Source organism: Oncorhynchus keta, chromosome 31 (assembly GCF_023373465.1).
Source record: "Oncorhynchus keta strain PuntledgeMale-10-30-2019 chromosome 31, Oket_V2, whole genome shotgun sequence".
NCBI classification, from domain to species: domain Eukaryota; kingdom Metazoa; phylum Chordata; class Actinopteri; order Salmoniformes; family Salmonidae; genus Oncorhynchus; species Oncorhynchus keta.
This window is the reverse complement of record NC_068451.1, coordinates 10,302,502-10,446,680: the sequence shown is the minus strand read 5'-3', so window position 1 is coordinate 10,446,680 and position 144,179 is coordinate 10,302,502. Positions and strand designations below refer to the sequence as shown.

The window sequence follows — 144,179 nt, the reverse complement described above, 5'->3', positions numbered from 1 at the left end:
AGAACGGAACTCTGACGCCCACCACTAGTACGATGTGTGGTGTGCACTGTACAACTCCCCCCACACACGGAAACACAGGTTTCTCGGTATCCGAGATTGAGCTGGTCTCAGCTCTGTGTCTGTCTGGGCCAATATGCATCATAAGGTCAAGATCGCTGTCCCAAGCCGCAGCAGCCGTAGCGACAGTGGTGCCACGACGACGACCGGGCCAAGATTAACACAGGGCCAAAGCTGGCCTCATTTTAATCTGCCCACAGGAATCTTTATTAATGATTCAAAACAAATGATTGTTTCCCCGAGGCTTGTGAGAGGACCCTGTATCGGCTTGTTTATCCCCCTTCGCTTTTATCGAATTATAAAACAAATTAGTCATAGAACAATTAACTAGCATCAGTTTCAGGGCCTTGGAAATTACTTTTCTGTCACTGGTTGCAGGGCCAGTGCTCATCACATGACTGAATAATTTGAACTCTAATTTCTGCCTCGTGGATTGCAACATATCAACAATTAATAGCTAGAGAGACAGGGTTGTGTGTTTCGGGAAGCGACACTGAAGATGGCTTTGTCCACACTTTGATGTTAAGCTACACAGTGAAGAGGGAGGCTAAAGATGGTGCAAAGGATGCCATATACTCTGCTGTGGGGGATACTTGAAAGGACAAAACTATGGTTGGTGCAGGAGAACTCTTAAGAGTGTTAAGTGAATGTGGGCAGGTGAAACAAATGTTTACTACGCCCAGTACACAGAAAGGCTGCTGAGCCAACCATTCCATAGGCCTGGGTGGGGGCATTGGATAAGGAGTGCCAACATGTCAATGCAGTTGTATCTACATATTTTCCTCTGCACATTTAATCTGCAGTCAAAGGATGCATCATCCACCACTGTACAAAACATTTGACAAGGGAATGGTTGAGGTTGTGTTTGTGTGTACAAGAGAATACAGTATCGGTTGAATTTGTTTCATCGGAGTATGTGGGTGGGTATTAACAACCTGATCTTAGCAGGATGCAAATTCCACCAAAGCACTCGGTTCCTTTTTTGTTGCATTATCTGAACAAAGGATTCAGGAAAACCTACACAGATCGGATAATGACAAGCATAAAAATAAAACACAATCAAATTTTTTCAAGAAATCAAAACACATGTTGGGCCTGAAATAAGGTGATTTGAATTATAAAAAGTTCAAGGTATCAGTCAACATGTATTTCAAATTGTGTTTGTTATTGTGCAGTGAAGCATGCAAACAATTGCTATTCAATTTTTTACAGAATTGTCATTTTGCCAAACCGTGACAGAATCGACATGACAGACTTTGGTTATTTATCTCTGTGGAAAGACAGGCTCCCCATTCAACCAAACAGTGCTGGTTGTGAGGACCAGAAACAATGCAAGCTTTTATCGTTAAGCCAAGGAATCTGGATCAACAGTATGCAAAGCATATGCCAAAATAAATTGTTTTCAACATGCTGGGGCAACATATCCCCCTTTTAAAGGAGTCTCAGATCATGGCCAAATGTGCTGTAACTCTGCAGTTGCATACAAGCACGCATCCAGGGTGGTATGTCTGCAATTGTCAGGCCTTTTTACATTTTTGACACTGAGCCCTGGAATGTGTAAACAATCCCTATTAAGACACAGACCTTTTACCAAAACTGGTTGCAGCATGTCATCAAAAAGTCTCAGATTCATTGTTACCTTTGTTCTCTATTAGCAATCATAACAGACCTATTTCAGAGGAGGTGGAATCCCCAAAGAGCCACACATCAAAAAACGAGACAGGCCTCTTATTTACTGGCGACAGTCTAATAAATGCATTTGCTGGCAGCTAAACAGGTATTTACTCTGCTCCCTACCACAGGTATAATTTCACTGTTTGCTGAGCTGTTATTTCTACACTGCTAATTATCGAGGGTGGTAAAGACGATTAATGGTTTTACCCTAGATATCAGTCTCAGCCCAGCGAGACACAACCTAACTCTAGACTCTCCAAGTACTTTGCTGTATGAATTTTAATAGCGTAGAGATCTTCGTAGGAGGTATTTTGAACAAACCCCAAACTCTTTTAGCTACACCCTAACCTGAAGCCATCGTTTAGTCGCAAATGTCTGGAGGTTCTACCATTTAACATCCACATCATTGTTTCTTCTTCTTCAAAAACAAGCTACCACTGCAAGGAGCTTGAGTGAATAATTCAGTTTCAAACGTCAGTGTTGTTGAGTGTCATTGAGACATCATTGTGTGTTTTTTGAGGAGACGTAGAAAAGAGGAAACCTCTATGATGTACTGTACTGCCTAATTCGTCTCTTAGGGTCAGGACATGAACTGAAGACGTTGTTTCCTCTCGCCCAACTATTATGTACGTTAGTATCTAATACTATGTACTTCCAACCCTACATCCCTTACCACAACTGCTGTTCAACGGCTGTGGGGACCTCATCTGAAAGAGCACTATGAGTTGCACACCCTACTCCTGTCTTCTGTACTGTATGTTAAGAGCAGCAGCCAACGTTCAGCTGAGCCTGCAATGCCTCCGCTCCCTCAGAATCTTCTGCTCCCGTATGCTAGAGCGACCTGACAAATGAAGTGGCAATTATTGGAGATGTGAGGCAAACGTGCCACCAGGATGACAAGGGTGGAGAGGGAGGTGCGTTTCTAACAGTTCTCAAACAGTCGGTTGATTTCCTGCTATTACAGAGCTGTCAATAACAAAGGCGGACACTACTTTCACTTTGGTGCCTTGACAAATATAAGCTGATTTTAACCTCAAAAACATCTATAGGCAAAGACAAACAGTTAAAAGTCTCTGTACTTCTTCTTCCTTATGGTCATTATTACATGTCAAAGGGATTTGCAAAAGGGTATGTGAACATGAAATTATGGCACAATGATAGGCTTCTTCAGAGCATCACTATTGGATCTGTGTCCTGTTAAGTATCTGGACTGTGAGCACTGTCCTTGCCATCTGACTTGTGTCGTTCCTGTCAAATAAGGTTAAGTAACAGATTTGTGTGTGTGTGTGTGTGTGTGTGTGTGTGTGTGTGTGTGTGTGTGTGTGTGTGTGTGTGTGTGTGTGTGTGTGTGTGTGTGTGTGTGTGTGTGTGTGTGTGTGTGTGTGTGTGTGTGCCACTTTCACAACGGCTAGCTAAGTGTTAAGACTGGTTTTAGTAAGCAGAAAGTGAGACTGAGAGGGCTAACAGCAGCTCTCAACGTTCAACGTTCAGTCTTTCATCTTAAGCAGGACTTACAAGAAGTGACACGGTCGCTAAAACAGGAAAAGGGATGTGACATTGTTCTGTGAAATAGTGACCAGATTAACTCCAACAGCTCCTCAAACTGTGAGAGATTTGAGAAGATACAATCACCTCTACTAAAACCATAACCTGGTTTTCTCCAGCTTGTGCCACTTTGACCTCTTAAAAAATGTATGAGCACTACTAATGGCATGACTATCAGACTCTCAGCATACAGGACTATCACACTCTCAGTATACAGGACTATCACATTCTCAGCATAAAGGACTATCACACTCTCAGTATACAGGACTATCACACTCTCAGCGCATACAGGACTATCACACTCTCAGCATACAGGACTATCACACTCTCAGCATACAGGACTATCACACTCTCAGTATACAGGACTATCACACTCTCAGCATACAGGACTATCACACTCTCAGCATACAGGACTATCACACTCTCAGCATACAGGACTATCACACTCTCAGCATACAGGACTATCACACTCTCAGCATACAGGACTATCACACTCTCAGCATACAGGACTATCACACTCTCAGTATACAGGACTATCACACTCTCAGCATACAGGACTATCATACTCTCAGCATACAGGACTATCACACTCTCAGCATACAGGACTATCACACTCTCAGTATACAGGACTATCACACTCTCAGCATACAGGACTATCACACTCTCAGCATACAGGACTATCACACTCTCAGCATACAGGACTATCATACTCTCAGTATACAGGACTATCACAATCTCAGCATACAGGACTATCACACTCTCAGCATACAGGACTATCACACTCTCAGTATACAGGACTATCACACTCTCAGCATTCAGGACTATCATACTCTCAGCATACAGGACTATCACACTCTCAGCATACAGGACTATCACACTCTCAGTATACAGGACTATCACACTCTCAGCATACAGGACTATCACACTCTCAGCATACAGGACTATCACACTCTCAGCATACAGGACTATCACACTCTCAGCATACAGGACTATCACACTCTCAGCATACAGGACTATCACACTCTCAGCATACAGGACTATCACACTCTCAGCATACAGGACTATCACACTCTCAGCATACAGGACTATCACACTCTCAGCATACAGGACTATCACACTCTCAGCATACAGGACTATCACACTCTCAGCATACAGGACTATCACACTCTCAGTATACAGGACTATCACACTCTCAGTATACAGGACTATCACACTCTCAGTATACAGGACTATCACACTCTCAGTATACAGGACTATCACACTCTCAGTATACAGGACTATCACACTCTCAGCATACAGGACTATCACACTCTCAGCATACAGGACTATCACACTCTCAGCATACAGGACTATCACACTCTCAGTATACAGGACTATCATACTCTCAGCATACAGGACTATCACACTCTCAGCATACAGGACTATCACACTCTCAGTATACAGGACTATCACACTCTCAGTATACAGGACTATCACACTCTCAGTATACAGGACTATCACACTCTCGGCATACAGGACTATCACACTCTCAGCATACAGGACTATCACACTCTCAGCATACAGGACTATCACACTCTCAGTATACAGGACTATCACACTCTCAGTATACAGGACTATCACACTCTCAGCATACAGGACTATCACACTCTCAGCATACAGGACTATCACACTCTCAGCATACAGGACTATCACACTCTCAGCATACAGGACTATCACACTCTCAGCATACAGGACTATCACACTCTCAGTATACAGGACTATCACACTCTCAGCATACAGGACTATCATACTCTCAGCATACAGGACTATCATACTCTCAGCATACAGGACTATCACACTCTCAGCATACAGGACTATCACACTCTCAGCATACAGGACTATCACACTCTCAGCATACAGGACTATCACACTCTCAGCATACAGGACTATCACACTCTCAGCATACAGGACTATCACACTCTCAGCATACAGGACTATCACACTCTCAGCATACAGGACTATCACACTCTCAGCATACAGGACTATCACACTCTCAGCATACAGGACTATCACACTCTCAGCATACAGGACTATCACACTCTCAGCATACAGGACTATCACACTCTCAGCATACAGGACTATCACACTCTCAGTATACAGGACTATCACACTCTCAGCATACAGGACTATCATACTCTCAGCATACAGGACTATCACACTCTCAGCATACAGGACTATCACACTCTCAGTATACAGGACTATCACACTCTCAGCATACAGGACTATCATACTCTCAGCATACAGGACTATCACACTCTCAGTATACAGGACTATCACACTCTCAGCATACAGGACTATCACACTCTCAGCATACAGGACTATCACACTCTCAGCATACAGGACTATCATACTCTCAGTATACAGGACTATCACACTCTCGGCATACAGGACTATCACAATCTCAGCATACAGGACTATCACACTCTCAGCATACAGGACTATCATACTCTCAGCATACAGTCAGCAGTGGAAAGAAAAATGTTTACACTCTAGATTTGTCGAATCAACTTCTTCTATAACATATTCCATAGGCTTATTAGGCTAGTTAGAAATATTAGACATACAAACTTTACCTCCTGTAAAAGAATACTTAAAACTTAACTATAAGAGTACTTAAAACGTCACTATGGTAAATGGAATTCTCCATATCATGCTGTTTTTACCTAATGTCCCTGTGGAATAATTGTTTTAATAAATGCATATTTTCCATAATGAATTATTTATTAATATTAGCTGAAATAAAGATACCATGACATTTTTCAGGGCTGAGACAATAGACAGCTTGTTTACCTATCGGTGATCAGTGAATCAGATCAGATTAATCTAAGTCAGCAGCAATGCTAGTGATTATGGCATGTCAAGAATCCAAGCCGTACTGAGATATGTGAAAGAGACTGTCTGTCGTGAACCTGAACAAAACCACAACACACCTATGCCCACACAATCTCACAATGGGACACTACAACTTCCCATAACATGCCCTTACACACACACTCATCTGGATCTTTCTAAAAACACCATATCAGCACAATTACAAAAACCTCAATGAGACAAAAAATCAAGGCCATCATTACTACTTTTAGCCAATATGCTCAGTATCAGTTGCAATACATGTTGTCAACGCAACCACTGCAAAAGGGGATATTCATTATGTTCGCAATCCACTTTATTTCTTCATTTACTATTTGAGTTCCATTAGGCTACAAGGCATTTGATTATGAAGCTATTATAAAGCAATTCTTCATGAAGTGCAGCGTTAGATATATAAGTAGTACGGTATAATAACTATGTTCTCTGACTATTAAAGATCACCTATTGTTTGAATCCTGGAAAATGTAAAATTATCTGGGGAACTATCTTAAACTATATGAATTAGTTGGAGTGTGTGAGTTCTGTCTTAAAATAAGCATAAGAGCATAAGCATACATTTGAACGATTATCGCTTGACTTCATAAAACACCCATTGGCAAATTAAACATGGGGGGGGGGGGCTATCATGGCCTGTTGGTATAGGTATAGGCTAATAGACTACTTAGCCTACTTGTTATTAACACGTGATACAAACTGTCACGTTCTGAAAGTATATCATTCATCTAACAGTATGTAAAACAACTGCCGAGACAACAAACAAAAAAACTTTTGTCAAAGACACTGTTATGGATGCCTATATACAGTTGTATAACAATAAAGGTGGCTAATGTTTTTCTATTGTGGTTATTCCAAGACATCACTCAAAACAAATACTGGTCAGGTAATACATTTTTCTAGCCAAGTTTGCAGGTAGCCTAGGCTACGTCACGGAACTGAAAAGATAAGGAAGCAGAGTCGTTGCGTTCCCTCAAGATGCGCAATATAAATGAATCGGTTTAACCTCCTTCAAGAGTGCCTATTAAGCTTGGAATATGCCGAGTTATTATTTACAACTGAACTAAACGCGACACAAAAGTATAGACATTTACATATTATAGCCTATTGTAGTATTTCCATCTATAGCCTATCATTAAATCATGCACTCAGAACGTATAGATTGTCTTCTCTAAATAGATGACATAAATGGGCCAATATTTAGATGCATTTTGGCCTTCAGTCGGTTATCGAGAAGGGTCTGAAACTGTTGGTCAACTGACCTAAATGCTTACTGTCAAAGACTACTTCCGTTCATTCAAGGATCACACCTACATTTTTTTAATTGTTGGACATTCCAATCTGTCGCTAGCTTACAAAATAGCAAATAGCAAAAATAAGCAGGTTCTGTTGAATTGAAAGAGAAAAAATGAATTCAGGAGAAAATGTAACAATACCTTCAAAGTTAGCAGTTACGGTGAAGCCTCTTGTTTTCCATCAAAAAGTTCAGAATTCTAATAGAGTCTGCTCCACCTTGACGGATCCAAAACTGCTCGGACAATTCCGGTTGAGAAAGACACACGAGCTGTCAAAACTGCACTCGCGAAGACTGCGCAAAGCTGAACTTCGGAGAGCCAGAATTGAGCGCAAATGCAAGCAACGTGTGCTGCGGGAGTGTGCTAGATTTGAGTAGCGGCATGGGAGGAGGGTTTCTTTGAAAGGGTGGCAGGTAAACGAACCGCCCCTCCCCGTTTCTGATGCTCAAATCGATGATTTGCCAGCTGTGGCGCAGCTTGTCTCGTGCCCCACTTTAGTTTTTACAACGCTCTTCTCCCGGCGCGCTCTCCAGGGTCTCCAGGGAGCTCGACTCCGGAATAGCAGATAGGAGCCGACTGCCAGGAGAGCGTTCACACTCATTCATTTTCATATCTACACGCCACATGTTTGGGTGTCAAGAAAAACGACCGATAATATAAAACATTGCGTGTTCATAAGATACATTTGTTTGAGGGTGCGTATAGCCTCTTTTTAACAATAGTGCATGGCAAAACAGATCATTATATTGTCCAAACTTTCAAATTGGTCCTGCCGGATAATATAGAACTATATAGGCTTCCTAGGCAGTGGTTTGTAGTGTTGGTATCTAACCTGGTCTCAGAGCACAACATTAAGTATCAAATCAATTACAGCACCGGATATCATAGCCTAACATTTCATCCATGGTTAACCAAACAAGCGATAAAAAATAACCACTTCATTGTTTCATTTCCATCCATGTCAGTTGAAAAGATAATAAAAACTGCTATACGAGACAAACTTGTTGAATGGCTTTTGCATTGAAAAGATAACACACACACACACATATTTAAAAAAAATAACAATAATTACATTTACAATGAATAAATTGTAAAAATAACAATAATAATAATACATAAATAATATAGCCTACTTTCTACGTAAGAAAAATGCATTTGGCATTCCATACCTACCATTTAAAGATTACGTTTTTTAAGACTGCAAGCTGTTGCTTCAGCCATAGTTAATATAGTAGCCGACATTTGCGCATTTATGGCTACTGTATGGCACAATCGAATTGAAAATCGTCTTGTGGTCGATAAGAGTGGCACCAATAAGGCTTTATTAGTCCAAAGCTAAAAAAAATACTGAATTAGATTTTCTATATAATTTTACTCAATTAGGTTATTATGCCTGTTTGAAAATGTGTTAACAATTTAACAAAACGCGGTTGGAAGGAGAGGAGAAAATTTACATGTATTTAATTTGCTAAAAGTTCAGTCTATATGAGAGGTTTTCTCAAATTTCTACTAAAACAATTTAAATAGGTATTTGCTAAATCCTGTAGGTTCACCTATATAAATTTGATGCGTTGAAAATATAAATGCAGTGGGTTGAAAACATTTTGCCAATGTGAGAACGTGCATAATGCTTTGTAAAGTATAGGTAAACACATGTAGGTAGCTTTGATATGTTTCATAATGTGACTTAAAAATGAGTGACCAAAAGACTAGTCAATGATGGCCATGCACTGCACAGGGAATGCATGTGTAAACATTCAAACGAACAGAGTGGTTGTATTACATGACCAAACTATGTAGCCTATGGGCAAGAGGTCATTTAATTGTGTAATTGACTTTTCCTCAGAATGTGTTATCTACTACATTTTTTGGAATAAGGCAGTAGGAACGTCAAGTGTGATCTAATGAGGACTATTTTTAATAATATGATAGTGGGCTTTTGTTGTTCCATCATTTCTCTCTCTCTCTCTCTCTCTCTCTCTCTCTCTCTCTCTCTCTCTCTTAGGTGTGTGTGTGTGCGTGCGTGCGTGCGTGTAGAATACGTTGTCTGGACTAAGTGATTGACGATTTGATCTTTGATTGATTATTTTAACGTGCACTCAGAGGTACCAGTAGTTGCAGTTGTGCTGCAATGAGGCGCTGCACAACCATAAAGAACTCAACTAAAATCACAGGAGTTGTAGCGTAACAATTACTTTACCGGTAGGCCTACTACTTTGTAACAAGTAAGAATGAGTGTAACGTTAACTAGTTTTAAATGGTTCTATATGGATTCAGGTTTATTGTAAGGCACAGGTATAAAAACTTCTCAGAAAGGTGTATTTGTTGTGGGTTTGGGAATCCACAAAAGCCTTTTTGGTTTCATAATGATTTATATCTGAAAACTACATTGTAAAAAAACTCCGTTTCTCTGTATGATTCATTTACTGCACTCTCATGGGAGAATGAAGTGGCTTCCAAAGTTATAGTTAAAAGGACTCGGAGATTACGTTTTTTACTGTTATTTTATGTTTAAGTTTGCATTTTGCCTAAATAGTTTTCAAAGATATGGATAACAAACTATTTATGTATTTACTCAAATGTAGACTTACCCTCCACCTGATTAGTTGCTCAAGCACTGGTATGTTTTTCCCACTTAGGCCACAAGGGGGACTACTATGACGTTTGCATCAGACAGATGGCAGAACTCAAGAGGACAGAAACAGAAAAGTGATGACCCTTTCTCCCATAATCCTGATGTTTTACCCATCAGTCAATTCGGGGACATTTCATAAAATTGTTTTGCTTTTCATCTCATTGACCAACAACCACACATTAAAAACTTTACAAAACTGCTCAATTTAATGGTAATCTGTTTAAAACGGGAATAACTGTATAATAACTATCTCTATAGAGACATTACACTTTGATAGTTGTGAGTATTGGAGAAGTATTATGGATATTCCAAATAGCAATGATAATGCATATCATCAACTATTCTACACTGAGCTGTAGTAATGGAGACCTCTCTTGCTAGGAATATCGTTAAAAGAACTGAGATGTGAGAAGTGAAGTTTACACAAACCATGATCAAGCAACACCATGGGCTGGGTCCACAAAACATTTTAATTGTCTGTGTTTTTCTGAAGACATTAAAGAGTACTTTGAAGATTACAAGGGTTCAACACTCCAGAATTCATGTTTCCGACCAACTTAATGGCAAGACATCATTGCATTTCCACCAAGTGGGTCTATTTTAATTACAGACTATTTTCGACTGAATGTAATTTGTCTAAAAAATATGCCTTGAGCCACGAGTCAGAAGTCTCGTCTAAATCTGGAATGTGTTTTATTGTTTTGATTTTGTGGTTACTGTTCACTGCTCGCTGGAGTTACTCTCTTTCATAATTAACTTCTCATCACCTTTTATGCTTAACAAGAATTCCTGAGGAATCCAAACTAGCACTTGTCATCTACTTGTGTTTTCCAGCATTTCATGTTGTTTTCTGATAATTTCACCATTTCACAAGGCGTATTGTCTCTATTTTCAACCGTTAGAAATCAAATAGGGAATTTGAGCTCAATCCCTCCCTACCCTCCCTCCACTGTAGCCTCTACCTCTCCCCAATTCTGTATGTGGCGATGGGACCTTCATGTCTAACTTGATGTGTTCTGCTGTGCTAAACATGCTCACAGCCCAGATGAAACGCTATTCATCCTCATTCATCTGCTCCCTCAAGATGCTGCTGTGCTCCGTCAGGGAGGACTTTGAAGAGGAGAACCAAGCAGAACAGTAAGCTGACCCACAGAGGCCCTATCCAAACTGCACATGCCTAATATGCCTACTGCACTAATGGTGTGTCAGTCAGTCAGGTTCGCAGTTCTAGGTTCTCAGTAAAAGTATTTATCACGTCTGTTTGCCCACTGGTTGTTAATGGCTGCTAAATGTCAGTAAAGTGTATCAAATGTATTTATTTATTGTCCATTTGTTACAGTGAACAACATAAATGTGTCTTCCGCTCTGTTCTAAACCCCCCTGACATCACGCATACAGGTGAGATGAGCAGAGGGTCAAGCTGCAGTGCAGCGCGCCTGGATGGAGAGCGTGTTGTGGGGTAATGGGACCAATGGTAGGGGAATGTCTTGAGGATGTGGACCCAGCAGCCCTCCAGTTTCCAGATCAATTCTGACTGTTTTTCCTACGCCTGGCCTGGGATTCATACCTGCCACCTTTTGGCCACAGGTCCATCTCCGTAGCCTTTGGGCTAACTACCGCCCCAAGTGTATGGCTACACACTCAGTCAGTGAGGTGTCGCTATAACACAACATTCAACAGTGCATTTCATACCCTTGTCATCCAAATTAGTCTTGTGAGACCATCCTTACAAACCTCGTCTAGTTGAAGCCTGGGCTTCCGAGGCTAAATCCATACTTCCTGTCACCTTTATGCTACCTGTAAGTGAAAGACGAGAAAAAAAATGATATTTCGGTTTTTACAATCACACAAGCAAATTACATTTACATGTCAAAACTCAGTTATTGGTAGAGGCTACAAGCAGAGTTTACAGTATGCTGAAACATTACATAGACAAATACAGTAAGTTCCGTTGATTAACTCTCCCAGTAGTTGAACCTTATCTAATCCGCAGCCCTCCACTCCAAGCTGCCTGGTCTGACATGCCTGCCAATACCAAAGCATTTGAAGTCCCCACAATGCCCATGTCTGTGTGTTTGACATGCATCTCAGCACGGCGCTCCAGTCACAGCAAGACATCATATCTTCCAGGAGAGTCTATTAGCTGTGCTTAATTAAACTAATGTAATTAGACATATCCAAACTCAGACGACTGAATCGTTGATAAGGAAGCGGCCATGAGAGGAGTAGTGTTGCCACATCCCCTGGCTAGACATTAGTAATGGTAGGCCTACCTATTACACAGTAATACGCTCTTCGCTGAGCTTGAGAGCTTGTGCGTGGATAATGTGTCTACTTGTGAAATAAATGCTTGGGATGTACCCTACTGTATCTGAAGTTTTTCAGATTTTGTAAAACCAACGATGAATATGGGTTGATTGAGCAAGCAATGCTCGTATTTTAAACTAGAAAGCTTGTGACTGGCAAATTACATATATTGCTTCAAACATATGCTAGGTGGGCCCAAAGGATGCTGACAATCAATGACTGATGAACACCAAAGGATAATTTCTCTCTATATCATTATTTTGATTTGGTTGGAGCCATTGAGTGTGAGTGACTCATTGAGTGTAAGTGAGTCATTGAGTGTAAGTGAGTCATTGAGGTGTGAGTGAGTCATTGAGTGTGAGTGAGTCGTTGAGAGTGTGAGTGAGTCGTTGAGAGTGTGAGTGAGTCATTGAGTGTGAGTGAGTCATTGAGTGTGAGTGAGTCATTGAGAGTGTGAGTGAGTCGTTGAGAGTGTGAGTGAGTCATTGAGCATGAGTGAGTCATGTAGAGTGTGAGTGAGTAATTGAGAGAGTGAGTGGGTCATTGAGAGTGTGCGTGATTCATTGAGTGAGTGAGACATTGAGTGTGAGTGAGTCATTGAGTGTGAGTGAGTCATTGAGAGTGAGTGAGTTATTGAGAGTGTGAGTGAGTCATTGAGTATGAGTGAGTTATTGAGAGTGTGAGTGAGTCATTGAGTGTGAGGTACTTTAAGCCTATGGCCAGTAGTTTTGCTTGAACATGTGACCTAATTTCCCTTAAAGCTATTGAGAGGAAATGAGTCATCACTCAATTCAAATGACTCCCAATTACCAACACATACTGTGTTACTTACTGTAAAATAAAATAAAGAATTACAGTACAGTAGTAGTATTGGTACAGTAGCGGTAAAGTACAGCGCATTAGCAGTACAGTTGCATATAGTATATTGAATATGTCAGAAGTAGCTCTTCCAAAAAGTAACAGGGGAGCACACTGAGTTTCAATTTGAACTTTCTCTGCCCCTGTATCTCAGGATATGGTGGTTGAAGTCGTTTATTACTAAAGGGCCAGCTAAACTCAAAATATCCAGGGCATTGGATTTTTTCTTACAATAGTCTTCCTATCCTATCTCAGACCAAAATGAGGACTTTGACTTCTGGCAGGGCATGAGGTAATATGCCCTCATATGTAATTAGGTGACTCGCTATTCAAACTAATGAGGTCGCCGATATTTCTTCCAATAGTTTACTTACGCAATTACCAAGAGTTACTTTCATTAATGTCATTCTTTTTATTTTGTCAATATGTGAGACAGTAAGAGCATTAATTAAGTGAAGTCACATATGACTAAATATAATGTAGCCTACACTCCAGATGACATGGATCATGTCACTTTGCTCAAATAGTTTGAGAGAGAAGAGTAAGACGTCTGTGTGGGTAGAGATGGGAGGCGAGTGGAATGTACTGTACTGAGAGATATATTTGCACTATTTTGTTATGTTGAGGAGCCACGTCAAGTTATTCCACATAATTATATAGGAGTGGAATACATGATGTAACCATGGCAACATCTGTAAGCGTCAGGGCACACCTGAGACCAATCAGGGGTGGGGTAGTGTGACGGGGGGAGAGGAGGAGTGAGTGAGCATGTCGCAAGTGTCAGCTTCATTAACGCCATCAAAACACTTCAGCCTAGCATTTACGACCTGATTCAATTAACATTTGTCCAAGAAGATAAATAATTGAGAGAAAAAATTGCATCCGTGTTAAACTATTTAACAACTTTATAGAGAGTAGACATACACTTGTTGACATATAAGGAGAGTTCACTGATTTGAATGTATTTCTTGGCATCCATTCTTTCTTTGCTATATCTTTGCTTCCATACTTTGCCCATCGCAATGATGCAACTATCAGCAGTGTAAAACTCCTGTGTAAAACCTTTAAATGTCGCTGCATGTTGACGTAAGGCTTGTGCGATACGTGGCAGGTCATTTCTGCAGGTCATTTCTGCAGGTCATTTCTGCAGGTCATTTCTGCAGGTCATTTCTGCAGGTCATTTCTGCAGGTCATTTCTGCAGGTCATTTCTGCAGGTCATTTCTGCAGGTCATTTCTGCAGGTCATTTCTGCAGGTCATTTCTTCGCGTCCATACTTTGCCTTATTATACGTTATGCCAAACTGTTGTACTCTAGAATCATACAGAACATGAAACATGAAATGCCAAAGCAGTAATAAATGATCCATAACATAGTATTTAAAGAGCCTTCAGAAAGTATTTACACCCCACCCCGTTTTCACTCCTTTTGAATTTAAAATGGATTCAATTTTGATTTTTGGGTCACTGGCCAACACACAATACCCCCGTAATGTTAAAATTGATTTAAAAATAAAAAGTTGAAATGTCTTGAGTCAATAATTATTCAACCCCTTTATTGTGGCAAGCCTAAAGAAGTTCAGGAGTAAAATTCTGCTTTACAAGTCACATAATAAGTTGCATGGACTCACTCTGTGTGCAGTAATAGTGTTTAACATTATTTTTGAATGACTACCTCAAAACAAATACAAAAGGCAGACATTGAATATCCCTTTGAGCATGGTGAAGTTATTAATTACACTTTGGATGGTCTATCAATACACCCAGTCACTACAAAGATACAGGTGTCTTTCCTGACTCAGTTGTCGGAGAGGAAGGTAACCTCTTAGGGATTTCACCATGATGCCAATGGTGACTTTTAAACAGTTACAGAGTTGAATGGCTGTGATAGGAGAAAACTGAGGATGGATCAACAACATCGTAGTTACTCCACAAGACTAACATAATTGACAGAGCGAAAAGAAGGAAGCCTGTACAGAATACAAATATTCCAAAACATGCATTCTGGTTTGCAACAAGGTACTAAAGTAATACTGCAAAAAATGTGGCAAAGCAGTATTACTTTCTGTCCTGAATAAAAAGTGTTTGCGGCAAATCCAATACAACACATTACTGAATACCACTCTACATATTTGCAAGCATAGTGGTGGCTGCCTCATGTTATGGATATGCTTGTAATCATTAAGGACTGGGGAGTTTTTCAGGATAAAAAAAATAAACATAATGGAGCTAAGCACGGGCAAAATCCTAGAGGAAAATGTCTCCTTTCAGCATGACAATAACCTAAAACCCCAGGCCAAGTCTACACTGGAGTTGCTTACCACAAAGACATTGAATGTTCTTGAGTGGCCGAGTTACATTTTTGAGTTAAATCTACTTGAAAATGTATGGCGAGACCTAAAAAATGGTTGTCTAGCAATGATCAACAACCAATTTGACAGAGCTTATGGAATTAAGAAAATAATAATAGGCAAATGCTACACAATCCAGGTATGGAAACCTCTTAGAGACTTACCCAGAAAGACTCACAGCTGTAATCACTGCCTAAGGTGATTCTACAATATACAATATTTCTGTATATACAAGATATTTCTGTATTTAATCTTCAATACATTTACAAACAGTTCTAAAAACGTGTTTTCACTTCATCATTGTGGGGTATTGTGTGTAGATGGGTGAGAGAAAAAAACAATTGAATCCATTTTAAATTCAGGCTGTAACACAACAAAATGTGTAATAATTCAAGGGGTATCAAAACATTCTGAAAGCACTGTATTCACATGATCGTTAAGTCAACAGGCAAAGATGAAGGTTTTACACGGGAGTTTCAAGCTGATCATATTGCTACATCATTGCACTAGGCCCTGCTGAGTTCCTCACTCCCACCATCTCCACATTAACACTGTCTTGTTCTAGTTTACCCATACAGTAACCCTTCATCCTTCTGTGCCCCAAGTTGCTTCTGACAGCAGCTTAGCCTCCCTCCTCCCTCCTATTAAACCCAACCAGGGGGTGTGGAGGGCCCTCAGGGCATCAGCACGCCCCTCCCCCCGCTCCTGGTTGCCCCCGGTGACGGCGACAGAAGTCTGTAATTGCCACCTCGTCAGACGGCTTCATTAAGACCAGTATTGTCTGTGCAGCTGAACTGCAAAGGATGGAGGGAGACAGCGAGAAGAGGAGAGAGCGAGAGGACCCATAATGCAATTACTGCAATGCTGTGACAGGTGGGGCCCACATCCACCATGTCTATTGGGCCATCGCGCATGCTGGGGAGTACCCGGGTAGACGCGTCATTTTTCACCCCCCTGTCATTAGCTGGTAATGATTGGATTATTTTGCAGATGAATCGCGGTATACGTCTTACTCACAAACACTTCCTAGAGATATTAATCAAAACCATCAAGGCAAAGCAGTCGGAGAGAATTAAAATAACAACATGTCTAAATAAAAAATGACAGTAATCTCTCAATGTGTTTGTAACCCCTTGGATATATTCGTGTTGAAGTGGCGCAGTCTCGGTTGAATTATTTTGTTACTTGTGACAGTTCTTATGAAATGATATATGTCTCCAAGTAATTAGCTATAAGGATAATACGTCTCACAAAGGGGAAAGCTGTTGCTACTGCAATAAGACAGACAATGAAGAAAATGCAATACTGATAACTCCCTCTGATTCAGTGAGTACATTTAGAATAGAGGTGAAATTGACATAATTGATATACTGTAAAACTAACACTTGCTTTCCATTGTACTTGGTAATGTGACTTTACCTGTCAACTAAGATAGTTGTACTATAATCTAAACCAGGCCTCACTAATGACATGGGTACATTATACACTTCAATCCCAAAATGGCAATTATTCTACAGTTAAGTATGGGTCCATTTTAAGCCATCATTGACTGGAACCCTATGAGAGAGGGATGTGATGTGAAGGCAGGTGAACTCCCTCTCTCCAGCAGGCCAGCTCCAGTTAACACATTCCCTTCGTCCTTTCAAATGACACGTGACTGACATGGCCCTCGGTGGAAGGATATTATAGTCATCCACTGCTCTGGGAAGGATCTGTGGGGCGGTTCAGCCCATGCCAAGCGCTTGAGTTGGTCGAGAGCCCCAGGGAGGCCGGGGCTTAAGTCTCCATGGGCCAGTAAGCCCACAGGCCCTGTAGCCCAGGGAGACGTAGCAAATCACAAGAGCACCTTGGCAGTGGGGCCCCCCTAGCCTTAGGACTGCTGAAGCTAAAAGACGACTAATGGTGGCCAAATACAGAGCGAGTGAGACTGGCATATTGGGGAGCGTGTCTGTAGGTTCATCTGGATTGGCGTCGATAAGGAGCCTCGATCGTCCTCCTCTGCCTATCACTACCCTGCACAAGGTGAGAGCCGAGTGTGACGGTCGATGTCTGTGTGTGTGTGTGTGTGTGTGTGTGTGTGTGTGTGTGTGTGTGTGTGTGTGTGTGTGTGTGTGTGTGTGTGTGTGTGTGTGTGTGTGTGTGTGTGTGTGTGTGTGTGTGTGTGTGTGTGTGTGTGTGTGTGTGTGTGTGTGTGTGTGTGTGTGTGCGCGCGCGTGCGTACGCATGCGTGTGCGTGCGTGTGTGTGTGTGACGGTGGCATATGATGGGGGACTGGCAGCCCATCTCCTAGATGCCAGCAGTGAGCTGATGCCACACCAAACACATTCCTTTCACAGAGAGCAGAGGCATGGTCAACACCATGCCAGCACTCAGGCCCTGAAGTCATCCCCCTTCTCCTCAACTAGAGACTGTCAGTGAAGGCATGACTGTCCTATGGAATATGTGGGATATGAGAAGATAACATGGTGAATTGAATCAATGGAATTATACAAGTGGCAGGTTGACAAAAAGAGAGGGGACTAAAAAGCTTTGATAAATACATCAATGTGACTGCACTGAAACTTTTCTGCCGAATGTTTCTGTGTCTGTTTTGCCTAAGTGTGTGCTATCAGTCCATAGAGAGGGGAATTCTGAGTATAGAAGTGGCCCTTAACATCCACAGACTCACAGCGAAAGCCATGAGCATCACATATAACTTTTTGGGGGGTGATTTTCTTTGTGAGGGTGTGTTTGCTGGAGAAGGGACACTGAAAGGGAAAAGATAAGTCCATAAAAGCTATACAAACAAACTTTTCAACCAGTCACTCAAACTAAAGTATTCCATATTTCAGATCATTTCAGGGGTTGCGGGGTATTCAGCCCTCAAAGCCCCAATGCTCTACCAACGCTTAAGTGATGACATGGAATGATTATGGCACAGTTAAATAGCAGTGTAATGAGCTAATTAGCCCTATTGACACCCATGGCTGTCTCAGTGGTAGATCAGGTATTGTTTACACACTCCTTAATCACAACAGATAATACTATTTAACCCTGAGATGCTAGAGCTGGGCAATGGAGATCCACAGTGATTTCTGCATTCAGATATCATCATTTTAAACTCATTTTTAAACTCAGATGCATTTGACTCAAATGTTCTCTTCTTGTATCCTCCAAACATGTGTACGTTCATTTTCAAATCAATATTTATTGTTGGGAAGAAAGATACTACTGAAAACCTTTCACACGCCCATGTTACTGTTGAGACCTCTATCTCACGTAAAAAAATAATATTTCCAAAACAACTTCCTAAAGTACAAATCTCTGTCACTATCTCTTCTTACTTTACGTTGTTTGGTGTGATTTCATGGAATAAACCCATGCTATCTTACACAGAATGGTATGTGAGGATAAAACAGAAACGTTTGGGGCCCTGTTTCTCTCAGTTCACTTGTCTTTGTACCTTGACTTCTTTGTGGTCTAGCAAAGTACTGGGAAAATTGTGTTGAATTACTTCAGGTAAATTGAGGGCGTTCTGAAAAGAATTACTGCCACAACAAAGCATGGGAAAGTTCAAAGTATTTGTTCAATTCATATGTTGAGTCATACCATAGGAACTGTAATTGGCGGGGCGTCATTTTCAGAGTTCCTTTTGACATTTGGATAGTATATAGTAATAATCTATTTACTGTAAAATTTGCCATCATCAATAAACTGTGAGATTATATGAATAGAGCCTAACCCAGACTTGAAAAACCCCAGTTATGTAGCACGATCACTGATCAGTCATTGATCATGACTGATAGGTTAAATGGATACCAAGCAACTGCACTCTGATTCGTTTGCAGAGGTAATGACATATTTGAGGAGTGAGAACTGATTGTGTAAGTTTAAATTGTAAGTTAGCTACCGAGGACATTTTTGTGACAATTGTGACAGGAAGCAGATAAAGAGCTAAGAGAACAATGTTCCACGACACACCAGACAGACAGACAAACAGTAGCTACCTGGGCAACATTGAAGTTGAGGGAAGTGGCACGTAATCATGGCAGATAGGGCTGTAAGCAGGGATTGAGTTTTAGTGAGGTCTGAAAGGGGGGGGGGGGGGTGGAGGTTCTAATAAAACGACACACAAACAGACATCAACAGAGCACACAGATGATCGTATTCTCACATTAACATGATGTATTAGAATATTACCTATGATTCTGTATTAATATCAGTGATGTAGTGGTAAAAAAAAAGGTGGGTAATAGGTTAACTATGAACTCCAGTGGGTGATCGAGGTAAGATTAACAACCACCGATATAAATGAAACCGTATGACATTTAGAACTGTATTGTTTGATTGCATTTCAATATAGGCCTACAGGGAAGATAGCATATTGAAACATATCTTTTTGTTGTTTGATAAGATTAGAACAGATTTTCTTAGGGGCCCCACATGGGGTCCCAACCCTACATTTGGGAACCACTGTACTAGCCTCTGTCTCTGCTTGCTTCTTCTCTCTCTGTCTCCTCTGCTTCCTCCTGCATGCATTGCAGCCAAGGAGCCAGGGTTTCCGGTCTAGAAGCACGGTTTCGATTGCTCCTATAGTTTTGCTTCAGTACTGCAGTTGAAATGACGCCCGCCCCAGAAAGACAATTTCCACAGACGGCCACATAGAGAAGTCAGATTTGAAAATTCCTAATAAGAAACTTTAGTCATCACCTCTGTCCACAAAACATCCATTTAATTATTCAAATAATAGTCGCTGAGGCCTATTTTTTTTCTTCATAACTCACAGTCGAAGATATTCAAATGTTATATTCATCCAACGTCTGCCAGGTTTTTGGATGACGTGATGACTTCGGTGCTGCCCGCGCTGCTCCCTGTGCTCACTGATTGCTAGGGCTCATGTGGTGTTGGTCAACCCAGATATACATGGTCCATGAATTGGCGTATGAGAACGTGAGTAGATTACCTTGAAAACAACAATTGGGCATCTTGGACGCAGTCTCTGTTTTTTATTATACCACAGTGGTTGCAGCCTGCTTCAGCCTCACCACTGAGCGCCACATCACTGTCTGCCTCAGTAGCCTACTCTCTGTAAAGAGAACTTAGTATCCTATTTTTTTGCTCCAGCTGAGGAAGGCCCCATTCAACGTTAACTTATTACTTACACCCCATAATGTCAAAGTGGAATTTTGTTTGTAGAGGTTATTGAGCATTGTGAAGTTATTAATTACACTTTGGATGGTGTATCTATACACCCAGTCACTACAAAGATACAGGTGTCCCTCCAAACTCAGTTGATGGAGAGGAAGAAAACCCGTCAGGGATTTCACCATGATGCCAATGGAGATTTTAAAACAGTTACAGCTGTTATATTAGAAAACGTTTTGCAAGATGCTCTCTCTGACCTGAAAATGTCACTGTGTTCCATAGGCCTACACATAGCAAATGATAAATGTACACATATCGTCATAACCCGTCTACCTTACAAAGTAAGGCATCAATCTCCTCAAATTGCACAGTGCAGTGTGTACGTACAAACTAAGTTGTTCTACGAAAAAAGTTGCCCTTATGAAGACATTGAACATGGTTGACACCAATGACCCTCGAAACTGGGACTGCCTTGTAGAAGAAAGCAGAAGAAATACAAGCCTGCTGAACGAAGCATGAGATTGAACTTCACTCAACTTTCCCTGTTAGTTAACACTATATCAACTGTTTCCCTTTACTGTGGCAATTGTGATCGAATCAACGCAATATTATCCACTTGAAAAGCAACACATCGAAATAAAACGAACTATGCAAGACTCAGCATGCAAAACGATGCAAGAGATTATTGTTATTGTAGGTAGAACACATTGGAGTAGGATTCTATTGCACAACTCAGCCCGACTCAGCCCGTACTCGGCATAACCCATTAGAGCTGCATTAGACCTACATTATTTTGTTAATATCCTTTGCTAGGTAGTGAGTTACTATCCCACTTATAGATCATTTGTAGTCAGCAATAGGGGAGTGATTGTTTCCTACAGGAGCACAACACTTTGAAAAGTGAGTCAGGTAATGACATTTTACATCATAAAAGGGCAGTGTTGTATTTTGAGGAATGCTTGAATAAGCTAAGTAGCCAACAGGCAGGGGGGGGGGGGGTAGCTAACATAATTTGTCTGATTCTCTGTCGTAATGGTATGGGAATAACATGCATTTTATTTTGTAAAGTGGTTTCTTGCATCAAACAACACAACACTTTCAGTCACCTCCTTGTCTGAAGGACAAGTGGATAAACATGTTCATGTCAAGCACTGCAAGTCTCATGGAATGTAGACCTACATTGAACACCACACATTGGCTGCTACTGTAGGCTGATTGATAGAACAGCTGTTTCCATGTTATTATGAGTTGCATTTTCTCCATTGTTTTGATGTTAGGCCACTCTGGTAGGCCTACATTATGATCAAATAGCTACAGTAGCCTACTTGGTAACTGTTAAAACTGCAATTTAAAGTGGGTACAGCCTCAGTGTTCACAGTAAACGCGTGCTGGAAGTTGCACAGAATACATTTACTTGATTGACACAAATGCAAATCTCAAAACAAACAAAAAACATCATTCATTTGAGCGAGATACCTTAATATGAGCGCAACACAGGCAGAATCCTATAGTTGCAAGATGAAGTACATTTTTTATCAGCTGCTGTCCCAATGGACACGGCGAGTGACTGTTAGACTGCTTCTGTCTGTTTCTCCAAGTGGCCACCTGGGAAGACCAATTAGGCGTTCCCATGGAGAGCGATGTGGCCCTAATAACAAATGGAATATGAAGAAGCAGAATCAATTACACTGATGCTGACCCTCAGAAGGAATGTGACTACGGAAAGCAATGTGGTACACAAAAGCATTTGTCTCAAGACAACATTTGCGATGGAATGTTTATCTTTTACTTCAGCACCAACGCAAGGCCTTTCTAAAGTCATGATGTGAAGCATAAGAACAGGAGGAAATAGTCTGTGAGTTTATGTTGTACACAATACACAATGCACTGTAATGAGATTTCAATAATGCAGTTTTGGGTCTAAGCCACTCTCAAACTTTGGCAGAATGCACTTTGTTGTACCCTTGTAATCATGATGGCTTAATCCTTACTTACTTAAATGGATTGTAAACCTAAATCCTCTGGAATTTCAAATAGCCATTGATTTCAACACTTTAGTGACAGTTATCTTCTCTGGACTTCAACCTCCTTTGTAGTGATACAATTCAGGGCGAGATTTTTGACGAGGAAATTAGATAAACAAGTTCTCACAACCTATTTCACTCCATGTTTTGGAAAAGGTATAGCAAAAAAACGAATTCATTGAAGAGATATGCAGTGCATTGTGGGTGATTTCCTCTCATTTATGTTTCGGGAGCCGTCAACAAGATGCAGAGAGACGTCAGCAAAACAACATAGGCACCTCGAGAGATGGGAAAGATAATGAAAAGTTTGATGATCTAACTTGCACCCAGTTTTTTAGACAATCATTTATACAAGAAATTAAATTCTGCATACAGTTCTCTTAATTTGACTTTAATTAAACAATGCTGTATAAATGGTACTTTCAATGACCAAATGTTCCCACACAGCTAAATGGAAGGCCCCGAGCCATTAAGAAGAAAATAAAGTTGGTCCCGGGAGGCTGTGCTAGAATCTGATCTGCCCAAATGACAGCTGATGTCATAGAAAAGATAATTAACTTTTCAATTAGTGCTGCATCTGACATTGCCGTGGTGTCTAGTCGAACAACTAGACTGCTGTTTAGGGAGACTTGGGTAATAGATTGACACACTTTGCATTATGTAGGTGTTTGAAAGATGTCATTTTTGTAATGTGAGCGTTGTGCTTTGAAACTTTGTGAGATATTGTAATTTTCCAAAATGTGTTTGCTATTAGCTCTCATAATGACATTTAATCTGGAAAATGATAGTTATAAATCCAGTGAACTCTAATAAAACCCTAAATCCAAGCACTGATGGTTTTTATTTAAAACACTACTTTTACCCTGTTTATCAAAAGTGTTGGAACAACTTGTCAATAATCAACTGACTGGCTTTCTTGATGTCTATAGTTTTCTCTCTGGTATGCTGTCTGGTTTCCGCTCAGGTTATGGAAGTGTCACTGTAACCTGACAGGTCCTCAATGATGTCCCCATGGCCCTTGATTCTAAGCAATGTTGTGCTGCTATTTTTATTGAATTGGCCAAATATCTTTTTTATGGTAGACCATTCCATTCTAGTGGGCTGGCTAAGGAGTATTGGTGTCCATGAGGGGTCTTTGGCCTGGTTTGCTAACTGCCTCTCTCCATCAAGCTTTCTCTACCTTTAACCTTGTTCTGAACACCTACAAAACAAAGGTCATGTGGTTTGGTAAGAAGAATGCCCCTCTCCCCACAGGTGTGATTACCACCTCTGAGGGTTTAGAGCTTGAGTTAGTCACCTCATACAAGTACTTGGGAGTATGGCTAGACGGTACACTGTCCTTCTCTCAGCACATATCAAAGCTGCAGGCTAAAGTTAAATCTAGACTTGGTTTCCTCTATTGCAATCGCTCGTCTTTCACCCCAGCTGCCAAATGAACCCTGATTCAGATGACCATCCTACCCATGCTGGATTACGGAGACATTTATAGATAGGCAGGTAAGTGTGGCTAGATGTTGGCGGCTAGATGATGGCGGCTAGATGATCTTTACCATTCGGCCATCAGATTTGCCACCAATGCTCCTTATAGAACACATCACTGCACTCTATACTCCTCTGTAAACTGGTAATCTCTGTATACCCAACCCACCAGTTGATGCTTATTTATAAAACCCTCTTAGGCCTCACTCCCCCCATCTGAGATATCTACTGCAGCCTTCATCCTCCACATACAACACCTGTTCTGCCGCTCACATTCTGTTAAAGGTCCCCAAAGCACACACATCCCTGGACGCTCGTCTTTTCAGTTCACTGCAGCTAGCGACTGGAATGAGCTGCAACAAACACTCAAAATGTTTGTTGGCAGCTTCATTAAATAGTATGCACAAAACACAGGGTACTTTTTAATGAAGCTGCCAGTTGAGAACTTGTGAGGCATCTGTTTCTCAAACTTAACACTCTAATGTACTTGTCCTCTTGCTCAGTTGTGCACCGGGGCCTCCCACTCCTCTTTCTATTCTGGTTAGCGCCAGTTTGCGCTGTTCTGTGAAGGGAGTAGTTCACAGAATTGTACCAGATCTTCAGTTTCTTGGCAATTTCTCACATGGAATAGCCTTCATTTCTCAGAACAATAGTAGACTGACGAGTTTCAGAAGAAAGGTCTTTGTTTCTAGACATTTTGAGCCTGTAATCAAAACCACCAATTCTGATGCTCCAGATACTCAACTAATCTAAAGAAGGCCAGTTTTATTGCTTAATTAATCAGCACAACAGTTTTCAGTTATGCTAACATAATTGCAAAAGGGTTTTCTTATGATCAATTATCCTTTTAAAAGGATAAACTTGGAATATGTCACGTCCTGACCTTAGTGTAATGGCGTTCTTCGTTTGTAGAAAGAGAGTCGGACCGAAATGCAGCGTGGTGGTTACTCATGACTTTAATGAAAAAAGTGACAAATGAAATAACTATACAAATACAAAAACAACAAACGGAACGTGAAACCTAATTACAGCCTATCTGGTGAAACTACACAGAGACAGGAACAATCACCCACGAAATACACAGTGAAACCCAGGCTACCTAAATACGGTTCCCCATCAGAGACAACAATAATCACCTGACTCTGATTGAGAACTGCCTCAGGCAGCCAAGCCAATACTAGACACACCCCTAATTAACCACAATCCCAATGCCTACAAAAACCCCAATAAGACAATACAATAACCCCATGTCACACCCTGGCCTGAAAAAATAATTAAAGAAAACACAAAATACTAAGACCAAGGCGTGACAGAACCCCCCCCCCCCCCTAAGGTGCGGACTCCCGGACGCACCTCAAAACCATAGGGAGGGTCCGGGTGGGGTCTGTCCATGGTGGCGGTTCCGGCTCGGGACGTGGACCCCACTCCATTAAAGTCATAGTTCCTCCCCTTCGCGTCCTGGGATAATCCACCCTCGCCGCCGACCATGGCCTAATAGTCCTCACCCAGAACCCCACTGAACTGAGGAGCAGCTCGTGACTAAGGGGCAGCTCGGGACTGAGGGACAGCTCGGGACTGAGTGGCAGCTCGGGACTGAGGGGCAGCTCGGGACTGAGGCAGCTCGGGACTGAGGGGAAGCTCGGGACTGAGGGGCAGCTCGGGACTGAGGGGCAGCTCGAGACTGAGGGGCAGCTCGAGACTGAGGGGCAGCCCGGAACTGAGGGGCAGCCTGGGACTGAGGGGCAGCCCGGAACTGAGGGGAAGCCCAGTACTGAGAGAAAGCCCAGCACTGAGAGGAAGCCCAGTACTGAGAGGAAGCCCAGTACTGAGATGAAGCTCAGGCAGGTAGTAGGCTCCGGTAGATCCTGGCTGGCTGGCGGATCTGGAAGAGACTGGTTGACTGGCAGATCTGGAAGAGACTGGTTGACTGGCAGATCTGGAAGAGACTGGTTGACTGGCAGATCTGGAAGAGACTGGTTGACTGGCAGATCTGGAAGAATCTGGTTGACTGGCAGATCTAGAAGATCATGGCTGACTGGCGGATCTAGCTGCTCTATGCAGACTGACAGCTCCTTGCAGACTGACAGCTCTGGCTGCTCCATGCAGGCTGACAGCTCCTTGCAGACTGACAGCTCCTTGCAGACTGACATCTCTAGTTGCTTCATGCAGGCTGACAGCTCTGACTGCTTCATATAGACTGACAGCTCTGGCTGCTTTATGCAGACTGACATCTCTGACTGCTCCATGCAGGCTGACAGCACCCTGCAGACTGGCAGCTCCTTGCAGACTGACAGCTCCTTGCAGACTGACAGCTCCTTGCAGACTGGCAGCTCTTTGCAGACTGACAGCTCTTGTCATGCAGACTGACAGCTCTGGCTGCGTCATGACTGACAGCTCTGACTGCTCCATGCAGACTGACAGCACCCATGCAGACTGACAGCTCCTTGCAGACTGCAGCTCCTTGCAGACTGACAGCTCCTTGCAGACTGGCAGCTCTTTGCAGACTGACAGCTCTGGCTGCTTCATGCAGACTGACAGCACCTTGAAGACTGACAGCTCCCTGCAGACTGGCAGCTCAGGCTGCTCCGAACAGGCAGGAGGCTCCAGCAGCGCTGTAGAGGAGGAAGGCTCTGATAGCGCTGAACAGGCGGGAGACTCCGACAGCGCAGGAGGGAAGGAAGGCTCTGGCTGTGCTGAACAGGCGAGGCGCACAGAAGGCCTGGTGCGTGGTGCTGGAACTGGTGCTACAGGATCGAGGACACGCACAGGAAGCCTGGTGCGGGGAGCTGCTACCGGAGGACTGGTGTGTGGAGGTGGCTCTGGATAGACCGGACTGTGCAGGCGCACTGGAGCTCTTGAGCACCGAGCCTGCCCAACCTTACCTGGCTCGATGCCCACTCTAGCCTGGCCAATACGAAGGGCTTGTATGAACCGCACCGGGCTATGCACCCGCACTGGAAACACTGTGCGCTCCATAGCATAACACGGTGTCTGCCCGGTCTCTCTAGCCCACCTGTAAGCACAGGGAGTTTGCGCAGGTCTCCTTCCTGGCATAGCCAGACTCCCTTTAAGCCCCCCCCCCCAATAATTTTTTGGGGCTGCTTTTCGGGCTTCCATCCGCGTCGCCGTGCTGCCTCCTCATACCAGCGCCTCTCCGCTTTAGCCGCCTCTAGTTCTTCCTTGGGACGGCGATATTCTCCAGGCTGAGCCCAGGGTCCTTTTCCGTCTAATATCTCCTCCCATGTCCAGAAGTCCTTTGATCGCTGCTCCTCACAATTAACCGGGAGAGTAGGCTCAGGTCTGACTCCTGACTCTGCTACTCTCTCCCTGAGCCCTCCCCCAATAAATATTTGGGGGTGACTTTCGGGTTTCGCGCTCTGTGCCGCCGTGTCTTTCTTTTCGACTCCATTCGCCTATAGCCCTCTTCGCACTGCTCCAGCGAATCCCAGGCGGGCTCCGGCAATCTCTCTGGGTCGGCCGCCCACCTGTCTATTTCTTCCCACGTCGTATACTCCAAGCCTCTGCTGTCCATAACATCCTCCCTTCGCTGCTGCCTGTTAACACGCTGCTCAGTCCGAGTGTGGTGGGTGATTCTGTAACGGCGTTCTTCGTTTGTAGAAAGAGAGTCGGACCGAAATGCAGCGTGGTGGTTACTCATGACTTTAATGAAAAAAGTGACTCATGAAATAACTATACAAATACAAAAACAACAAACGGAACGTGAAACCTAATTACAGCCTATCTGGTGAAACTACACAGAGACAGGAACAATCACCCACGAAATACACAGTGAAACCCAGGCTACCTAAATACGGTTCCCCATCAGAGACAACAAGAATCACCTGACTCTGATTGAGAACCGCCTCAGGCAGCCAAGCCAATACTAGACACACCCCTAATCAACCACAATCCCAATGCCTACGAAACCCCAATAAGACAATACAATAACCCCATGTCACACCCTGGCCTGAACAAATAATTAAAGAAAACACAAAATACTAAGACCAAGGCGTGACACTTAGTTCCTTTTTTATGTCTCTGTTTTAGTTTGGTCATGGCTTGAGTTGGGGTGGGCATTCTATGTTTTGTAGTCTAGGTTTTGTATTTCTATGTGTTTGGCCTGGTATGGTTCCCAATCAGAGGCAGCTGACAATCGTTGTCTGTGATTGAGAACCATACTTAGGCAGCCTGTTTTTCCACTATGGGTTGTGGGTAGTTGTTTTCTGTCTCTGTGTCTGCACCAGACAGAACTATTTCGTGTTGGTCTATTTTTGTTATTTTGGTCTTAGTGTTCTGAGTTATAATAAATATGAACATAGACACTTACCACGCTGCACCTTGGTCCTCTCCTTCTTCCACCTACGACAGCCGTTACAGATTAGCTAACACAATGTGCCATTGGAACACAGGAGTGATGGTTGCTGATAATGAGCCTCTGTACGACGATGTAGATATTCCATAAAAAATCAGCCTTTCCAGCTATAATAGTCATTTACAACATTAACAATGTCTACACTGTATTTCTGATCAATTTGATGTTATTTTAATGGACAAAAAAAGTGTTTTTCTTTCAAAAACAAGGACATGTCTAAGTTACCCCAAACTTTTGTACGGTAGTGTTTATATATATATATATCTTTTAATCCCAGCCCCTGTTCCCACAGCAGGCCTTTTGCCTTTTGGTCGGCCGTCATTGTAAATAAGAATTTGTTCTTAACTGACTTGCCTAGATCAATAAAGGTTAAATAAAATAAATATATAATACTCGTATATCACCTTGTTGTAACTATCACATACAATACATACCATCCTTCCATATGTTACTGATGAGCTATTTGAGCAATATTAGATAAAAATATCCAAGTCTTTTGTTTAGAAGCTACAGTATCTCTTGAATGCGATATTTTCAATTAGCTCATGATTCCTCATTTCCTCTTAATATTAAGGCCCACACTGTGTTTTAATTGAAGTGGCTGGGTGGCTGTGTGCAGTGACGTGGGGACAATGTGCTAGCGCTGCGCTACTCATTAGCCTGACTGTGGCATACACCTGGGGTTCATCCAAACCAGGGGTCATAGGGTAGGGGAATTTGTACGATAATTATTGACAAGCAGATGTTATAAAGTCATTTATGGTAATGCAATCATAATAAATGGCTTTTGTTGCTGGGTGGGGGGTGGGGGGGGACTTGATGTGGGAAAGGGTGGGGAATGGGGAGGCCGTTTACATTTTTTAAAACAAAGCTGTCCAAGTGACTACTGCATATAGGCAGTATGCGGTGACAGATGTTACACACACACACACACACACACACACACACACACACACACACACACACACACACACACACACACACACACACACACACACACACACACACACACACACACACACACACACACACACACACACTCACACAGGTATTTTGTTATGGCACCATACATGCTTAGGAGGAGACATTTGTTTATATTCTGTTAAATCAGAGGATTTAAGGTGAACAGATCATGGCCTACATTTATACTCCATAGAATCTTGGTGGGGTGTTACGCTGCAGGTAGCATTTCTCCTCGTGCATGGAGACTAAAATGTCTTATTTATTCTAATTGACAAGAGCATCTATGGCAACACCGTCACTTGTGTACAAAAATAACCCCACGTGAGGTGATCTGCACAAATCAGATATAAGGACCTCGAGGGGAGAAAGCGCCATGTGTAGTTGCTTTTACATATTGTCAGTAGCCATAAGACAACCCTATCTGCCTCTCGAAATGTGTCAGGAATTACCACCATTTGAGCCTCCTATTCCAAAAACATGCATTAACCCCCTCCTTAGGTGCAATAGTTCTTTTTAGTGTGAGCAAATATCGCAGCGAAGCAGCAACCTGGCAGCTGGCTGAATATAGCCCTGCACAGGAAGAAAGCATCCATGTTATCATACACACACATGTGGCCTGGGTAAAGATTAAGCTGTATTCATCCCTGGCTGCCTCCTTTTCCTGCCTCAGTCCATCACAGATATGGCACCGATTCAGCCGGAGAAGCAGGAGAGGTGCCACGGATTTCACGGCGTTCCCAAATCAGGCCGTCTGGAGACACGGAGTTGTGCAGCACTGCTCGCAACTCGCTTTGGCTTTCCCAGGATCAAAATCCTCCCTATTCCAGGGTTTGGAATTTTTTAAGATGGAGGCTTCGACAGAGCTCCCCCCTCCCCTACACAGGCCCCTGTTGTGTGCCTGGAATTGGGAATTGTCTGCTGATTCATGCTTTCTGTGGACTATTGTTTGGGAACATGTTAATATTTGCTTCGAGTTTTAGGGGAATGGATTTAGTTAAATGAAAGAAAGAGGGGAAGAAAGAGAGTGATCATTTAGCATGGAGAAGTGCGGGATCATTGCATGTCCCCACTGACATGTACATTATCACTGAATAGGACTGGGGATCAGAGTGTGCATGTTGGCCTTGACTTGGGGAAGAGGCTTACACCCCTCAAGCTACTTAGAGGCCCATTCAATGCTAAGCCTCTAATAATTCCTGCAGTTCCCTTAAAAAAGCGATACACACAAAGGCGAGACAAAGTAATGAATCCTTGTATATGGTAATAGTAAGGCCATGCTGACAATGAACCCCAGGCCTTCACAAAGATCCCTCAGCTACTGGGAGTGGCTGCTAGGTCACATCAGTTCCCTCATAATAGCGAACCTGCACAAAGTACCCTCTAGTTTTCCCCTCAGAATCACTGGAAATTCTTGAAACTAAATGTCACACCTGATTGGCTGTAGCGACAAGGTACAGTTACAAGGTGAGGAGATAAGAGATAAAATTACTGGACCCTTCTGACGCTATCATATTTCACTGTCATGATCACGATGATGAATAGAAGAACAAACGGTTAAAGTGTGGGATACAAAGTTAAACAACAATTTTAATTATACACGTCAGTTAACATTAGAAGAATACGGTTTAACTCCCTGAGTAGAGCAACAAATTTAGAACATTAGTGGCGTTAGACTCGTCGAAACTTGATTGAACTGCTATTAAATGATAAAAAATACCTTTCTTCTCTGACATTTAAAACACATCCTTACTTGGGGGATTTTGTTTTATATAGAAGGATAATAATTACATCAATCTTAACCACACGTACAAGACAGTGATAGTTAGCGTTCTTTACTTTCATCACACTATGTTTGAGGGTCAAATGTGATTTCCTAGGAGCAACATAAAAAAAACATAGAATTCATACATTCTATTTTAGTTATGTTTTCCTAGATATCTCAACAAATCAAAGTTACGCCAAACGAGGAGTCACGAATCACACTGGTGTACCCAGGCATAAACGATGCAGTAACCCGGCTGAATGTTCAAGGTGACGCGGTGCCATGTTGTGTTGTGTTTTCCAGGCACTCGCTTCACCAGTCACGGATTAGAGGGACATTTTTGCTGCGACGTTGACTACAAAGTGTTTTCCCTGTGTCAGTAACATTTCATTTTTTCTAAAAACCACTGGTGCAGTATATTAGCCATCATTTATGTTTATCATCTCTTGTACCGTAGTTGACTTCAACAAACCGTTTAATACTTAAGCTGGTGCATATGGCTCCAGTAATAGCTATTCTGCTTGGAGGAGCACTTTAAAGAGTTTAAATCATTTCTTTGGGCAAACACTAATGAATTATGTCACCATAACCGTGATCTAAAAATGCTTGGGAACCAGTGGGGTAATTAACTAAAGACAGGAAAGGAGGCATTGGGAGGCTAGGGAGAGGAGTGAGGGCGCCTTTGAAGGGTACCTACCAAGATCCCTAGGGAAGATGATGGTGTGTAGGGTGTACTTATTGAATACTATGGGTTGGGGATGGGAGAGGGGCTAGGATTTGATGAGGTGATTCAAACAGTCAGACAAATGTTGTATTCTGAAATCAAATGTGTATTTGATGTTTTCAAGGTCCTACTGTGCCATTACTTCAATGCCCTCTTCCAATGCCCACGTACACAGTCAATTACACATCTATTGTAAGCATGGTTTATTAGACTTTTCATTTGGCAAACACGATGACAGTTGGAATATAACCCCTCACCCCTGAACAATTCCCATATAATGGAAGTTACCATCTCTGTGGATATATGAAAGGTAAATGCTCCATGTTGTTGAGTAAGTATTCAGAGTAAGATGTATTACTCTGTCCTGGTTAAAAGTATGCTCGTCCTCCATTGGCTGGCTGGAAATAGTCCCTCGTCTGTCAGGAGATGGGGATTAGCACCAGAAAAACACCACAGCACAGTTCTACTGCATCATTACTGTTTTTATTCATATGTATGCTTCAATTATATTTCTGATTTGTGCTTTGTTATCTTATTTTTGGTCATAATGACTGACTTCTTTGTTTGATATGTTTTAGGACTAAAGCCGTCTTTGAATGATCCTGTTACAGTAAAGCCTATATTCACAGCTTTATACATGTTCACAAATCAGTCAATTTAACCTAGCAGAAATATTCTCTGAAATGGCAACATGCTGTAGATTTTCACCCTAACCAGCATTAACTAACATTATTGACCCAATGTGAAATATGAGAAATGTGCAAGGTGGCCTTGGCCGTCTTACAGAAGGTGTAGAGGTGGAATGCATTTAATTAAAGCTTCAAATATTCATTTGGCAAATATATCAAGATTCCAAACACAGGCCCAGAAATGGCAAGCAGGGCTGGCAGGCGCTCACAATGGAGGATGTGAAATGACAGTAATCCATGAAAAAGAGCACAAATGTATAGAATGTATTTTGAACCCTTCATTCCCCATCTCTGATGTCTTTGGGTTTTATTTTTGGTAAGAGGTTCAATAGCCTTGTACGTCCTCAAAAAAAAATAATTAAAATGCCTTACTATGATTTTTAAATGTCACATTAATTTAGAGTTAATTGCTCTGCTTTTTGGATAAAAATACAATGATGAAAAGATATATATATTTCTAATTTTGTACAGTTATTATAATGTAATAAACATTAATGCACTTTAAAGTCTTATATTAATTTATGAATATATATATTTATTGTAATTAATATATACTATTCTTGCATTATACAATATGTTCCTTTTGGAATAGACATGTGCACAATACTTTACTTATATATATTTTTTAAAGTCATTCGATATTAAATGGAAAATCATCTACACACCACTATATGTATTTTTAGCTAGATGTTGAGGCCTCATATGACCATTCAAAAGGCAAACATGCTAGGACCTTTTTTTGAAAGCTACCACATCCTGCACAAGAGCATCACAGTGATGTGTGCCTGACTAGTACCGACGGCAACATCACTGAGCTCAGAGACAGAGACAGGTGAAGAAGGTGCACCGGTACACTTCCACTTCCTGTGACAACGAGGTGCTAAGGTGGCCTACTTTCTCTCGGTGTCACGTCTGCCAGTGCACTGTTGATGTAATCAGCAGATGGGGGCAGAGCACATGTCTCGCCCCGAAACCGAGGCAGGGGGTGTAGACGCTCTCAGAAGACCACACAGTGTATGAGAGCCCTGCTCGTGCCAATGCCTCCGACATGAGATTACATCAGACCTCCGCCCCTCTCTCACCCACCTCACCCACTCACTCGTCCAACCGCACCATGTAGCTACGCCAGCCAGAGCCAGAGCTGACAACACACACTAAACAGAGAGAAAATAGGGGTTTGGCTGGGATACGGGGAGCAGGTATCAGTGCATTGGAGAAGCATGGGCGGTAATATCAAATGGAAGTAAACACTAGGCAGAAGCAAACCACCACTATCATTCCTACATTACATGCACAAAAGCCACAAACGTCATTCTTTGGATCTTTATCTTTTGCATTGTCGTGCCATGCATAACAGCATATCTCCATGTTCCTATGAAGCCTTGTGCATTTATAACAAATGTTGACATTCTGACAGTCAAATAAGTTAATCACCCTCCATTTATGTAAAAAAAAAAAAGGCCACAAATCTCACTAATGCACAGTGTGACTTGAACCCGGGTCACTGCATGAGACAAGGCTGTCTTCGATTGCCGCGCTAAAGCCTAGACATTCACGTAGAGAGCCAACCTCAGGTAAGGTCAGTCATCACATGAGGTGTTACCTCCGTTACACATGACAGCTGTGCTGTAGTTAAAAGAAAATGAGGGCTTGTGCAAGGTGGCATACATTATAAACACATGCAGATTCATTCGGCATTACATTTCTCTAATCTGGCTGTCCATCATCAGTATCACCCTGGCAACCTAAAGTAAGTGATCCATTATCTTCATGACACATCAGTCTGTCTTTAGGTCACAGAGACCCTTGTTTATGGGGCTGCAGCCTCCATTCTTCAGTTCCAATGTTGGGGATGGGTCGTGTGTGTGGAGGTATGGGATAGACTGGGGAGGGAAGGGGAGATTGTAGTGTGTGTGTCTGGGAGAGTGGGGGTTCTTATGATCCTGGTTGGGGTAGAGGGAAAAAGATGGAGGGAGGGAGAGAGGGATGGAGATGGAGGAGGAGGGGGAATGGGGGGGCTGATAAAGTCTGATCTCTGCCACGGGGCATTTATTGCTGGGAGAGAAGCTGGGTTGGAAGGGGGGCTGGTGGGAGGGGGCATTGTCTGCTGTGTCCGTGTGTTATAGGATTGAGCTCAAGTTTCTTTTGTGTTGGCATTTTGTTGAGGGATTATGTTCTTTGAGAGAGTTGTGCAAGCAGGCAGGCACACAGCGTGGAGGCGGAGAGAGCGCTGGGAGAGGGGGGAAGGACGTCTTTGTTCAGTGCAATGATCATGAACAAGACAGATAGCAGTGTGTGTGTGTGTGTGTGTGTGTGTGTGTGTGTGTGTGTGTGTGTGTGTGTGTGTGTGTGTGTGTGTGTGTGTGTGTGTGTGTGTGTGTGTGTGTGTGTGTGTGTGTGTGTGTGTGTGTGTGCTGATATATATAGAGAGAAAGTGATCGAGAGCGAGAGAGAGAGAGAGAGAGAGAGAGAGAGAGAGAGAGAGAGAGAGAGAGAGAGAGAGAGAGAGAGAGAGAGAGAGAGAGAGAGAGAGCAAAGCAAGATGTCAGGACATGTAACCAGCCATGTAACAATTTTAAATCAATTTGGCTCCTGAGAGGGAGTTGCTCTCCGCAAAGGAATTTCCCAAGAAGCAGTAAAGGACTTTTATTCTATCTAAATAGATATCAATTACATAATCGCTTTTCTCTCCCCTCAGAGCAGACTGCCACGGTGAAGTTAGTCGCCCTGTGAATAGTAATTGAGCTCATACATTATGTTGCAGGCCTACTATTGGTTGTGACATTTTCTTTTCCATTGATCAAATATAGTATAATATTCATGGCCCCTTTCATTTCTCTAGCATGATCTTCCCTGATTGGCAATCAACAGTTTTAATGTTCCTCAATGCCCACCTTCGCCCTCGAAAACAAAAAAAAGTTTATATCCAACTGTTATGCTAGCTCGTCCATCTCTGAAAGTGATGTTACTTTTCTCATTGATCAGATACAATATGATAGTGATGTGCACAGGTGATGTTTTATAAGCTTCAATATAAGAGGCCCCATCTATCTCCTCAACATTCAGTTGACTGCTTTCCAGCCAAGTATCTTTGGTCAATTCATCCTAAAACTTACAGCACCTAGAATGTCCATTCATAATAAAGAAATGCACATTGGTGTAGTTGCCTTTTTTGTTAATTCCTCTTGGTTTCCCTTCATATTTCCCAACTTGATAAAGCACCACATGGTACATTTGCATAGGATAACCAACATATAGCAAATCATTTGCATGCCTGAAAGTATACTTGAGTAACCGTAATTACACGTGACACCAATTACTCTGTTACTTTGTATTAAATTATAATGGAAAATTCCACTAGAGAATTGGAGCCTAATTGCATCTTAATTTACATAATTTTGCATATTAATCACATCTCAGATGAATAATAAATTTCAGCGGATTTTTAAATTTATGCATAGATACAAAAACGAGTTGAAAAAATAATTTGTGATGGAAAAAAATCAGGAACTATTTCTTAGAGCATTTGCACTCATTTCTCTCATTACCCTGCACCAAAGTTAAAGAGACATCTTTGCTCAGAATCTTGATCAACAAGCTCTATATTATTTTAAGATATAGTTTGGCAAGAAAAATATATTTATTTTCCAGAATCGATTTTGTTTTTTCACTTTGACCTTGTTCCTGCGGTAACTGTCACTCCAATTTCAATTTTTAAATGTGGATTTTTCTTTTCTCCTTGATCGACACACCTGTGCCGAGGATTGTGCAAGTGGCCACTTGCCAATAGACAGATAATACATGCCAAACCTGTAGTGTACATGGCATAAAAGTTATGGTAAGAAAGCTGTGTTAAATAGTAAAAGCAGGCTGTTCGGTTGTATAAGCGAAACCGATGTCCTCCACTGTCCCTGTCCCATACCAGGCTCGAACTAGTGATCCTCTGATCCCCAAAACACGTGAACGCCCTCCTTGACAACATACTAACAAAGGCCACAGGTCTTGGGGAGAGGATGCACATTGAACATGCACTCAGAAGCCCTCATTACAGTTAAGTCTAGGCCAGGGGTTTTCAAACCTCTCCTCGGGGACCGCAGACATTCAATGTATTTGAACTATTCCACAGCTACAGTAGCACACCTGATTCCACTCGTCAACTAATCATTAACCCCTTGAATAGGTGAATTTGATGAGCTTAGTTCAGGGCCACAACAAAAATGTGAAACGTATGCAGGTCTCCGAGAGTTTTTGGTGGTATGCAAGTATGCTAGGACAATTTGTAGCAATTTTTTCGATTGTTTATCAGAATCTTTAAGAAAGACAGACAGCAGTTATGCGGTTCAACAACAGTGATTTGTAATTCACCATCAACCTATGGTATTCATGGGTTCATTTGTGGACAACAGTGCCTTTCAGTGGCATGACATGGGAAAGACTTGACTAACAAACAGAGTGCTGATGAGGCAGATAAGGCCTCAGCTTCTTATAACCACAATAGGATGATAATGACTGTCTTGAAGAGCAATTCCACCACTTGTCAACCTCGTTTTCATTATCTCCAGCACAATATCAGTGTCTAATAGTGCATTTCATTGTTTCAGTAGAAAAAATATAACGTTTTTTTGACATCACCAAAAGTTAGAACATTCTAAAAACAGTGATTTTCAAACACTATGAGATTTGCAGTGATGTGGGGAGCAAGAAAATACAAAACATTGTTGCAGGTTTTGTAAATCACAGTTTTTCTGACTTTGAATCCCTGTGATGTCACAGATTGTATTTGTGGGGTGGGGGGTTGGGGTCTTTCTTATCTTTTTAACTACAGATCATAGAAACACGCTGTTTTCAAATATGTAGACTGGTGCTCGAGATAATGAATATGAGGTTGGAAAGTGGCAGAACTTTCCTTTAAATTTGATCCATGGATTTGCATTTACAATTTAGATATTGCATTGATCTTTCTTTCTTTCTTTCTTGATCTCTTTCTTTATTTAATCCCCTTACGGAAAAAAACACATTAATTTTACATGAGCATATGAAGTGTTCCAAAAACATGGTTTCATGAAATCACATGTGATCTTATGTGAAGTTAATGATAACACTTGACAACATGTAATAACATGAAACTACACACTTGTAAAAAAAAAAAAAAGGTGCTATCTAGAACCTAAAAGGGTTCTTCCGCTGTTCCCATCAGAGAATCCTTTGTAGAACCCTTTTGGTTCCAAGTAGAAACGTGTTGGGTTCCTTGTCGACCAAAAGGTACCTGGAACCAAAAAGGGTTTAAACTGGAACCAAAAATGGTTCTCCTATGGTGACAGCAGAAGAACCCTTTTGGAACCCTTTTTTCTAAGAGTGCCCATGAGAAGTGTTCAAAAAACACGTTTTCACATGATTTTACATGTGAAATTTCATGTGAAATAATGTGATTTTTCACATGTGAAATAATGTGATTTTTCTGTAAGGGTTCATTCAAACTATCCATTTAGGCCTACAGGGAGTTTGAGGCATATATAGTGTTTCCACAATCACCCAACCTCAACCCAATTGAGATGCTTTGGGATGAGTTGGACTGCAGAGTGAAGGAAAAGCAGCCAACAAGTGCTCAGCATATGTGGGAACTCCTTCAAGACTGTTGGAAAAGCATTCCTAATTAATCTGGTTGAAAGAATGCCAAGAGTGTGCAATGCTGTCATCAATGCAAAGGGTGGCTACTTTGAAGAAATTCAAGTATAAAATATATTTTGATTTGCTTAAAAAATGTTGCTTACTACATGATTCCATGTGTGTTAATTCATCGGTTTGACATCTTCATTATTATTCTACAATGTAGAAAATAGTAAAAATAAAGAAAAACTCTTGAATGAGTAAATGTGTCCAAACTTTTGACTGGTACTGTTTAAATATATATTTATATACAAAAAAACAAGCATAACTTCTCAGAAAGCCCTAAACCCAAATTCTTCTTAAAAGCAGCATGTTCAGAAAATGGTTGCTCTCTCACAAATACACTGTAGACTAGTAGGGCCTACAGCAACAACACAGTAGCCTAATGACTCCACACAGTACCTTCGGCACAAAAGCTCTCATCTGGACACTAAGAGACTAAGAGAGATTAAGACTAACTGGGCTTGATGGGACAGCTCAGAGCTTCTGCTCTTTTCTGTCCATATAGTTATCTTGGATGTGAGGAGGACGTGAGGCAGGCAAGGATCAAGAAGGGATGTGGTTAGATCAAGGCATTTCTCTGCTTTAATGTGGATTTGAATTGGGATTTTAAAGGTGCTCTTGGGTCAGGTAGATTCCCTGTATGCATTCAACTAATGTGATTTCTCAACATGATTTTGTTTAAAACAAAATTTGTTTGGTTAAAAGATGAAATAGATAACTCAAAAAAATAGATAATAGATGATAATAAAGTCAATAATATTAGATTAATGGGGAAGAGTGGGGGGGACAGGTATACACGGAGGGTTATTATACCAGTTTACATGTTCACCCCTCATTATAGTCCCAAGGGAAACACTGACCAAAACTATAGTTCCTACCCTGTCACATTTCTTTCTTTTAAATGTTTTAAATGTATGTTATTTGCTTGCCTGTTAATGGGGATGTTTTATTGACAAAGTTGTGGATGAAAGTGGCAAAATAGATTATGGCTTTACTAACTACAATTAAATTGCAGACTGTTGCCTGCACATGAAGAAGGCTTCATTCTTATATAGAAATAGTTTGGCAATCGTGTGGAATCAGAGCAGCAATATATTTTATTATTTTGCTCCATTCAACCCACAGGTGTAAAAGCATTTTAAACTGACATGGATAATTACTATAATACTCTCAGAAAGGTTTCCATATCTGAACACAATTTCAATAATCAAGTGCTGCACTAGCAATTATGTATCAATAAAATGACTTGCAGAACTTAAAGGGGTGTGGATACGCGCAGGTGTATCTCCTCTTGTTTTCATGCGTGGGAATATTATTTCAAACTAGAATATATTTTCAGATTAATTCGCCTGAACACTAAAAGGAAATCGAAATATCAAGCAAACACAAATGTTCGTGACCTGTAATCACCAAGAACAGCGGGAATTTAATTATGTTTTGGTCTACTGATCAAATTTCAGCTTTTGAGACAATGATTTTGTGCACCTGTGCACAAACATCCGTCTGAAAACAAAGCTATTTGAACACAGTTGTATGTTTACTCAACCATTGTAGTTTTTTTTCTCTCTTTCTCTTTCTCTCTCACTCACTCACTCACTCACTCACTCACTCACTCACTCACTCACTCACTCACTCACTCACTCACTCACTCACTCACTCACTCACTCACTCACACACACACACACACACACACACACACACACACACACACACACACACACACACACACACACACACACACACACACACACACACACACACACACACACACAATGTAGGCCTAAACATTTGTGGGCCTAACAAGGGTGCGTGCTCAGCCCCCTCCTGTACTCCCTGTTTACCCATGACTGCGTGGCCACGCACGCCTCCAACTCAATCATCAAGTTTGCAGACGACACAAAAGTGGTAGGCCTGATTACCAACAAAGACGAGACAGGGAAGAGGTGAGGGCGCTGGCGGAGTCGTGCCAGGAAAATAACCTCTCCCTCAACATCAACAAAATGAAGAAGCTGATTGTGGACTTCAGGAGACAGCAGAGGGAGCACGTCACCATCCACATCGACGGAGGGAGAGGGTGAAAAGCTTAAAGTTCTCCGGCGTACACAGCACCAACGATTTAAAATGGTCCACCCACACAGACAGTGTGGTGAAGAAGGTGCAACAGCGCCTTTTCAACCTCAGGAGGCTGAAGAAATTTGGCTTGGCCCCTAAGACCCTCACAAACTTTTACAGATGCACCATTGAGAGCATCCTCTCAGGCTATGTCACAGCCAGGCACGGCAACTGCACCGCTCAGCCCAACGCATCACCGGGAGCACACTGCCTGCCCTTCAGGACATCTACAGCAACCGGTGTCAAAGGAAGGTCATAAAGATCATAAAGGACCTCAGCCACCTGAGCCACGGCTTGTTCACCACACTATCATCCAGAATGCGAGGTCAGTACAGCTGCATCAAAGCTGGGGCCGGGAGACTGAAAAATAGCTTCTCTCTCAAGGCCATCAGAGTGTTAAATAGCCATCACTAGCCGGCTTCCACCCAGTACCCTGTCCTGAACTTAGTCACTATCCCTAGCCTGCTATTACCTGCTTACTCATTTGCTCAACCTTAGAGGCTGCTGCCCTATGTACATAGACATGGAACACTGGTCACTAATACTGTTTGCATACTGTTTAACCCATTTCATATGTATATACTGTATTCTAGTCAAGTCCATCTTATTCAACTATTGCTGTATTTACACTATTCTATTCACGTATTCCTCCGATATTCTATATATTTTACCCACATACTGCCCATAATGTCTATACATGCCATCACATACAGTAATATACTGTATATATTTATATATACTCCGGACTCCGACATTGCTCTTCCTAATATTTCTTTATTTCTTAATTCCATTATTTTTCTTTTAGATGTGTGTGTATTGTTGTGTATTGTTAGATATTACTGCACTGTTGGAGCTAGGAACACAAGGATTTAGCTAAACCCGCAATAACATCTGCTAAACATGTGTATGCGACCAATAAAATTTGATTTGATTTGAACTAAATTGTCCATTGATTCATGGGCATGTGTGACACCAATCTCTAACAGTAAGTCTATTTGTGTTGGGCTGTATATTGTTTTTCTGGACTTAATGATTAAATATGCACTATGCAAAAATTGCTCCGCCATTTCCTGAATGCTCAAATTCTAATAGTTCACCTAATTTCAGTTCATGTAACAAAACAAGCAAGTATAGTGTGTAGAGAATAACTGTACCATCTAAACCGCTGTGAAATATATTTTCCATAACCAAAAATACTGTATTATAAGCTGTTTGAAGCTGGTTTACAAAACTGAAAGTAAAAGATGCAAAAACGAAACATAACAATGGAGAATAGAAATAACACATAAAACAGACCTTCCGCTTCTTAGACTTGCTTTCAATGAGAATGACAGATTTATAACCCAGATTTCTACGTGAATTTGGTCGTCACCCAAAAAGTTACATATTGCAGCTTTAAAGGAAGGCATGGGTTTGGAATGCAAGGTTTTAGAAATAAGACCTTACAGAACTTCTGCAATTCAAGGTTCCATGGGGAATCTGATTTCACGCTAAGAAACGTGCCTATTTTGCCCAGCCAATTTTAGTTGTGAAACTATCCCATGTACAAGACTGAATTGTAGACATTTAGTTCCCTCTACTGGATATTGTAGGTACAGTAAATGTTTTACCATAAGGATTATGGGTACAGCATCGGATAGTTTCATACGGTTGCCTGAAGAACCACAAGAGAGACTGCATCTTGCTCTCTATCAAAATCCAGAATGAAAATTATACTATATCGTTTTGCTTTCGCAGGTGCGTTGGCATGATGCCGCGGTTTACATGTATCGCCACTTGCCGTGAGCTCCGCGGGTTGGCGAAGCGCTCATACTTATCATCGCTGGCCTACCCTTGGAATAGGACCTATTCCACAATGCCACAACAGCACCTATGCCGTTCATTGACGTCTAGTTATACGCGCACCGCGGGTCCAATTGGAAAATTGACCACACTATGTAGCTTGCATAACTTGCGGCGACAAAGTGGGGGTTTCTCCCATCAGAAATACAGACAATACTGCACAGACAATACTGCACAGAGAGCGAGAATGAACGGAAGTGTGCTGGCGGCCATGGTCATCATGGCATCACAGTGATCGGCATCCCTAATCCACTCACGTGGATCCGGAATAAAGTCCACATCTACCTGATAGAACTCTATTTTCAATTGGGCATTAACAGTGTGGAATTTGACAATGGAATCAAACAGTTATGGTTTCTCATGTGTTATATATAGGCTGCTCTTTGGTGCATCATATCCCTTATTTGATAAGGGTCATGTCAACTTTATGACAGGGTCATAACTCACTGTATTCATCACACATGTTTGGGATACTAGAAACTACACATTGGCAAACGTGAACTAGACACCTGACCTGGTCTTTGCAATAGGCACTGGTCCATGTCTCCACCATGATGTCCAATGGCAACTTTGAGGAGCTGAGAGGGGTGGTATCACCTACTCTTACCATCTATACTATTTATATGAATCTAAATGAGTCTATTGTAAAGACAAAGTGTTGTGTCCTGTTTCAGATTCCTTGATCAGTTTTCTGATGAATCAATGGCCCATGTTATAGCCATGTCCCCTAAGCTGTGTCTTATCTGGTTTTATTTCAGATAGTGGTCTATGCGCAGCAGAGGTGCAAGTCTCTCTCAGAAACACAAAGAAGGCATCTAGCTACCTCATTGGACGATATTATATTTATTCGTTTTTGATTAAAATGGTATTGCTGTGTGTGTGTGTGTGTGTGTGTGTGTGTGTGTGTGTGTGTGTGTGTGTGTGTGTGTGTGTGTGTGTGTGTGTGTGTGAGAGAGAGTTAGTGTGACGCATAACTGTCCTAATTCACTGTTTCTGTATATTTGTCTTTTGTTAACTCTCTGTTTTCCTGCTTCCTCTTATTCTCAGGTAGGAAGTTTTGCTTCATTGTGATGAGGTTCTGGCATATGTCCACTGCTGATGTTCCTGAGGACCAGGAGAGTACCAAGATCTTCAAAATGGCCACCACTGAAGAAGACGGCCCACAGAAGAAGATAGTGACAGCTGTCTATGAGTAAGCATGGCATCCAAGACGAATGCATATTCATTTCATGCATCCACATGTTTGGATTATAATTATTAAGTCTCCCTAAATTTGACATAAATATGAACATGTACGTGCTGTGTCTCTACCATTTCTTAATCTCTTACTGGATCTTGATGGATAAGCCAAGAGATTTGATGTGCGAGAGTTTGTCAATATTTTATTTACCTTCTCCATGCATGTGAACCCACAATAAGTAATGCAAACCCCTACAACTCATCCAGAACGCCGCAGCCCGTCTGGTGTACAACCTTCCCAAGTTCTCTCACGTCACCCCGCTCCTCCGCTCTCTCCATTGGCTTCCAGTTGAAGCTCGCATCCGCTACAAGACCATGGTGCTTGCCTACGGAGCTGTGAGGGGAACGGCACCTCAGTACCTCCAGGCTCTGATCAGGCCCTACACCCAAACAAGGGCACTGCGTTCATCCACCTCTGGCCTGCTCGCCTCCCTACCACTGAGGAAGTACAGTTCCCGCTCAGCCCAGTCAAAACTGTTCGCTGCTCTGGCCCCCCAATGGTGGAACAAACTCCCTCACGACGCCAGGACAGCGGAGTCAATCACCACCTTCCGGAGACACCTGAAACCCCACCTCTTTAAGGAATACCTAGGATAGGATAAAGTAATCCTTCTCACCCCCCCCCCCCCTTAAAATATTTAGATGCACTATTGTAAAGTGGCTGTTCCACTGGATGTCATAAGGTGAATGCACCAATTTGTAAGTCGCTCTGGATAAGAGCGTCTGCTAAATGACTTAAATGTAAATGTAAATGCAAACATTTAACCAGGGACTTCATTTTCTGCATCTCATAGAGAAAGGTTGGGGGAAGTATGGAAACCTCTACGTGAGGTAGTTATATTGTGTATAAAGAAAACACATTGTATTTGCTCTTGCTGCTTTTATATGTTTTGTATTATGTCTCAATAGTATTGTAGTGTGTTATGACAGCCATGTTGACAGTGACATGTGTGTGACACCTCCTAAGTGCTATAAAAGTACACCTGTGTATAACCAATTTGAAGAGAAGGCTTCAGTGCTGTAACTTCTGGTTTGGTCTGAATCACTTACGCAATTTGCTCCAAGCACAATGACAGGAATTAAATCCACCTCCGATCCACGGAGCAGGATCAAGCTTCTTCTCCCATTCCTGATCAGAAATCCCGTTAGGAATCGGACCACACAGTTTGGTTGTCATACCTAATACCCACCTATCTAGTTGGCCAGAATCTCACTCTCATTGTTTCAGGTCTTAAACTCTTTTCTAAAAGCCTGTCATACTTCATATGTTTCCCCTTTCATTGCTGAGATACAGTTTGGCAGGATAAGAGAGCTCTGTTAAGATGCTTCACCTTATTTTCAAGGTGATGGTGGGAAGATAGTTTGGTTGTTTGTCAGCATTGGTTTAAATGGTCTTCCCTCAGCTGTTTGAAAACGTCTTCAAAAGTATACTCTATAAAATATATTTGTCGTCACACTCTCTTTCTCTCTTGCTCTCTCTCTCTACTCTCTCTCTGTCTCATTCATTCTACTCTCTCTCTCTACTCTCTCTCTACTCTCTCTCTACTCTCTCTCTACTCTCTCTCTCTACTCTCTCTCTGTCTCATTCATTCTCCTCTCTCTCTCTCTCTCTCTACTCTCTCTCTCTACTCTCTCTCTGTCTCATTCACTCTACTTCTCTTGTCACTTTGCAGAGGTGCTAAAACACCATTGAAAAATCTAAAGCAATTCCTATGAGATCTAATTTTAATGTGTTTCTCTCCCTCTCGTTTCGTTCTCTCTCTCCCTCCATCTCCCCTCTCAGATTCCACTGGGAGCTGACCAAGGGAGGTGAACCTGATTGGACAGTCACTAACATCTGGCACTGGAAACTGATAGGGTGATTGGACAAGACCCATAAACACCTCTGTCACCAGGATAGAGCATCAGACCAAGCATGCACAGCATCGTTGACCTAATTCAGCTCTGACAACATTAAACTCAACAAAACGTTATTAACCAACAGGACTTCAATCAGCAGGACCATTGTACTCAGCCAAGCGCACACAAACTCAACTGAAACATTACAAGTCAACAGAAGAGTCACCTTGAATCCTAGCTGCTTTGTAGGGTGGACTGGATGGAACCAGAGCCCTACACACTGAAATACAGACCTATTATTTATCCCTAAGTTCTCCGATCTCAGGTTTGTTGGGAACAATAGACTTTCTATGAACCTCAGCATGAACAATTCGTTCCTACAATATCCCTGCAGTTATAGATTGTCCCAGAACAAAATAAACTGCTTCACGGTGATACTGTATGACATTTTGTCTCTGTGAAACAGTATCACAGGTTAAACTGTTGTTCTGTATTGTTCAGAAACACCTTAGTTGTCTGATTATTCAGAAGTCAAATTGATACCGCATAGCATCTATAAAGGTAAGACACAATTAATAAACACAACAATCCTCAGCAGAAGGGGGCGATAGTGTTACACAAATCACAATATGAATTAGTGTTGATTGAAAGCGGTTGTATAATAACTGGCAAGTCTCCCTATCCTCCTATAGATGTTTATATGATACACATTTTACATAAGTGACCTCGGTTTAGTTTTGGAATAAACAAAGGTAGAATAGTATACACATACCGGTCCCACTTTAAAGGAAGTACAGCTTGTAAAGGCTTTATATAGCATACATAAGCACTACATAAATGCTTCACAAATCATCTATAAGCATATGTCATATTCTATAAATGTTGTAAAAACATACAAAGTGTGTAATGTCACATTTGGCAATTCACCCTGCAGTGTTAATGGTTATGTCACCCTTTATACATCATTTATAGAGTATGACAGATGCATACAGTTGATTTGTGAAGGTTTTATGTAGTGCTTATGAAGCATACAAATATCTTACATTATGATTAAATGTCTCAAAGGAATCACAGATGTCGGTGTACTGTAACATATTGTGCCAGTGCCAAAATCAAACATCCTCTATTAGGCCGTCATTGTATACAACCATTTGTTCTTAACTGACTTGCCTAGTTAAATAGATTTTTAATCAAATACAATGTAAAACAATTACACTGACAGGCTATTGAACAGTGTTTCATCCAGTTCTGTCAACTCTTAAATCACACTATTAATGATGCATCAAAAAGAGAGACAATTCCTTCATTAGTAAGCATTCATTCATGCATAATGAAATATGGATGGGGATTATTATAATTTCCAGGCGTGGTAATATGGACAGGTGCGTAGGGGGTTCTGGTTAGAGACGCTTCCTGGTTATTCCTAATGTGATTATGAGTGTGCATAGCTTTACTTATGTTAAAACGCTAGTGAATATGTTTATAGCATATTAGCCAATTCACCACGCCAGGGTGTCAGATTGTTAAATGGTAATTTACAGTAGTGGAATAATTCAAGTGATAAAACACTGACAAAAAGCTCATGTGTTGTGTATTAACATGTTATATTTCTGTGTTGTTGGGTTTCGACATAGATTAGTGTATGCACCCGGTACCTTTTATTCAAGTTGATATTGTTATGTAAACAATTACTTCAATATGCCGTCAGTACAGTAGGTGGGTGTTTGCGCATGCCTGTGTGTTTGTGTGTCTAAGGCTGTGGCTACATATTTAATTAGGATTGACAGATTAACATTATTAACACTGACTTAATACAACCATAGAGTAAATATGTGTGTAAATCTAATCAAAGAGTATGACAGAATAAACAGGACTTCAAATGATAAGACTCCGATGGCATTGATGGTACTCATAATTCTCAATATTTACTTAGGTTTCAGGAGTAGATATTGTATATTATCACATGCAGGAAGGGTAAGCATTTAGTTAGCAGCAGAATTTATTTTTATTACTTATTCTAGCAACAGCTTATTGCTCTCAACCTAAGAAAATACATTACAGTCCACAATCAAAAATCATTTTATTGGCCATTAATATGACAATTAATAGTTAGTCTCAAAGAAAAAAAAAGAAGTATAACACTTGTGTTGTATATGGAATACTTGAAGTACATTCTTTCATGGAATAGATACTGAGGAGGTAAAAGATACTATTCAGATTTAATTAGCTTGAATTTCCTTTAGAACGTCCCGGAAAATCTCCACACACATGTCCCCAGTGGGGTGTCTCATGGATGCCAGCTTCCACGCCTCTGCAAATGTCTCCTCGGAAATACTTGCGCCCACATTTCGGAATGTGTCAGTGATCTGAAAAGGAAATGGAGGCGGAAATAAGAATCAGAAGATCTCTTTGACAAATGATTTGCTCCGTCCTATTTCAATAACATTTTGTGTCAATCACTTCTCCAATGGCAGAATTGTTCATACCAATTATATTTTTGAAACAACGTTTTTCCTACATTTTGAATGCTGTCACACAATCCCACATGGTACTGTATGTCCCAGTGCTATTCTATAAAATCTACTAGACCATATCTTTCTTTCTCACCCTTGATTCTTCAGTGGGTTCATTGGTATTCTGTACCTCCTCTTAGGTGCGGGGACAGAAGAAGTGCTCCATGTGGACTCCCCTTAGGGAGTACAGCGTAGGAAACAGGAGGTCAAATGCTGTGGTCTGGTCACCGTAGTTAGTGCTGTCGCTGAAGCTCTTGATCCGCGGGGCCACCAGGTTGATGCGCACTGTGGGAGTCCCGTACATACGATAGTCTATGTGGAAAGATGTCATAATTATACAGTGAGATTCACACAATGTAGAGAACAGAGAAGCTGGGGGAAAAGGACTACCAGTCCATTGTAATGCTAAGATACAAATGTGAGAAATCGTGTGCTGAATCTCAGAGAATTTTCCCTCCCTGAATTGTTTTTGAGAATTATTTCAAATTCTTCATGCATCTTTCACCTAAATATCTATTCTTCAGCGTGCTGCCCACCTCTGCAGGTTCCCGGTCCTCCGGTCTGGCCAAAGCCTCTGAGGCTGCAGGTCTCACAGGGAGAGCCTCTCTCTGCATGTTATCTGGGGCTGTGCTGGTCTTACACTCTGAGGTAGAGTTGTCAATCAAAAGGGAATAGAATTACCGCCAGTACACCAATCCCATCCCGTGGTCCTTCTGTAGCACAGTTGGTAGAGCATGGCGCTTGTAACGCCAGGGTAGTGGGTTCGATTCCCGGGCTTTGGATAAAAGCGTCTGCTAAATGGCATATATATATAATTAATGTGTTGATGATCTCTACCATGTTAAATGTATCTACAGGTGTATGATCTTAATTTTAGCCAGTTTCCTACAGCAGGAAAACAATCCTGCAGCAACAGGAAATGTGAATTATTATGTGGATTATAATTAATGGACATTTTCTGTAGCGGTTTATACATTTTTTGTTAGGGCAAATCAAGTCTGGAAATTAGAAACTTTAGAAGTCTTTTTAAACCATGAATACACTACATGTTTCCATTTCCTGTTATGCAGTAAAAATTCTCATCAACAAAATAGGGATCAAATTAAGATCCTACATCTGTAAAATGAAAACCTGGGTTTTGTTAGCTTAAAACTCACTATGCATGTCTCTGTTCATTCAGGCCTCTACTCACCGAAATAGAAGCTTGGCTGCTCACTCCATGAACTAGAGACCTGGCAATGTCAGGGTCGTTGGCTTTCCCATGGAACACTCGGATAGTCACTGCACCTGGGCATGTTGTGTTGAGAAACATCCTCACTACTGGTGGGGTTTGGGGCTTTTAAGGGAAGGTGTGTGAGACACTGAATATACATCCATACAAACAGACACATTCACATTTCCACCACTAGGAAACCAAGGTCTGATCTGATTGGCATTATAGTTATAGGCTTACTGTGCCTGTGTTCTAGAAAAAAAACATAAACATTCTACCCTGTTATAATTACTATGGTGGGGAAAAAGTGACTCCAGGGCAAAGAGGTCAATCGAACTCTATCAAAACAATGGAATTGACATGGAAATGTGTAGGGGAAGGGCCGTGAGGGAAAGATCCCGAATCTTATCATTGCCCCCCAGCAACATTAGTCTACATTTTGGCTATTGTTTATGTGTATTGCACACTATGTTGAGATAAAAATCGGAGTATAATGTTTGTATAGTTAACCCCAACACATGTTCATGTCATTGTCACCAATCAACTGCATTACAGTTAAAAACGACTGATTACCACTACAGATTTCTGTATGCTAGCTATGCTAACCAGTTTTTCGAAAAGGGAGTTAGCATTTAGCAGTCACTTCTAAACGTGAAAAGCGACAACTTCTAAAGCAAAAACAGCTAAATATATCCAAATCGGACTTAAGTAACCCCATTGTGGGCCTTCTACAATACATACATCATGACAGAGTTTTTGGATGTGCGTCCATTTAAAATGTATTGAATAATTCAAGTGTTTGTAAAATATGTATTTATTTATTTATTAATAATGTAATGACTTGTCTTTGAAACTGATAAATGGAAACAATTGTTTTAGACCCAAACTAAGAAATGTTCAATGGTGTTCAATGTTCAATGGTTCAATCCCAACCACTTGGGGAGGCAGGTAGCCTAGTGGTTAGAGCGTTGGGCCGTCAAATCCCCGAGCTGCCAAGGAAAACACTGTCATTTTGCCCCTGAACAAGGCAGTTAACCCACTGTTCCTAGGCCATCATTGTAAATAAGAACTTGTTCTTAGCTGACTTGCGTAGTTAAATAAAGGTAAAAAAAAAAAAAAATTAAGAACCTGTATGATTATGATCATTGCAAATGTTTGCTTTTAGCCTACACTTTAACAATATGACATGTTATGTGCTTCTACACCTGCATTGCTTGCTGTTTGGGGTTTTAGACTGGGTTTCTGTACAGCACTTTGAGATATCAGCTGATGTACGAAGGGCTATATAAATCTATTTGATTTGATTTGATAAAGTTGCATACATCAAGTCATGTCATATGTTACAAAGTTTTTTGTGAATGAGTTATCACACTTGTGTAACATTACCTCTTTGCCTAATAAAATGATTAGTTTTCCCAATCCTTTCATTAGTGGCAAATCGATTTTTGGACTTTACATTAATTAAATGCACAAATTGATTCTTTAAGAATATAACTTATAAATGCCTCGAACTTAGTTCAACTGTCTTACCCCATCAGAACCCTAAATATAAGTTTGTTTTACTCCAACAAAGTAAATGTAAACAAACGTTGTATAACCTCATATGGCAGATTTCCCCTTTAACACGAGTGTGTGATTGGTTTATTCTCAGCGGTACGTAGGTGCTCGATTTATCATCATACACCGTACCGTACAAAACAAACGGGAAGTGGGAAAGGGACAAGCTTTATGAAATTTATCGACCTTTGAAAAGATTGTGGAGTGCCGGAAATATATATATATTTTGTAAATCCCTTCAGCTACCTAGTTAATTATATCGGATAAGGTAAGCAGATATCATTCTAGCTAGCTAGTTTACCGGCTAAACTAGCTTGCTCGCTCGTCCTGGCTAGGCCGAAAGTTATGTTTTGTTAGCTAGCTCACAGCAAATAATACACCAACAGTTGACCCGTTCTTAATATACTGTTGTGAGTTGACCATTGAAATGTATGTATGTATGTATGTAGCTAGCTTCTATGTATTTGCGTGAAGCAGGGTGAGGTGTGGTTCAACCTTATGTCTCTTGCTAGCAGTAAGACCGATAGTTTTCGTGTACGAACTAGCACATTTTTCAATATACTTTATGTACTGTAGTTAGTTAGCTAGATAAAGTAAACTAGCTCGATAACAGTAGCCACCTAATCTAAATAATTATAGCTAACTACGTTAGCTAATTGTAACTGGCTGGCTAGCTAACCAATTTGTCGTAGACAAGATTGGACCAATGGGTGGGACTGAGGAAGCTAATAATTATTTTTGACGGACACAGTGCCTGATAGGTTTTATCCGCCATCATGACTGACTAGCTAGCTAGTCAACACAGTGTTTTTTTGTGGTTAAGACTGACGTAACACGATTTCGACCCACATGTCTTCACTGCAATTATTTTTGGCTAGACTAGACACAATGGCTTGTTGTGTTTACTTGTTGGGACCAGAGTTTCACATTTTGGGAAACTTTCCGTGGGAATTAACGGGCATATATTATTATTAATACCATTTAAATGTAGATGTATTTTGCATTTCATATATTTACCATATCATATGGAGACAAACATTTTACCTTATCATAAGTATACATGAATGCAAATGATTTAAATCCTTCCAATAAAAAAACTAAACTATTTAGTTACGAGTTGAACTTTAACTAAATGAGTTGACTTTTCACATGGGATGATTTCACTGAACAAAAGAAAGGGAATATTGAATGATCCCCAATGATCCATTGCATCTCCTAAAAACGTTTTCAACATGCATCTATACAATTATATTCTAGAATATAAAGCTTTGGTTGTCTTCCTCTCAGGCGTCCATGTTTTCTCTCTGTAACTCCAATGTCCACCTCTTGTACATCAGACTCATCTTCACTGTCACTTTCCAACCTTGTTGAGGATGGCTCATTGTCTGGCTTGAAATGCCTCAAATTTGCCCGGATGGCCACCAATTTTTCAACCCTTGTATTGGTCAGCTTGTTGCGTGCTTTGGTGTGTGTGTTCCCAAACAAGGACCAGCTGGGCTCTGAGGTGGCTGATGTTGGTGGGATTTGGAGGATGATTGAGGCAACAGGGGAAAGAGCCTCAGATCCACAAAGTCCTTTCCACCAGGTGGCTGATGAGATTTGTTGGTATATTGCATCTCCTTCCCAATGCCCTTGCTTGGAAGTGTACTTTGCCAGACTGCCAAAAACATTGCCCTCATCCAGGCCAGGGTGGTGAGACACAATAGTGATGACACCATAGGCCTTGTTGATCTCTGCACCAGACAGGATGCTCTTGCCAGCATACTTGGGGTCCAACATGTATGCTGTGGTGTGTATGGGCTTCAGGCAGAAGTCTTCATGCTTTTTGATGTATTTCAGAACTGCAGTCTTCTCTGCTTGGAGCAACAGTGAAGTGGGCAGGGCAGTACGGATTTCTTCTTTTACATCTGTAAGCAGAGTCTGAACATCAGACAGAATGGCATTGTCTCCCTCAATCCATGCAATGGCTACTGCTGTATGTTTCAGGAGTTTCAGGCTGCATACCACTCTCTCCCAAAATGCATCATCCAGGAAGATCCTCTTGATTGGGCTGATAGGGCTACAGACTGTGATATGGCCATTTCTTGGAGAGACTCCTTCCCCTCCAGGAGACTGTCAAACATGACAACACCACCCCAATGGGTGTTGCTGGGCAGCTTCAATGTGGTGCTCTTATTCGTCTCACTTTGCTTGGTGAGGTAGATTGCTGCTATAATTGATGACCCTTCACATACCGAGCCATTTCCTTGGCTCTCTTGTTGAGTGTATCCATTGTTTTCAGTGCCGTGATGTCCTTGAGGAGCATATTCATCTGCAATGTAGAGACGTGTGTCTGTTGTCCCTTGTCTGCGCTCTTGTAGAATACTGGTTGAGTGGTGGAGATGATGTAGTTAATTATTCCTTGCCCACAAACATTTGACCACCCATCAGAGATGATTGTAATACAGTCTGCTTTGTCTATGATTTGCTTGACCTTCACTCTGTTGAACTCTCCATCCAGCAAATGAGTAGATAAAGCATGTCTGGTTGGTCTCTGCGGGATCTATGCTGGGTAAACAACATTCAGAAATGTCTTCCAATGGCATACACAGCTCGAAGAAGACATTCATCAGCATTTCTCTGACTTCGTTCCCCCGTTGAGTCAAAAAAAACTTTGGATTCCAGGAGGACCATGAGCTGTTGCTATCGATAAGGTGTCTGATTCATCATTTTCACCTCTGACAAAAGTCTCTCTACTTCTATATGAGGTTGCTTGTTGTGAGTGCTGAGGGCACATTATATACTTGGCCAGATGATTCTGCATCTTTGTTGCATTCTTCACATATGATTTGGCACAGTATTTGCACATGTACAGAGCTTTTCCTTCTACTTCAGCTACAGTGAAATGTCTCCACACATCAGATAGTGCCTGTGGCATTTTCCTGTGAAGATTAGAAAAAAAGTGAAAACCCCCAGAATACAATTAATGTACAGATAAATAGTTAAGCAGTTAGATTAAACAACTTATTTTGTGATACATAACATTTTAAAAATGAAACATGTATGGAAACAGGTAAATTAACACTCCTCAGTTAGCAGGCTCAAGCTAGCTAAAACCCAAATGTTAACAAAAACTAACCAGCAGAAATGATTTAAACACTTTGCTGTAGGCTAGTATTTACTAGCTAACAAAATCATGTATGTCATAAAATATATTCGCGACAGTATTGAAATCAAAACTTACCAGAAAGCATGTAGTCCTTGGCTCATTAGTGTGCAAGATCTTGAGAATCAGCTGTACATGTGATGGAAGAATGCAGTGTGCATGCAGAGGGTTGCAATTCCATTGAATTGGGGATAGTTTAACCAAAATCTGCCACCAGACTTATAATTGCCTTGTGTATCCCTCAAAAAAAGGTTCACTGTTATAAGCTAACTTTAAAAAAAAAAAATAATTTAAGCAAAATTCCCGGGCTTAACTTCCCATAGAAAATCCCGGGAAATTTCCCGGAAGGTTTCCGACCCTTTACAACCCTAGTTGGGACAGTTAAGAAACAGGTGTAATATACTCTTTGTAAACAAGTCTAATGTTACTAGCTAATTGCCAAGTGAAAGTCGTTGTCACACATTTCCAAATACTGTCTGTAGTTAACTAGCTAGCTACATCCTGTGACTCAATGATATTACAATGATGATCAGAGACAAAGCTAATTTAACAATTTCTAACCAATTAAATGTCAAAGTTGATAATTAGGATTATTTTGTAGTTGTATTTATTTTTTCCCCCACTACTTTATTCACTGATCTATTGACAATTTAAGTAATGTGACATCTCATTTTTGGCAGTTCTAGGAGTAACCATTCAAGCGGTACTTCTGCATCCAGATCAAGAGACTGGGGTGTAGGACATGGCAAGTAGGGGTGGTGCAACACGACCCAATGGGCCGAACACAGGCAACAAGATCTCCCAGTTCAAATTAGTACTCTTAGGGGAGTCCGCCGTGGGAAAGTCCAGTCTTGTACTTCGCTTCGTCAAGGGCCAGTTTCATGAATTCCAAGAGAGCACAATCGGAGGTTGGCTGATCTGACATCTTCTATTCATGTTTTTAGTGGTTTTGGTTTATGTCCATTCCACCATCTTTTTTGTCCTGTAGTGATTCTGATTACATTCTGTAGGTTATGCAATCTCCCATGATGTGTGTATATATAGTCCATTGTTGGAAACTGGACAGCCAGATGTTTTTCTTATAGCCTACTGCAAACAAAATTCTAAATGCTGCTTTGACTGTTTGTCTCCTCTCAGCTGCCTTCCTGACTCAGACAGTATGTTTGGATGACACAACAGTCAAGTTTGAGATCTGGGACACAGCTGGTCAGGAGCGCTACCACAGCTTAGCACCCATGTACTACAGAGGTGCCCAGGCCGCAATCGTGGTCTACGACATCACTAACAAAGTGAGTCAGCAGCCGGGTTTATGTACTCTGTCACACATTAAAAGAGAATTTTAAATTAGGTACAGTGCGTTTGGAAAGTATTCAGACCCCTTCCTGTTTTCCACATTTTTATTCTAAAATTGATTAAATATTTTTTTCCCCTCATCAATCTACACACACTACCCCATAATGACAAAGCAAAAACAGGGTTTTAGACATGTATTAAAAATAAAAACCAGATACGTAAATAAGGTAAGTATTCAGACCTTTTGCTGTGAGACTCGAAATTGAGCTCAGGTGCATCCTGTTTCCTTTAATCATCCTTGAGATGTTTCTACAACTTGATTGGAGTTCACCTGTGGTAAATTCCATTGAATGGACATGATTTGGAAAGGCGCACACACCTGTCTATATAAGGTCCCATAGTTGACAGTTCATGTCAGAGCAAAAACCAAGCCATGAGGTCGATGGAATTGTCCGTAGATATCCAAGACCGGATTGTGTCGAGGCACAGATTTGGTGGAAGGGTATCAAAACATTTCTGCCGCATTGAAGGTCCCCAAGAACACAGTGTCTCCATTCTTAAATGGAAGACGTTTGGAACCACCAAGACTCTTCCTAGAGCTGGCCGCCCGGCCAAAATGAGGAATGGGGGAGATTGGCCTAGGCCAAGGAGGTGACCACAAACCCAATGGTCACTCTGACAGAGCTCCAGAGTTCCTCTGTGGAGATGGGGGAACCTTTCAGAAGGACAACCATCTCTGCAGCCCTCCACCAATCAGGCCTTTATGGGAGAGTGGCCAGACAGACGCCACTCTTCAGTAAAAGGCACATGACATCCTGCTAAAGGCACCTAAAGGACTCTCAGACCATGAGAAACAAGCTGGTCTGATGAAACCAAGATTGAACTCTTTGGCCTGAATGCCAAGCGTCACGTCTGGAGGAAATCTGGCACCACCCCTATGGTGGTGGCAGCATCATGCTGTGGAGATGTTTTTCAGTGGCAGGGACTGGGAGACTAATCAGGGTCGAGGGGAAAGATGAACAGAGAAAAGTACAGTGAGATCCTTGATGAAAACCTGCTCAGGACCTCAGACTGGGGCGAAGGTTCACCTTCCAACAAGACAACGGCCCTAAACACACAGCCAAGACAACGGAGTGGCTTTGGAACAAGTCTCTGAATGTCCTTGAGTGGCTCAACCAGAGCCCAGACGAACTCGATCAAACTTCTCTGGAGAGACATGAAAATAGCTCCTCATCCAACCTGACAGAGCTTGAGAGGGTTCAAGTCAGGTTTGCCAAGCTTGTAGCGTCATACCCAAGAATACTCAAGGCTGTAATCTCTGCCAAAGGTGCTTCAACAAAGTACTGAGTAAAGGTTCTGAATACTTCTAAACCTGAAATATCAAATTTCACATATCTTTAATACATTTGCAAAAATGTCTTTGCCTGTTTTTGCTTTGTCATTGTGTGTAGATTGATGAGGGGGCACAAACAATTTAATCCGTTTTAGAAACAAGGCTGTAACGTAACAATGTGTAAAAAGTAAAGTGGTCTGAATACTTTCCGAATGAACTGTATAGCATTAGGTACAGCTGAAGACATTTTGTGAAAATTTAGCAGGAGTTTGATGATTAGGCCATCTTTAATAGGCCTAGTAGAGAATCTGAAGAAAATATTGAGGAAAAGGGTAGCCTCGTTTTGCTGACATGTTTTCAAGCATCTTTCTGTAGTCCTTAGATTTGACCCAATTCTAAAATATCCCTATTAATTTAATTTGGTCCTAACAAACTTGTAACATCTAGGGCACTTTTGTTTTAACAAATGAATTGAGGGGTTGTCATTGTTTTTACCCCTAGTTGCACCACACTTTCCCAAACTTTCCCAAACTATCTTTCTGTTCAATGTGTAAATGTATCTTTTTATGTTGTAAATGTTTCTGATACTTTGTGCTGCAATTTTGGCCAGGTCTCTTTTGTAAAAGAGTCTCATTGAGATTAACAAACCTGGTAAAAAAAAAAAGGAAAACAAAAGAGCAACTCCAATGAGAAATTCTATGTTGATCCCCATGTCTGCTTTTGCTTTATTTGCTAAGATGTTTGCTGGGAAGTTGTTAGAACGTAGTATTTCATGGAAATAAGCTGTCAAACGAGCTTGTTTTTCTAACTCAATGCTTTGTACACAAAGCTTAAGCCAATGTTTGGAGCAGAGCATGACTTCAACTCAGCAATATGATACATCTTGTTGACAAACTCCCCATACATGTAAGCTGGGGAACATTATACTTAATTGTCATATTTTATAGAAGTTCGCCTTTAATGAGACCACATCTTGGATATCCTGCAAAGTCAATAGCATAACCAGGGAATGAAGGGAGGGGTTGTGTTGTCATTCTTCCACAAGGACCTTGTTATTGTCTGACTTAATCTCTCGTCCTCTGATGTTTGCCAGGAGTCCTTTGCACGAGCAAAGAACTGGGTTAAGGAGCTTCAGAGACAAGCCAGTCCAAATATTGTAATAGCTTTAGCCGGGAACAAAGCTGACCTTGCAAACAAAAGAGCATTGGATTTTCAGGTTTGTGCCAGTGAATTTGCCAATGAACATTACACTGTGCTCGTTTTATTCTCAATGGAGTCATCATACAATTTGACCTATAAGGCAGTTAAACACAATCTTTGTTGCATATTGACTGATTTTTGGTGGTTTTCTTCCAGGATGCCCAGTCATACGCAGATGATAACAGTTTACTGTTCATGGAAACATCAGCAAAGACCTCTATGAACGTTAATGAGATGTTCATGGCTATTGGTAAGTGTTTTATGTTCCATGTTCATTACACTTAGTTTGAAGATGTTAAAGCGTCTATCAATCTGATCATAGAAACACAGGTCCTAAACGTTTTCCCTATCGCTTCATAGCAAAGAAATTACCCAAGAACGAGCCTCAAGCTGACGGCGCGTACAGTGGGCGCAACCGGGGAGTGGATCTTACGGAGGCAGCTCAGCCGGCCAGTCGCTCCTGCTGCAGTACCTAAACCTGGCCCACTCTTCCCACATGCACCTTCCCCCTCTCCTCCTAACTTTGAATAACATCTGGACATGGTGTTCCCCTTTCTGACATCAGACCTTCCACCTCTCGTCCTTTCTCCCCGGAATAGCTAAAGACTGTATAGCTGCATTTAATACTTGTTTTTGTTTTTACTTTCATTTAAAAAAAAAAAAAAAAAAAAAACGTGTGTCGGTATAATGTATGCATGTATCACTACAAGGCCTAAAACATATTTTTTACTTAATTCAGTTGGAAGACGAACCCATATGAGAGAGAGAGAGAAAGGTGTGTGTGTGTGTGTGTCTGATTCCCTTAGTGGACTGGGGATAAAAGTAAGTTGTCCTTCCAACCACTACAAACCAAATTCCCCCATTTGTTAAATACCTGGAGGCTATTACTGTTTGTACTGAGTATAATAACATTATTGAAGCAGTGTCAGGCAAGGACTGTCAAACCAAGCATTCCACTTCCTTGCACCTGCTGCCCAGACGACAACATCTTCATCTACAGAGAAGTTTGGCGAGAACATCCAACCGGTTGAACAGGATTTAAGGGTGGTTTTATGATTGGATGGCTGGTGACTCTGCAAGTTTGTCACATCTATGATGACTGGCTTGTGCATCATTGGAAGTCCCTCTTGAAATCACAACATTCTCTGGTTGATGCATTGATTTAATGAAGAACACTGAGACAGTTGGACATGCTCAGACAAGCTTTGTAAATTGTCTTGTTAAGACCTACCATATGACAAGTCCTTTGTTTCCACAAACTGCTATTGTTCAGCTATCAACTTGTCAGAATTAGTGGTGTTTAAAATGTAGGCCTCAACATGCACCAACATAAGTCTTGACTATTACCTATCATCAGTCTGGAATATTACTCTACTGTTATATAGGGTGTTGCAATGTTGTCTCCTACCAATGCATATTGGAGGGCATAAGCTTGTCAGGAAAATGTCTAGAGATTTCGAACAATTGTACAGTACACCAATGTAGGTCTAGGTCAGCTATGTGTTTTTTACCTTGTCACAAACTGGTTAAATGCTAATCAATGGTGGTCTTTTTAAAGATGTAGTGTTATTAACAATTCAATTGCAATTCACCTGTGTCTTGTTACTTTTCTCAATGGTCTGTTCATATTTCAGAGGACTATTGCATTGCACAATTGTTGGTTATAGTTTAATTAATGACTGGCCATTACGTTTTATAAAACTCATGCACTGTGTCGGACTTGCTAACCTATTGCCTCAAACAACCGATAGTAGCACTATCTGACTGGTAGTCTTTCTGAAGCCAGGTGGATTTAACAATGTGAAACATGACTAGTGAAGGACTGATCAGTTTAAGTATCAGGATACAAGTCAATAAATTCAATAAATGAGGTATATTGCATGCCTTTATGTTTTCAATATCACAAGAACTGCAAGAGCTGTTCATTCTTGGCAAAACTTGAACAATTGTCCTGAAGTTATAATTACATGGTATTTGTTTGCTTTGTCAACTCTCCTTTGATAGTGTTTTCTCTGAGCACATCCAACCCATGAAGAAGTATGACCATGACTGAAATGTTTTCCCTTGAACCTGAGACCAATGCTGTGTCCACTAGCTCTCTACAAATGTCAGCTGCAAGGCGCTCGTAGTCCAAGGTGAGATTCTTCAGACTGTCAGCCATAGTTCCCTTCACATTGACCTCACTCTCCTGCTGCAGGATTAGGGATTGATGTCTCTCTGTTTCCTCTGCATTCTGAATATCTCTAGCTTGTACCCCCAGAGGCTCTGGCATGTCCAACTCTGGTGGGTTGTCCTCATCCTTGACACTGGAAGGTTCTTCACTATCAAAAATAGATGACCCTGGTCTTGACTGTATGCAACTTTGAGAATCTGAAATGGACGAATCCTCAACAGTTTGCATGAGGCACAGGGTCTTCACTATTAATTTCTGTTGAGTCAACTTAATGACAGCCAGAGCTCTCTCAGCCACTGCATGCTCATCCAAGACTTCCCAGAGGCCACTAGACGCTAGGACCAGCATCTGGAAGGATGGGTCTGTGGGCAGCGACACAGAGTAAGGCACAGGGATGACTGACTTTTTCAGCTTGCGATCGCCATAATGACCAAGCCCTCGGGTGGCCTCGGTCAGCCCCTCCACCAGACCGTGCTGTTTGTTGACGCTGATTGCCCCTCCGGACTGGAGGATGCGTTTGCGCTCTTTAGGGTTGGACGTGCTGTGGTCTTTGGTCAGACGAAAGCCCCTGCCTTGTTTGTACAGCACCGCATGGACATTACCTGTGAAATGTGAATCAACAAGAGATTTGGGAGAAATGTGAATCAATAAGAGATTTGGAAATCGATAGTATTCAATGTGTATAATCAGTATGCTAGTAAAATACTGACCACAGTTAGCAATGAGAATTCTTCCACCCTGTAACTCCTGTGAGGGGGTTGGTGTATTACTCTCCTGTCCTGTTCCCTGCTCCTTCCCGTCTGAGGAGGGCAGCCCACTGTCGATTAGGCAGAGGAGCGCTGTGCAGCCACTCCAGCGGATCTTGGAGGTCTCGTTCTTGCCAAGCCCCAGGACCCGGTCCATCTTCCAGAAGGCTGTGGTGAAGGCTAGGTTCACCTGTTCCATATTGGTAAGATTCTCCAGCTGCTCAAGGCCTAGTCCAATGTCCTGGGCCTGGCCTGGATAAGGTCTGTTGTAGTCTTTCTGGAACAGGGCTTCAAAGCGTGACAGTAGCTTCACCTGGTCCTTCTCCAAGGAGAGCAAGGGGTCCTGTTTGGAGAGTTGCTCCAGGACTAAAACAGGCATCTCCCTAGATGCTGTAACTGCAGAAATCTGTCCGTGAAACCCGTCAAAGAGCCCGAAAAAGCTGGTCCCCTCTTTGCCTCCATACCCCTCATGAAAAATGGTCACATCCTCCATGTTCTTTTTCCATGTGGAGTTTTTCTCCTCACACACTGCCACAGCACGGATGAACGGGTTGCTCCCTTTGTGCGTGGTAACGCTGTATTCTGCCATGCGCTGAAGTTGGACAAAGTCCACACACTGCACCCTGACGCTGAAGGGGCTCTTACCTTTCTCCAAATTGGAAGATGGGTTGCCATGGATATTGCTCCCACTGTGGTGGAGGGCATGGTGTTGGGAAGGGTAAGGGCTTCCTGTGTCAGGACTGGAGTCAAAGGATTCCCCAGGGAGCCCCTCTATGGGAATACTGGAGTGAGAATTATTCAAAAGAATGGGAATACAAACACAAACAAATCAGGGCTGAAATGTGTCGCCCTTTCATTTTCCATTTCACAAGTTCCATTATATTAGTAACAAATAATGACTTATTTCTCAAACTAGCCTAGTGAATATTTCCAGACATAATGTGAAGGGGTGTACCATGAGTCCATTTATGCTCGCCTCAAGTAATGGCAGTACTTTAGATTGAGTTCAGCTGTTTACTGGCCTTTCCACAGAAACGGTTTCCTTGGCAACTAAAGGCATTATGACAACATTGTGCATCTTATGCGAGAGCCTTCCAAATAAGTTTTTTTTTCCCCGGAATCAAATGAAGAAAGATGTTTGGTAGGCTTTTGTTCATTATGGACATTTAGAGTAAAGTAGTAGTCTGATTAATAGTGTTGAGTGAAAGGGGACAACAACAAAATGAGTACAGGCTTGGCAATTTACTTAAAGTATTTAAAGAGCTGGCTTTGTGCACCTGTAAGCCCCTCTTTTATCCAACAGATGGCAGCAGTAGTACACCATCTCAAACGGGACCATGGAATAACAGTCAGTGTGAGCCAGCCTACCTTATAGGCTACTCTTGGAATGTTGACAAAATCTATAATTTCATACTTGGAGTTTAATGAAATAATCCTTAAACAATTAGAATGAGAATTTTACATCCATACCATCATTAAAGGCACCTCAAACACACTACATAACCAAAAGTATATGGACACAGAATCGTCTAGAATATCATTGTTAAGATTTTCCTTCAGTGGAATGAAGGGGCATGCATAGCCTGAACCATGAAAAACATTCCCAGACCATTATTCCTCCTCCACCAAACTTTACAGTTGACACTATGCATTGGGGCAGGTAGTGTTCTCCTGGGATCCGCCAAACCCAGATTTGTCCTTTGGACTGCCAGATGAGGAAGCGTGATTCATCACTCCAGAGAACGTGTTTCCGCTGCTCCAGAGTCCAATGGCGGTGAACTTTACACCACTCCAGCCGACGCTTGGCATTGCACATGGGGATCTTAGGCTTTTGTGGGGCTGCTCAGCCGTAGAACCCCATTTCATGAAGCTCCCGACGAACAGTTATTGTGCTGACGTTGCTTCCAGAGGCAGTTTGGTAGTCGGTAGTGGGTGTTGCAACCGAGGATGGACGATTTTTACGCGCTACGTGCTTCAGTACTTGGCGGTCCCGTTCTGTGAGCTTGTGTGGCCAACCACTTGACGGCTATTCCCATTCTTTGAATAATTCTCACTCCACGTTTCCATTTCACAATAATGGCTGAAATAGCCGAATCCACTAACTTTTGTATATATAGTGTACCTTGGTGAAAATGTTGTTTTAACATACTGCTGTAATGTACAGACATTACTGCATGACACATGGTTAATAGATCATTAGGGAAGCAGTGGGATGCATGAATGTGTTCACTTCCTTCTTACCTTTAGGGGCTCCTGAGTGGTGCAGCGGTCTAAGGCACTGCATCTCAGTGCAAGAGGTGTCACTACAGACCCTGGTTCGGTTCCAGGCTGTATGACAACCGGCCGTGATTGGGAGTCCCATAGGGCAAGACACAATTGGCCAGGGTAGGCCATCATTGTAAATAACAATTTGTTTTTAACGGACTTGCCTAGTTAAATAAAGGTTAAATTAAAAATGATAAAAAATAAAACCTGCAGTTGACATGAAACACAAGGTGACACTTCCTGAAAGTCACAGCTGCTATCTGGTGTGATCTCCTTAGCTGTCAGCCTGCATCACCTATTCTAGATGTCATCACCGTAACCCTGAGATGTCACTTCCCTGACAGTTCTATTACCATGATAACTCTCCTGGACTGCATACATTACTGCTATATTTCTATATCAGGTGATGAGAAGGAGACAGCGACACTGAAACTATAACACAAATTCCCAACTATCAGAACCAGGCAGTTGCCTGCAGGGATATGTCATCTACAGTAAGTTGTTTCAAAAAATGACTAACCAAAATGTGTCATTGGTAAACAGTTTACATTATCTCCATCATAGCTTGAATATTTCCTGTCAACTAAATCTTGATAGGCACTTGACATTGATAGAGAACACTGAACACACACACACACACACACGCGCACACAATTATACAACCTTTCTGCAGATCTTACACAACCTTACACTCAGCCCAGGGGCACTTTCATTTTCTTAAGCACTCTATAAAGTGTATAACCTTGCCTTCTAGATCATACCCAGCATGGTTGTTTTGACATTTGGTTCTTTGGAGGTTCTTTGGAAGTTGTGGGAATATACATTTTTGGTTTCCCATTGGTTTTGTGAATTAAACTGTAAGTTTCCTGGCTGGTAAAACTGAATGTTTTTAAAACATTCTGAGAACAGAAGTGGGCAGCATACCACCCTGCATCCCACTGCTGGCTTGCCTCTGAAACTAGGCAGGGTTGATCATGGTCGGTCCCTAGATTGGAGACCAGATGCTGCTGGAAGTGGTGTTGGAGGGCCAGTAGATGGCACTGGTCTGAAGAAAAAGCAAATATCCCAGGGCATTGATTGAGGATTGCCCTGTATATGGTGCCGTCTTTCGGATGGGACGACGTGGTCACCAAAGCTCACATTGCACTTATCATAAGAGTAGGGGTGTTAATCCCAGTGTCCTGCCTAAATTCCAAATCATAGACATGTAATTATCCCCAGCTTCCAATTGGCTCATTCATCTCTCCGTTGTAACTATTCCCCAGGTCGTTGCTCTACATGAGAATGTGTTCTCAGTCAACTTACTGGTTACATTTTTTTTAAATCCTGTTTACTCATACAAAGTTTTACATATTTGTCTATTCAAACAAACCCCATTTCAAACAAAACACTCACTCATTAAGATCAGGTGTGGCCAATTAGTGGGTGCGGCCAACACATCTGAGCACACTTAACAAGACAGAGGATGGAGAGAGTTTTGTTGACCCAGAGAATGGAGTGTATATTCTTATTATGTTCTTTGAACGTTACTTGTGTTTTCTTGTGTTTTTTATGGAAAGTTCTCTTAATGCTCTGAGAACACGACTTTAAATAGAACCATGAGGAAACCTGCAGAAAACGTTATGCTGAAGTACTGAAATTCCCACAGAAGAACGTTGTTTCTTAACGTTCTCGGGAACAATTTGAGAACCTTATTTTAAATAGAACAATGAGGAAACCTTTAGGAAATGTTATGCTTAAGTACTGAAATTCACCCCTAAGAAACATATGGTTCTCAGAATGTTTCACTCTAGCTGGATATCCTGCACCTTTCCTAGAATGTTGTATGCAAAATAATCATAAGACAACCACGCTCACAACAAACTCTAAGAAACATATGGTTCTCAGAATGTTTTATAGGTAGGCTACTCCTCCCATATTGCCTCAGTTAGATATATATTAATAAGTTCTATTTGAATGCTTATTTGGTTCCTAGAAGAGACATGGAGCAGTATAAGCATTTATAACATCATACTGGCTGATATATTGGCCAATCACTGACATGGAACCATTCCCTTTTACTAGTTTTTTCTCCTTGTAATAAATAGCACCTCTCAGATCCGTTCAGACTGGTCCAACACGCTCTCTGTGTGTTTATGGCGGCAGGTTATTCATTAGGGTCACAGTCTCCGTCTCACTTGAGTGACATCTGTTTGAGCCAATAATGAATGGCTCAATAATTGATGTGGCCAAGGAGAGCAAGGCAAGGGCGGGTCATATAACTGAATATACTAATTTAGTATGAGGGGTCAGCCAGTAGTAATCTGAGCTAACTGAGTAAGGGTTTCTGTATGCATGCAATGAATCCATGACAACATTAGTAATCAAGGCTAGTATTATTTCTTTATTTGTATACTATTTGTGCCAATTTCTTCTCCCTCTGACTCAGTGATTCCGCATGTTGATATTGGACATGACAAAGCCTCGGAATGAAGGTGGATTTGGAGCCAATGGGAGATGTCAACAATAGCTATACTGTACAATGTGGAGAGCAGAAAACTTAGTTGGGCTATTTGTTTGCATGTAAATGCTTTCCTTAACTTATGTTTGGATCTCAGTTCCATTCAAACAAACTCATTCCAATACATTTGGGGAAACATGTTTGTAATGTTGTGTCTTGGTCGATCTGAACTGCATGGTAACCATAGACTTCTAAACAAGCCGAAGCTTGTGGGCTTTGCTCTCATTTTTAAGGCTAACTTTATTGCCAAGGTCAAAGGTACTGTATAGCTCTTTAAGACTGAGAAAAAGAAAAGGCAAACGGCACATTTTAGACAAATTGCGAAACCAAACCTCAAAAACTCTGTGTTCTGACCTATGTTTGGACTAGGATTACATTAGGATTTCATTTGGATTTCATTTGTTGTTTTGAGCACTCCAATAATTCTACCTTCTCACAAAAATATTTGACTGGGACTAATCAAATCCCTATCCTAACTTCAACCATGAAAGGCATGAAAGCAGCAGAAGATGCAGGTGTTCAGTCGAAGATAACAGCACCAGGTTTCAAAACGGTATAAAACCAGATGGAAGAAATATGAAGTTGTAATGGACGTGGAATGTTAATTGAGGCACTTATCATACTGTGGAATCGGAGGTGAACACGGACAGACACGCTGTCGGAATCTGCCCTTGTGTCCCAAGGGTATCTGACTTCAGAGCCTGTTCCTACTGTGTTACTACACATCCTCCTGCCTGTACATCGAGTAGGTTGGCATCGAGTAGGACGCAATTCATCAATCCAATCTGTGGTTTTCTCAGGAGTCCTAATAAACAGGTGATAAATGTAAGGTGCTGTAAGGCGGCCTGCTATGTTGTTTTTGGAGTTGGATTAGTGTTGGAAGTAAGCTCCCTCTGGCTGGAGAGGGGAGTTGTGTGTGTCAGGAATGGTATCAGGAGTCTTTGGGCAGATATGCTACAGACTGGGGATTGACGCACAGCCTTATGGGTTCATGGACTGGACCACAGACAGACTGAACAAATGTCTACGATATGTACCTGATGACTTATAGTGTTTTGGTTAGCTCAAATTGCTAATGCCAAAACCTGTTTATCAATGATTTTACTTCCTGATGGGAAGCAATCTGCAGGTTGTAATGAGTCTTGTCCTGGAGGCAGAACAGGATGATTTCCCCTTAAATTGACTATATTGTAAAAAGAAACATGTTTTTTTTTTAGGTCTTAATTTAAATGTTAGGGTTAGGCATTAGGGTTAGGTAAAACATCAGATTGTATGACTTTGTGGCTGTGCCAGCTAGTGATCACTCTGCTGCGCTGCCTCCAGAAAAAGACTCATGACAAACAAAGGCAATCGTCGCGCAAGCTGAGAGCCTTCAATTGTGTTGTATGTTTATGTGACACTATAACGTGTGCATTTGACGTTTTAGTCATTTAGCAGAGGCTCTTATCCAGAGTGACTTACTGTAGTGCGTATATTTTTCTACATGCATGTGCAACGGTACAGGCCCATTGGTGAATCGTAGCATCAACAAAGTTAACAAAGTAAGACTCTTTTATTTGAAATTGTTCATCTTTTACACATTAACAGATATTATACACAAGCATTAGTGGTCCCTTTAAACCGCGACGTGGTCATTCAGAATGGTTATTGGGTGTCAGCTGGGATGGCTTTAAGGTGGAGGGCAAGGCCACACACAAACACCCATATACACCCACACACATACGCACACACACAAAGAAACAAACACTTACACACCAACAGACACATACACGTAATGCAAGAGGAACTACAACACGTACTCTAGCCAGCTAATGCACTGCAGAGGGGGGCCTTAAAGTGCATACAGCAAAAGAGGAGATCCGTATCAGCCGTGAGTGATAACTACCTCCACTGAAGCAATGATCTTAGTGCGACACTATCTCTGCAAATATGATATCCCTAGAACACCTTTATAGCTCAAACTGTGCCTCGCATTAGACAGAAATGACACTGCATAGTTCACTGGTTTGTCTTATACATTATTGCAGTACAATATAACTCCAAGTCCTGTTCTTGGGTATGATTCAAGGGCAAGAGAATGGCACAGGAACGTTTGGGGCTAAGTAGCCCTGTAATACTAGAAGGGGTGTCTGTGTGGGTACGACTAAGTACTAGCTACTATAGGAGGGAATTGTGATGAATCAATGACTCTGTGAAGATGAACGAGTAGATTCGCCAGGGTGGTTCTACAGTAATGAAGAGACTGGCCTGTAGTCAAGTGGAAGGGGAAATGCAGGGTTAATACTGTAGAGCAGTAGTAATCCAAATGGAATAGAGTGGGCAGTAGTCCAGATGTAATGCTTCAGGTTGTCTGGAGTCCATATGTTTTGGTGAAGATCGTAGTCTTCAGAGGAAACACACCAGGACGACAAACGGTTGGTTAAAAGCCGTGGGTGGCCGTCCTATCGCCACTGACCAGAATATCGGCTATTATTTGAGGTTATTTCCCCATGATTCTACATGTTGGATCGTTCACACCCAGCAGGTGATCGCTAAAAACACAGCGCCCATCTGTTTATTATAGCCATTATTCGTTCCGGTGTGGTTCTTCTCTGAATGTAGGGGGAACAGCAGAGGGAAGGGGGACACTAATCAATTCTAGGCCATTGATGGGTTCCTTGGGAAATCCATAACGGGAGGTCTGGCCAGCCCAGTAGGGTTTATCTGGCAGTATGGGTTAAACAATACCTGTGTGCCTATTATCCCCATATTCTGGTGAAGGTGGCCTATGGTCCAAATGTATAAAGGGATAAGCAGAGGGAAGAGGACTCTGGTTCATAACAACTTCCGTGGCACGGCCGTCATGGGAAGTCCATAGAGTCTATAGGGTGGGGTTGTGAGTCAGTAGGGGGCAAACAGTAACTGTGTATGGGAGGTCCTGACAGGCCCGGGGGCGGGGCGGAGCAGGGCAGCAGGGAGGGTCTGTGTCTGAAAAAGGGTGGGGCCATGGGAGTGAGCGTGGGTGGAGCGGAGGCCGGGGAAGGCCGAGCCCATGGCTGCTGCTGCTGATGCCAATGCTGCCAGGTGAGCGGGCATTATCTGGGTGATCTGAGGTTGGCACAACTCCTTCCCCACTGTCAGCTTCACCTGGAGAGTGAGATTGAGAGAGAGAGAGAGACAGAAAGAGAGAGAGAGAGACTCAGCGAGAGAGACGGTGAGAGAGAAAGACAGAACAAAAAACTCAATCAGTGTCCGAGAGTATGGGTTTGAAGGTCAATGGAGCCCTTTGAAATCGTCTTCTGTATTAGTGATAGGGAAATGGAGCTTCCTCTGAACACCAAGATGGAAATTGTTATGTGCTGTCAATCAACTGACTCATGTATTCTAACCTACTGGGAGGAATCTTTGCTCTTTCCATATATAAGTGTCTCCTCTGGGTTAATACAGTTGATGATGGGATTTAGATGTGTCATTTCCCACAGATTGTCAACCCCTGGGCCTGGTCGCAAGTTATCTCTGTCTGCCACTTTATGAGACCCGTGATGGAAACTCGACTTTCATTTTTTTTTGGCCCCAGATGAATCCCCAATACATTCCACCTTTAGCATGTCGGTCTCAGACCTTCATTTTTACTAGGCCTGTAAAGTCACAAACCGTATCAACTTCATATCCAGGGGTTATTAAATAAACAAATAATGAAGAACACCGTTTTAGATTACAAAACAAGAAAGAGATACCCTCAATCGTGTCTCTCACATCTTGGTGACATAGATTTGTGGAGACTTTCTGATTGTTTAGGTGATTCCTATGATTCTGTATTTTGTCAGTATTGAGACAAGGAGGGACTTACTGGTTGTGTGGCCTGGACTTTTGGGGGTTTACTGTAGGGACTGTATTTGGGTTTGGCCGGTTTGCCCGCCGCTCGGTCTTTGTGACGTCTGCTGCTGATGTGCTGGAGGAGAGATGGAGAGGATAGTAAGGTTATAGAGTAAGAAAGAGTGAGACCACAACTGAATGGTCCTAGATTTACTTAAACCTCTACAGGATCGGTGGGTCCCCCGCGGGACGGTTGAGCTAATGTAGGCTAATGTGATTAGCATGAGATTGTAAGAAACAAGAACGTTTCCCAGGACATAGATCTATCTGATATTTTCAGAATGCTTAAATTCTTGTTAATCTAACTGCACTGTCCAATTTACAGTAGCTATTACAGTGAAATAATACCATGCTATTGTTTGAGGAGATTGCACAGTTATGAACTTGAAAATGTATTAATAAACCAATTAGGCATATTTGGGCAGTCTTTATACAACATTTTGAACAAAAATGCAATGGTTCATTGGATCAGTCTAAAACATTGCATAGACACTGCTGCCATCTAGTGGCCAACATCTAAATTGCGCCTGGGCTGGAATAATACATTTATGGCCTTTCTCTTGCATTTCAAAGATGACAGTACAAAAAAACAATACAAATACGCATTATTTTCTTTGTATTATCTTTTAATGTGTTATATTCTCCAACATTAATTTAACATTTCCACAAACTGCAAAGTGTTTCCTTTCAAATGTTATCAAGAATATGCATATTCTTGCTTCAGGTCCTGAGCTACAGGCAGTTAGATTTGGGTATGTCATTTTAGGCGGAAATTGAAAAAAAGGGCACATCCTTAAGAGTTAAGTTGCCTCAAAAAGACCAAGGAGTACAGAACACCACTAATTGATTCGGAAGGGTTGTCAGCCGTAGAGGTACAAATTAAAACAAGAAAATTGCTAGTAAATGCAATATGTAAAATTGCATGATCAATGCAGCACTCTAAAAGTCCAAATATATATATAAAAAAACTTGCCAATTCAATTTTAAGACATGTTTCATTCAACCAGTTTTGAAAGCCTACCTACTCATTTGTTTCTATTCATTTAGTGTAATCAATGCCGGAAAACTGTTCTCTGTCATTTCAAGGTTATATTACGTAGGCTTAGTAATAATTTCTAATTAGACACTACTTCAACGAACCCAAGAGAGACAGATACAGTTATACCACTGATAAAACATGACATTTAAATATAGTGAATTCAAACAATTTCCATTAAACAAATTCACAATGTTCACTCATGGAACTGTGATAATATACAATGGCTAATGTTCATGTAACACCCTGGTGTATCCCACCTGCTTTAGCTGTGTCTCGGAGTTGACGTGCACATCGCAGATCTCACAGTGAAATGTTTTGTTCTGCAGGCCCGTGGCTGCCTTGGTGGGCGGAGCCAGCTTACTCTTGACCCCTGGCCGGGGGAAGGACTTGATGGAGCCCACACCACTCCTGGCCTCTAGCATGGTCTTGTGCTTCGTACCTGGATGATAAAATAGGAAAAAGTGAGTCACAATAAGGTCTATAAGGCATTTGCATCCACAGTCATTTGCCACTATTATGTTAACAGCATTGAGAGGCACTGACATTATTTGCCAATGAATAGACCCTACCAATCAAATGATGGACATGATTGGCTGTGTTCTTCACATTGACAGAAGAGTGAACTCTATTTAAGAGCTACTATTCAGGGTTAGTGATTGAGCCCCTAGGGACAGGAGGGACTGAGAGGAGGGCAGGTCCTCTCACCGCTGTTATGAGCCTCCAGTTGGGATGCCGAGTTGACGGCCATCTTGCAGAGCGAGCAGTAGAGCAGACGCCTGGCTTTCTCTTCCTCTGTCTCCGGGTCTGTCTCAGCCTCTTGCTCCACCTCCATGTCTGGTTCTAAAGGTGAGCTGGATTTGGGCGAGGCCCTGTCATCCCATCCTGTAGCTGAGGTAGTCTCTGTCCCTGTGGATGAATTGGGACTCGATGCCAGCGTAGGTGCCAGGGGTGGTAACATTGATGTCATGGGTGCCAGGGTTGATGTCAGGGATCCCAGGGTTGGAGCCAGTGTGAGCACAGGAGATAGTGGGAGTGGCGATGCACCTGGAAAGCCATCTGCAGAGGGCAATAGATATGTTAATTGACCTTCCCTGCTGAAATAACCTGTTACAAGACGACTACTGCAACAACAAAAAATTGTCTCATGTATGGAGATCAAAGTCATCTATGGATCAATGAGATCTGATGAGAGAAACAACACAAGACGGTATAAAAAAATACTGTGAACTGGCTCCTCATTTACCAAAATAAAATGTTAGTCTTGGCAGCATCCCCTGATCGATGTCAATTCCTCACAGTTCTCTCTACTGCAATGACACAGAGTGAAGATCGCCAGCCAAGAGAGCGAATCAATAGTGAATTCATTTAATTTATAATACTCTACAATATCCAAATTACAGTATACACCATTAACTCTAGTTGACACCTTTGATACTTGATATTTCTGTTATATCACATAAAGCCACCATAATTAGCATTTGAGTGAATCCTTAATTGGATGGCAATTGATGGTGCGCCTCACCTTGTCTCTGATGAATACTATTTATGCTAAGAGGAAAACATTAACAGTGCCCCATTACCCCCCTGCAATTATTATCCAGCTACTCCCAGCCTTCTTTTGAGTGCCAGGTATCAAAACACCCCGCAGTCACACTATGCCAATCCCTCAATCAAAGCCAAGTCACTAGAGACCAAGAGCTGTCAACCTACCTCCTTCTGTGGGCAGGTTTTCAGCACGAGATAATGATTTGATTTGTCCTTGAAAAGCAGGGTTAAATGTGTTTTTGTAGTTTGTCTGTCACCATACATGTGTTGTGCTTGCATGCGCACATGCGTGTCTCTATACATGTGCTTTTGAGTATGTACTCTCTCTATGTACACTGTGTTTTTGTGGTGAGTATATACAGTATGTGTGTGGTTGTGTACTGTTCACACACAAGCATGGATGTGTCTCTTCATTGCTTCATCTTTTAAACAGGAAATCCCATTTCAGTGACCCACCTCTATTTCAATCAAGGGTGACCTGTTCAAAAGGCAATGTAGGCACATACATGTGTCTGTTCTTGCATTGCAGTGCACTCATCTTCCATAATGCCATTAAAGAGCCATTTGCCTTTCGCGAGCAGGTGATTATAGTGTACATTGGCTGGCCTAAAACGCCCTCTACTCTGGGAAGGCTCCAGTAATCCATATCCCCACTCGCCGTGACCTAACTGGCTCTGTTAAGAACTCAATCACCTCTCATTAATGAAGGTAATGACTGTGATCAATCTAGAGAGGCAGCGGGTGGGGACTGACAGTTATGGGCTGGAGAGGGAAAAGAGAGGGGAGGGTAGTGAAGAAAAAATACAGTAAGTGAAAGAAAGATGAGGAAGTGCAGGGGCCCCAGAAGGAAAGGGGGAAGAGAAGAAATAAAATCAAAAGAGAGGGACACAATTAGAGAGAGAGAGAGAGCGAGAGAGAGAGAGAGAGAGAGAGAGAGAGAGAGAGAGAGAGAGAGAGAGAGAGAGAGAGAGAGAGAGAGAGAGAGAGAGAGAGAGAGAGAGAGAGAGAGAGAGAGAGAGAGAGAGAGAGAGAGAGAGAGAGAGAGAGAGAGAGAGAGAGAGAGAGAGAGAGAGAGAAGATGCCACAAAGAAAGAGGGGATATGATTGGGAAAAAGAGACAGCTATCATGACCCTCTTGGAGAGCTTCCCGTCCTTTTTGTCGTCTGTTTCTTTTTTACCCCCTTTTCTCCCATTGCTGCAACTCCTCAATGGGCTTGGGAGAGGCGACGGTAGAGTCAGGCGAAGGTAGAGTTAAAACTTCTTTGGTGTAGGGGGCAGTATTTTCACGTCCGGATGAAAAGCATGCCCAGAGTAAACTGCCTGCTACTCAGGCCCAGAGGCTAGGATATGCATATTATTAGTAGATTTGGATAGAAAACACTCTGAAGTTTCTAAAACTGTTTGAATGATGTATGTGAGTATAACAGAAGTCATATGGCAGGCGAAAACCTGAGAAAAATCCAACCAGGAAGTGGGAAATCTGAGGTTTGTAGTTTTTCAAGTGATTGCCAATCCAATATACTGTGTCTATGGGGTCATGTCACTTCCTAAGGCTTCCACTAGATGTCAACAGTCTTTAGAATGTTGTTTCAGGCTTCTATTGTGAAAGGGGAGCGAGCAGTGGTCAGGCTGAAAGCCTTTAGTTTAGTCACGTGCACGGCCGTGAGCACGAGCTCCGTTCCCTTTCATTTCTAATGACAAAGGAATTGTCCGGTTGGAATATTATTGAAGATTTATGATAAAAACATCCTAAAGATTAATTCTATACATCGTTTGACATGTTTCTACAAACTGTAATGGAACTTTTCTGGACTTGGAACCCTCACCTTGTGCAATAGGATTACTGGACTAAACACGAGGACAAAAAGGAGGTATTTGGACATAAAGATGAACTTCATCGAACAAAACAAACATTTGTTGTCTAACATGGATACGTGGGAGTGCCATCAGATGAAGATCATCAAAGGTAAGTGATTCATTTTAACGCTATTTCTGACTTTTGTGACACCTCTCCTTGGTTGGTTGTCGAGGTGTACCAGAGAGTACCAGAGAGGATTTATTAACACCCGCCAGCTTAACCCGGAAGCCAGACGCACCAATGTGTCGGAGGAAACACCGCTTAACTGGCGGCCGGCGTCAGCCTGCAGGCACTCGGCCCCACCACAAGGAGTCGCTAGGGAGCGATGAGCCAAGTGCCTTAGATCGGTGCGCCATTCGGGAGGCCCACGTTGCCTGTTTCTATACCTCTATAGCTCTCAGTTTTCCCAGGAGATTTCCTTTGGCGATAGAGCAGAAATGCTCTTCTCAAATCCTTCCACTCTCGTTAGGCTTCCAGGCAATCACAGAGCTCCCCCTGAGATCTGATTACCTTTCTCAATGATGCTGGATTAAGCTCTTTAATTAAAATGATTGGGCCCCATTATATGCCACCATGACTTAAAGGACAGAAACCCCTCAAGGCCCTGCAGTTGTGAGGCATTCTTTCCTTTCATCATTTTGAATTTCAGGCCAACCACATAGGCAGTTTTGAATCTACTGTGATTGGGATCTTGATAAAGTAGCTTTGATACAGAAGTGTATTTATAATGGTTGTGATTATCATTTGGATAAGAGAGCAAAGTTATCTTTGAGATATTTCACAGCAGGGGTCATAGAACTTACGTTGACTCACTCAGCCCCTCCTTCCTCATTGGAATTCATTCTCCAGACAAAATCCTTTTGGAAAGTTTCTACAGCTTCAAACCTCCTCAGAACTTCTCGCAAATGAGGGCATTTACAGGAAATCCTAGTTCCACACAAGTGAAAAATGGGTTTAATGCACAGAGTCATCAGCTTTGCCACTTTGTGATGCATGTCTGTGTTTAAGGGCTTTTTCTAACCCAGTGCATACAGATTTGGATCTTTGAATTCCTTGTTGGTTAGGAGACGTGCATGGGGAGCTTTAGTGGTTAACTGATGGCTGAACAAGCCTAAGCACGCCCCCATGCCCCATGCCTGTTCTATTGTGCAGCTGCTGTCAGTGCATGAGGCATAGCTCCCCTGACAATCTGCTCTTTAATAGCTAATATCAGGGTACATTTCCTCAGGCACTGGACTGGAACTGAGAGATGGCGACTGCGTTATGGGCAAACTTTTCTCTTTCTTAGCCATGTGCATGCGCACACATGCACACAGACACACACGCAGACACACACACAGGCACACAGCTTGACATGCAGTGGCTAAGCCATTGGCTAATCCATGCAATCTCACTGTGGCCAGCTGTCCATATCGAAGCCACACACAAGTTCACAAGTTTAAAACACACACACGCACGCACACACACACATCCTCAAAATGCATACAGAAAATAAATGAACTCACATGTACACAGAATGTGTTATAATGGCTATTTGGCAGAAGTTTTGCATCAACACTGAGTGCCCACTATCAAAAGAGACTGCAGTTCTTCTCCCCATTCTTCATATCTGCTCTCAGTAGCCATTTCTCTTCCCTGACCTCCGCTTTTCATTAGAGGAGCTCATGAGCACTGATATACCACTAAATACTTCAGCCCCAAAGATAATGTGGCGTTTACCCGCCTCGCCAATTAATTTCCCTGACATCTGAGCCCATTCATATTCATTACCCAACACCACTTTTGACAAACTGACGCTCCCACGCTTTGTAGACACGATAGTGAGGTGGAGGAGAAAACTGCTTGTTGTGTTTTGGGAGGTCAGTGATGAAAATGATTTATGGCTATTTGTTCCTTTTCCCGATACAGTGTTTAATGGTTTGTCTTTGAGGCCTTTCAGGGTCTTTTTTTAAAACATTATTTTGCGAACAATATTTTCCACATAGTGAGACGTGGGCTTGTTCTTGAGACACACCTACGAGTGAGCTCTGGTCTGCATTTCTCTAACATATGCATAAATACTCAAAGACATACCGGATGAATAAACGGAAGCTTGTTTTGGAATTCATTAGGTTTGTACCAAACTGAAGTGTGATATCAGCTCTCGTTAGAGGGGGTTTCAATTCAACTAACATGAGGACCAAAACATACATTGACGAAATCCCCCATTTGTGGAGCAAAAGTTATATTAAAAAGTTACCTGGTATACTCTACCTTCACAACTCAAATCAAACTTTATTTGTCATATGCCGAATACAACAGGTGTAGTAGACCTTGAAATGCTTTACTTACGAGCCCTTAACCAACCATGCGTTCAAGAAAGAGTTAAGAAAATATTCACCAAATAAACGAAAGTAAAAAATTATAAAAAGTAACACAATAAAATAACAATAACAAGGCTATATACAAGGGGGTACCAGTACCGAGTCAATGTACAGGGGTACAGGTTAGTCAAGGTCATTTGTAAATGTAGGTAGGGGTAAAGTGACTAGAATTTGGGGACAAAACATCCCATTGGAATAAATAACTTATGACTTTTGAAATATGTTGATACTCTCTCTGTAAATTGTGAATGATCCTATTCTGCAGGTGTGAGCATGTGGGACCAGATGGTTCACAATGCAGTGCCTTCAGAGTGAGAACAGGAATCGCAGAACCTGAGCTCAATTATGGATGCTTGTATGTGCTCCAGAAATGTGCTCCTGGTTTAAAATCGCTTACTCATGGAACATTGGATTGTAGGCCCTAGACTGAGGCACTCAGACCTAATCCTGGAAAGCCATGGTCCAAGGTTTCATTGGTGCCATTTTATGAGGCAATTAAAGATGGATACAGGAAGACTTTAGTAGTGGACAGAGGTAACACAGAGAGCACTCTGGTTCTCCAGGTCCTATGGGTTTAGCGGTAAGACTAATGGAATTGACAGAGGTCAGCCTCCGGGCCTCCACTGACTACATTTTAGAAAGATAAAGGAGAGTCAAGCTTATCTGGTCCTGGTGCCTGTCTCCTGTAGTAAATGTACATTATCACGACGTCTCCTGTATCTACTTCCTCCTGCTCCCAACTTCCTCTAGTTTGACACCATGATCAGATACAGTGGGGAGAACAAGTATTTGATATACTGCCGATTTTGCAGGGTTTCCTACTTACAAAGCATGTAGAGGTCTGTTATTTTTATCATAGGTACAGTTCAACTGTGAGAGACGGAATCTAAAACAAAAATGCAGAAAATCACATTGTATGATTTTTAAGTAATTAATTTGCATTTTATTGCATGACATAAGTATTTGATCACCTACCAACCAGTAAGAATTCCGGCTCTCACAGACCTGTTAGTTTTTCTTTAAGAAGCCCCCCTGTTCTCCACTCATTACCTGTATTAACTGCACCTGTTTGAACTCGTTACCTGTATAAAAGACACCTGTCCACCCACTCAATCTAACAGACTCCAACCACACCACAATGGCCAAGACAAGAGAGCAGTGTAAGGACATCTGGGATAAAATTGTAGACCTGCACAAGGCTGGGATGGGCTACAGGACAATAGGCAAGCAGCTTGGTGAGATCGCAACAACTGTTGGTGCAATTATCAGAAAATGGAAGAAGTTAAAGATGACGGTCTATCACCCTTGGTCTGGGGCTCCATGCAATCTCACCTCGTGGGGCATCAATGATCATGAGGCAGGTGAGGGTTCAGCCCAGAACTATATGGCAGGATCTGGTCAATGACCTGACAGAGAGCTGGGACCACAGTCTCAAAGAAAACCATTAGTAACACACTACGCCGTCATGGATTAAAATCCTGCAGCGCACGCAAGGTCCTCCTGCTCAAGCCACGCATGTCCAGGCCCGTCTGAAGTTTGCCAATGACCATCTGGATGATCCAGAGGAGGAATGGGAGAAGGTCATCTGGTCTGATGAGACAAAAATAGAGCTTTTTGGTCTAAACCTCACCTGCCGTGTTTGGAGGAAGAAGAAGGATGAGTACAACCCCAAGAACACCAACCCAACTGTGAAGCATGGAGGTGGAAATATCATTCTTTGGGGATGCTTTTCTGCAAAGGGGACAGGACGACTGCACCGTATTGAGGGGAGGATGGATGGTGCCATGTATGTATCTTGGCCAACAACCTCCTTCTCTCAGTAAGAGCATTGAAGATGGGTCGTGGCTGGGTCTTCCAGCATGACAACGACCCGAAACACACAGCCAGGAAAACTAAGGAGTGGCTCCGTAAGAAGCATCTCAAGGTCCTGGAGTGGCCTAGCCAGTCTCCAGACCTGAACCCAATAGAAAATCTTTGGAGGGAGCTGAAAGTCTGTGTTGCCCAGCGACAGCCCCGAAACCTGAAGGATCTGGAGAGGGTCTGTATGGAGGAGTGGGCCAAAATCCCTGCTGCAGTGTGTGCAAACCTGGTCAAGAACTACAGGAAACGTATGATCTCTGTAATTGCAAACAAAGGTTTCTGTACCAAATATTAAGTTCTGCTTTTCTGATGTATCAAATACTTATGTCATGCAATAAAATGCAAATTAATGACTTAACAATCATACAATGTGATTTTCTGGATTTTTGTTTTAGATTCCGTCTCTCACGGTTGAAGTGCTTTGTAAGTAGGAAAACCTGCAAAATCGGCAGTGTATCAAATACTTGTTCTCCCCACTGTATACAACATTTACAGTAATGTTATCCAGGTGAAAACAAATGGATGTGCAGAAAGAGAACTATCAGCACACCGTTTCTGTTCTCCCACAGTTTCTTTTGCAACCTTTACACCAAAGGGTCCTGGTCAGGTATTTCGGGAGACTCGGCACTTTTTGAAATGTGTTGGATGGATGTGACAAAGAAGAGTGACACACAGAGAGAGTGGATGGGGATTGGTAAAAACAGCGGATACGGAAGGAAAGTAAAGGGAAATTACCAACCTTTCCTGCCAGTGCTGTAGCACATTGCTGGAGGGTTGATGCTCTTAGGGACTTCCTGGTTGATGGTTTCCTTGGTGACCACTGTACCTTTGAGCTTACATTTGGTAGCGTCCAGAGATTTCAGCTTCTTGGCATGTTTTGTTCCTTTGTAGTGGGCTACAGCTTGGCTCTGTGAGAAGAACAAATAGCAGGCTCAATTTAAACCAGGTCAAATTATGAGCAAAAACAAACTCAAATCAGTGACCCATGAAATATACAACACAGTGAGCAGGCATCACAAAGCATTGCCTTTTATAGTGCTGATTAAACACAAACTTTAAAGGGGTTCAGCATCAAAAGAACATCCATGACAATAACAAAGACCAGTTTAGTCCAATTATATTTACAATGTTATCCATGCTCCTTTGCCTGTTATGTATTTTTTTTTCTTTATCTCACATCTCAGTATAGTATCAATGGCCATGTGATGGGTGAATCTGTGATAGTCTGATGTATTATTTATGTATGGCTTGAATTTAGAGTCCAGACACGATTTGTCCAAGATTCACCTTCACAACGGATTTACCCGGACTCGTGGACTGGATCACATGCAAAAACTTTCAGTCCTCCTTGTTTACCTCCACATACTTCCTGGCTGACTTTGCCCGTGGCAGGAAAGGAAAGTATTAGGAAAAATGGTATTGCCTTTTGTGCCAACCGCATCCCCAGTAAGGCATTGTTAGCGTCTGTAAAAACCATTGAGACAAAGAATTCTTACTTGCTGTTTGCAATTTTTAGGAGAAAATGAGCTTTCTCCATGCCAATTAGAGCAAATCAACAAAATGGAAATTTCCAGATAAAACTTATTTTCTCTGCACTCAACCTTAAATTGATTTAGTCTGTGGAGGTCATAGACAATTATTGGCATTGGAAAATGCATAAAATACTAATCCTCTGCTGCAAGGAACCAAAAAAAAGCCAAGCATGGCACTAGCTAGTTTTCCATCCAATTGGCAACAGATTTTCATGCGAATATTCTCAAATCTGAATTGAGATATTTTCCCACCAAAGATCTGTGCATGATGACGTAGTACATATAAACATATATTTTTTTATACTATTGCAGTAAAATATACATCAAATGGATTTCCATCGCATTTTCAACTCTAGTGGTCGTTTTGTCAGAATAAATGTTGCGTTTTATAGCGAATCTTTGGTCTTGGCACGTGCGGTGCGGGTAGGCTACCTACACGATGAGAGCAAGATTATTTTTGTTTTTCAAACGGCAGCCAAGCATCGATTATCATGCCATCAGAATAAGACGCTAGATATTTATTGGAAAGGAGCATCAAGCTCATCAACTTGCACTTTTACTACCCTGTAAAGTTCATCATCACTTATTTCATCTGTAGCCTAATATACAGCCTGCTGTAACGAGTCGTAGTGGAAAGAACACACAATATCATCGCGTGACTTAAAATTTACTTCGATGTGATGGGTTTTCTATCAATATGTGCACATAATTGCATTTCCACCGCATTATATATTTTAAAGAAACAAAAAATATCCCACTTTTGTCGAGCGTATTTTCTAAATTTGACATTTGGAAAGTTTACCGACATAATGTGCTGTTTCCATCAGGCCTGTCATGACATTTTTAATTCGACATGTTCTTTACACGCATAAAAAGGTCGGATGGAAATCTGGTTAATGTCTATGTTATCTTTACTCCAATATATTGCTTCCTTATATCATACTCCAGGTATCCAAGCCATCAGTAGATTTTTGCCAGAAGACACAAGTGATATGGATGAGTGTTTAGTGTAATCAAGACCATAATTTATCTTTCATTAGAGTAATGATGTGGAAGAATTGCCCTAATGATACTTGCGGTTTGACACAGACCTGATTAAGGTGGGGAAGGAGGTAATTCGTTTTTGGATGGTCTATAAGTGAGAAAGACATCTTATGGAAAAAGACTGGCAAATAGCCATTTAGTCAGTCAATCAAAAAAAATCATTCCCACGTGGTATTTAATGTTCTGTGCATTCTTTAAATCATGCTTAAAATATACCAAATTTGACATTTTTTGGTTGGGTTATAGTCACTATGTTACTGTATATGGGTGGCTGTATGGAAATATCTTGCTGGCAGTGTAATTAGATCAATAAAACCATGTGTAAGGAAAAAGATTCCAATCTGGACAAAGAAGTCCAAACAAAGGCATAACAGAGTTATGTGTGCTTGTGAGAGAGGGAGAGAAAGAGGGAGAATGCTGTAGCAGGCCTCACTCTCCAATGACTTGCATTGGAATTATTTCTATATATACAGTACCAGACATAAGTTTGGACACACCTACTCATTCAAAGGGTTTTCTTTGTTTTTACTCTTTTCTACATTGTAGAATAATAGTAAAGACATCAAAACTGGAACCAAAAATCTCAAATTTGGACTCATCAGACCAAAGGAACGGTCAAATGTCCATTACTTGTGGCCCAAGCAAGTCTCTTCTTCTGATTGGTGTCCTTTAGTAGTGATTTCTTTGCAGCTATTTGACCATGAAGCCCTGATGCGCACAGTTTCCTATGAACAATTTTTTATTTTTTGTACCTTTATTTAACTTGGCAAGTCAGTTAAGAACAAACTCTTATTTTCAATGACAGCCTAGGAACAGTGGGTTAACTGCCTGTTCAGGGGCAGAATGACAGATATGTACCTTGTCAGCTTGGGAATTTGAACTTGCAACCTTTCGGTTACTAGTCCAACACTCTAACCACCAGGCTACCCTGCCGCCCCAGCTAGAGATGTGTCTGTTACTTGAACTCTGTGAACCATTTATTTGGGCTGCAATTTCTGAGGCTGATAACTATTGAACTTATCATCTGCAGCAGAAGTAACTCTGGGTCTTCCTTTCCTGTGGCGGTCCTCATGAGAGCTAGTTTCATCATAGCGCTTGATGGTTTTTGCGACTGCACTTCAAGAAACGTTTAAAGTTCTTGAAATTTTCAGGATTGACTAACCTTCATGTCTTAAAGTAATGATGGACTGTGGTTTATTTTTGCTTATTTGAGCTGTTCTTGCCATAATATGGACTCGGTCTTTTACAAAATAGGGCTATCTTCTGTATACCACCCCTACCTTGTCACAACAGCTCCAACACTAACCCAGGAAGCCAAACACCATGATGATGACTCAGGTTTAGAGCTGGAAATGCTTCATCTGCAATACTGCAATTCACTTTGGTAGATGGAGACACTCATAAGGATGCATTCATCGATCCAGGGCAGCAAGTTGAAGAAGAAGAAAAGCAGATACTTCAGGCCCTTTTTATAGACTGACATTGTCTGTCAACAGCCAAGCAAGAGGTGGAGAGAATCCGTGTGAAGTTCTCCACGGCGTGAGACTGGTTTGGTGGTAGTGAGTGTGTTTGTGGCTTGTGTTTTACTGGTCACCAATCAGAACATCAGTGGTTCTCTCCTCAGGTTGAAATGGGAGGAGACATCCTCCTCTAAAAAATGACTCTTGAGGTAAAACTGGTTTTACTGTTTGACCAAGACATTTGAGAGCTGTGTCAGTTTATTGAGGCGCTTTTGACTTAGTGCAGAGGAAAACTGGGTGTGAATATCCCAATAACATGGTACAATGGAAAGACCCCTTTAATTAAATCATATTTTATGTATTGTAGTTGTTTTTCACCACTCAAAAGTCCAGGTATTCTGTTCTTCACTAAAGTAAGTTAAGCTACACGCCACCCATCCACCACCCGAACAACCTCCAAGTCCACCAGGTTTCTCCATCCAATTTAAACTCCTGTATAGTCAATCTGCAAAGATGATCAAGTATTTTTGATGTCCAAGTGACATAAAACTGAAATTTCTTCTCCCTATCTCGGCACCACGGAGAATTGATAGGTAAACATCATCTTTATCTGTTTGCTCAGGAGTTGTGATTGATGGCTGGGATGGATGATGATTATCCTGAGCTAGACCTCAATGTTGAAGAAATATTAACCGCCGCATTCAGAAATCACTCGCACATTGGGGCCCTGAATAGATAGCTAGCTTCCTTATTGGATGAAGTATGACGATGCCATTTTGTAATGCTACTGAATTAACTACCCCTGGCTCAAAAATGTGTTTTCAATTGTAGGAAAATGTGATTTGATGTTAAGAAGAAGGAATTTGAACAGTCAGATTCCATGCATTTTAGTAATGAGGGTTATATCAGAACAACTTTGTTTATTATTAAAAACAACTGCTGTCATGTATTGCAAGATAACAGTTGCTTACCCCAACTTTAAAGTCTTTACAAGAAAGTTGCCCTAGATTGCAAAGACGGCATGTTGTGCTGGATATATTATTCAGGACACATCCCCATATGAGACAAGCAACATCGTATGCTATTTCACAACTGACATCTAACATAAGGATGTAATGTGTCCCCTTTAATAACAAATGACATATACTTTTGAAGATCCATGAGCCCGTTATGTCTTATGTTTCAAGTAAGACTTTGTTGGAAGTATGACCTCATCAACATCTTCTGGGATCCTGTAAATATGGGTTGAACAAGTAGGAGTGGACCGTCGTGCTTTGTTATTCGGTCTAATACGACTCAACACAACACAGGTTCATCGAGGGCATTTGGACCCGTGTGATCTCCAGAAGCTCCCTCACCTGTGAGTTGAATCTCAGTTGGCACACGCTGCACGAGACGTGTCTTCTCTTCGTCAAGGGATGAACTCCAAACGTGTGATGCATAACAGCTTTCTGAACTGGGTCCATCTGGGGGGAGAGAAGAGAGTATAGAATCTAAGTGAGATACAGTGTTAGAGCGGACCTCTAAATCGACCACGTTACATCCTTTGGTGTGGTGGAAAGAGAAAATTATTTTCTTTAGAGCAGGGTTCCCTAACTCAGGCAGGTGATTTTTTTTATATGGATTTTCTCTTTTCTTCTACTTCTGAACACTAAAGACTGTAAAAACACCAGCAAATCATCAGCTCCAAGTGATTTTCATTTTGGAAATCTGTTCCAAAGTATTCCCACGCACAGTAGAGATATATGTGATCGCATACAAAGCAATGTTTAAAATGATTATGTTTTAGTCAAATATTATATCTGTTTGGGCTTCTTGAGGCCAATTTGCTGTCTACAAATTATTTGTAATTATGTTCCCGCCCCCCTGACCATCCGCTCAAGAAAAGATTGGCCTGCGGCTGAATATAGTTGATGAGCCCTGCTTTAGAGCTTCTTCGGGGGTTAGACGTTGAGACACCAATCTCAATGTCAACAGTGAAAAGGCGACTCTGGGATTCTGGCCGTCTAGGCAGAGTTGAAGAGAAAAAGCCATATCTCAGACTGGCCAATAAAAAGAAAAGATTAAGATGGGCAAAAAAACACAGACACTGGCCGGAGGAACTCTGCCTAGAAGACCAGCATCCCGGAGTCACCTCTTCAATGTTGACGTTGAGACTGGTGTTTTGCAGGTACTATTTGATGAAACTGCCAGTTGAGGACTTGTGAGGCGTCTGTTTCTCAAACTAGACGCTCTAATGCAATTGTCCTCTTGCTCAGTTGTGCACCAGGGCCTCCCACTCCTCTTTCTATTCTGGTTAGGGCCAGTTTGCGCTGTTCAGTGAAGGGAGTAGTACACAGGATTGTACCAGATCTTCAGTTTCTTGGCAATTTCTCACATGGAATAGCCTTCATTTCTCAGAACAAGAATAGACTGACGAGTTTCAGAAGAAAGTTCTTTGTTTCTGGCCATTTTGAGCCTGTAATTGAACCCACAAATGCTGATGCTCTAGATACTCAACTAGTCTAAAGCAGGCCAGTTTTATTGCTTCTTTAATCAGAACAACGGTTTTTAGCTGTGTTCAACATAATTGCAAAAGGGTTTTCTAATGATCAATTAGCCTTTTAAAATGATAAACTTGGATTAGCTAACACAACGTGCCATTGGAACACAAGAGTGATGGTTGCTGATAATGGGCCTCTGTGCGCCTATGTAGATATTCCATTCAAAATCAGCCGTTTCCAGCGACAATGGTGATTTACAAAATTAACAATGTCTACACTGTATTTCTGATCAATTTGATGTTATTTAAATGAACAAAAAATGTGCTTTTCTTTCAAAAACAAGGACATTTCTAAGTGACCCCAAACTTTTGAACGATAGTGTACATAGACGGGTTAGCTGACAATGTCACAAAAACGATGCACGCGGGTCCACAGCAGACGTCTGTGTGTTGTTTTGATTCTGGACAGTCAGATAGCTAACAACAATGACAAGAAGCTGCAAAAATGTGCTTGCGAGCTAACCAACTACTGTAACGATGTATTTGAGTGGACAACGAGTAACAATAAGTGACAATATGTTTTCAATAAAGATACGGAGAGGAAATATAGTTTTGATGTCGTCAACAATCCTTTGATTTTATGCCAACCCTGCCTGTTGTGCTCCACAGTTACGCTTTATTGCTAAATAACCCACCTGTATATAGATCTAGATCTATAGGGCTGTAACTATACTATTAAAAGGGAACTTTCTACAAGAACATAATTGGATTAACACATTGGATTAACGCAATCATAAAATGTTTGCACAAGTTTGTGAGTAGAGCAAAACTGTGGGCGAATTGAAGGAACAGGTGTGGTATGCAACATTCTTCCATTGTAAATCTCACCCAAGTTTCGGAGAGAAGATGACACATGAACCTGGCACAGGTCCCTGGCAGGGAAAGCTTCAGTACAGATACATTAGCTACAGCCTGCTGGGAAATAGGCTAATATGGAGGACTGGAAACGTATCGAGTGTGAGAAACATCTGTGCCACGGAAAAAGGATGACCTTCGACTTAAAACACGCACTGGGCTTGAGTGTCAGAAATGCCATCACAATCAGTGTCAAATTAATATTAGGCTATGTAGACTTAGAATAATACACAATACACCAAGGTTACTAGGGAAGTACCTCACACAAGTAACCTTGGTGTGTTTCTGTGTATATTCAGTAAATGTTCACATAGCCTCATCACATAAAGTTCACAGAACTCTCTTCTCGATCTACTGTATAAAATCTGTCCATTACACAGTCCTCCACCACTCAGCTGCGGTCTAAGGCCCCGTACACACTCCGGTTGTACAACTGATGTACAACGTATTTGACACGATGGTGATACAACCTGATTTTTTTTTAACGGTTTCTCCACAGCGCTTGAGTAATTATTTTGGTTGTATCACAACCGTTTATCTCTGTTGTATCACAACCGTTTAAACAAATGTGTTGAAAATCAGCTCACACTTGAGTGTGAACAAGGCCTTAGCCAGCACAGCTGCCTTCCTAGCAGCACATTATTCCTCCACCATACTCTCTCATCAGCCACCCACTGCGCCACATACTCCACAGAGAACCTCCTGCTGGGAGTCGGCTTCAATTGAGATATCTCCCCATCCACACACACATCTTTATGCTAAGTCACATGCCTGCTATCAAAGCCCATGGACGTGTAGTTTTCCCTATTTTAGTCTCTCCATCCGAGCGAGTGTCTCCTTTAATGGATACTATCTGACAGCCGACAGCAGCCTGTCTGTCATACAGTTCACCACGTCGGACGTGAGACCGGTTCACTCAGAGCAGAAGATAATGCAACAAGACTAGACAGTGATGAGACGCGGTGGCTGTGTGTGGGTGGGTGACTTTCACTTCCTAACTGTGATAAACTGGACAAACACAACACTGAGCAATATTTTTGTTAATTTACCAACATTATATTTTCTATATGCCCATACAAGGCCCACACATCACTGCATAAAACATGAGGTCAAATGAATCCATAGATCAGCCTTTTTGCAAAGTGTCACAATTATAATAAAAATTATAGTATTTTGTGCTCTTACACATTTAGTAAAAGATTGTGGCCAGCAGCTCAAATGCTGCCCAGTTACACAGAGAGAGAGAGAGAGAGAGAGAGAGAGAGAGAGAGAGAGAGAGAGAGAGAGGAAGAGAGAGAGAGAGAGAGAGAGAGAGAGAGAGAGAGAGAGAGAGAGAGAGAGAGAGAGAGAGAGAGAGAGAGAGAGAGAGAGAGAGAGAGAGAGAGAGAGAGAGAGAGAATGAATGAATGAATGAATGAATGAATGAATGAATGAATGACTGGTCAACAAACTGAGCTAGCCCCCACCATGTGGTCTGAATGTTCCATTCACGGCCACCACGCACGCTTACCATTAACTAAAGTGGGATGAATGACCTGTCAAAATTAATCCTCCCTCCTATGCGTTTCCCAATTACCTCGCTGCCTAGGCCAGTCAGTTAGTTATCAGCAGACATGCCGCTATAGATTGTTGCCACACCAAAACATTTGCAAGTCAAATGCGGGGGACGCTCATAACTTATAATGAGAAACAACAAGCTTCCCAGGTGTTAATAAAAACGCAGACCCTCACATGAGAGGAAGTTGAGAGGGGAAGAGAGGAAGCAATGATGTCTGAGGGGTGAAGAGCAGAGTGTCTGCTGTGAACTGAGTGCACTACTAGTGGAGGTATCCCCTGAAGATGCTGAAAGACTGAGATAGAGAAAGATCAATCCATTTCCCCCCGTCTTAGTACAACTGTTAAACTTTGAGTTCTTTTTCGTAATCATATACTGTGAGAAGTGAATATGTTTGGTGTGATATGGATTTGTTTGCAACAGGAGGAGAGAGTGGGAGAATGAGAGAGAAGAGAGAGAGACAAGAAGAATTTCCCCATAGTGTACTTGAGTGGGTCACTGGATAGGAAAATTCACAGTGACCGTGAATAGAATGAAACTCATAGAATCTTGATTCAATTTAATATTCTAATAGGATTATGAGTCCGTTACTGCAGATCAACTTGACCTTCTTCTAAGTGTTAACTTGGCTCAAAAAGCCCCAGGGAACAGTCTGTTTTCTTTCTATTGTTGCACTTGTTTATCTCTCCTCCTTAAGGTTGAAGCATCCCAAACTGAAAGGGATTCACATGTGTTTCTTCCCCATGTATAGAGGAAAATAGGTCTAGTGGATCTCAGTGGAATTTGTGTATGTACTGTACTTGTGTGTGTGTGTGTGTGTTTATCATTACTATGCAAAGGGGCAGTAAGTACTATTGAGCTCTTCAATTGGGCTTCTTATTCAATATACCAGACTGAAGGCTGGAGTGGGGGTTCATTATGCACATTGCTCCTGTGGATATTGCTGCTTTTTAAGGGGTTTTAAGGGGTTTTGGATTCTATAAAAGGATTTAAGTTTTATGCTGTTGTTCCCCTTGATGCAGGCACTTACTGTCAGTAACGCTAAATAAGAGTGCTAAATGATTAAAATGTAAGTGGTTAGCGAGAGAGTGAGAGAGAGAGAGAGAGAGAGAGAGAGAGAGGGGGGGGGGAACCTGAATGGACTACTTTCGACGAACACAGAGCAAGCACAAGTACAATTCTATCTCTCCCTCTCTATTTCTCCTCTCTCCTTATAACCCATTCTTTCTCCCCCTCTCTTTCTGCTCTTTTTCTCCATTGCGCCTCTCGTTCCACTTATCTATCCCTCGGCTTTCTGCTTCTTGTCTCAGATTGTATTTTCTCCAGTATGAGTGGTACTTTAGAACTTTCCCATCGGTCTTCACCGCTGACCCCTCTCACACCATCAAGATCTGTTAGGATGAAATATTGATCTCGGGTGTCTCCTCTGCTCCCCAGAGCCACCTGGCTGCCTCACACTGTCCCCGACCTGCTCAGATGAAAATGTGACACCTTAACCCCTTAACCCCTGCCACACCAACCCCTTGCCTCAGAACAAAGCACATCTGAGCTCCATCAAATTGTCCTTATCTGTAGTACTGTCAAGCGTGACATGATATAAAAGCCCTAACATCTAAAAAAGTAACTTTGAACGTTATGAAACAACTCTTAAATAGGGGTTGAATACATTTATCTGCACCCCCCCACACACACATCTTATTTGAATTAATCCATCTACTACTAAAATATAATGTCTTCACAGGTCTTGAGCCAAACTCACCACAATAATAAGGTGTATACATTCAAATATACATCACAATGAATCTGTGTACTGGAGGTCAAGTTGATGTGGTTCGATAGTGTTTTGCTAAATTCTTCCGTAACCCGATTTCTAATCGATCAATCTATCAAACCTCTCTCTCTCTGGCAACACCCCACTGGGAGTTATTCTCTCCTGACATGGTTCAATGAAATCTAAGATGAAACCATTTATCTTTGCATAATATTATACCATGAATATCAAACAAGAACAATATTCATAATAATGAAAGTAATACCTACATTGCATTTGAATTCCTCTTTTCCAAATCAATGCCCTGAAATGAGAAATGAATGGCTTACCTGCAAACACAGAGTATAATAATGGTGAACACTCTAATATCGATGAATTCAAGGGTTTTACACACATGCCTACACTGCTTGAAGCAGTGCCGGCCCTTGGCATACTGTAAGATACATAGGCGGTCGCCTAAGCAAGGGTTTTCCAAACTCGGTCCTGGGGCCCCCTCTGGGTGCACGCATTGGTTTTAGCCCTAGCACTACACATCTAATTCAAATAAATCAAAGCTTGATGGTGAGAGGGTTATTTGAATCATCTATGTAGTGCAGGGGTGTCAAAGTCAAATGGACGGAGGGCCAAATAAAAAATGTAGCTACAAGCCGAGGGCCGGACTGTTCGAATGTTCATTGAAACATTTTTAAATGACGCATATAGTCTAGTGAACCTAATTGAACCTACTGAAAACCTAACAAATATATTCCAATATGATCAGATAAATAAAGCAATATTTTCTTATGGCTCTGTCAGTAATCTTTAATTTTCAACAGACACAAAAGACAAATTTCCTTTATATAAAAATCCCCATAACATGAACATTAAATGAAAGAAACCGGTATTCAAGGCACCATCAGTAGCCTATATTTTCTATTTTAGCAAAAGTGGGCTAAATTTACTTCAAAGAAAAAAACAATAATAGCAATTTTCTATCATCCACTCAACTGAAATATTTTTAAAATATAATTGGATTGAAATACAATAAAATAAAGTGCAAAAATCTATTAATCAAAAACAACACTTTGTTTAAGGAGAAGTAACATGCAGTGAAAACAAATATTAAACTTTAACTTTTAAACTTGAACTGAGTAAAAACTCTAAATATGTGATTGCACAGTAATGTTCACTTGTTTGAGGTTGAGGGTGATACTTGGTGGTGTCCCATCTTTTCCACAAGTTCATCAATGTTCGGGGTAAGGCTCTGAGCTGAGGAAATCCTCAGAATTGAGTGGAGGTGTTCAGCAGTAAGTCGACTTCTGTGTGATGTTTTGTTCAAGTTCATCAAAGAAAACAGTTGTTCACACAGGTATGTGCTGCCAAACATAGACAACGTTTGAGCAGCCTGGATGCGCAGCTGGGGCATTGTGTCGGGGGAGGAAACGGGCGAACTCCGCAGCACCCACTGCCGCATATTTTGCCCTCAGTGCATCATTGCATTGAGGTCAATCAACTCCATTTGGAGGTTTGGTGGTGAGCTTTCCACGTCAACAGCAAATGGGTTACCGAGCAGTTCCAACCTGCTTTTTTGTGCTTCAAAGTCAGCAAATCGGCGTCGAAAGTCAGCGGCAAGCATACCTATTTTATCAGCCAACTGTGCGCTCGGGAACGCACTGGTAGAGAGCTTCTCTTTCATGGTCTGGCAGCTGGGAAAGTGGCTCAAATTTTCTTTCCGCATCTGCGTCTCCCACAGAGTCAGTTTGGTTTTAAATGCCTTCACTGTACTGTACATATCAGAGATGACACGATCCCGACCCTGCAGCTGCAAGTTCATTGCATTCAGATGACTCGTAATGTCACACAGAAAAGCCATTTCACACAGAAACATTTCGTCTCGGAGTTGTGTTGTGTCTTTCCCTTTGCTGTCCAAGAACAGACAAATCTCCTCACGAAGCTCGAAACATCTTTGAAGCACCTTTCCCTGGCTTAGCCATCGCACCTCTGTGTGATAAGGCAAATCACCATGCTCCGTTTCTAACTCCGTCAGAAATGCCTTGAACTGGCGGTGATTCAAACCTTTGGCTCTGATAAAGTTAACTGTGCGCGTGATGATGCTCATTACATGCTCCATTTTCAAGGCTTTACCGCACAACGCTTCCTGGTGTATGATACAATGATAAGCTGTCAGCTCACCTGTCGCGTTTTCCTCTTGCATCTTTTCCCGTATCTTCGCCACCAGTCCGCTCCTGTGTCCACACATCGCAGGTGCTCCGTCGGTTGTCAAACCCACGAGTTTTTCCCAAGGCAGCTCCATCTCATTTACACATCTTGACACCTCTTCATACAAATCATGCCCCGTAGTTGTGCCATGCATAGGACGTAAAGCCAAAAACTCCTCTGTCACGCTTAGGCTGGAGTCCACTCCGCGGATGAAAATTGACAACTGGGCAATGTCAGAAATGTCGGTGCTCTCATCCACAGCCAAGGAATATGCAATGAAATCTTTTCCCTTTTTCACAAGCTGCTCTTTTAGATTGATGGACAACTGGTCTACTCTCTCGGCAATGGTGTTTCTGCTCAGACTCACATTTAAAAAGAGTTGCCTTTTTTCTGGGCAAACTTCGTCACAAACTTTAATCATGCAGTTTTTGATGAAATCCCCCTCCGTAAATGGCCGGGCTGATTTAGCGATCTCTTCTGCCAAAATAAAACTGGCCTTGACAGCAGCCTGGCCTTGTGATTTGGCTTTTTGAACAGAGCCTGTCGAGATTTGAGGCCTCGTTTTAATTCCTCTGCCTTTTGTAGCCTTTGTTCCATGTCCATATTCTTGTTTTTGTCCGCGTGTTTCGTTTCATAATGTCGTCTCAGATTATACTCTTTCAGTACCGCCACACTTTCTCCACACAGAAGACACACAGGTTTTCCAGCTACCTCCGTGAACAAATACTCCGACTCCCACCTTGTTTGAAACCCCGGTTCTCAGTGTCCACCTTCCGTTTTGCCATTTTTGATGGGTATCTGAAAGTTAATTTTACTGTGATGCTGACAACTGCTGTGCCAATAAATATTGAAATGAAGCAGCCTACTGCTCGGTGCGTCACCGTTGCATTGTGGGAAATGTAGTATTGGTGCGTGTAAAAGATCTGCGGGCTGCCGGCTTGCTGCGGTCTGCGGGCCGGTTCTAATAATAAATCAAGATCATCCCAGGGGCCGTAAAAAACCTTCTCGCGGGCCGGATGTGGCCCGCGGGCCTTGACTCTGACATATGTGATGTAGTGCTAGGGCAGAAACCGAAACGTGCACCCGGACGGGGCCCCAGGACCGAGTTTGGGAAACCCTTGCTTAGGCAACTCTGGCCTAGGCCCCCGACCCCCTTACTGTTGAGAGTTAGAATAGTGGAAAACACCATTTCTAAGTTTAGTGGTGCATCAAGCAGTTTTCCTCTTCTTACTGACAGTCAAATCAAATCAAATGTTATTTGTCACATACACATGGTTAGCAGATGTTATTGCGAGTGTGGCAAAATGCTTGTGCTTCTAGTTCCAACAGTGCAGCAATATCTAACAAGGAAAATCGAACAATTCCGAAACAAAAACCTAATACACACACATCTAAGTAATGAATGTAATAAGAATGTATAAATATACAGGCTAAGATGAAATAGATAGTATAGAATACAGTCTCTACATACGATATGTGTAATGCAAGATATGTAAACATTGTTAAAGTGGCTAGTGTTCCATTTATTAAAGTGGCCAATGATTTCAAGTCTGTATATAGGCAGCAGCCTCTCTGTGCTAGTGATGGCTGTTTAACAGTCTGATGGCCTTGAGACAGAAGCTGTTTTCAGTCTCTCGCTTCCAGCTTCGATGTACCTGTTCTGACCTCGCCTTTTGGATGATGGAGGGGTGAACATGCATTGGCTTGGGTGGTTGTTGTCCTTGGTTATCGTTTTGGCCTTCCTGTGACATTGGGTGCTGTAGGTGTCCTGGAGGGCAGGTAGTTTGCCCCCGATGATGCGCTGTGCAGACTGAACCACCCTTCGTCAGGAAGTCCAGGACCCAATTGCATAGGGCGGGGTTGAGACCCAGGGCCTCAAGCTTAATGATGAGCTTGGAGGGTACTATGGAGTTGAATGCTGAGCTATAGTCAATGAACAGCATTCTTACATAGGTAGTGTGATGGCGATTGCATCGTCTGTGGCCCTATTGGGACGGTAAGCAAATTGAAGTGGGTCTAGGGTGACAGGTAAGGTGGAGGTGATATGATATGATCCTTGACTAGTCTCTCAAAGCACTTCATGATGACAGAAGTGAGTGCTACGGGGCAATAGTCATTTAGTTCAGTTACCTTTGCATTAATGGGTACAGGAACAATGGTGGCCATCTTGAAGCATGTGGGGACAGCATACTGGGATAGGGATTGATTGAATATGTCCGTAAACACACCAGCCAGCTGGTCTGCGCATGCTCTGAGGACGTGGCTGGAGATGCCGTCTGGACCGGCAGCCTTGCGTGGGTTAACACGTTTAAATGTCTTACTCACCTCGGCCATAGAGAAGGAGAGCCCAAAGTCCTTGGTCGCTGGCCACGTCGTTGGCACTGTGTTATCCTCAAAGCGGGCAAAGAACGTGTTTAGCTTGTCTGGCAGCAAGACTTGGTTTTCCTTTTGTGGTCCGTGATTGTTTGTAAACCCTGCCACATGCGTCTCGTGTCTGAGCCGTTGAATTGTGACTCCACTTTGTCCCGATATTGACATTTTGCCTGTTTGATTGCCTTGTGGAGTGATCGTGTACTCTGTTTAGTATTCTGCCATATTCCCTGTCACCTTGCCATGGTTAAATGTGGTGGTTCGTGCCTTCAGTTTTATGCAGATGCTGCCATCTATCCATGGTTTCTGGTTAGGGTAGGTTTTAATAGTGACAGTGGGCATAACATCTCCTATACACTTCTTGATAAACTCAGTGACTGTTTCGTTAGCCCATGTTAGCTAATATTTTTTAGATTGGTAAGTTAGTCTACTCAGCTATCTAAACTTGTAGTAATCATGGCTGAATTACCGACCGGGCACGAAGGGCCTAGGGTGTCCAGAGGCACTGACTTCCAGAAGGCCTGTCATGCCAAATAGTGTCCCCCTGCCAAAGAGTGCCCCTGCTATTGTAGTATTCTGTTTGTATGTAGTTTGCATTTCAATGGCATCCCTCAAAGAGATTTTATCTTTCCAACCAGGCAAAGCACTATGAAGGCACTACTGATCTCGACATGAGGCGCAAGAGGTATCTAGCTATAATTAACCCTGATCAATCAAATGGATAGGTATAAGCAATTATGATAATTACAACTGCACTTAACTAGGTGTCTTTGCTAGACAAACACATCCAGACAGACAGACAGACATCTGGGCAAGTGAAATAACCTTTTGTTTATCAATCACATTCTATTATATCTGAAATTATTGTGATTTCAATGAACGTCATATCAGAGAGCACACAGCGTTTCAATTTGTCACTTTTTGTGACTAAAAACCTGCCTAGCCTGCCAGAAGTTTAGGAGGGTGAAGACTGTGGCGCCAGAGTTGAAGCCTATCATGACGCTAGCCCTTTCAGTGAACTGGCTAGCAGTTTTACAACTTTACAACCAGGTCCTAAATTCCATGCAGAGACTCTTGTCTTCCTGACCATGCAATATGGGAGAGAGAGGGTCACAGTAGAACAAAGGAACTCTCCCGCCAAATTCTACTACATCCCAGAATTTGAGAATTTAACAATATTCTTATTTTGGAGAATGTGTAAACGGTTGGTGGAGAAGCCAGCTACAACCCGGTCCATTTTGTTTCATGTTTGTGACCTCATGAAAGAAAATACAGCCACATTACCCTAACTCTGTTTATACAGGTCCCTCAGTTACAAGGCTTGCATCTAATTCTTGTATAAAATGAATGAGTAAAGATGAAACTATTAGCGAAATGATGTAATGTGATGTTAACCTTTAAAATGAGAGAATTGGCCTTCCATATAAAGTTGAACTAATTCAGTAGCCACACACAAGTGAATAGACATTGGTTGGAAATGATGAACAAACACATTTTCCACTATTGAATAAAAGCCTCCTTGACGAAAAGTCCCCTCAGTTCCAAATAATGGGAGGACATGTTCTCCACGTTGAAAAGGGCCAATTTCAACTATATAGGCCAGGAAACGAGAGAGCTTCCTCCACACGTGAAATGGTATGAACTCTGAACTATCGATCACCTAAAGAAGAAGCACATACTAAACAAGCATATATTAGACTGCAGCTGAACATATGCACAAATCCAGTACGAGAACACTGACCGACGAGGAAGCATCTCCAGAGTGAGATGAACCTCTCAGGCCACGTGAACCTCTCACATGATGAAACTGAAGATTCCTCAAAGGACGAGGGTGACACTGAATGGGCAAACCAGTGCCTCACATCACCAGCTCAACTATCGAAGCCAGCTTCACGTAAATACAATGCATTGCTTTTCCAAATGAGCGATCGTTAGTGACATATGTATTTATGTGGGAATAGCTTCCCAGGTCTGATAGAGACCCACGGTCCTTAGTCTTCTTTCCAAAAACCCCTTCTCTTCTCTCTGAATCTATTGTGTTATAACCAAACTGTTTTTGTTTAGTCCAGTAGGGATGGTATTTACTGTATAATGTTATTATGTATTGTATATTCTGTATTTGTTTAATTACTTCGTAAATAAATAATTGAGCCAATTTGTGTACGGATGACTCATAAGCAAAGGCTGGGGTTGTGCAGATAACCAAGAATTTTATGACGTTCAGATGAGACTGATATTTGGTAAAGAAAAATGAATGACTAATGGACTGCTATTGATATAAAATATATTCAGATCTTTAGGAGTGGATTCGGGAGATAGCCACTCTATATAAACTAATGCTTCTGTGGTGCCCCAGGTTATTAATGGTTTAATTGTTGCATGGTTTAATTCAATCACATAATCAATTACACGTTAAGTAATCAATTTGAAAATAGCATGTCATCTCATTAAAGAAGTCAGAGACATGACAAGCCCATCAAAGTTGTTTCACCACGATCAGTAAGTGTAACAATACAATTTTTGCCTTGATAAGTTGTTTTGTAATGCTTGCTTGCTTTAATAATTATAGAATGTGTGTGTGTGTGTGTGTGTGTGTGTGTGTGTGTGTGTGTGTGTGTGTGTGTGTGTGTGTGTGTGTGTGTGTGTGTGTGTGTGTGTGTGTGTGTGTGTGTGTGTGTGTGTGTGTGTTAGTATTCTTACAAATATGAACATCTGCATACTGAATGACACAGATACGGGTATTACTAAAATAACCTCTCTAACACTTTAAATGTTAGGGGTGGACCTCATCGGACCCTTCACTAAATCCAGGAATGGCAACAGCTGTTGTCTGACAGCGACCGATCACTTCACCAAATTGGGTGGAAGCAATATTCATTCAGGTCAGTAACGGGAGAGAATGTGCTTTACTCCAAATTCCCTTCTGTAACCTGTTAAAAAGGGTGCTTGGAACCAAAAATAGATTTTAGTTTTGTATGACACCAATCAAGAACGAGACTGGCGAGGCCACCTCAAGGTGATGATGGACATCTTCAACACCCACAGTTCTCCTGAGGCCATCTTGAGTGAAACAAGGTACGGATGTTATTGGTTATATTCTGTTTTTTTATTGACATTTTATGGTACATAAGACATATTTCAATATCTCACATTCATCAATAGATATCCCTTTCCTACTCCCTTCTCCAGGTTTTGGATGAATGGACCAACCAGACCCTCAAGACTGCCATGGGCAAATCCCTTGACTGTACCAGGAATGGTGGGAGGACAACCTGAAGGTAATTCTCTTTGCACACAACAGCAGCGTCCAGGCCTCCACAGAGTACTCGCCGATCGCCTGATGTATGGACGGGAGCGGCAGCTGTTGACTGAGGTAAACAATGCAATAGTACTGTATATACAATTATTGCATATAATGTAGTCTTTAAAATTTGTGATTGACTTAGTGTTATTTGTCTATTGCTATTTTTGTAGAATGTACTTTCAGATCACTGAAAATAAAGGAAGACGAGACCTGGGAAACCTCATTGCTAATTTCGCTCCTCGCTGGGGTCACCATCTGTTAAGGTGAATATAAAAATCTCAGATAATAACTATTTTGCATTTGCACACAAAATAACCTGACGCAGATTTTTTCTCTTTGTCTTCCTAGAGTTACCTTCGGTGGAAGCCAACAATCTTCTCCAGTTGGAGAGTGGTTGGATGGTCGACCACTGAAAGCCCTGACGCCCTACACTTTGGTGAAGCCCATGAGACAAAGTATGTTAAGCTTTGGTTGACATTTGAGAAAGCTTATAAAAAATGTACCTCCTTAATTTACCTCTCCAAATGACTATAGAACTATCAATTATCGATACCCAGGAGGTATCTCACCCAACAGAGTCATTGAGTTCGTATCAGTCTGATTCTCTGTGCTCTGAGTCGGAGGGGGACCAGCTTGAGGGGGACCAGCTTGAGGTAGGTTATACCTTCAAAAACTGTTTAAAATTATATTTATTTCATTTATAACACTGCACTCATCCATCACATTAAATGTCACCTCTGTGTTTGCTTGTTTATGTCTGTCTCCTACCCTGTTCCCTTTACTCTGCTCCTGTTCTCCAGGACCTAGGGGTTCCGCCTAACACCCAAACGGGGATCCACCTGATGTCCTCCCTACTGTTGCTACTGTTGTTGTCATTATCTGTTAAGAAAGTTTTCTTGCTCCATCACACTGGGCACATAATACACTAGCACTGCAAACACAGAATAAAGAGAGCAGCAGTGCCTGGACTTTTAAGTCTCCCTCTTCAAGTCCCCCTCCCGAGACTGGCTGCCTGATGAGAACAGGTGACAGGTAGAACCTCCCATCCACACAGCACCCACCTCCTCTCTATTCCACACAGCACCCACCTCCTCTCTATTCCACACAGCACCCACCTCCTCTTTATTCCACACAGCACCCACCTCCTCTCTATTCCACACAGCACCAACCTCCTCTCTATTCCACACAGCACCCACCTCCTCTCTATTCCACACAGCACCCACCTCCTCTCTATTCCACACAGCACCCACCTCCTCTCTATTCCACACAGCACCCACCTCCTCTCTATTCCACACAGCACCAACCTCCTCTCTATTCCACACAGCACCCACCTCCTCTCTATTCCACACAGCACCCACCTCCTCTCTATTCCACACAGCACCCACCTCCTCTCTATTCCACACAGCACCCACCTCCTCTCTATTCCACACAGCACCCACATCCTCTCTATTCCACACAGCACCCACCTCCTCTCTATTCCACACAGCACCCACCTCCTCTCTATTCCACACAGCACCCACCTCCTCTCTATTCCACACAGCACCCACATCCTCTTCCACACAGCACCCACCTCCTCTCTATTCCACACAGCAGAATTCAGTATTTCAGTCTATGACTGCCACGTGGGTGTTCCAAAACATCTGGTGGAAATAAACGAATGACACAACTGTACCAAAAAAAAAAAGATCAGAGTTTATATATTTAAATCTTAAAATATTGCCAGGTTGGTTTTCACAGGTGTTTGTTGTTGTACATTTTAAGGTATCCCTTGATGGTATTTGTTAGTTCAACATTATTCATTGTTGTATCCTGGGACCTGCAATAGGTACACATATATTCAACCACAAGGGTGTACTATTGAACTATGTGAGATAGATATATTTTTTATCATAATAGAGGAATACTGAAATAATATTAACCTAGCAATGTTTAAGACATGGATTTAAATTAGTTTCAAAACGGCACAAATTTCTTTCCACCCCATGGCAAAATATATGGAATTGCAGGAAATTATCTGTAAAACTGCAAATTTTTTCTCTCAGCCTCATGGCAAAATGTGTAGAATTGCAGGAAATGAACTTTAAAACTAAATCTAATTGTAAAACTACTTTTGCCCGCGAGGTGGAGGGGCCTCCCAACAGATTCTCGCCTATGGCCCCCAAAAGGTTAGGGCCGGCACTGGCTTGAAGTGATATGGTCATTTTTTTTATGTGAATGCAATGAATTATATCTTTGGAAGTTTGTAATACTACTGAGCTCTAGATATTGTAGTTTGTGAACAAATCAGAGGATGTTTCAGAGTCTCAGGGGGATAACCGTGGAGGAAGACATAAATACATATCATAAACTTTACACATAACAGCAGAAGGGAAGTATAAATGTTCGCAGAATCCCAGCTCGAAGTAGGGTGTGGCAAAAGACCACAAAACATCTCCTACGATAGGCACGTTCAGCCCTCTAGCCGCTCTAGGCTAACAATCTAAACGATGATGTAGTCTTGAAAGATTGTCAGTCTCGTAAATGCACTGGGTCAATCTGGTCTCGGTGCGAAAATATTTCCCGGGGACCGTACATGGCACGTGTGCTTAACATTAGGGAACAATCAGTGTTGCAGGTGCAAACTGCTTGCGTGACTCCCCAGCTGTTTCAGGTTTAGCAGTGAAACATGGTACCGTGCAGACCTGAACCTCACGCACACATCCCCACAATGGACAGATGCCTCTACCTGGGGTGTGAGAAAGAGCAGTTGGGTAATACACAGAATGAACAGTTTAAGATTGATATATTGTCACCTTTTCTTATTCATCTTGGCCCACTTGAAGAGCAACTAATAATGCAACAGAATCACATTTCCTTCTTATGAAAGACTTTGAACTCGAGGGTTCATTGGTTGAGCCACTATAAATCAACCTGTGTATCATAGACTATGGGGCTACATAGACCCTTGAATGCACTGTAACACATACAGTACAGTATGATTTCTTGTCAACTTTTTCACACAACATTTTACAACGTACATAATTGTCCTATCTAAATCAATTTTGTGAATATTCTACTTTGGAGAGGGCTCACTGCAAATCTTGAGATGAGAGAAAGCACTACAAAAGTAGTACAAGAGTATTAACAATACTATGCCAGGCAAGCTGTGGCACAGAGCATCCCCATAAAGAATTGGCTTTTAGCTCCACAGTTTATCTCTGCATTCCTACTGAGAGAGCTCTGCTGGCTGCTACCCAGGGGAGTGAAATGTTATCATGGGAGAGACCGTCAAGAAAGCGCTCGCCACATAAAGCTACTGTTAGGGGCATAGGTTAAAAAGCACCGGGTGCTAACTGATAGCAACCATTGCAATAACCATATAGTCTGTATTGCGCGTTTACATCAGGTGGCATTTGCAAGGGCGCACCACCAGGGTGGTCCTTATCTCCACTGTGTTCTCCTCTTTGGTGTTTCGGCTGCTATCCTTATGGGAGTACAATTGACAGAATCCATTAGCTGTTACGAGACTTGAGTAAATCAAATAAAAATCCTCAAATAGTCTCCGCCCTTTGTTCTTTTTTCAAATCACGCAGCGCTCCTCCACTATCATTTATCATCCAAAGCAAAAACAGATAAAGCCGTATGCTTGCTTATACGCAAGTGCATTCGAAACCTACATTTCCATTACTGGTATTGATAGAATAATTGACTTTTAGAGGGGGGGGGGGATTGAAATGGGTTGTGATGCTTGAGGGACTCCGGGCTGAAACCCATGTGTCATTCTCAGTCCGGGACTACAAAGCAATTTTCCAGCCTGCAGATCGGTAAGAAGGAATCAATATCTCACATTCCTGATTACTCTACAGAGGAAATAGAGTTTGTATTGTTTCTTCAAGACAAATGTAGGCCCCTGGCAAGATAAATGGTATTTTCAGCGGTGAAGAAAGCGCCCTTAACTGGAAACTACTTTTCCCATTCACTCCTTTCATTACACCCCCAAACCAACACCTGTCTGTGCTGAGTGTTGAGCTCTTACTCTTTTTATTTGGTTTGTTTCTGTTCTTTCACTCTGGCCAGCTCAATATCACTACTGCAGTTGCTGTAATCTAAAGTTCTACACCGATTTCACAGTTGGTTTCACCTTAGCTGTGAACGGCCTTCCTGCTCTGTTGTTTCTTCGGCTACAAAAACTTTCTTTCTCACCCTGACAAATAAACCGAATGTTTTCTAGGAAATGTGAAGAGGAGATTCTACAAACCAATTCTTTCTAACATAAAATACTGCAGCACAATGCCCAGAATTGAATTTGCAAAGGAAATTAGCGGGGTGTTGCACAGCTTCTATACAGCAAATGAGTCAAAAAACGTGTATTATGCCATATATTATATATACACGGTCATATTACACAAGGACACATTTCTATTCTATGAGAAGTAGCACAGCCCAGGAAGAAGGAATAGCAACCAAGGGGGAGTATAACAAAACATCGAGAAAAGATTCCTGCTGTCCCTTCTGGGGAAACGTATCCTGTTTATGTGAGTCACACACTGTATTACAGAACAACATTGACTGAGAGCTGCAAGGAGACTTGGAATCTATCTCATCAGATGCAGGTGTGGTCATGGACGTAACTCCCCGCGTCTCGAAAGAAGGTGCGGAACGTGTCTGCTGAATATCACGCCAGAACTCTGACACTTTATTACACCGGAGTAGATTAACGGAAAACTGCAGTCGTCATCGTAGTCTATATGATTATTTCGCATTTTGCGAATCAGAGTGCATAAATGTTTATTGTGCTCTAGAGGCGCATAAGCAAAACTGACGTTATATCTGATAAAACTGCCACCTTTCCAATAGCTGATGATGGTAAGTAGCTTTAGCTAAACCTTGTATAGTACATTTAATAACATCTAATATCTCTCTATCTACACTGGAAAACATTGCATGATTACCACACATGTTATTGACCCACTTCATCAATCATTTGATTGAATTGATCCCTTCTTTCTGATGAAGGGCATTGACGGTCGTAACGTCACGATTTTAACTCAAATTAAATCAATAAAGCGTTGCGTTTTCAATTGTGAGTTAGAGTCGCGCCTTTTCCTTCAAAACATTGAATTGATCCCACTTACAACAATGCTGTGAAACGTCTTCACACACAACTAACCATGGATCATTTCAAATGGACACACACATAAAAAAGCGCTCCATCCCACATGCAAGAAACAGACATCACCACTTTGTTATGTCCCTGAAACCAAACCAATACAAAAGTTATGCAAGTGTAAGCAGCACAACCAAACATGGAACAATAACTTGTGCATAAACACTTTTATAGCGCTGTTGATCGTGCCAACGCTAGCTTTTACAATCACCCAACATTAATTCTGCCAGTGATTAAACGTCAAGGGCACAGAGAATGAAAAGAGTGAGAGAGAGAGAGAGTGTGAGAGAGAGAAATGGAGAGTGTATGGGAGAGGTGATTACCCCATGTTAATCCAGTATCAGCTTTCTGTGATTTGGAGGCTTCCCAGTACATTACTCATTATATGCTGAAAGGTCTGTTTAATGCAGATTAGAGGGTGAGAAGAGGAATGGAGGCAAAACTTGAACTTTCTCACGAAATCCATTCCTGATACTATCTGGCTTTCAACTGGACTATCCTAGCCTTGTTCCGTGATGATGTCCCCACTTGTCTCCTGTGTTTTCCTGCAGCTGTGCTCCATATTTCTGGTTCTGTTTCAAGCAGACTTTAAATTGAGCTATCCCCCGTAATTCAAAGGCAAAAAGCTCAAGCCGTAGACTTTTATCTGTCACATATTTTCCACTAGTCATCATTTTGTGATGATTTTGCTAAATTCAAACCTGATGATGCCACATGCAGTATTTGCCTATACTTTATATCTGCGTACAAAGAAAACAGTGCAAGAGAATACAGTCAACTTCTACAATAAGTGCACATTGGATATGTGTGAAGTCTGTTCACATGCAATGTATTTAACGAGTCCCAATATATTCTTTCAAATTACCCTGGTTGACTGCCTGCTCTGGTTTAGTGCACACATTTATGACTGTCCTATATCATTGTTTACATCAGCAGCTGAAATGATTGGAAATGTATGGTCAAATGTTTGAAAGAGGCTCACACTTCAAAAGACAAATCACATGCCCTCTAACATGAATGTCATCATACTAAATCTAAACCATTGCACCAACGATATCAGATACCATACTTTATGACCTTAGCCAGGCCTAACCTGGATCGTAACGCCCAATGACCTGAGCTGATCCTTATCACATGACCCTGGGCTTACCATGCCGAAGCCGGGGAAGAGGCTGACTGCTGAGGCCGTATCCAGGGGAAACGGGAGCTGGAACTGCTTCATGCCCAGAGACTGCTGGATGGTGGGTAGAGCAGGACGTATCAGCGTCGGCAGGAGGCCATTTTGACATGCATTACCTGTAGAGGAGAAGAAAGAGAATGGGCAGTGTTCAAGGGTCTGTGCTGTGGTGGTTCTCAGTTAAACAAGAGTATGAAATTATGAGCAAAATTAACAATGTCTCATAGACAAAACCACCAAAAAAGTAAGATTCAAATGAGATGAAATATGAGAGCACTTGTATTTGGGAGGCTCCCGAGTGGCACAGCGGTCTAAGGCACTGCATCTCAGTGCAAGAGGCATCACTACAGTCCCTGGTTTGAATCCAGGCTGTATCACATCTGGCCGTGATTGGGAAGCCCATAGGGTGGTGCACAATTGGCCCGGGGTAGGCCGTCATTGTAAATAAGAATTTGTTTTTAACTGCCTTGCCTAGTTAAATAAAATATTTTACAAATCTGATATTGGTCTGCCTTCTCTAACTATTGATGACCTCTCTTCTAACGAAAACAAGGCCTCTGGACTGAGTCTGAACAAGTTATAGATAAACCGAGACAATTCAGACATAGCCTACAGAGACAAATACAGTATGATGTTAATTGGATCATGGGAATGCCATGTCAGCCTTATCCAGTTGCATTTGACTCTTCCTCAATCCTTATCGTCAGCACTGTTTAAAGCTGCAATCAATATATGGAACTTTTTGGGTGACCTGACCAAATTCACATCGAAATAAATGTAAGTTATAAATCTGTCATTCTTATTGAAACCAAGTCTAAGAAGAGGCAGATATGTTCTATGTGCACTATTTCTATGCGTCCCGTTCTTAAGTTTTGATTTTGAGTCTTCTACTTTCGGGTTTTGTACACCAGCTTCAAACAGCTGAAAATACAGTATTTTTGGTTATGGAAAATATATTTCACAGCTGTTTAGATGGTACAATGATTCTCTACACTATGGTTGCTTATTTTGTCAGAGAAACTGAAATTAGGCGAACTATTTGAATTTTAGCAACCAGGAAAGGGCGAAGCGATTTCTGCATAGTGCATCTTTAAGAGAGAAATGTCTTAGTGCTGAAACCATCCTCTTAGTCACAAATATGAAATGAGTGCACCAGACCAGACAGATCAATAACGAAGAAGATTCAATAACAAAACGGCAAACTGGTCTGGAAAAACCAAAGTAAATACGTTCATTGTCATCTACATGAGAGAAGCCAGAGCGGGCTTTATAAGCCATGAATTACAACCAGCAGAGCCTTTCTTCAACACCGGGGGATTAGAAAGCAGCTTTCCAAAACATTAGGAACTAAAGAAAGCCATTCCATACCCATTAATTAGAACCAGGGATGACTTTTACCACAGCACATTTAACAACATGACGAACTCAGAGCCAGCATGACTAAAAGCGCAGATACCATATCAAAACACCGGCTTGAGACAAATAAAAAACTATGTTTGCCACGTCAAGTCCCCAGGCGATGGTAAGGCTGAATAAAAAGAAACAGTTGTAAAAAAGAAAGAGGGAGAGAGAGGGAGGGAAACCACAAGTCTTTTTTTCCCCCCTCTGCTCGGAGGAGCACTGCCATCTGTTGGAAAGCAGCAAATGCCGATGGTCATGTGGAGACACGTCCCAGTTCTCCTCTAACAAAGCATGTCCTTCTGCAGCCATCATCCCTGCAGGATCCTCCACTGACATGTTGCCCGACGTCACCCTGGAAACACGCTGCCGACAAGCCAGATTACCGACCAGAAATGCAACGTGCAGTCAAAACAGCCTATTCAAACAACCAGAACTGTACTCTGGTTGAGGAGTGAGGAGTGAGCTACAGTATCCATTGTGGTGTTTCAAATATAAACGTGTCCATAGAAAAAAAGGAAAGAATGGATCTGGTTGTGATGGAATTGTTATACAGTAAATTACAAGAGGCACATAGGAGTCCAGCATCTCAGCTCTACTGAATGACAAAAAACAAACAAATTACATCAGTCAATATTTTAGCCAATCATTTAGTCTCCCCTAACAGAGTGCAGTAACTCAAAAAACAATTTCCCCATTTCAGGATGGCGTACTGAGAAGACACTTTAACCTCATGCGTTCATTTTCACTTCCTCCGTTCCGAAGGATAACAAAGCAACACTTATCTCCCAACATGCACAAACACACAAGGAGACATTCCATCTTTTAACATTGCCTCATGTAAGGCTAGTGTTTCAACTCCCTGACCTGAACGTTATATTGGCGCATGGCTCATTGTAGTATTAAGAGTGGAGCTTGTAGACTTGAGTAAGTCCTGTCTCTAGGCATGAGACTCTCTAGCTGTGTATAATACACTCTTAGAAAAAAAGGGTTCTTCAGCTGTCCCCATAGGAGAATCCTTTTGGGTTCCAGGTAGAAAGAACCCTCTCTGAAAACTGTCCTATATTGAACCCCAAAATAGGTTCTACCTGGAACCAAAGGGTTCTCCTGCAAGTGTGCTTTCATGTGGTGTGTTTTGAAACACGTGTAAAATAGATATGTGTGCTGCTCGTAAATACATGCAAACGTGTCCTCTTACGTTTGTTTAATGTGTATCTGTCAACATCTTGTGCGTCACACGTCTTTTCACGCATGTCTGTGCGTGTGGGCGCCTTGCATATCGGCCCTCTTAAAAATGTCTTTATCTGGGACTAAAACCCTGCGGCAGTGTGTCGAGCGAGAGTAAAGATGTCTGAAGGACACAGACTAAATGTGAATAATTAATCGTCTTCCACTGCTCTCTCCCACCTCCGCCTCTCCTGGTCTTGATCCCGACTGCTCTCCGATAAGATCTGTCCAAAGGGCCGAGATCCCACATAGCCGGAAAACTGCTGTCATGGAATATAGAATCTACGGTGCAAAGGTCTACTATTTCACAGAGCAAATATAAATCCAATTATTGGGAAATATGAGGTCAAGTGCGTGTCAAAAACATTCATATCCTGATGATGTCTATTCAGATGTGTTTCACAGCATTGTGTTCTTAGGGGCTGTCTGATTGTATTCCATGATCATAATGACACTCAGGATCAATCACTGTAATTAAGATGCAGAGGTTACAGTGGTTTCACCCCATTTACAAAAACAACAAACATGTAGAAACATTCAAATCTCTTATTAATTCATAGCATTTGAAGATTGGTCAATTAGAAACAGATTTACACCAATGTACCCCTAGGCTACATGTTTGTATCCATTTCACCAAGCTCTCCGCTGCATTGCTAGCGGTTAGCATTTAGCTCCGGGCTCAGACTAGAATAGCCTGGCTAACACTAGAACCCCACACTCCCAACGTAACCCGCTCGGTTGTCATGAATTTCGCGGTGTAACCTCTAATAAACACAGCTGTCTCTGAGTTTGATCCAACAATCACTTCCACTGTGCTCTGTAATCTGAGGTTAACCAAAGAGATGTTTACGTGCTCTTAAACTCCAACCGCCAGGCCAGATACACCAGATACGTGCTCTGGGCCTCCAACTCAACACTAATCCCTTTTATGATTACAGCTCACACTAGGAGACATTACTCCTGCTGAGTTACTGTCTTTTCATTGGCCTTCTTCATCCATTTAGTTCATGAAGAGGGTTATTTGCATAGGGGGCACATGGGGAATTCTCGCCCTTGATTTTTGTTTCTTTTTTTCCCATCAGAAATTCTAAGGGATCAAATTCGTAGGGATTTGTAGAAGTATTATGTGACAGGAGAATTTATATCATTCATATATCATGCATATTCAAAAACTTTTCAACCAAAAACACAAACTTGGATTTTTATTCTAAAATGATTCTATCACTGACACAACGGCTAAATTAGCTGTGTTTATAGGCTAACATTATGCAAACTATATTAATATATTCATCCACAAATGCTTAAGCTTAAGCAACGCACGTTCTCCACAACCAAAACCTAACAAGCTTCCTTCCTCCCTTTTCCTCCATTATGCAATGATGACATTAGGCATTAGTACAAGTACAAATAATTCCAGACATAATATACTTTGGACTATTTGATTCACAATGCATTTCTTTTTCATTTGACAAAAGTGATAAAACTCCATTTTACCACCCTATCGTCACTAGGGCTACCTCTGTCTCCAGGTGGGCCTGTGTGTTGACTAAAGCTGATGAGTCACGAGGCTGAGCTGGCACCAGGGAGGTGACTCCACAGACCAAGGACACCAGACCAGTCACATCCCCACTCCTTGCCCTTCAATATACACAGAGGGCTCATGTCAACAGTATGCATATCAGGACAGGAGAGATTGACTGCATCAATTCTTGTTTCTGTGAGAAATATTATTGCGTAGAAAATTCCAAATGGTCTGTAGAATCAACTTACGTATAGCTCTGAGAGACATACTTACCCCAGCAGACATGCCACCAGGGGTCTCTTTTACAGTCCCCAAATCCAGAATAAATTCAAGGAAACACAGTATTATATAGAGCCATGATCATATAGAGCCAAGAACTCGCTTCTATCAAATTATTCAAGCAAAGAAATAAAACAACATGCACAGCACTTAGGCTTTGCGGCATATGTATATGTACGGATGTGTGTGTAACTGTCAGTAATGTGTGTAACTGTCAGTAATGTGTGGACTATTCTTCTTATTCTCTGTGTGTCGTTCAGTCTTTGAGCTGTTCTTTTCTACTGATATTCTGTATTGCGTCATGTTTTATGTTTTGTGTGGACCCCAGGAAGAGTAGCTGCTGCTTCAGCGACAGCTAATGGGGATCCGAATAAGATACAACAACAAAAATACTCTTGTGGATGAACACCTGCCAGACAACCAGCAGTCACACGTCTCTGAGAGCTAATACATCACACCTGACACACATCCTACATCATAACCTCTTTCCTAAAGGACACATTAGCATTCTGCTCACAATGTCACCTGGCTCCAAAACAAAAACTCTCTGCAACACTTTACTTAAAGCCCGCAGATATAATGCATTGTAATGCAGTTACAATGCATTATAAGTCTTGCCATCAGCATGATGTATAATGAACCCTTTATGATGTCAGCATCTCACTCCATAAGGTTGCTGTGTAATTTGAGATCATTTTAATCCCACAAAAAAAGACAGTGCCCTTTTATGAAGCCTTGCTCCGGCAAGAATCAATGCAATTATTCTTCTAACGTGAGAATGTAAGCCAGCGATGTGAAGAGCACTTGGAAGGAAAGCACTCCTGCTTTAAGTCTGCCTAAGCCTCTCATCAAACACAAATATAATGGAAGAAGTCTAATTCTTTCATTTCTCAAACTATTCTAGACAGCATATCAAGTGGCTCTCAAAGCCGACAGTGAGCTAGCTTTGTCCTTCTTTGAATTCCTTCGCTATAAACACATCAGCGAGTGTCTATAAAACATGTGAGATGAAATGCAAACCTTGGACTTTCAACCCCACACATGGATCTAGTCTGGCAGGATGGATAATGGCTAGGGGGAGTAGACACGGTGCCTAGGGCTTATCCAACCATGTCAAATCTAGTAAGTGTGGAACTTCACACTTTCCTTCCTTTTACGTTAACCAAATCATCCGCTCCATCCCTGAAGATGATGTATGTACTTCTAATGCCACACAAACACATGCACAGGACACAAACTCACCGAAAAACATGCTGCTCTCCATGACTCCTTAGACATAGGGGTCTGTGTGTCCTCTCGGATGCCCTGCCAGGTTGTGTGTGTGTGTGTCCATGGGCAGCAGCCTGGGCATGTCTCACACACTCTTTATGTGTGTTTGTGTGAGTGTGTGTGTGTGTGTGTGCAGCTCTGTAGTCCGTCTCTCTGTCTGTGTGTCGTGTCTGCAGCCGTTACCGTGCAAAGCCGGCACCCTCCTCTCACAGTGGTCTGTGTCCCCCTCCTTCGTCTCTCTCGCTCTCTCTTTCTCTCCACACACTGCTCTCTCTCGTCTTGCTGGTTCTGCCGGTCTCTCCTCCCCTCTTTTCTCCTCCTGTCCTCCTGTACAATCTCCTCTCTACTCTACTTGAGCGCTGGCCCCTCTGCGTGCTTCTCTCCTCTCCAAGGTGTCTATCTATATTTTCCAGCTACAGCCTCTCTCTCTCTCTCTCTCTCTCTCTCTCTCTCTCTCTCTCACACACTTTCTGTCTTTCCCTCTTTTCTCTCCTTTTAATATCTTTCTTTCTTTACTTCCTTCTTTAACTACCTATCTTCCTCTGTTCTCTGTTCTCTCTTCCTCTGTCTGTTTTCTTACTCTCTCTCTCTCTCTCTCTCTCTCTCTCTCTCTCTCTCTCTCTCTCTCTCTCACTCTCTGTAATCTGACTCCTGGAGCTTGGCTGATATCAGTGCTGGTGGTGTGAGCTCCACTGCTCTTCTCCGTCTCTTTCTGGTGGCTCCTCAGGTACAACACAACACATAACAGCACCATGCACAAGGGACAGCCACCGGCCACACAGAGACGGCTGGTCGCTGTTACCCACAAATACCAACTAGGTTTTGTGATGCACAACAAGGGTTTGCCTGTATATATGTGTGTGCGTCAGCATCCTTCCCACTTAACCTCCACCGCCCTTGGCTTTGTTTTCACACAATCACTTTGATTGGTTCACTGTAATGCCTCTGAAGGTCAGACAGCAGCATTGACCGCTCCAAAGTCTGGCCACCACTATCGACTACAAATGAGACAGTCCTGATCAGAGTGATGTCTGTCCACACACACCCCGAGATAGCCAGCCCAGCCATTAGTGACATCATAACTGTCTCCTCAAGACCCAAAACGAAATCAATGTTCTCAAGTGTTGCGATTTCTCTCCTCGTATCCCCCCAGGCTCCGCTATGGCGGCCATCTCGCGTCGCACAGATGTTTTCAATTAATCCTGAATTCCCATTCTGTCTCGCCCAACCCCCGAGCCCACTTCCAGTAAATATGTTTATTCCATATCTGAAACGGCAGCCTCTCCTTCTCTCCCTCCTCTCTTGGTCATTCTCTCTCTCTCTCTTTCACTGGCAGTGGCTGTGGTGGCTGGGCGAATGTATTTTTTAACCTCGACTCGCAGGTGTCAGTGATGGTGCATTATTTGTCACCATGAATAGCGGCTAGAGCAGCGAAGCAGCCCGAGGAGCACCAGTGCACCACGTGCAAGTGCAGCCCGGGCTACTTCATTAATCTGGCTGTCACTTCCATGACGCTTTCCATTAGTTATGGGGCTATCTGATCAACAGGCAGACTCTCCGGCTTTTCAAAGCCTTTAAACTGCTATCTGGGAGAGGGAGGCTGAGGAGGGGAAAGAGCCAGGAGAGAGAGAGAGACCCACATGAACAAATACTACATTTTCCTCTAGAATACTACAGTAGCTACTCTAGAATATTACAGTACTTACTATAGAATTCCATAGTAAACTGTAGTAAGTGTACTGTAGAATACTATACTACCACACTGTAATATCCCTCGATCATGTGTAGTACTTGTTGTTTTAGTATACGGTAGAAAACTACAGTAAATACTACAGTATTATCCACAAAAAAACACTGTTGTAAATACTACAGTAATATCTGCAAAAACACTACACTTTAACCATAGTAAATACTAAAGTATTTAACTTGCCCATTCCTTTCCCCCATATGTCACCAATAAGTGAGAAACCTACATGCCAAGTATACAACCTTATTATTATTATTATTATTATTTTTAAAATTTTACCCCTTTTTCTCCCCAATTTCATGGTATCCAATTGTTGTAGCAGCTACTATCTTGTCTCATCGCTACAACTCCCGTACGGACTCGGGAGAGACGAAGGTTGAAAGTCATGCGCCCTCCGATACACAACCCAACCAGCCGTACTGCTTCTTAACACAGCACACATCCAACCCGGAAGCCAGCCACACCAATGTGTCGGAGGGTACACCGTGCACCTGGCAACCTTGGTCAGCGCGCACTGCGCCCAGCCCGCCACAGGAGTCGCTGGTGCGCGATGAGACGAGGACATCCCTACCGACCAAGCCCTCCCTAACCCGGACGACGCTAGGCCAATTGTGCATCGCCCCACGGACCAGCCAGTTACGACAGAGCGTGAACCCAGGGACTCTGATGGCACAGCTGGCGCTGCAGTACAGCGCCCTTAACCACTGTGCCACCCGGGAGGCTATACAACATTATTGTGTTCCCTACAGGTTATAGAAATAGCAGAAGCTCTGAACAAACCATTCAGATCCCAGTCCTACCTACCTACAGGTTATGGAAAATAATCTATTTTAGTATTTCTCAAGTAGGTTTCCTGAAGGAGAAAGCCTCCACTTCTATGTCAAAGATAATAAAACAAAAACACTATAGTAAATACTACAGTAATGTCCACAAAAACAAAATAGTAAATACTATTGTAAAGTACAGTCCGCAAAAACACTACAGTAAATACTATTGTAAAATACAGTCCGCAAAAACACTACAGTAAATACTATTGTAAAGTACAGTCCGCAAAAACACTACAGTAAATACTATTGTAAAGTACAGTCCGCAAAAACACTACAGTACATTTTTTGTTTTATTTGTAATTTAGCAGAAACTCTTATCCAGAGTGACTTACAGGAGTGGGATAAGTGCCTTGCTCAAGGGCACAGACAGATTTTTCACCTAGTCGACTCAGTGATTCGAACCAGTGACTTTTCGGTTAATGGCCCGACACTCTTAACCACTCCCAATCAATCAAATTCAATCAAATGTATTTATAAAGCCTTTCTTACATCAGCTGATGTCACAAAGTGCTGTACAGAAACCCAGTCTAAAACCCAAAACAGCAAGCAATGCAGCTGTAGAAGCATGGAACTTAGGAAGAAACCTAGAGAGGAACCAGACTATGAGGGGTGGCCAGTCCTCTTCTGGCTGTGCCGATTATAATAGAACATGGCCAAGATGTTCAAATGTTCATACTGTAGATGACCAGCAGGGTCAAATAATAATAATAATCACAGTGCTTGTAGAGGGTGCAACAGGTCAGCACCTCAGGAGTAAATGTCAGTTGGCTTTTCATAGCCGATCATTCAGAGTATCTCTACCGCTCCTGTTGTCTCTAGAGAGTTGAAAACAGCAGGTCTGGGACAGGTAGCATATCTGGTGAATAGGTCAGGGTACCATAGACGCAGGCAGAACAGTTGAAAGTGGAGCAGCAGCACGGCCAGGTGGACTGGGGACAGCAAGGAGCCATCAGGCCAGGTAGTCCTGAGGCATGGTCCTAGAGCTTAGGTCCTCGGAGAGAGAGAGAAAGAAAGAAAGAAAGAAAGAAAGAAAGAAAGAAAGAAAGAAAGAAAGAAAGAAAGAAAGAAAGAAAGAAAGAAAGAAAGAAAGAGAGAGAGAAAAAGAGAGAGAGAAATAGAGAGACCATACTGAAATTCACACAGGACACTGGATAAGACAGGAGAAATACTCCAGATATAACAGACTGACCCTAGCCCTCAGACACATAAACTATTGCAGCATAAATACTGGAGGCTGAGACAGGAGGGGTCGGGAGACACAGTGGCCCCGTCTGACAATACCCCCGGACAGGGCCAAACAGGCAGGATGTAACCCACCCACTTTGCCAAAGCACAGCCCTCACACCGCTAGAGGGATATCTTCAACCACCAACCTACCATCTTGAGACAGGAACGAGTATATCTCACAAATAGCTCCCCCGCAGCACACGAGGGGGGCGCCAACCCGGACAGGAAGCTCAAGTCAGTAACTCAACCCTGCTAGGGATGGCATGGAAGCACCAGTAAGCCAGTGACTCCAGCTGTTTGCTTAGAAATTCTAGGGACAGTAAGGAGACCTGGGTCTTGTGACTGTAGCGTACGTGTAGGTATGTACGGCAGGACCAAATCGGAGAGATAGGTAGGAGCAAGCCCATGTAATGCTTTGTAGGTTAGCAGTAAAACCTTGAAATGAGCCCTTGGCTTAACAGGAAGCCAGTGTAGAGAGACTAGCACTGGAGTAATATGATCAAATATTTTGGTTCTAGTCAAGATTCTAGCAGCCATGTTTAGCACTAACTGAAATTATGTATTGCTTTATCCGGGTAGCCGGAAAGTAGAGCATTGCAGTAGTCTAACCTAGAAGTGACAAAAGCATGGATTCATTTTCTGCATCATTTTTGGACAGAAAGTTCCTGATTTTTGAAATGTTACGTAGATGAAAAAATGCTGTCCTTGAAACAGTCTTGATATGTTCATCAAAATAGAGATCAGGGTCCATTCTACCGCTGAGGTCCTTCACAGTTTTATTTGAGACGACTGTACAACCATCAAGATTAATTGTTAGATTCAACAGAAGATATCTTTGTTTCTTGTGACCTAGAACTAGCATCTCTGTATTGTCAGTTTAAAAGTAGAACATTTGCCGCCATCCACTTCCTTGTGTCTGAAACACAGGCTTCCAGGGAAGGCAATTTAGGGGCTTAACCATGTTTCATCGAAATGTATAGCTGTGCATCGTCCGCATAGCAGTGAAAGTTAACATTATGTTTCCGAATGACATCACCAAGAGGTAAAATATATAGTGAAAACAATAGCGGTCCTAAAACGGAGCCTTGAGGAACACCGAAATGTACAGTTGTTTTGTCAGAGGACAAATCATCCACAGAGACAAACTGATATCTTTCCGACAGATAAGATCTAAACCAGGCCATAACTTGTCCGTGTAGACTAATTTGGGTTTCCAATCTCTCCAAAAGAATGTGGTGATCGATGGTACTAAGGTCTAGGAGCACGAGGACAGATGCAGAGTCTCGGTCTGACACCATTATAATGGAATTTACCACCTTCACAAGTGCAGTCTCAGTGCTATGATGGGGTCTAAAACCAGACTGAAGCATTTTGTATACATTGTTTGTCTTCAGGAAGGCAGTGAGTTGCGGTGCAACAGCCTTTTCTAAAATGTTTGAGAGGAATGGGAGATTCGATATAGGCCGATAGTTTTTTAGATTTTCTGGGTCAAGGTTGGACTTTTTCAAGAGAGGCTTTATTACTGCCACTTTTAGTGAGTTTGGTACACATCCGGTGGATAGAGAGCCGTTTATTATGTTCGACATATGAGGGCCAAGCACAGGAAGCAGCTCTTTCAGTAGTTTAGTTGGAATAGGGTCCAACTATTCCAACTTGAAGGAGCTTGAAGGTTTAGAGGCCATGATTAATTTCCTCAAAGTGTCAAGAGATATAGTATTAAGAAACTTGAGTGTCTCCCTTGATCCTGGGTCCTGGCAGAGTTGTGCAGACTCAGGACAACTGAGCTTTGGAGGAACACGCAGATTTAAAGATGAGTCCGTAATTTTATTTCTAATGATTAAACCAACTCACATATAGATGTGTGCTGGGGGGTGTTGAGTTGCATAAAGGCTATGGTTTCACGAAACAGTGGCCAGTCTCACCTTCAGCACCACCATGCTTTCAATCACACACTCAGACGCCTTTCAAACGCCTGGTGATCAGTGCACATAAACAATTTGACAGTGGTGAAAAAGGTACCCAATTGTCATACTTGAGTTAAAGTACAGATACATTCATAGAAAATGACTCAAATTAAAGTAGAAGTCCCCCAGTAAAAGTCTAAAGTTATTTTGTTTTAGATATATTTAATTTAGTATCAAAAGCAAATGTAATTGTTAAAATATACTTAAGAACACAAAGTAAAGGTATACATTTCACATTTCTTGTTTAGTTTTTTTTATTTATGGATAGCCAGGGGCACGCTCCAACACAGACATCATCTACAAACGAAGCATTTGTGTTTAGTGATTTCGCTAGATCAGAGGCAGTAGGGATGAACAGGAATGTTCTCTTGATAAGTGCGTGAATTGGACCATCTGTACTTTTGGGTGTCAGAGAAAATGATTTTCATTAAGAATGTCAAGTAAAAGTTGTCAAAAATATAAATAGTCAAGTAAAGTACAGATACCCCCAAAAATACTTAAGTAGTACTGTAAAGTATTTTTACTTAAGTACTTTACACTACAAGTGAATAAACCCATCAGAGAGAAATGCCCTTTCAGGCATGTCCTTTATTAGGCCATACTGTTTGGTACTCAAGCCCTCGTCTCAGCATTAGTCAACCCCCTAAAAAATGTATGCTAGGCATCGTGTGAATATTAATAGATGCTGTCTATACTGACAAACTTGGTGTAATGTAATATTTTGTAACATGCTGTTGGAACTGTGTTGTGGGTACAGAGTAGAACTGTCATGACAACCGCAGAATAAGTAGAAACAGTACTAGGTCAAACTCTTTCTCAAGAACATGAGTCATTCAAAGACAGAAAATATCAACCACAGCACTGGAAACTTAACACCATTGGCCATGTTAACTTAACCACACGCTCGGTAGGTAAACTACGTATTACGCTGATGATAGTTGACAGTTACACATTGTTTCTGAAATGAAACATTACATGCAAACGGTACCACGAGTTGTGTGCAATCCCTCCATGTGTGAGGACGGCGATTTGGCCCGCTTCCCTCCTGCAGTGTCTTCTGGGAGTAAAACTTGGGTTCCCACCATTTCCCCAGCATGTGTTTTACATCATCTGGTCAATAGCGTACAGCAGGGAGATACCATTCATACCTAGAGGGTAGAATGCTCGCAAAGTAGCATTTATAACCACCTACAAATATGCAGAAACACCTTTAACAAAATAGAGATGGTTTGGGCCCTATATGCTCCATATTTTCTATTTGAGTCTCAGCCAAGCCCAACAGCAGCATGAGGCCATTTAAACAAAACTGTCACACAACATGTTTTAACTATTTTTCTAATCATATTTAATCAATATGCTTCAGTTGTCAATCAATTAATTTATCATCCAGTAATTTATTCTAGGTTTCTCAGCAGTGAGGAACAAAGCAACCACATCTCATCCTCTGCATCAGGTGAGTGTACTATAGCTCTGTACCCAGTTGGGTGATTTGAAGCACATCACTTTGTTGGGATAAAGTACCCTGATGGACATAGTTAGATAGAGTTCGGGGGAAAGTACCCTCATCCACCCACTCCACACTTTATCTCATCATAGAGCCAACAGAACACAGGCAGAACACAGGCAATAACACAGTCAAGACATGTTCTGGCATTCAAAACCAATTCCAGATTATTTAATGTACTTGTTCTCTCTCACTATCTCCGTTCCCCTCTTTCTCTCTCTATTTTTCCTTTATTCTCTCCTTTATCTGCTTTTACAGCTTGTAAGAGGAGCAGTTGGAAAGAAAGGAGGAAAGTATTGATCTCCAGAGAACAGGGAAGTACTGCAATCGAACACACACATTGCAGTCAATAGCTTATCATGCCACTAAAAATAACATTCCCTCAGACAAATGTTTCCCACTACAAATAGATCTGACTGGTTTGAATCCAATGAAAACTTGATAAATAGAGAGACATGGAAATGAATAGACAGTGGGGGTGATGTTGTCAGAGGAATATACAAAGGGGAAAGGCATGATTGTGTGTGCAGAAAAGAGCAAGATACAATGCATTGGGAAAGTATTCAGACCCCTTCCCCTTTTCCACATTTTGTTACGTTACAGCTTTACTATAAAATGTATTCAATAAAAAATGTCCACATCAATCTACACAAAATAGCCCATAATGACAATGCGGAAAAAGGTTTTAAGAAATGTTTGCAAATGTATTCAAGTATTCAGACCCTTTGTTGTGAGCCTCGAAACTGAGCTCAGGTGCATCCTGTTTCCATTGATCATCCTTGAGATGTTTATTACAACTTGATTGGAGTTCACCTGGGGTAGATTCAATTAATTGGACATGATTTGGAAAGGCACACACCTGTCTATATAAAGGTCCCACAGTTGACAGTGCATGTCAGAGCAAAAACCAAGCCATGAGGCTGAAGAAATTGTCCGTAGAGCTCCGAGACAGGATTGTGTCGAGGCACAAAACTGGGGAAAAGTTCCAAAACATGTCTTCAGCATTGAAGGTCCCCAAGAACACAGTGGCCTCCGTCATTCTTAAATGGAAGAAGTTTGGAACCACCAAGACTATTCCTATAGCTGGACGCCCGGCCAAACTGAGCAATCGGGAGAGAAGGGCCTTGGTCAGGGAAGTGACCAAGAACCCGATGGTCTCTCTCACAGAGCTCCAGAGTTCCACTTTGGAGATGGCAGAACCTTCCAGAAGGACAACCATCTCTGCATCACTCCACCAATCAGACCTTTATGGTAGAGTGGCCAGACGGAAGCCACTCCTCAGTAAAAGGCACAAGACAGTTGACATATAGTGCCCTGAAAAAGTATTTGCCCCCTTTCTAATCTTCTCTACTTTTGCATATTTTTGAAACTGAATGTTATCAGACCTTCAACCAAAACCTAATATTTGATAAAGACAACCCGAGTGAACAAATAACATCACATTGACATACTTATTTCCTTTATTTCATAAACAAAGTTATGCAAGACCCAATGCCCCTCTGTGAAGAAGTAGTTCCCCTCCTTACACTCAATAACTGGTTGTGCCACCTTAAGCTGCAAGGACTCCAACCAAACGCTTCCTGTAGTTGTTGATCAGTCTCTCACGTCGTTGTGGAGGAATATTGTCCCACTCTTGCATACAGAATTGCTGTAACTCACCGCCATTTGTGGGCTTTCAAGCATGAACTGCTCGTTTGGACCACATGGGTCCCATTATGTTAACTAACCTCCAAACGAGCTTCAATAACATACCAGACTCCTTCCATGGCCTCCAACTGCTCTTAAACGCTAGTAAAAGAAAATGCATGGTTTTCAACCGTTCGCTGCCCACACCCTCCCGCCTGACGAGCATCATTACTCTGGACGGTTCTGATCTAGAATATGTGGACAACTACAAATACCTAGGTGTCGGGCTAGACTGTAACCTCTCCTTCCAGACTCATATCAAACATCTCCAATCCAAAATCAAATCTAGATTCGGCTTTCTATTTCGCAACAAAGCCTCCCTCACTCACGCCGGCAAACTTACCCTAGTAAAACTGACTATCCTACCGATCCTTGACTTCGGCGATGTCATCTACAAAATAGCTTCCAAAACTCTACTCAGCAAATTGGATGTAGTCTATCACAGTGCCATCCGTTTTGTTACCAAAGCCCCTTATACCACCCACCACTGCGACCTGTATGCTCTAGTCGGCTGGCCCTCGCTACATATTCGTTGCCAGACCCACCCGCTAGGTAAAGCTCAGCCTTATCTCAGCTCACTGGTCACGATAATAACACCCACCTGTAGCACGCGCTCCAACAGGTATATCTCACTGGTCATCCCCAAAGCCAACACCTCCTTTGCCCGCATTTCCTTCTCGTGACTGGAACGAACTGCAAAAATCGCTGAAGCTGGAGACTTACATTTCCCTCACTAACTTTAAACATCAGCTATCTGATCAGCTAACCGATCTCTGCAGCTGTACATAGTCCATCTGTAAATAGCCCACCCAACCTTTCATCCCCATACTGTTTTTAATTACTTTGTTGCTCTTTTGCACACCAGTATCACTACTTACACACCATCATCTGCTCATCATCATCTTACCCATCTATCAATCCAGTGTTAATCTGCTAAATTGTAATGACTTTGCTACTATGGCCTATTTATTGCCTTACCTCCTCATGCCATTTGCACAAATATGTATATAGACTTTCTTTTTTTTCTATTGTGTTATTGACTGTTCTTGTTTATTCCATGTGTAACTCTGTGTTGTTGATTCTGTCGCACTGCTTTGCTTTATGTCACGATCGTTAAAAGGAGTGGACCAAGATGCAGCGTGGTATGTTTTCATCCTTTTATTTGGAAGTGAAACTCAAAGAACAAAAACAATAAAGCAAAAAAACGAAACGTGAAGCTCAAAGTAGTGCTTGCAGGCATCTATACCTAGACAAGATCCCACAAAGCACAAAGGGGAAATGGCTGCCTAAATATGATCCCCAATCAGAGACAACGATAAACAGCTGCCTCTGATTGGGAACCATACCAGGCTAACATAGAAATATAATTACCTAGATGACCCACCCTAGTCACACCCTGACCTAACCAACATAGAGAATAAAAAGCTCTCTATGGTCAGAGCGTGACACTTTATCTTGGCCAGGTCGCAGTTGTAAATGAGAACTTGTTCTCAACTAGCTTACCTGGTTAAATAAAGGTGAAATAAAACATTTCAAAAATTATACCTGCGAAAACCAAACACCGCAGTCCACGAAAAGAACCTCATACCAACAGTCAAGCATGGTGGTGATAGTGTGATGGTTTGGGATGCTTTACTGCCTCAGGACCTGGACGACTTGCCTTGATTGAATGAGCCAAGAATTCTGCTCGGTATCAGAGAATTCTACAGGAGAATGTTTGGCCATCCATCTGTGAGCTGAAGCTAAAGCGCAGCTGGGTCATGCAGCAACACACAATCAAGTCTACATGAAAATGTCTAAAAGGAATGGCCTAGTCAATGTCCGGACCTAATCCCAATTGAGATGTTGTGTCAGGACTAGAAATGACCAGTTTGTGCTTGAAAACCCACAAATTTCGCTGAGTTACAACAGTTCTCTGTGCACGAGTGGGCCAAAATTCCTCCATAGCGATGTGAGCGACTTATCAACAACTACAGGAAGCATTTGGTTGCAGTCAATGCAGCTAAAGGTGGCACAACCAGTTATTGAGTGTAAGGGGGAAATTACTTTTTCACCCAGTGGAATTGGGTGTTGCATAACTTTGTTAATTACATAAATAAAAGTATCAATTTTTGGAGGTTATTTGTAAACTCAGGTTCCCTTAATCTAAAAAAAATATACAAAAATAGAGAAAATCAGAAAGGGGGCAAATACTTTTTCACGGCACTGTACAACACTATACAGAGTTGTGAAGTCTATGTCAGGAGAAACACGTCAAAACAATACATCTTACATATTGTTGTTCCCTTTTAACATGGGAATCAAACATCCAGAGGTTTGGGGATGATGTGATCTCTGAAAACAGGCGTTTCACACTAATTTAATCTCGTCTTGGCTTCGTCTGCCAGCTCTGTCACTGCTGGACTACCAGGGGAACATTCTTCTCCCCTCTCCACTGACACTGGATGAGGAAAAGCAATGGTTCTGAACTTTTAGCCGAGCCAAACTCGACATGAGAGGTTCCAAGCGTTAACAGCTGCTAATTGGATACTGATGTGGACTTGACATCGTCTGATTCCAGCCAGTTGGGAGCTCTTGTTAGAAGCCCATGCAAATCTAGGGCAGAGAGAACGGCCTAAATGACACAGTACATGCTGTGGAAGATGGCTTTGCTATTTGAACATTGACTTTATGAGGACCAGAAAAAGCAACATTCGAAATGTTAGGTAGAAACAGAAACCAAACAAAAAACACACTTAAATCAAATTGATTTAAATAGCCCTTCTTACATCAGCTGATGTCAGAAATGCTGTACAGAAACCTAGACTAAAACCCCAAATACCAAGCAATGCAGGTGTAGAAGCACGGTGGATAGGAAAAACTCCTTCGAAAGTTTTGGTTTCAGCTTTTCATAGCTGATCATTCAGAGTTTCTCTACCACACCTGCTGTCTCTAGAGAGTTGAAAACAGCAGGTCTGGGACAAGGTAGCATGTCTGGTAAACAGGTCAGGGTTCCATAGCCGCAGGCAGAACAGCTGAAACTGGAGCAGCAGCACAACCAGGTGGACTGGGGACTGCTAGGAGTCATGAGGCCAGGTAGTCCTGAGGCATGGTCCCAGGGCTTAGGTCCTCCTCAGAGAGCATCCTTAAATTCACACAGGACACAGGACACCGGATAAGACAGGAGAAATACTCCAGATATAACAGGTTGACCCCAGCCCCCTGACACATAAACTATTGCAGCATAAATACTGGCGGCAGAGACAGGAGGGTTCGGGAGACATTGTGGCCCCGTCCGACGATACCCCCGGACAGGGCCAAACAGGCAGGATATAACCCCACCCACTTTGCCAAAGCACAGCCCCCACACCACTAGAGGGATATCTTCAACCACCAACTTACTATCCTGAGACAAGGCTGAGTAGAGCCCTGAAGATCTCCCCCATGGCATAAACCCGGGGGGGGGGGGTGCCAACCCGGAAATGAAGATCATGTCAGTCACTCAACCCACTGACGCACCCCTCCTAGGGACAGCATGGAAGAGCACCAGTAAGCCAGTGACTCGTAATAGGTAATAGAGAAACCCTGTGGAGAGAGGGGAACCGGCCAGGCAGAGACGGCAAGGGCGGTTCGTTGCTCCAGTGCCTTTCCGTTCACCTTCACACTCCTGGGCCAGACGACAGTCAATCATAGGACCTACTGAAGAGATGAGTCTTCAATAAAGACTTAAAGGTCGAAACCGAGTCTGCGTCTCTCACATTGATAGGCAGACCATTCCATAAAAATGGAGCTCTATAGGAGAAATCCCTGCCTCAAGCTGTTTTCTTACAAATTCTAGGGACAGTAAGGAGACCTGGGTCTTGTGACCGTAGCGTATGTGTGGGCATGTACGGCAGGACCAAATCGGAGAGATAGGTAGGAGCAAGTCCATGTAATGCTTTGTAGGTTAGCAGTAAAACCTTGAAATCAGCCCTAGCCTTAACAGCAGTGTAGAGAGGCTAGCACTGGAGTAATATGATCAAATTTACCTTACATTACTCAGGACAAGTACTGCAAACAGGACAAATTGGTTGGATGGGTCCTGTGTGTGGTTGCCCATGATGAATTATGATTGGCTAGGGATATAGCCAATCACCTGATCATGGTTATCAGTTGCATACTGCAGCAATGGAGAACAATACCACATCATTTGTTACACACACTGATTACAGTTTTATGGCTGCTTATAGCATAAGCTATGTCATTCTCATGACAGTGTCAAATGTCACAGACAGTCGCTTCATGAAGGACATCTCAGGGAAAGTGTCTTACAAGAAAAAGCTCCCGCCTTAAGTGATTGGATCTCATCTCAACATCTATTTTTCTCTATTACAGCTGACACAGCCAGACCTTAATTGCTGCTGACATGAGTGGGGAGTTTTAGCTGCTATGAATCACAGGGGTAGTGTGGTGACGGACAGATGGCGTCTCGGTGCTAAAGCCGATCTGAGCTGTGGGGGTTATTGACTGGCAGCCTCCTCAGCTCACCAAGCATTCAGGACGCCGGGTCAATATGGATTTGATTTGCGCCACACAGAAATGAGTTGGATCTTAGCTGAAATGTACAGGTGTATTCCGAGGAGGTTGCTGAGTGTGCAGGCAAGTAATTTAAGAGACATTGTGGATTTGATCAGAAGAACCTAACCAAGCATGAGTCATCTAGCTTATCCTGCAGGAAACACTTCTTTACACTTCTCCTCCCATCAGAAACCAGAGTCAACTATAATAGAATCAAGTCGTTGATTCCAGTTTTGCTTACTCATGAAAAACTGTGATGTGAGTAGGACTTTGCACAATCGATCTCCATCTTGAATCTCCCACTGTTGATATTTTTCCATAACACCGATTGGCTGAGGGAAGTACAAAACGAAAGGATTCAGTCTTTCCAGTCAAACACGTCATCGATGACACCCAATATTGTTAGCCCAATACAAACTTTCCAGGCAGGTCCGTAAAGGTTGCTAGTGTAAAATATGTGAGACAATGGTTGTTGTGCTTATTTAATCCATTTGAATCATTCCTGGATTTGAGTGCACCAATGTAGAACTAATGCAACACCCCAATATTATACCCTATTTGTCTAACCTGATGACACCAGTGCAACATTCAATCATGAGGTAATTTATATCCTTACAAAGGATGAGTTCTTGTCACATCCCATAGCTGCACGGCTCATCACTAAATGTGCTATACCGTTACTATTGTATTCATAGATAGCGTGAACATACAGTAGCTATTTCAATCCAGTGTGAGTGCACATAATTTAACTCAGAATGAATTTGTTCTGACACGTCCAGGTATTGGCATGAATTTATTCATAACATTTGACATGATACAGGCCAAACAAGACCCCCCCCCCACCTGGAAAACAGATATTTTTCTACACATCCTTATATACTCCCTTGGGCATTGTAGTTGTGTCGTTTTCTCTGTGGGCCTCGTCCCAATCGTAAATTCGACACAATATATAACTCAATAAAATAGAACCGCTATCATCCAGCCCATAATGCACGGAAAGAATGTGCACCTTGTCAGCGAGTGACACGTAAATCCTAATAAATGTGCTGGCCCGCCAAGGCACTGCAAGATAAATGGACGCATCCCCCATCCTCTGTCAAGGTTAGCGAGGAAAGATGCACTTTATTGGATATTCAAACTTATTTTCCATCGCCAACTCGATCACCAAGATATCTGTGTGGAAACATCCTGATGTGTCGTCCCTGGCAGGGTGAAGGAGGATAGCACAGGGAAGGCGAATCATGGAATCTGGGAGGGTGCGTGAACGGCGGTGAACCGGGACCGACAGTTGAGCAATGACAGCAGACAGGGTGGGCCGCCCGGTCGCCCTTGGGCTGGCCAATCATGAGCGGTGGGCTGTTTGTTAGGCGGACACACAGATCACAATGCTGTAATTACTAGTCAGGGAGCTGAATGGAGGAGAGTGTGTAGTCGACACTGACTCAACCGTCGTTGAGTAATGCCATAGGGTTGGAAACAGTGCTGACACCTTGGCTTTGAGGTGAGCCCGGGTCCAAGACTGTCCAATCAAGCAAACAAATAAATTCCACATCAGGTGAAGAGAGGAGAAGGAAAAAATGTGTCTACAGCGCCAAGAATTTTGAAAAAAAAACTATATTTCAAATTGCAACCTACTTATTCAACACTCAACTTACTTTTCTTTGATAAAACCTAATATTTAACATAATACAGTACCAGTCAAAAGTTTGGACACACCTACTTATTCAAGGGTTTTCTTTATTTTTACTATTTTGTACAATGTAGAAGAATAGTGAAGACATCAAAACTATGAAATAACACATATGGGAATCATGTAGTAACCAAAAAAGTGTTAAACAAATCAAAATATATAGATTCTTCAAAGTATCCAACCTTTTCCTTGATGACAGCATTTCACACTCTTGGCATTCTCTCAACTTCATGAGGTAGTCACCTGGAATTCAGTTCAATTAACAGGTGTGCCTTGTTAAAAGTTCATTTGTGGAATTTCTTTCCGTCTTAATGTGTTTGAGCCAATCAGTTGTGCTGTGACAAGGTAGGGGCGGTATACAGAAGATAGCCCTATCTGGTAAAAGACCAAGTCCATATTATGGCAAGAACAGCTCAAATAAGCAAAGACAAACAACAGTCCATCATTACTTTAAGACATGAAAGTCAGTCAGAACGAAAAGTTTCAAGAATTTTGAAAGTTTCTTTAAGTGCAGTCGCAAAAACTATCAAGTGCCATGATGAAACTGGCTCTCATGAGGACCGCCACAGGAAAGGAAGTACCAGAGTTACCTCTTCTGCAGAGGATGAGTTCATTAGAGTTACCAGCCTCAGAAATCGGCAATTAACTGCATCTCAGATTGCAGCCCAAATAAATGGTTCACAGAGTTCAAGTAACAGACACATCTCAACATCAAAGGTTCAGAGGAGACTGTGTGAATCAGGCCTTCATGATTGAATTGCTGCAAAGAAACCACTAATAATAATAAGAGACTTGCCTGGGCCAAGAAACACAAGCAATGGACATTAGACCAGTGGACATCAGTCCCTTGGTCTGATGAGTCCAAATTTGAGATTTTTGGTTCCATCCGCCGTATCTTTTTGAGACGCATAGGTGAACAGATGATTTTCACATGTGTGGTTCCCACCGTGAAGCATGGAGGAAAAGATGTGATGGTGTGGTGGTGCTTTGCTGGTGACACTGTCAGTGATTTATTTAGAATTCAAGCCATACTTAACCAGCATGGCTACCACAGCATTCTACAGCAATATGCCATCCCATTGTGTTTGGTTTAGTGGGACTATCATTTGCTTTTCAACAGGACAATGACCCAACACACCTCCAGACTGTGTAAGGGCTATTTTACCAAGAATTATAGTGATAGAGTGCTGCATCAGATGACCTGGTCTCCACAATCACCCGACTTCAACCCAATTGAGATGGTTTGGGAAGAGTTGGATGGTAGAGTGAAAGAAAAGCAGCCAACAAGTGCTCAGCATATGTGGGAACTCCTTCAAGACTGTTGGAAAAGCATTCCTCATGAAGCTGGTTGAGATAATGCCAAGAGTTTGCAAAGCTGTCATTTTATTTGTATTTATTTAGCCAGGCAAGTCAGTTAAGAACACATTCTTATTTACAATGACAGCCTAGGAACAGTGGGTTAACTGCCTTGTTCAGGAGCAGAACGACAGATTTTTTACCTTATCAGCCCAGGGATTTGATCTAGCAACCTTTTGGTTGCTGGTCCAACACTCTAAACACTAGGCTACCTACCGTCATTAAGGCAAAGGGTGGCAACTTTGAAGAATATAAATATAAAACATATTTTGATTTGTTTAACACTTTTTTGGTTACTACACGATTCCATATGTGTTCATTCATACGTATGTGTTATTTCAAGACGTGATGTCTTCACTATTATTCTACAATGTAGAAAATAGTAAAAATAAAGAAAAACACTTGAATGAGTAGGTGTGACCAAAAGTTTGACTGGTACTGTATATGTACCACCCATTTTTTCACGTTGTACCAAGTAGATTTTTGCTATGCAATGTGAATATGCATGAGGCGTTGAAAGCAATTTAGAAGCTTTCATTCAATTCAAAAAATCACATTGATCTGTCAAATTCGTTATTTGATTTCAGACAAATTGAATAGAATATGTTGAATGAACCAAAGCGTAATTTTGGATCATACCGATCAGAAAAGCACTTCGGATGAACAACAGCGCATCCTACACTTTTATAAAAAATGTTTTTACAGTGCACCTGTATGAAGACTGTAAACGGGTACACACAGTATACTAAATTTACTTTCTAGGAACTAAGTGCATAATTTAGGGTCTGACCAACTTCAGTTGAACCAAAATGCAGGCCTTTCCCATCCTAAAACCAACATGGAGACTAATGTTTAAATGTCTGCAACCAGGACTAACTGCTCTCAGAACACAGACCTTTCTGCTTTGATTATATCTGCACTTACCAGCAGGCCAATGAGACATCTAATTTCATCCACTTCAATGTGATGAACCCAGCATTTCATTGAGACATTATCTAACACAGTGACATACACTAAACAGTGTTGCTCGACTTCAGTATCTTCAATCATCCAACCAGCATCCAGAACTCAATATGATGACTGTCTCTCAGTTGATTGCCTCTATGGTACCCTCAACTTCCCTGACAACAGGAAGAAGTGCATAACAACACCATCGCTACTTCAGTGTTGACTCTGTGACTTCCATCCAATGAATATGTAAACAGAAACCTGATATATACCTAAGTAATGCTTGCATATGAACCATGTAAAACTTCAAATGCATTCCACTTGTACATATGTATCGGTTGCCGTGCTCACACCACACCTAACAAATGTAACTGACACCAGCTGTGAGAATCAAAGTTAAAAGGTGGTTGTTTTTCCACTGGACCAAAGAGACTGACAACCATACAAAGTGAAATAAAAACACACTTTAAAGTGGAACTGACAGTATTTTAGCAACATGAAATCGTATTCAAATCTGTTCATATACAGTGCATTCGCAATGTATTCAGACCCCCTTGACTTTTTCCACATTTTGCTAAATTACAGCCTTATTCTAAAATGGATTAAATCGTTTTTTCCCCTCATCAATCTACACTCAATACCCCAAGTATTCAGACCATTTCCTCAGTACTTTCTTGAAGCACCTTTGGCAGCGATTACAGCCTTGAGTCTTGTGTATTTGGGGAGTATCTCCCATTCTTCTCTGCAGATCCTCTCAAGCTCTGTCAAGTTGGAGTGTTGCTGTACAGCTATTTTCAGGTCTCTCCAGAGATGTGGTTCAAGACCGAGCTCTGGCTGGACCACTCAAAGACATTCAGAGACTTGTCCTAAATCTACTCCTGCGTTGTCTTGTCTTAGGGTCATTGTCCTGATGGAATGTGAACCTTCACCCTAGTCTGAGGTCCTGAGCGCTCTGGAGCAGGTTTTCATCAAGGATCTCTTTGTACAATGCTCCGTTCATCTTTCCCTCTATCCTTAATAGTTGCCCAGTCCCTGCCCCTTGAAAAACATCCCCACAGCATCAAGCTGCCACCACCATGCTTTACCATAGGGATGGTGCCAGGTTTCCTCCAGACATGACCCTTGGCATTCAGGCCAAAGAGTTCAATCTTGGTTTCATCGGACCAGAGAATCTTGTTTCTCATGGTCTGAGAGTCCTTCTGATGCCTTTTGGCAAACTCCAAACCAGTTTCTGTCTCGCCACTCTAGCATAAAGTCCTGATTGGTGGAGTGCTGCAGAGATGGTTGTCCTTCTGGAAGGTTTTCCCATCTCCACAGAGGGACTCTAAATCTCTGTCAGAGAGACCATCGGGTTCGTGGTCACCTCCCTGCCCAAGGCCCTTCTCCCCCGATTGCTCAGTTTGGCCGGGCGGGCCAGTTCTTGGAAGCGTCTTGGTGGTTCCAAACTTCTTCCATTTAAGAATGACGTAGGCCACTGTGTTCTTGGGGACCTTCAATGCTGCAGACATTTCTTGGTTTCCTTCCCCAGATCTGTGCCTCATCACAATCCTGTCTCGGAGCTCGAGGACAATTCCTTCGACCTCATGGCTTTGTTTTTGCTCTGAGATGCACTGCCAACTGTGGGACCTTACATAGACAGATGTGTTCTTTACCAAATCATGTCCAATCAATTGAATGTACAACAAATGGACTCCAATCAAGTTGCAGAAACATCTCAAGGATGATCAATGGAAACAAGATGCACATGAGCTCAATTTTGAATCTCATAGCAAAGGGTCTGAATACTTATGTTTTCTATTTTTAATACATTTGCAAATATTTCTAAAAACCTGTTTTCCCTTTGTCATTATTGGGTATTGTGTGTATTTACTGCAGTGTCTATCAACTGTCCAGGCGCACGGCTGCTTTCACACTATAGAACTTTCACAAATCCCTTACTCTACTTCATTTCCAACCATTCTATGAAAGTATGAAAATGTGAACATTGTCATATCTAAGTGCCTGCTTCTCAGAATAAAAAAAGGCATCATATTCTTCCTGGGGGTGTATATGAAAATATTTGAATTTCATGTTGCTAAAACGCTGTTAGTTCCACTTTAACACCTGCTTATAATGTTATTACTTGTTATAAGCATGTATGCACCTTTATAATGTCTTATTGTAGGGTTTATAATGTGTTGACTTCCTGATCCTTTCCACAGATTCTGATCCTTTCCACGGATTTCATTTAAAGAAATGCTCTGGAACTTTGGCGACTACAAACTATTTTTTAAAGGATTCTGTTTTGGGCTGGATGGGTCAATGTGTATGTAGTTCATACGTGCAAAATATATGAGCAGAATTACTGTATTACCTCAATTAGCCACAAAGTCCCTAGTTTGAAAGTGTCTGTTTTCTGTAAGCTGTGCTGCGCCATTTTCTTTACATTTTCTCCCACGTGCGCAACCCCCTAACAATTTGGAGTGACCATTGGAGTGACAGCTAGCAAGATGCACACACAGCAGATTGAGAATGAGAACAATGACAGGGTGCACATATCTGCACATACCTGTATATGAGTGCTACTTTCAAGACCACTGGCTAAAAAGTAAACAAAAGTACCAGAGAATCTCTTTAATTTGACTAATGTTCTTTTTTGGGCAAAGATGTAGCAAAGATGACAGGCAAGTAATTTACTTATCCTATAATGTTAATTGAAAATCTCCATAACTAAGCCACAAAGGATTGACTGGGGTTGAAAACCCGACCACACATCAATTTAGTATGTTTCATGTATAATCCTTTTTCGCTGGCTGGTTGATTAAAAATGAAGCAGACAATGATAATGATTTGCCCTAATATGAGGACTCTGCGATTTTAAAAGTGTAGTTTGACATCATTTTGTACTTTCTGAATTAAAGGGTCTGCTTTGTGTCTGAGGAACATGGGCTTTAAATAAGCACTTGACATAATATTAACTCAAGGCAACATCTGACGTGCGATAGATATTCTTAACTGGTTAGTGGTTATTCATTTTACATGCATCTGGATGGCAAAACGCCCCAAAATGAAAAACAACCACGTGTTTTCGACAAACTTGCCTTCCCATTACTGCTCTGTTGTTTTGGGTCAGCTTATTGAAGCGACTTGGACAACTTTGGCTTTATCAAATTTTAAAGAAAAAACTGAGGAAGGAAGGAAGCAACAGGCTACTTTCACTGGGCTAACGGCAACTTTGGCACTGAGTAGAAGGGCTGTATTGCCCCAGCTGAGGCGGATATTGAAAGCACAATACAATATCAGACAGCACAATACATTACAGGGCTTCTAGAATTTCATTTGCCTCAGATACAGTGGAGCGTACAGAGATTCGATAAACCATGTTCTTTCCTAGGGTGGAAACTGTTTGGCCGGCGTTCATTAGTTCTCCTTCACCGCAGCAATTAATGTTTTAGCACCTTAAAATCTCTCTGTGTGCTTTCAACTTTATTCCCAATTACACCAAATTAAGACCAATGACTATGGCTATCCAGTAACACAAGTGGCATATTTGAATTCCAAATTCATAACCAATGTCAAGTATCTTTACTCCAGTAAATCAGTCCTGAATATCTCTCAGGAAAAGTCATTACTTTGCCCTTGTGATTGTACATCCCAGACATGTATGATTGCTGTATCATGAGTCATGGCAACAGTCTCTCGTTGATGACATCAGCGAGATAAGGGTCAATTTTTCAAAGGCCCGGTTGTCTTGTGACTGAGACCACTCACTTAATCCATCATCCAAAGTGCACTGCACTACTGATAACAACAAGCTTGCTCAGCCAGTCAGCACAAACCTATTAAAGTTGTTTTGTTATCTAAAAAGCCAATTACTGCAACATAGAGCACTAGCCACCACTTCAAATCAATGGACTGGATGAAGGTATTACTTCTTAGGTAACTTAATGCAGGTTCCTCGCCCATTTCCCCTACCAGACGACTTTATTTTATTTGGACTAACTTGAGGTTCCCTACGGACCGTTTTGTAATGCTACTCTTCTCTTTCCTGTGGTGTGTTTTAGAATGGGGTTGGTACTGGGGTATGTCTTCTACCATCATACTGACATCTGGAATTATTGAAGAAGAAGATTACTTTGGTTCTTTTTTAAACCTGTAACAATAATGATATACCATAGATGAATGTGATTTCCTGTCGAACCCCTTGAAACAATTTGACACCGGTTTTGCAATCCTTTGTATGGGTGATTTTTAAGCAATGGGCTCAGTTAGTTACATGACCAGGACAGGAAGAAAAATATACTGCGTTAGCTCAGTACTTGAATCATCTTACAGTAATGTCAAAGGTATGTACAGTAGATGGTCAGGTGGAATCCTTTTAAATTGTGTTTGCGCTACAGACGGCTATGTCGGTCTACTAATACAGAACTATTAAAGGCCAAGTATACTACTTTCGTGGGAAACAACAAAAAATATTCTGTTTTTTTTCAGGGGTGCTGCAGCGTCCTCAGCACCTCTACTTCCCACGACTATGACTCAAGACACTCGGCAGTGAAAACCGACGTCAAACAAAAAGGATTGCCTTTCTTTCATTTAGTCTTGATTCCTATTCTTGGTCTAAGAACAGCCTACAAATACACAATAAAGCCTCTCATAAAGTCGGCCTGGTGTTGAATAGAGGAAGAGTGTAGACAATCGGGACTCATACTGTGGCTGATCTGGGAATTCTCCCAATTCCGGAGGAGATGTTTGGAATGAGAGGAAAGACGGGTGACTTTATTTCCTGTTTTTGTAACCCGCACTCAATTCACCAAAGCTTGCCGAAAGTGACAGTTCCATTGACAGCGCTGGTGAAACATTGAACTGGACATTGAATACACATCACAACAAGAGCTGAAAGAAATTCTCCTATTCTGCTGTCGTTTGTTGATGTAAAACGTTTCAAAACAGTACTGTATTGGTACAACTCGAGGGGATCGCAATTGTTTAAAAGATAGTACTGGCAAGGTCCACCTGCTCCTTATTTTCTGAATACAAATAATGCCAAAATGTTGCTGGAAAAAATCCAGAAAAGGGCAAACTCAAATAGATGGATACAATCCGCATCACCCCTTCCACGCTCTCTCTCCTTCTCTCTCCCTATCGCTGGGGTTAGACTGTCTACCAGTTGGATTCCAGCAGACTTGGGCCGGGGGTCATTTGTCATTCCTCATTTCTCCTTTGATCCCGCTGCAAATATCTGTTCTCCAAAGCTCCTCTATTCAACCATTCCCATCAGCCTTTTGTAATTAAGACCAGGCTTCTTTCTGGGGATTTTCCTCTTTCCTTTTTTTTTTTTACTATCCAGCTGTCTCTGCAAGTCCCAGCATAATCTTTTTCGGACCCTAGCGTGAGTGAACAAAATACCCTTAATTTCAGTTCCCTCATCTGTGAAAAAAAACGACCGGCCCTAGCATGTATGTGCCAATGGGCAGTGCAGTTGTTTTGTCCCTTAACAGGCCCACCTTGGGCTTCCAGTGATGTCATTTCCTATTAAAAGAATAGCTCTCGATAAAGAGCAGAGGACTCTTAATAATATCTGTGTCCAAAAATATGAAAGTCTTTATTTGGGACTAAATCATTATTGGTGAAGTATACAGGAGGTTCTGATTTTCTTGGGGGACGGGGGGTAAATCCCCTCTTGTGCGCTGTTCACTTACCCCTATAGGTTGTAAAGGTTTAATCATTCCAGGGGATCTCATTCAAAGAGGACTGTACATAATGACTCATGCTGAGCCCAACTTGCCAGGGAAGCTTTCCAGACAGAATTATGACTCCAGAGTACTGTATGCAGCATGTTGTTTACCATTAGTTTGCCCATGCCTCCAACCAGTCTTTTGATTTATTCAAAATATTACCCAATAAACGTGTTTTTCGGCTGTACAGTGTCTACATGATATATCTGCATTGACCCTCCACTAACTCTTTTGACTCGTCACATACACTGCTGCTACTGTTTATTATCTATCCTGTTGCCTAGTCACTTTACCCCTACTTATATGTGGGCTCCTGAGTTGTGCAGCGGTCTAAGGCACTGCATTTCAGTGATAGAGGCATCACTACAGACCCTGGTTCGATCCCGGGCTGTATCACAACCGGCTGGAGTCACATAGGGCGGCGCACAATTGGCCCAGCGTCATCCGGGTTAGGTTTTGGCCGGAGTAGGCCGTCATCGTAAAATAAGAATTTGTCCTTAACTGACTTGCCTAGTTAAATAAAAATATGCATCTATCTACCTCAATTACCTTAGACTCCTGCACATCAACTTGGCACTGGTACCCCGTGTGTATAGCCATGTTATCATTACTGATTGTGTATTTATTCCATGTGCTGTTCTCTTTCTATAATTGTTCTATGTTTGTTGCGTTATTGTATTTAGAGGTAGGTGACGGAGTCAAGTGCAGGAGAGCAGAGATGTCCAAGTAGTGTCTTTTAATAGGCAAGACCACAACAATAAGGTCAGGTACAATACCAAATAAACGGCCACGACAAAAGAGAACACAGCTACTCACGGAAGGAGGAAAAACAACGCTCCTTAAACTTATACACAATCGGTATATACGTGATAATAACTGAGGCACAACCTCAACGAGCAACATGGCCAGAATAATCCTGCACTAACCTAAGCAGGCAACAGGGGTAATTACACACACAGAAATAAAGCAAATGAAACCAGGTGTGAAAGAACCAAAGACAAAACAAACGGAAAGGGAAAAATGGATCGGTGATGGCTAGTAGAGGAAAGGGAAAGGAAAGGAACCACCTTCGGTGGAAGTCGTGACAATGTTTCTCTCTGCATTGTTGGGAAAGGCCTGCAAGTAAGCACATCACTGTTAGTCTACCTGTTGTTTACGAAGAATGTGATAAATAAAATTATTGGATTTTACCAGCTGCTGCTAAGTGATGTATAGTGGTTATGAATATGTTTTATGTTGGCATATGTGTTATTATGTCTCCATTATGTGTTATCTCTCTGCTGTGTCACCCTATTTAATTTCCCCCGTTGCCACTGACCTTCATTGAACAATGGGGCCTGGTGACTGAAAGGTTCCCTGTCCTTTCTACATGGATGATGGAAGCTCCCACAATGATCTACCTGGCCTCTGTCACCTTGTGTGTGAGTGCTGCAGTGAGACTGACATCTGTTGAGTGTGGGTACCTGGTTCGTTAACAACTAATACAGGAAGTAGTAAATCCTTTTTGCCCTACGTTTGGCATTACATTTGAATGATGATTCGTCCATTATTCAAACCTCTTAGTAACGTCTCCATGGTTTGATCTGCACATCACCTGCTCCTGGCCAATGACGATCAAGGAGCTGCCCTGAAGGAGCCGATGGAGGGTGGCAGTATTTCTTGAGATTACAATCTTGCAAATACGGATAATCTGCAGATGAGTTAGCAAAGGGGGATGTGGAAGAATGCTGAGATTTTAAGTGAAATAAGCAATTCTGATAAGCAAGTCCTTTCACGTAACAAACTCTGCAGCAAAGGCAAGATAATGAGACATAGAAAGACATAAGGATAACCATATATGGTAAGGATACAGTTATAGCTCTGATCATACATACAGTATATATACATCAATAAACATAATAGATGTATGATTACGGGAACTCATATATAAAGATATGGAAGCCTATGGTCCTCAGCTCTTAGAGAATTATTCATAAACATTTGAAACCATTAACGAATGAAAATGAAAGCCATTGTTCTTCTGTGGCTGTCCTTCTGTAGCTCAGTTGGTAGAGCATGGCACTTCTAACGCCAGGGTAGTGGGTTCGATTCCCGGGACCACCCATACGTAGAATGTATGCACACATGACTGTAAGTCGCTTTGGATAAAAGCGTCTGCTAAATGGCATATATTATTTATTATTATAATATGACAGAGAAGAAAGGGCGTGTTTTCCTTTTTGCCCTGCTTGGAAATGATGTTGACAAGAGAGAGCAATGCCTCTTGTCTCATCAGAGATAGAACATTCTAAACCTGTCAGTGTATCAGTGTATTTGGGGTGGCACGTATGCCTAGTGGTTAGAGCGTTGGGCCAGTAACCGAACAGTTGCTGGATCGAATCCCCGAGCTGACAAAGTAAAAATCTGTCGTTCTGCCCCTGAACAAGGCAGTTAACCCACTGTTCCCCGGGAGGCTGTCCTTGTAAATAACAATTTGTTCTTAACTGACTTGCCTAGTAAAATAAAGGTTGAATTTTTTAATTTAAAAAAAAAATCAGACACGCTCACATACACAAACAAATGCTTGGAGATATGCATACACAGACAGACAGACAGACAGACAGACAGACAGACAAAGATATACTCATTGATCCCTTTGTTTGTTTGTTCTGAAACCTTTCCTCTTTCCTTTTCACACAATCCGAAACACATTTACTGGGTCACGTGAGGAGATGAGCAAATCTCCTTACTCAAAATTGCTTCAAGAACATAATAAACTGTTTATAACTATAATAGCTTTCTTGATCTCTCTAATGCTAGTACTGTCCCTATTAAAGTCTATGCAAATTCTTCAAAAACAAGGGTGGTATCAATCACCGAAAATGAGATTCAGACCCTTTAAAGTCGTGACGTCATAACCTCTAGCTTAACATATGGATTCTTTAAAGGAGCGGGAAAAAAACTGTCTCCAACATTTCCCAGAAGCCAGAGCTGGTATCAATTAGCATCTGTTGGAGAAGATAGCTCTCTTTGATAAAGGCAGTGCCCAGCGAGATTCGATCCTTCCCCACCACATCAGTAATCTCTGACAACCTTCTGGTCTTTACGATGCTTACATAACTCACCATCATTAGTCATGTTCCATGAGCCATGTGTTCAACTAATTGACAATAATGGCAACAATAAGGATAAATTGCAAAAGCTGTGGAAAGTAACACACGTCCCAGATCTTTGTATTCTCTGCGTTCGTCAAACCTTTTCCAACAAATGTTATCGGCAATATGTTTGCACGTTTTTCTTTTTGGTCAGAGAAAATTATGAGCTTTAATATTTCCAGCAGATGGAATGCTCTCTTTGTGTGTGTGTGTGTGTGTGTGTGTGTGTGTGTGTGTGTGTGTGTGTGTGTGTGTGTGTGTGTGTGTGTGTGTGTGTGTGTGTGTGTGTGTGTGTGCGTGAGTGTGCGTGTGCGTGTACATGTGCGTGCGTGTGTGTGTGTGCGTGTGCGTGTGCGCGTGTGCGTGCGTGTGATGTTTTTGCCTCTGTAACTAATGTTACTCAGCAAAGTCTCATAACACATATCAGGTCGCAAATCTTTATACCCAGCAGGAATGTAAACAACAAGGAATTAATTCCTGTTATTCTTGACCCGTCCAATCAAAATCACTCCAGCATCCATCCATGCATATTTGGATGTTTCATAGATTGAATCCAGTCAGCATTTTATCTATTTTGATCCCTCAGGTTCTTGACAGTTCTACTGATCACAGATCACATGTTTGGATCAATCCTCCTACACACAATATTTTCCTTCCTTCCACATTTTCTCTCATATGCAGCAGTTTGCCAGATGATGGCATCAGTTGCCTGATGAATGGGAAGGACCTCTGGCCCCGGCTGCATTTCAACTAAGTGGAGGGAAGAGAAAAGAGCATACACTGCAGGCGACGACAAGCATCGAACAATTCATCACAAACCCAATCTCCTCAGAACAGGTAACACCTCAACGTCAAACTGTGACCTGTCAGCCTTAAAGCCTACAGCCACATCTTTCTTTTACGTATCAACATACTTCCTGAGATGGTTTAGAGGTCCTGATTGGGTGAAATTTCAAAATCACCACTACATAGAGGCATTCCATTAAGACAGCTACAGAGGGAGAGTCAGGTTGCATCCATAATGACACCATATTACCTATTTAGTGCACTACTTTTGACTAGAGCCCTGTCAAAAGTAGGGCACAGTGTAGGGAATAGGGGGCCATTTGGGAAGCAGCCTGACTCTCCCTCTGCAGCTGTGGTAATGGAATGCCTGTATGTAGTGGTGATTTTGACATTTCACCCAATCAGGACCTCTAAACCATCTCAGGAAATATGTTGATATGTAAAAGGATGTGGCTGTAACCCATATGGTATCCAAACGCAGTGAGAGCTGATTTGCCTGCACTGAAGGGGTTAACACTAGCCAGAAATGGGTTGTCATGCACCAGGGCACCAAAGAATTATGATCAAGTGGGTCATGCTTTAACAGTGGAGCTGCTGGGAATTGGTCAACATAGCCTTTTGTGGAGCATTTGAAGTCAAACTGTTTGCCTTTAACAGTACTGATTCATAAGCAGAATGTGTGTCACAAAGCATAATGTATATTTGGAGCATTCAGGTGTGCCGACGCTACTAACGGTTTTCTAGGAATGGGTGTGCTTATCTGGGTATACAGTGCATTTGGAAAGAATTCAGACCCCTTGACTTTTTCCACGTTTTGGAACGTTACAGCCTTATTCTAAAATGGATTAAATAAATAAAAATATTTGTCAATCTTCAAACAATACCCCATAATGACAAAGCAAAAACAGGTTTTTAATATAATAATAATATAATAATATATGCCATTTAGCAGACGCTTTTATCCAAAGCGACTTACAGTCATGTGTGCATACATTCTACGTATGGGTGGTCCCGGGAATCGAACCCACTACCCTGGCGTTACAAGCGCCATGCTCTACCAACTGTGCTACAGAAGAACCACCCATTTTCACATACTGTAAGTATTCAGAACCTTTGCTATGAGATTCGAAATTGAGCTCAGGCGCATCCTGTTTCCATTGATCATCCTTGAGATGTTTCTACCACCTGTGGTAAATTCAATTGATTGGACATGATTTGGAAAGACACACACCTGTCTATATGAAGGTCTCACAGTTGACAGTGCATCTCAGAGCAAAAACTAAGCCATGAGGTCGAAGCAATTGTCCAAGGAGGTCCGAGACAGGATTGTGTCGAGGCACAGATCTGGGGAAGGGTACCAAAAATGTCTGCAGCATTGAAGGTCCCCAAGAACACAGTGGCCTCTGTCATTCTTAAATGGAAGAAGTTTGGGACCACCAAGACTCTTCCTAGAGCTGGCCGCCCAGCCAAACTGAGCAATTGGGGGAGAAGGGCCTTGGTCGGGGAGGTGACCAAGAACCCAATGGTCACTCTGAAAGAGCTCCAGAGTTCCTCTATGGAGATGGGAGAACTTTCCAGAAGGACAACCATCTCTGCAGCCGTCCACCAATCAGGCCTTTATGGTAGAGTGGCCAGACGGAAGCCACTCCTCAGTAAAGAGCACAGGACAGCCCACTTGGAGTTTGCCAAAGGGCATCTAAAGGACTCTCAGACCATGAGAAACAATATTCTCTGATCTGATGAAACCAACCAACTTTGACCTGAATGACAAGCGTCACCTGGCGCCATCCCTACGGTGAAGCATGGTGGTGGCAGCATCATGCTGGTGGGGATGTTTTTCAGCGGCAGTGACTGGGAGGAGAGTCAGGATCAAAGGAAAGATGAATGGAGCAAAGTACAGAGAGATCTTTGATGGAAACCTGCTCCAGAATGCTCAGGAACTCCGACTAGGGTGAAGGTTCACCTTCTAACACGAAAACAACCCTAAGCATATAACCAAGACAACACAGCAGTGGCTTCGGGACAAGTCTCTGAATGTCCTTGAGTGGCCAAGCCAGAGCCCGGACTTGAACCCGAATATCTCTGGAGAGACCTGAAAATAGCTGTGCAGCGACGCTCCCCATCCAACCTGGCAGAGCTCATTTTCTGTTTCCATCCTGTCGCATGTAGCCAACAGTATAACTCTGTCATTGTCATAGAGATTGATCTGAGGACGTCATCCAGTCTCCATTACATAGTATATTTACACTAAATTTCACAGAATGAAATCAACTGTGTTCAAATGAGCTAGTTAGATGTAGACACATTGACCTTTCACAAACATCATCTATCATAGGTCAGACATAACAAAACAAATATGCGCACAGAATATCACACTGCATCCCATTGTCAAGGAGTGAATGAGATGATCACACAGGGATGTACTGTGTACTGTAGCCTATGCATCTGTGTTCAAACATTGTCATCAGTGCTGACCGTGGGGACCAGCATACTGTACACCCTGGAGTGTGTGTGGTCTGATAACTTCGAGTGATTAGGAGGGATGTACTGTGATGTGTGTGATGGGAATGGCCCGGTACAGGATCTGCTGTAGCAGAGTGAGGGATGAAGGAGAACGAGGAGGGAGTGGGGCTGATGGTAACGTTCATTACACGCTCTGCTGCTCACACACAACGGCATCTCAGACACAGAGCCATCACTCACACACGTCCCCACAGGGGGAGCCGGGACACAGACACATCCACACGTAGGCTGCACACACATGCACTCACGTACACACACACATGCACATGTCAGTACACACACACACACACACACACACACATACAGACACATACAGACGCACACACACACAAGGCAGGACCTTCAAGAGGCTCCAATCCTCACTTTCTCTACTCCTAAGGGATTCCTCAGATATTTCAAGCAAATCAAATGTTCTTTATTTCATTTCATAGCTCAATTATCTCAACGGCTAGAAGTTTGCACTGGACCTCTTAAGAGTAGTTCTACATATTATAAAACAGGGAATTTCTCTGTGTGGTTCTATCAAAATTATGCCAAATTGAATACTATAAATAGTTTTTTATTTAACATTTTTATTTCACCTTTATTTATCCAGGTAGGCCAAGATAAAGCAAAGCAGTGCGACAAAAACAACAACACAGAGTTACACATCAACAAACGTACAGTCAATAACACAATAGAAAGATCTATGTACAGTGTGCGCAAATGTAGAAGAGTAGGACGGTATAAGGCAATAAATAGGCCATAGAGGCAAAATAATTACAATTTATCATTAACACTGGAGTGATAGATGTGCAAATGATGATGTGCAAGTAGAGATACTGGGGTGCAAAAGCAAGAGGGTAAGTAATAATATGGAGATGAGGTAGTTGGGTGTGCTATTTACAGATTGGCTGTGTACAGGTACAGTGATTGGTAAGCTGCTCTGACAGCTGATGCTTAAAGTTAGAGAGGGAGATATAAGACTTCAGCTTCAGTGATTTTTGCAATTCGTTCCAGTCATTGGTAGCAGAAAACTGGAAGGAAAGGCGGCCAAAGGAGGTGTTGGCTTTGGGGATGACCAGTGAAATATATCTGCTGGAGCGCGTGCTACGGGTGGGTGTTGCTATGGTGACCAGTGAGCTGAGATAAGGCGGGGCTTTACCTAGCAAAGACTTATAGATGACCTGGAGCCAGTGGGTTTGGCGATGAATATGTAGCGAGGGCCAGCCAACGAGAGCATACAGGTCGCAGTGGTGGGTAGTATATTGGGCTTTGGTGACAAAACGGATGGCACTGTGATAGACTACATCCGGTTTGCTGAGAAGAGTGTTGGTGGCTATTTTGTAAATTACATCAAGTCAAGGATCGGTAGGATAGTCAGTTTTACGGAGGTGTGTTTGGCAGCATGAGTGAAGGAGAGTTTGTTACGAAATAGGAAGCTGATTATAGATTTAATTTTGGATTGCAGATGCTTAATGTGAGACTGGAAGGAGAGTTTACAGTCTAACCAGACACCTAGGCATTTGTAGTTGTCCACATATTTTAAGTCAGAACTGTCCAGAGTAGTGATGCTAGTTGGGCGGGAAGGTGCAGGCAGCAATCGGTTGAAGAGCATGCACTTAGTTTTACGAGCATTTAAAAGCAGTTGGAGGCCATGGGAGTAGTGTTGTATGGTGTTGAACCTCGTTTGGAGGTTTGTTAGCACAGTGTCGAAAGAAGGGCCAGATGTATACAGAATGGTGTAATCTGCATAGAGGTGGATCAGAGAATCACCAGTTGCAAGAGTGACATCATTGATATATACAGAAAAAAGAGTCGGCCTGAGAATTGAACCCTTTGGCACCCCCATAGAGACTGCCAGAGGTCCGGACAACAGGCCCTCTGATTTAACACACCGAACTCTATCTGAGAAGTAGTTGGTGAACCAGGCGAGGCAGTCATTTTAGAAGCCAAGGCTATAGTCTGCTGATAAGAATGTGGTGATTGACAGAGTCGAAAGCCTTGGCCAGGTCGATGAAGACGGCTGCACAGTACTGTCTTTTATCGATGGCAGTTATGATATCATTTAGGACCTTGAGCGTGGCTGAGGTGCACCCATGACTAGCTCGGAAACCAGATTGCATAGTGGAGAAGGTATGGTGGGCTTCGAAAAGGTAGATGATCTGTTTGTTAACTTGGCTTCCGAACATTTTAGAAAGGCAGGGCAGGATGGATATAGGTCTATAACAGTTTGGGTCTAGAGTGTCTCCCCCTTTGAATAGGCGGATGACCGCGGCATCTTTCCAATCTTTGGGGATCTGAGAACATCAGCTGTCTGGATTTGGGTGAAGGAGAAGCGGGGAGGGGGGTGGCTTGGGCAAGTTGCTGCAGATGCTGAGATGTTGGCCGGGGTAGGGGTAGCCAGATGGAAAGCATGGTCAGCCGTAGAAAAATGCTTGTTGAAATTATCGATTATCGCAGATTTATCAGTGGTGACAGTGTTTCCTATCCTCAGTGCAGTGGGCAGCTGGGAGAAGGTGCTCTTATTCTCCATGGACTTTACAGTGTCCCAAAACTTTTTGGAATTATTGCTACAGGATGCAAAATTCTGTTTGAAAAAGCTTAGTATATTGGTTCCTGACTTCCCTGAAAGTTACAAATCGCTGGGGCTATTCAATGCTAATGCAGAACGGTCACAGGATGTTTTTGTGCTGGTCAAGGGCTGTCAAGTCTAGGATGAACCAAGGGCTATATCTGTTCTTAGTTCTACATTTTTTGAATGGGGCATGCTTATTTAAGATGGTGAGGAAAGCACTTTTGAAGAGCAACCAGGCATCCTCTACTGACGGGATGAGGTCAATATCCTTCCAGGATACCCGGATTAGGTCAATTAGAGAGGCCTGCACGCTGAAGTGTTTTAGGGAGCGTTTGACAATGATGAGGGCTGTTTGTTTGACCGCGGACCCATTACGCACACAGATAATGAGGCAGTGATCGCTGAGATCCTGGTTGAATACAGCAGAGGTGTATTTAGAGTGCAAGTTGGTCAGGATGATATCAAAGAGGGTGCCCATGGTTACGGATTTAGGGTTGTACCTGGTAGATTTCTTGATAATTTGTGCGAGATTGAGGGCATCTATCTTAGATTGTAGGACGGCCGGGGTGTTACGCATGTCCCAGTTTAGGTCACCTAACAGTACGAACTCTGAAGATAGATGGGGGGTTGATCAATTCACATATCGTATGGTGTTAAGGGCACAGCTGGGGGCTGAAGGGGGTCTATAACAAGTGGCAACGGTGAGAGAGTTGTTTCTGGAAAGGTGGATTTTTAAAAGTAGAAGCTCAGACCTGGATAGTATGACAGAACTCAGTTCTCTGCAGTAGATTGCAACTCCGCCCCCTTTGGCAGTTCTATCTTGTCGGAAAATGTTATAGTTAGGGATGGACATTTCAGGATTTTTGGTGGCCATCCTAAACCAGGATTCGGACACGGCTAGGACATCCGGGTTGGCAGAGTGTGCTAAAGCAGTGAATAAAACAAACATAGGGCGGAGGCTTCTAATGTTAACATGCATGAACCGAAGGCTTTTGGTTTCATGCAAGTTAATAAACATTAACATGAAACCATAAATATCTCTTACCAACTCATAAACACTTAATGAATCCCAATTAGATTTGAGCTCAATAGCATAAGCCCCTATTGTCATCATCAAAATATGTCCATAAATATCGAGAGCTTTAAAACAACACAATATGACCTGGTTCATAAGAACTTACAGAGACATAATGAGAGAAGGGACAAGAGCACTGACTGCTCTACAATCCATAACCATTGCCTGAATTACACCATACCCTAAATGGCTTGGAGGTTATCACTATCACTGACCATTTCAAAACTATTGACCGGTGTGCAGTGAATTTGGTCCCCTTCCATCACTGTGTGACTCCATCCCATTACCCCAGATTCAGTTCAAGGGACTTGACAAACGAGTGTCCATGTCTTCGTGACTCTCTGAACCAATAACAGTGGCCACTCAGATGCAATCACGGGCAGCTAATATTGCACCTAGACTCATCATCATTAATTACCAGCCCTCTATCAATAACTAATTATCCTAGCTGTCTCAGTGCATGATGGGAAACGGAAGATAGTCTTATTGCATGGGATTTATGTATTACAATCAAGGAACTATAGTGGCATAACCTATAGTATGTTGGTGCCATGTTGTTACATATGACCACAATTCATGTTCTACTTCATATAGGGGTTTATGGTGCAATTGAAGTCACTTAAGATTATTTCGCCATAGTTAATCTGGTATAGCCAGTATATAATAATCTGGTGGTCACATTGCTTAACAGTAAAGCATGTTTACAGTCCACATAGCACTCTACTGTATTAGCACTACGGAATGTGTTTGTACACAGTTCATGCATTAGCTCCAGTAGCCAGCCTCGTTCTATGGCCTGTGGTTTGGCAGAGAGATCATCACTGCATTAATGTTTTTCCCGTGAGAGGATACAGCTGTCCTTGAGTAAGGCACTTAACCACTACTGCCTCAGTAAACACTCAGCTATGCAAAGGCTAATAAGTAAAATGGCCCTCGTGGTTTGCCATAGCATAAAGGTGTAATTTAGGCAAGAAAATAATATCAGTGTTTCAATACATGTCATATAGCATATAGAATTTGTTTTAGAAAGGAGATGAGAATGTGAAAGGGAGTAAGGGTAGAGTTGAGAAGAACCAATATGGCAAGTGAAGAGATGAGAGTAGTTCTATAGTATAACAAAAACACTAGTCAGAGATAACATGCATTCTTAGGCTCTCTCTATAAATCATAGACAAAAACATACAAGATAAAGCTATTTCTGCAGAATATAATGTATTCTCTTATGATGAAGAAATAGCTCTGTCTTGTATGTTTTCGTCTATGATTCATAGAGAAAATCTAAGAATGCATGTTATCTCTGACTAGTGTTTTTGTCATAGAATAGAACTACTCATATTGACAATACATAGATCCCTATATAGATTCCTCTGTGGTGAACGGTCATAAACTGAACCGAATCCGAGATAAATGAGTTCATATTCCAAAAGGAGCCGTAATAGCCCTCCATCACTCTGAGACATTGACCACTGCCTTTAAAAGAACATAACACCTTGGAAACGTTGAGGTCAATTATCCGCAGTAAAGCCCCAGCGCCTCAGAGCACAGATTCTTTCACAGACGACTTCTGGGAAAGATAATCAATGTTCCTAGCTGTCAACCTGAGCAATCTCGATCGCAGGCTTTAAGAACCAGAATAACCTCAGCTTTAGAGACCGGCTGCACATCCCTGAAACAGTTATGATTTGATTATTTAACCTAATCCTCCCCAGTTTTATCATGTCAATGAGACGGCCTTGCGGTTCATTCCCAGTATGTTAAGCAATTATTATCCAGAGACATGGAAATCGTCGTATCTCTTACTGAGATCACACACAAAGACAAGGGAAAGCTCACATCTACACATTAAAGTGAATCTATGAAAGTGAAAAGATATTGACATCCTTTGAAATCCATGATAAAATGATACTGTGTCCCTATTGCCTAATCCCAGTCAGATAACACAGGGAAAAAAAGTATACATGTTGTGTTGTAAGCAAACAAATAAAACTGTTCACTAAGACCTTATTTCCGTTCGATAGAAATCCAGATAAATTGAGGGCTGTGAAAGAAGACGATTAGCTGACCCCACAGCTGTGAACATCGGAAAAACAAAATCAAGTCTCCAAGGATTTGGGGGAAACCTCGTTGGCGTGCAACAGCCTGTCTTAATTCCCTTTAAATCCTCTACATCCGCACTCAACCCGTAATCAATGCCACAGAAAAGTAAGTATCTAAACGACAGTGGGAGTGCAAAGACGGAGAGGTACTAGAACTATAGCCTTAGGCAAGGGAAAAGAGGATTAAAGTTATTGTATTACACTTAGAAATATGAGAAATATGTGTAAAATGTGAAGCC

At 42.1% G+C, this 144,179-nt stretch overlaps 4 protein-coding genes across 14 annotated transcripts in view; 1 reads left to right on the top strand and 3 right to left on the bottom strand.

Moving 5' to 3' along the window:
* The window catches only part of LOC118364388 (DNA-binding protein SATB1-like), a 55,844-nt gene extending 47,990 nt beyond the window's left edge, over positions 1-7,854 (bottom strand). For 9 of the 10 annotated variants that reach the window (XM_052489531.1, XM_052489534.1, XM_052489535.1 and 6 more), the window contains exon 1: positions 7,617-7,853. The gene's annotated coding sequence lies outside the window, so the exon portion shown is untranslated. Of the gene's footprint in view, positions 1-7,616 lie in introns of all 10 variants that reach the window. The other variant, XM_052489539.1, reaches the window with a different exon arrangement.
* A 42,988-nt stretch (positions 7,855-50,842) lies between these two features.
* Positions 50,843-59,587, top strand: LOC118364387 (ras-related protein Rab-5A-like). The gene is made up of 6 exons (XM_035745891.2): positions 50,843-51,013; positions 54,571-54,798; positions 55,028-55,179; positions 57,610-57,732; positions 57,873-57,966; positions 58,077-59,587. The coding sequence occupies exons 2-6, from the start codon at positions 54,633-54,635 to the stop codon at positions 58,190-58,192; spliced, it is 651 nt and encodes a 216-aa protein (XP_035601784.1). The 5' UTR covers positions 50,843-51,013; positions 54,571-54,632; the 3' UTR covers positions 58,193-59,587.
* On the bottom strand, positions 59,584-61,589 carry LOC118364386 (protein phosphatase 2C-like domain-containing protein 1). Its single transcript, XM_035745890.2, has 2 exons — positions 60,600-61,589; positions 59,584-60,491 (listed from the first exon to the last, which is right to left on the bottom strand). Exons 1-2 carry the CDS (start codon positions 61,222-61,224, stop codon positions 59,680-59,682), a joined length of 1,437 nt encoding a protein of 478 aa, XP_035601783.1. The 5' UTR covers positions 61,225-61,589; the 3' UTR covers positions 59,584-59,679.
* Positions 61,590-66,933: 5,344 nt separating this feature from the next.
* Positions 66,934-109,134, bottom strand: LOC118364385 (zinc finger protein 385D-like). 2 transcript variants are annotated; one of them, XM_035745888.2, is made up of 8 exons: positions 108,544-109,134; positions 102,849-102,994; positions 83,315-83,422; positions 78,660-78,828; positions 71,000-71,350; positions 70,552-70,733; positions 69,230-69,331; positions 66,934-68,526 (listed from the first exon to the last, which is right to left on the bottom strand). In XM_035745888.2, the coding sequence occupies exons 1-8, from the start codon at positions 108,563-108,565 to the stop codon at positions 68,281-68,283; spliced, it is 1,326 nt and encodes a 441-aa protein (XP_035601781.1). In that variant the 5' UTR covers positions 108,566-109,134; the 3' UTR covers positions 66,934-68,280. The 2 variants fall into 2 exon arrangements, with proteins under 2 accessions (XP_035601781.1, XP_035601782.1); XM_035745889.2 differs by lacking the exon at positions 108,544-109,134 and adding an exon at positions 107,018-107,323.
* Between the last annotated feature and the right edge of the window lie 35,045 nt (positions 109,135-144,179).

Coding starts and splice junctions, on each gene's coding strand:
- LOC118364387 (XM_035745891.2), top strand. CDS start 54,633: ATGGCAAGTAGGGGTGGTGCAACACGACCCAATGGGCCGAACACAGGC. Junction 55,180..57,609: donor TCTACGACATCACTAACAAA/GTGAGTCAGCAG, acceptor GATGTTTGCCAG/GAGTCCTTTGCACGAGCAAA. Junction 57,967..58,076: donor TGAGATGTTCATGGCTATTG/GTAAGTGTTTTA, acceptor ATCGCTTCATAG/CAAAGAAATTACCCAAGAAC.
- LOC118364385 (XM_035745888.2), bottom strand. CDS start 108,565: ATGGAGAGCAGCATGTTTTTCG. Junction 102,995..108,543: donor GGAGAGCAGCATGTTTTTCG/GTGAGTTTGTGT, acceptor TCTCCTCTACAG/GTAATGCATGTCAAAATGGC. Junction 78,829..83,314: donor AACTGAGATTCAACTCACAG/GTGAGGGAGCTT, acceptor TTCTTCTCACAG/AGCCAAGCTGTAGCCCACTA.
- LOC118364386 (XM_035745890.2), bottom strand. CDS start 61,224: ATGGCAGAATACAGCGTTACCACGCACAAAGGGAGCAACCCGTTCATC. Junction 60,492..60,599: donor AATTCTCATTGCTAACTGTG/GTCAGTATTTTA, acceptor CACATTTCACAG/GTAATGTCCATGCGGTGCTG.